Below are 121,896 nucleotides of genomic sequence, written 5' to 3'. Positions count from 1 at the left end.
ACCCTGTTCCTGTACATACTTGTTATCAGCTGTGGGTCGGTGGAGAATGTGCAAGACTGACTTCAAATCCCACATGTTGGAGCAGAGGATGGCTGCATTGCTGGAGATACTGAGCCATGTATGTCCACTCAGAGATTGCAGCCAATGTTTAAAGCAGAGAAGTTTCACTGCCCCGATGATTGCAGAGTTTCATGGACGTCGTGTTAACCGTTGTATGACCTCAGCCTGCAGATCACTAGATCATTCGGTCCACTTCTGCTTTTGGAAAATATGAGGAAAAGCTTCAGGGAAAGTGCAGGAGAGATTACTTCAAATGACAATAGGTTTTAGATATATCTATAAATTGGAGAAGAATCCGTCAATCAAACTGAAATCTTCCCAGGGTCTCTCCTCTAAATGCATTAATCTTCAATTACCTTTACTTGTAGAAAATATTCATCCAGGACCAATACCCTAGTGATCAGTGACGATGTGTCAGACCCCTGTACTATAGTGGTCAGCGTCTGAACGCCCGGCCCCTGCACCCTAGTGGTCAGTGACGGAGCGTCCAGTCCCTGCACCCTAGTGGTCACTGACAGAGCATCCGGCCCCTGCACCCTAGTGGTCAGTGAGTGTGTCCGGCCCCTGCACCCTAGTGGTCAGTGACGGTGTGTCTGGCCCCTGTACCCTAGTGGTCAGTGACGGTGTGTTCAGCCCCTGCACCCTAGTGGTCAGTGACGGTGTGTCCGGCCCCTGCACCCTAGTGGTTAGTGATGGTGTCTGGCCCCTGAACCCTAGTGGTCAGTGACTGAGTGCCCAGCCCCTGTGCCATAGTGGTCAGTGACGGAGCATCTAGCCCCTGTACTGTAGTGGTCAGTGACAGAGAATCTGGCCCTTACACCCTAGTGGTCAGTGATAATGTGTCCAGCCCCTGCACCCTAATGGTCAGTGACGGTGTGTCCGGCCCCTGTACCGTAGTGGTCAGCAACAGGTGCATTTTGTGATCTGCCCTTCATTCCGGTCGGTGTCCATGAATCTGGAAGCTTTCCACTGCCTCATGTGCTGTCCTCTGCTGCCACCCACTGGACTCACATATGTAGGAACTGTGTCACAGTGCAAAATGAAAAACAAGAAAATGATCAGACATAGTTGAGCCGAAGTTCAGTAAAAGTCATTTACTCAGTCATGTGCAGCTTTTGATCATTCGGAAACTCCTGAGCCAGTTTGATTAAACCTCGGGTGAGTCACCACATGGTTATCCCTCCCCCCCCACCATCCAAGAACTGGTGATAGGAAGCTAAACCTTTAGTGCCAATACTGTCAACCACTCTTGGGCAGTCGTCCGCGCCTTCACGGCAAGGGCCAATCAAGGTCAAGAATAGTGGGCTTGAGTCGGTCAATCGTTAATATGCAGTATGCAGGTTGTAGGATTGTTTCATCACGCTCTTCATAGGACATGGCGATACATTCGCATGACCACAGTGTTGTGACCTCCACAACATGTGACCCTACCCATCTGACGAAGGGTTATTGAACTGAAACAGTCATTCTGATTTCTCACTTGAATTAGATGGCAAGAGCCAGCATTTTCTGTTTCTCAGAATCCAAGCATCTGATATTTTATGTAAAATACAATGCTGGAGAAACTCAGCAGGTCAAACAGCGTACTTTTAAAAAAAAAAGATGAAGATACATATCAATGCTTCAGGCTTGAACCCTTCATCAAAGTAGAAGCAAAATGTTGGCACGCACCCAAGGTTGGGGCACCTCCCACATTTTGCTCATATCTTGATGAAGGACTTGAGCCTGAAATATTGGTTCTTTTAAAAATTTTATTTAGACAGAAAGTACGGTTCCAGCCCACGAGCCTGTGCTGCCCCAATTACACCCAATTGATCTACATCTCTGGCTCATTTCAAACAGTGGGAGGAAACTGCAGCCCTGAGGAAAACCCATGCAGACAGAGAGAACATACAAGCTCCTTACAGACAGCACCAGATTCAAACCCTGGCACTGTAACAGCTTTGCGCTAACTGCTACATCACACGTTATGCATTTTTATCTTCGGGTACCTGTCCACATTTTGCTCATACCTTGACGGGCTCAAGCCTGAAACATTGGTGATGTATCTTTATCTTTGCTACATAAGGTACACCGTTGGACCAGCTGAGTTTCTCCAGCTTTTGTTTTTACTTCAACCACGGTGTCTGCAGACTTTCATGTTTTACATCTAACATTTCATCATCCTTTCTGAAGTCAAATTGCAAAAAGTTCAAAAGTTAGGATGAGGACACCATGGCAGGAAGGGACACTTTGGAAAGGGTGCATGAGGTTAATGAGCAATGGCAAGGTTGGACAACCTTGTGTTATTTTCTCCGGAGCATCAGAGGCTGATGGAATGTGTAAAGCTCTGAGAGTGGTGAATGCACGGAGAGTCAGAATCCACTTCTCAGGGAAAAAAATGTGTCAGCAGGCAAGATGGTAGCAGTTAGGAAGCTCCTTGAAGTATGGTATGGTTAGTGTAGGGGTTAGTTAGCACATGCTGTAATAGTGCCAGTGACCAGGGTTTGTACATTCTCCCCGTGTTGGTGTGAGTTTCCTCTGGGCATTCCCATTTCCTTCCACCCTTCAAAACGTACAGGGGTTGTAGGTCATTTGGGCAGAATGGACTGTTACTGTGATGTATGTCTACATTTAAATTTTAGATAAACAGATAATAAAGGGATGTAGATCATGTACTGTGCTGAAGATTTGTGGAGGATGATGATTGACTGATATTGATGGGCTGAAGGGCCTCCTTCCCTGCTGTGTCCACAATTGTGCACATCTCAGGTGGTGGGAAGGCTTGGTTGAATGGGTTACCTCTACCTTTGGAGCTGGGAGAACAGAAAGAACTTGCAAGCTTGGCATTGGTGTGTTCAACTTACTCCCTGGAAGGGGTTAACAAATTGCAGTGAGATATTAACCAACCTGTGTTGAGATGTTGGCAAGATGGTAAACAGAAGATTCCTTCCCTTTGGCACCTTGAGGCGACACACCTAGCCCAGATGATAATGCAACCATGGTGTAGCGATCCACCCAGAAAATGAAGCCTCCAAATCCATGGCACTCCTTCTGCGTTGCATTCGAGGATCAGGCAGGGTTGCATGAGTGAATCACCCACAGGTGGGAGTGCTAACCACAAAGTCAGGCTGCTGCCTTTGGGGTCTTGAGACAGGGAGCAACTGGCACCAAAACACGGAGCAGGCCCTTCAGCTCATCTTGTCTGTGCTGAACAAGTTGGCATCATGGGCTAGTCCCATTTGGTCTACATCCTAAACTGTTCCTGTTCATACCCGGTTTTAGAGTTTCCTATGGTAGCCCATTCCAGATACAGACCATCCTTCAAGTGAATAAGGTTGCCCTAAGAAGGCCTATGGGCTGTTGGGCTTCATTAGTCAGGGGATTGAGTTCAAGAGTCAAGAGGTCATGTTGCAACTCCACAAATTTCTGGTGAAACACTGCTCTTCTGAGGGCCTAGCAGGTTGTCCAGTTCTGGTCACCTCATTATAGGATGTGGAAGCTGAGGAGAGGGTGCAGAGGAGATTTACCAGGATGTTGCCTGGATTGGGAAACAAAACCTATGAGGCAAGGTTAGCAGAGATGGGACTTTTTTCTTTGGACTGAAGAAGGACAAGATCATGAGAGGCATAGATAGGGTGGAGAGCTAGCACCTGTTTCCCAGGGCAGGAGGAGCAAACACCAGAGGACATGTGTACAAAGTGAAGGGAGGGACGTTTAGGGGAGACAACAGGAGTAAGTTTTTTTTTGTACAGAGAGTTGTGGGTGCCTGGAATGCCTTTCCAGGGATGGTGGTGGAGGCTGAAACAATCGGGGCATTTAAGAGACTCTTAGCAGGCACATGAATGAAAGAAAAATAAAGGGTTTTGGGGCAGGAACGGTTTAGTTCTTTTTTTTAAGGAATGGTTTCACACAACATCAAGGGCCGAAGGGCCTGTACTGTAGGGTTCTATGCTATAAATAGCTCTCCTCTAACGTTAACCCAATGTCTTCTAGTTCAACTAGGCTCAACTGGGAAACAGACGGTGAGCATTCACGTTATACACGTCCCTCATGATTTTATAAACCTCAATGAGGTCAGCAAGCCCCGAACTAGAGCCCTTCAACATCTATGCAGAATCAGTGTCTGACTGATAGTTGATTAATTTCAAGTCAGGGAACTGATTCCAAGCAAAAAGCAGCCAGTCAAATTTCCCGCTTGTCAAGTTCGAAACTCTTATGCCCCCTCTCCACAACCACCAGCACAAGGCCACGGATGCTGTGATCTCCAGATCACTCGGCAATCCCATCCTGCCTATGACACACATCCCGCTAGCCAGATTTTCTTCATTTTTAATGTTAAAGCATCTTAAATTCGCCTGGTATTTTCACCATCTAGCAAAATTATCTTGTTACAGTATAAAGTGATTCGTTGTTGTCGAATACTGTACAATTCATCTGAACTTCTGTACAAGGATATGTCAACACTTTAAATAATTGTAGTACTTATAATTATGCATGCCAGGAAAAAGCATCCTTTAAAATGTCACAGAATTGAATAACAAATTTTATGATTTGTTCATGGCAATAAATTCTGATTCAAATGTGCAGTTAGACTTAGCCAAGAAATGACCAACGGCCCAAAATATGCACACAATAGATTTTATCATCACCAAACCATTACAAACAAACAAAATACCTGAAAATTACCTGAAGACAGTTTCAGAAGATACTCAGGTTTCTTAAAACCAACAAAATAAAACAGGAATGTTTCTGTTTAGTTACTTTGGACTTCAGTCCTGAGAAAGGCCAATGACGTAAATGTAAAGGGTATTCACAAGGGATCCAAACCGTGGGGCGTCAGGTTGGAGATGGTTCTGCCAATTTCAAAATTCTCTTCATCTTGTGGGTTAAATGTTTAGTTCTTGCCTGATGAGGAAGGGAGGTATCAGGCAGTGACTGTGTGTCACCCAACTCCGTCTGTCCTCAAGCAATCTAGGTTCGCTCATAAGCCAAGATGGTAAAATGAATCAAGAAGCTTGAGGGGTGACAGAGAATAAATTACACTGTTTAATGTTGTTGCACATTCAGTAAGGCTCCAGAACTGGTCCCAGACAGATAGCTCATCACCGAGTGGAACTTAGAGTGCAGGACAGGGTCAACTTCCTCGCAGCACCATCCACAATGATCGCAAGGGATAAGTCTTCACAGCGCTGCGTGGCTCATACTGCGCAATGTGGGGTCCACCGCAGCAAAACAAAAATGCAATAACTTCTGTATAAAAAGCATAAAAGTACCCAACTGGAACTGAAACATATTTAATTGGTCTTCATCCAAAATCACCTGCAGTAACAGTGGGGAAGTACTAACCGAACAAGTCCTTCAAATCGTTATTGGCTGAGGTGCTAGGTGTCATGGAGTTCGTTGGGAGACCAGCCTGTGTCAGGTTTTGGGGCGACATGAAGGGGTTGGTGGGCAGGGGCCCAAGGGGGAAGGCAGGCTGCCCCAGCCCCATCGGACTGCTCTTTGCTGGGGTGAACTGGCTCAGCCACTGATTGTGAGGACCCGCCTGGCCCATTTGGTTCATACTGACTTTGCTCTTCTGAGGGCCTAGCAGGTTGTCCAGGGCAGACATGTCCATGGCTCTGTTTGGCTGCGAGGCCGGGCTGCCCCTGCCAGCCTGGCCCGAGAAGCCTGGGAGACCTGCAGCCGAAGGCACAGGCATGCGGCTGATGCCAGGGGCATCCCGACCCGTATAGAAGCTCTGCCCTGTGCTGCCCATTCGTAGGCTGTTGCTGTAGGTGGATTGGAAGGGTGAGACGGGACCGAAGCCCACACCATTGCTCGTGCTCGTGAGAGCGTTCAGGCTGGCGCTGGGCTTGGAGAACCCCATGGTGCTGTTGGTCAGGCAGGGGGCAGGGAACCCGCTTGTGGAGGCTGCCTGCATACAACCCAGCTTGGATGAGTTGAGGGAAAGCGAATTCATGGAAGTCATGTTCTCCAACAAGCTACTTGTTAGGTTCTTGGTCTGTGAACAGAAAATTTTAAATTTAGACATGCAGCACGATTAAAGGTCATTTCGGCCTAAGAGCCTGTGCGGCCCCATTAACCTATAACCCCAGTATATTTTGAAAGGTGGGGGGGGGGGGGGGTGGAGGAAACAGACAATGTGAGATTCAAACCCTGGTCCCGATCACTGGCATTGCAGTAACCACTATGCCAACTGTGTCACCCGATGGAAAATGGAAAGAAAAAGTGTATGTTAAAATGGTCTTCACCAGAAATCTCTTCACAATAACTTCACTGTGGAAATTCCTAGATTCATAATGAATTGGCTTTGAAAGACATTATCTCAACCAAAGTCCTGGCTTTTTGGAGCAGCCGTTTATTTTGTATCTTTAGTGTTTGAATGGTTGAAGAGTTTTAAAATCAAATGGTGCATTTTTGGTGTAAAGTTCTCTCACAGTTAACTGTGGGATACTGCCATAAAATGGACAACTCTTGGGGTAATATTAAACTGTGATGGAATCCTCACTTCTCCATCTTCTCCACCATCTCTGCCCACATAGAGAAACTGAACTCGACTTTTGTGCTCGCTGGGTGACACAGCAAGAGAAGCCCAGATCACAGTATGTTGTGCCAGACTCCTGTTCCTTCCCAAAGCCCTCAGAGTTTGTTTATTTTAAATATATTTACAGGCCCAAGAAATCCGTGTGTCCGATTACACCCAATGAACTGACCAACCCCATATGTTTTTAAAGGGTGGGAGGAAATCAGAGCACCTGGAGGAGCCCACCCAGATAAGGGGAGAACATACAAACACCTTGTAGACCATGCAGGATTCAAACCTGGGTCATTAGTGCTGTAACTGTGTCACTCTAACCGTACATCCCTCATTTTCCTCTTTGATAATATATTCACATTCCCTGCTGTAATCTCTGCCGGAATCTCTTTCAAACAGTGCATTCTTGATTGCATCATGCAATAACGTCTCCTTTGCCAGTCACCTGCGTGCACTGACCCTGCGGCCAGTGAAGTAAACTATTTCTGTCTGAAAACCTGTCAGAATTTTATACATCTATCATTTCACCTTTAACTCTCTTTGCTCCTGTATGTAGCTCCTCTAGGTTTTCTCACATAACAGAAGTCTAGCATTCCAGTAAATAACCTCTGGCTGATGGAGAACACGCCAGGAGCCTGCCCTCGAATCATCTCAGTGATCCCAAAATGATATCTGTTCATGGAATACTCATCTTACTGCCAATCTACATTTTCCTAGCACATGAACTCTTCTTAAATCTCTTCCTGGTATTTGCACAGTGCTGGAGAAACTCAGGTCATGCAGCGTCCAGGAGAAGCTGCCCTTTTATTTCATCACTTGCTGAGTTTCTACAGCACTTTTGCATAATGCACCAGATCCCAGTGATTACATATTTTCTTGTTTACATCCATGCTTTTCCCCTCACCCACCCCTACAGTGGAATGTTCTGTATTTCCACCACTTACTGAGAAGTTTAATCATCCCTGAAATAGTTTCCCTCCTGTCATTAAGTTACATTTACTGTATATGCCTTAGTATATGATGGTCGGAAACTTTCAAATTTCACCTTAAAATGGGGGCGTCTGGTACGCCACGTCTAAAATCTGTACCATGACAGGGAAGTCTCAACACCGCCACCATCTTCCTACCATCTCTGACACAATCTCACATATGCCCCGTTAGTTATTTGTGAAGCCTCAGTGCTCCTCTGCAGGGTCCATCCACCCAGTCCAACTGCTGTCGGCTCTGCACAAGCCTTAAAAGGCCTTTAACAGGAGCTGATGGTAGTTTATTTTAAAATATCCCAATAAAATTGAAACCTTTACAGGGTCTTTTGTTATTAAAATATTGTAATTTGCTTTTAATAGCATCCTGTGTTCAGCGGTACGTGCCAGATTTGGAGGGGGGGGGGGGGGGTCATCTTATACAAAGCTCAAAACCTACATTTTCGGTGGAAGTTCCAGGGCCATCCCATACAGATTTATCCTATACAACTGCATATGCAGTACGATGCTTACAAACCCCCTTGGGTTTTCTCTGGAACTCCGACAGTAACTCATGCAGACAAAGCAAGGCAAAGTAGGCAAATGCAGATCAGAGTGAATAATACTCTTGACAGGCACATTCAGAGAATAGGTCTCTGACATCGTTTTACTGAATCTGGATCAGAGCTCCTGGTAACTTCTAGGAGTTAACAACAGCTCTGCTGAGATGTACCTGCGAGGTGGGAGCAGAAACCTTGACAGCTGTTGGAGCTAGAGGCTTCTGATTGCGAAGTTTCTGAGCCTGCTCCTGCGCCTTGGCTAGACGCTGCTTTTCTTCCAAGGTTAAAGGAGCCTGCTGGTAGAGAACAAAAAGATTGTTATTCTAAACATCAGGATTGTCGCGACAATTATTTCTTGCACTAACTGCATCTGTGAATCTTTTACCTGTGTGTCTTTTTAGACTAGATGACTATAATAAAAACCTATGACAAAGGAGCAGAAATATACTATTCAGCCCATCGAGTCTGCCCCTCCATTCAATTATGAGCTGATCCATTTCCCCACTCAGCCCCACCTTCTCCCCATAATCTTTGATACCCTGGCTAATCAAGAACATATCAATCTCTGCCTTAAATACCCCAATGACCCGGCCTCCACAATCGCCTGTGGCAACAAATTCCACAGATTTACCACCCTTTGGCTGAAGAAATTTTTCCACATCTCTGCTCCACTCTTCAATCTTGAAGCTGTGCCCTCTTGTCCTAGACTTTCCCACTGTGGGAAAAAAAAACCTTTCTATTGCTATTCTGCCCATGCCTTTCAACATTAAAAATGTTTCAATGCGATCCCCCCCCCCTCATTCTCCTAAATCCCAAGTACAGGCCAATTTTATATTTATTACCTATTTTTCTGTCTTGGCATAGTGTGTTAATTTAATGAATAATGGAGTTGCTGCATCTCATGTATGAGAGGCTGCAGGAAGCACAAATTTCATTGCCTCTTTACATTATTATTTCATCTGTGCTGTCTCTGGGTGATTCTAAAAGGAAGTTAAATTGATGGCACACATGCTTTATCTGAGATCAAAGTTATGCAGGTGAAACACAACTAAACCCACCCACTGCATTGCTCTGCACTACTGTCCAGGCTTTTACTGCGAGAAGCTGCCACTTTGTTCCTTCCATTTATCGCAGTCAAATTCAACCAGTGGGCAATGTTTAAAAAGTGGACGGTGGCATGTTAGGCCAGAAACCAGGTGGGCCTTAGACTGAAAAAAGTTGAGAACCATTGCCTTAAACTTAGACAGGCTGTTTTCAGGAATTTAAATGCTTTATCTCAAACTGCCTGAGATATCAATGTTCTATTGAAAAATCTTGCTCAAAGTATTGATCCAACATGTTGCACAGAGGAATCACACAGGGCAGGTGATGGTCATTCAGCCCATCATGTCTGTGGCAGCCCTTTAATGAGTTCTCTATTTACTCCATCCTCGACTTTAACATTTTAAATTTAAAGTTACAGCACGGTTACAGGCCCTTTCACCCCATGACCCCATGCTGCCCAATTACACACAATTAACCCACACCCCCAGTACGTTTCAAACAGTGGGAGGAAACCCATGCAGATAGGGGAAGAATGTACAAACTCCTTACAGACAGTGCAGGATTCAAACCCCTGGTCACTGGCGCTGTAAAGGCATTGTTCTAAACTTTATGCTAACCTTGTCGTCCCTTCATCCACAATGAACCAAAGATTGTAAAAGCCACTGCGTGTTTTACTCCCACCAACCAGAGACCCAGCAAACCATGGCACCATTAAAGTCTTCACCATCTGTGTTTTTAAACCTACTTCAATAACTCCAGAGAAGCATCTCAATAAAAGGTTCCACCCCGAAACTTTGTCTGACTACTTATACCCAAGATGTTGCCTAATCTGCTGAGTCCCTCCAACAGCTAATTGTTTTATATCAGTACACATTAGAATGAGTTTGTCCTCCATTTATCCAACAGTATTGTGTTGATCAATCTACCCTTTATTCTATAGCTGCCATTCTCAATGAGGGCCTGACAGCCCCCATCCCCCGGGGCCAAAGCACATTTAAGTAAAAGCCTTGTTTTCTTTTCACTTCACATAACAAACATTTTTTTGTTTTTTACGTTGTCGGCAGAAAAGAAGTACGAAAGAAACCAAAACTTGACTGCTGCACAGGGAAGGGGGCCCTTATACCCAAGATACTGCCTGATCTGCTGCACAGTGAATCTCCAATGTGTCCTCTCCATCCCCCCACCCCCCCCCCCCCCCCCCCCTTCCTAAGGTGCTCCAAAATGTGTCCAATTCCTTAACTCATTGCGGGAATTTGAATTCAAGAATCTGAGCCAACATTTCAGCTGAAGGTCTTGCACCAAGAAGGTAGCTACTGTCACGTTGATGTAAATTCTTTTTAAATTAAAAAAAAATGTATTTACAGCACGTTGAAGCAGATTCCAGCCATTTAAACCTGTGCCGCTCAATTACACCCAATTAACCTACAAACCACGGCACGTTTTGAAGAGTGGGAAGAAACTGGTGCACCCAGAAGAAATCCACACAGTCGTGGGGAGAATGTATAAACTTACAGACAGTGGCGGATTCAAACCCAGGTCGCTGGCGCTGTAACAGCCTCGCGCTAACCACTCCACTAACTGCGTCCATGTGTTCTGAGTATATTGATTCAAGGGTTGTCTGTTCACTATCTCATTACTCTTTGTAGGATCTTACTGTGTGCTGATCAACCATTACATTTCTTGTAACTACTTCAATGGCCACCAATCTCTTTCAATGTTTCAAATGCAAGCCTTTCTTTCTGAGTCTTAACCAATGCTCTGTCCTGACCGATGATGGCCTCTTTAGTTCTGCATATTACACCATTGATAACAAACCCATCTTTACCCCCAAAATGTTATCACATTGCTCAACACCCTTCTGAATGGGCAATAAAACTAAGACCACAACTTGTCCACTCCTTTTGACCTGTAGACGTGTACGATAGCACTAGATACCAAACATCTTTGCTCCAGAAAGCAAAAATGTTGGGATGGAGCATGAAGTGACTGGAACTATTTCAACATCTCACAGAGGAGGAAGCTGCAGAGTGACCCACTGTGGGCAGCTGTCTGGACTACACTGACTGAACCTCTGGTGGAAAGTGGCTCTTACCTTGGCAGACTTCTGTACATTGGAGACCATGCCGTTTTCTTTTTTGGTGGCTTCCTTGTCAACCTCCACTCCAAAACCAGAGAAGATCTTGTCAATCTGTTTGAGAAAGCAACAGATAAAATTACTAATCGGCACAGAACAGCAAGACTCTTCTGATGGACAACTGATCCAGACAAAGCAACTCCAACAGTGCTATCTTGTCAGTTTCAAGTTCAAAATCCTAGATACTGAAGCAAAGTTGTCCACGTCAATCCAGTTGCCTGTGTTTGGCCCACATCCTCTCTGATCAATTGGTCATTAGATCTTAACAAAGCTCCAATCTGGTCTAAATACAAGCCTGTTTGTCAAATAGATCATGCCTGATCTGTACTTCACCTTCCTGCTCCCTCTATTTTATATCCTCAGCCATCAATATGCCATCTCGTGCAAACAATGAGCTGCTGGAACCCAGCAAGTCAGGCAGCATCCATGGATAGAAATGGGAAGTCAACATTTCTAGTCGGGATCCTTTAGCCTTTTTTCAGCTCCCAACCTGAATCATAGACGATTTCTACCTGTGGACGCCGAGTTCTTCCAGTGACTTATTGTTTGCTTAAGGTTCCAGCATCTGCAGGATTCATGTTTGTCTATCAACCTTGTAATTATTTTCCCCTCCAGCATTGAGGGAAGCAACTCCAATTTCCATGACCCTTTGAATGGAAGTGTTTCATGACATCACCAGTGACCAAAGTGTCATGAGTTAAAGTTTAGAGCCCATTATGCAAACCAAACTCCTCTCCACTGACTCTAACTTCCACCTCCCGCTGCCTTGGGAATGCAATCAATGAATTGAAGGACTCATCTCTCCCTGATCACACTCTCTTCCACTCCCCTTCCATCAAGCTGCAGTTACATGAGCTGGAAAACACAAACTTCAGATTCAAGGACAGTTTCTTTCTTGCTGTAATCAGACTGTTAGATGGACTTTCCATTGGTTTAATGCCTTGCACTATTTTACTGTACTCTTCTCTTTATCACGATTCTCTTGTTTATTGTGACATTATCCCCTGCATTTTTGCTTTTATTCTTGCACTACCTGCTTACTGATGACAAGGTTGACGTGCCTGGATAAGCCATAAGACAAAGGAGCAGAAATTGGCCATTCAGCCTATTAAGTCTGTCCTGCTTTTAATCATGAGCTGATCCATTTTCTCCCCATAATCTTTGATGCCCTGGCTCATCAAGAACCTGTCAATCTCTGCCTTAAATACACCCAATGACCTGGCCTCCACACCACCTGTGGCAACAAATTGAACAAATTCACCTCCCTCTGTCTGAAGAAATTCCTCCCTAATTTCTGTTCTAAGCAGATGCCCTTTAATCCTGATGTTGTATTCTTCTTGTCCTAGATTCTACCACCATGGGAAACAAGGTTTCCACATCTATTCTGTCCACACTTTTCAACATTCAAAATATTTCAACGAGTTCCCCCCTCATTCTCCAAAATTCCATCGAGTACCTGCCAAAAGGTGTCAAATGCTCCTCATATGAAAATCCTTTATTCCTAGAATCATCCTTGTGAATCTCCTCTGAACCCTATCCAACATCAGCTCATCCTTTCTCAAATGAGCCCAAAACTGCTCATATACAAAGTTTATTTTTACTGTATCCTCATACAATGACAACAAGCAATTCAATTCAAATATTTTGATTTACATTTTAAAAAATTTAGACATACAGCATGGTAACAGGCCATTTCGGTCCATTAACCCGTGCCGCCCAATTACACTAAATTAAACTACAACCCCAGTACATTTTGAATGGTGGGAGGTATATATGGGGCAGGACGGCTGGCATAGCGGTTAGCACAACACTGTTGCAGTGCCAGTGATCAGGACCAGGGTTCGAATCCCACTCTGTAGGTTTGTACTTTGTTCCCATGATTGTGTGGGTTTTCACTGGGGGCACCAGTTTCTAACGGTGGGAGGAAATGGCTAATTGGGCAGTATGGGCTGAAATGGCCTGTCACTGTGCGGTAGGTCTAAATTAAGGTTAATATCTTCAATACGCCTACTTCTTTTTGTTCTCCAGCAGAGTGTGGTGCAGACAAGAGTCTCAACATCATTCTTTACCCTTCATGCTTTTCAACACTAGGTGGTGCTGCTAGTCAACACTGGGCTGTTTCCACTCACTAAATATAGCTGGGATTACTCCTCATTGGAGAGAAGGACTAGCACTCATGTTTGAAAACACTGTACTGCAGTGGTTTTCAAACTTTTTCTTTCCACTCACATGCCACCTTAAGTATTCCCTATGCCATCGGTGCTCCGTAATTAGTAAGGGATTGCTTAAAGTGGGATGTGGGTGGGAAGAAAAAGTTTGAAAACCACTGTTTTAATCATACCTAATTGATTTGCTATGCGGATGGTTTCATAACTCCAAAGGAAATGGGCTAATGACAATTTTTCTCAAGCAAAATACTTCAGTAACAATTGGGTCTAGAGCAGTGATTCTCAACCTTCCCTTCCCACTCACAGACCCCCTTAAGTAATCCCTTACTAATCACAGAACACTGATTGCATAGGGATTACTTAAAGTCGCATATGAGTGGAAAGAAAAAGGTTGAGAACCACTGGTATATAGGTAAAATTAACTCAATAATTGTGCAGTGTACCACAGGAAAAATAAATGGAAGCTGTTGGAAAGGAGTGGATTCATTTCCTGGTCTGAATCAACCATTCTGAGGAGTGGGGTTCAAGTTCCTGGTGGTAAACATCTCTCGTGACCTGTCCTGGCCCACTCACGTTGATGCAGTGGCCGAAATAGTGCAACTGTGCCTCCACTTCCTTTGAAGCCCAAGGTAATTTGGCAGGTCAGCTGGATCACTGACCCATCCTGTCAGGATGCATCACTGTGTGAGATGGGAACTGTTCCGCCCAAGACCACAACAAACTGCAGAAGGTTGCAAACGTCCATCACACACCCCTCTCCCCTCCATCAACTACATCTGTAACTGCCACTGCACAGGAAGGTCACCCTCTTCACCACACCCGAGTCAGGAAAAAGATTCATGAGAATGGGGGGGGGGAAGGGGGGGGTAATCATGTACCACCAGATTTCTCTCCTGTTGTTATCAGGCTCCTGAATGGACCCCAAAAAGCAAAACTCTGTTGCCTTTACTCTCTCTGTATCCCTACACTTTTGAACTGTGTCTGACTTGATGTACCATGTATGAGATGTCCAAGGGGTCTGCTTGCAAAACAACCTCCATCACGCCACCTTGGTATATTTGAGAATAAACATGAAAGCTACGGAAATAATTGAAGGGGATTTTTTTTAAAATCAAATAAGCAAAGATAAGGAGCTCATATTTTCTGTATAATTTCTTCGAAGGGTATATTCTACAGCAGAGGCTTTGATATTGAGTAGCAAGATAGGATGTTAAAGATTTTGTTACGAAGATGATCCAAGTGCTGATTTTATGATGCTTGGTTGAGGGTGAGAACGGCTCCACAGTTGGGGTACACTTTAAGGGATCTTCCCAATATACGCAGAACAGATGGATTTCAATGAGAAACAATTCCAGCCGACTCATCATTGCTGATTAACATAAAATTCAGGATTGTTTCAAAAGTTAAAAAACATAATTGCACAAAGGTGGTTAATAGAAAATGTTTAAAAATGGCAGAACTGTTCAACGATTAAAAAGAAAATGGGTTTTGAGGTGAAAATAGCCTGGAAACAGAGAGCACGATTCCAGCAGAGAAAAGTTAAAGTTAGCCATTAGCAAATTGACAGAGGAACTCAGAAGGTCAGGCAACATCTGCAGAGGCAGAGGGATGGTCAATGTTTTGGGGTGAGACCCTGCCTCAGCTCCAAATACTGCCTGACCTGATGAATTCCCCCAACAATGTTTCTTGCTCCAGATTACAATATCCTTTCTTGGATCATAAATTTGGGTAATCTGTTGCCACATTCTGCTCCCCCACTGGGGGAGTTTGAAAGGGAAATTGACAAGCATCTAATTAGTCGAGGTATCAAAGGAGGTGGGGGAAAGGCAGGAAATTGGAACTAGAAGTGAGAACAGTTTAGCTCACGGTGGATTTGTGAAGCAGACATGATGGGTCAAATGGCCTACATCTCTCCCTTCATCTTGTGCTTGCATCAGTCCTGGCTGATGAATTTAATATGGAGGTTGTGCGCATGCACTGAAGAGAATCCAATAACATTCCAGAAATAGCTGTACATCAGGAATTGGAAGGGATGGGAGCAGACTAGAAAATGACCTATCTGTTAGAGCTGTGAGCTGTCAAGTCTCCAGGTCCAGACAGACATAACTGAGGGTCTTGAAAGAAATGGCATGCAAGTTGGCAGGTGCACGAGTTTTAAATTTCCATAACTTCCCAGATTCAAAGAAGATTCTATGAGATTGAAGAGCAAATAGAACTCCTTTGTTCAAACAAGGGAGAAAGAAATCAGGAAACTGTGGGCCAGTTAGTGAGACCGTCAGCATTAAGTCAAATTTTTGAGGATGTTGTAGCAAGTTTCAAGGTAATCAGCCAGTTGATATGGTTTTGCAAAAGGGAAGTTGTGGTTGACAATTTATTGAAGGTTGATTCAGAGGAGCATTTACTATCAAAATTTGACATTGGAGGTATTAGAATAAGTAACAGGAGCAAGAGGAAGCATTTTAGAGATGCTGAAGGACATGGAGATTTAGGAAAGGAATTCTGAAGCTTAAAGCTTAGACACAGCTTCTGAAAGATACGAAATTAAAGTTTCATCAACTGCAGGAAAGAGGGCAGCTTTGTCAACACCTCCATTCAGATATACAAGACCAGATATTAACAAAACTAGCAGAAGAATAAATACTGTAACAGGGAAGAACTTGCTCGATAGGAAAAGCTGGGCCTTGGTCCAGTCTCTGGCTGTACACTTCCCTTCTACTTACAGCTGCTTTACCTGATTGTCCTGAGTCTCCTGAGGTTCAGCAGCTTTGGAGAACTGGCTGGGCAGATCCATACTTCTAAAGGAAAGTAGGGAAAATTCCGTTACTCCATTGACAAAGGGAAAAGGCATTTGTGTTTTCGTAGCAAGCTCAATACAATCTAATGTTTTCAACAACCATTAGGGTACTTCTGAAGAGTAGTCACACTGGTAATATCGGAAACCTAGCAGGCAATCGGATATTTTTGTGCATGAAAAACATTAATGAGCAGAAAAATCAGCTCACGTCATTGGTTCAGTGATAAATATTGAGTAGCTCTTTGATGACAGAGTGAAAGGTTAGCCAAGGGAAAATGAAGGAGAGGGGAGGCTGACGTTACAAGGTCAGGCATGGAAGGCATGGTAGAATCAAGCGACCTGTTCCTAATTTTGTCGTAAGACAGCAATGTCTAACTTTAATTGTCAATAGGATTTGAAATCCATAAACCAGTTTATGTTCTTCATTATTTTTTGTTTTAAAATTGCAGACAGCTGCAAATCCAGGTGAATTGATAGACCTGAATCATTCAACACAGATGGAAGCTCTTCAGCCCATTCCCATGCTGTCTCTTGGAAAGTGCTCTCCAATTAGTTATGCTTCTCCCCAACACCCAGCTATTCCTCTGTGGTTTCAGGCATTTGCATGTCAGTTGGACCTCCTGCTTGTGAGGGTGGAGGAAGCAGTCAGGCACGGCTTTCACAAGGGAACCAGAAAGGGTTTTGACAGGAAGGAATTACATTGGAGAAGGAAGTGGGGTAGTTTGGAAGGTCCAGTATGGACACAATGGACCATGTTTCAGAACTGTAGAACAATACTGCACAGAAACAGGCCCTTCAGCCCATGCTGAACAATCTTGAGGTTTACCATTTAAACTGCAAAACTTAAAACCCTTTATCTTTCTACTTCCCCACCACTCCCAAATCTTTCCCCTGGTTAGACAGTCAAAAGAAAGCCTAAAACACAAGACTGCTTTTTCTTCATTCACCTTTATTGCAAGAAGAGCAATGCTTTTGAGAGGGCAAAACTAAGGCTGAAAGAAATTGCGGGGCTTGGGCATCATCCTGAGTTTTCTGCTCTCTCATTCAAAAGGCTCAGAAGCTCCCAACCAATCCACGTTCCTTGGTTTACACTGGGGGAGAATCAGATCATGGAGCGTAATGTACTCTTTACCTCTGCTGTTCCTGCAGGCTGTGGAGCTGTTCCAGTTTAGTCTTGTGCTCTGCCTCCAACTTACTTAACATTTCCTTGATCACTCCCATGAAAGAATTAAACTGCATCGGCAAAAAAAAATACAAGGCGTTAATTTTCAAAAGCTCACAAAAGAGATGATTCAGCAATCCTCAGTCACAGCTTGAATCTGGATTTATTTAATAGCTTGAATCTGGATTTATTTAATTGCCTGAATACAAAACCTTCAGCAGCCAAACTGGAATTCAAACATGTGCCCCAGAACAACGACTGCTTCTCCACTAACCTCTGCAATACCTGTGGACAGCACCAGCAAGTCAGGTTCAAATCCGGCGCTGTCACACAATTGTACATCTTGCCCATGACCATGTGGGTTTTCTCCTGGTGCTCTGCTTTTCTCCCATCTTCCAAAACCTGACAGGGTAATTGGCTCCATCAGTTCCCCACTCCCTTCCTTCTCCTACCAGAGCTCTTCTCAGCATTTTTAAAAAAAAAATCTTCTACCCTCCCACCTGTATCCATCTATGACCTTTCAGCTGTGAGCCTGTGCTTCTCCCCCTTCTCTTTCCTCCCAACTCCTTTTAGTTCAGGCATCTGTCTGCTTTTTCTTATACCTGACCAAGGTCCCAGGCCTAAAACATTGGATACCCTTTACTTCCTCTAGATGCTGTGTGACCTGCTGAGTTTCACCACCATGTTTGTCCATTGCACTCAACCCCAGCATCTGGAGATTTTCTTGATTAACGCACAGAAACTTGTGAGCAGTGTTTTCTTGGGTTTGGTTCTCATAAGGTGAGCCTCACTGCCGTGTGTGCAAAGTTAACAAATGTGCACCTTGATTAAATGTTGTCACAGAGATGTACAGCACAGACCCACCAAATCCATGCTAATCTCTTTGCCCATCGATGCCAAACCTATGTGCCCACGTCCATATCTCCATGCCATCCCTATTCCTTATAACCATATAACCACTTACAGCACAGAACAGGCCAGTTCGGCCCTACTAGTCCATGCCGTAACAAATCCCCACCCTCCTAGTCCCACTGACCAGCACCCGGTCCATTTCCCTCCAGTCCTCTCCTATCCATGTAACTATCTAGTCTTTCCTTAAATGTAACCAATGATCCCGCCTCGACCACATCTCTCGGAAGCTCATTTCACATCCCCACCACCCTTTGCGTAAAGAAATTTCCCCTCATGTACCCCTTATAATTTTCCCCCTTCAATCTTAAACTATGCCCTCTAGTTTGAATCTCCCCCACTCTTAATTGAAAAAGCCTATCCACGTTTACTCTGTCTGTCCCTTTTAAAATCTTAAACACTTCTATCAAATCCCCTCTCAATCTTCTACGCTCCAGAGAAAAAAGCCCCAGTCTGCACAACCTTTCCCTGTAACTCAAACCTTGAAGTTGTCTAAATCAAGTCAAGTTTATTGTCATCTGATTGTACAAGTATAACCCAACGAAACAGAGTTCTCTGATCCACAGGACAAAACATACAGGTGCTCAACCAGACAGGACACACATACAGGGAAACAATACATTTGCAGGACAAGTATTCATTGATATAAATAAATAGATAGAAAAATACATATTGTTTCATGAATATGAGAGTCTCAGATGGTTAATGTGAGCAGTTCCTTTGCTCGTTCGCCATTCTCCCTGACCCTGGGAAAAGTTGTTCCTCAGCTTGGTGGTGCTGACTTTGATACTCCTGTAACTCTTTCCCAACGATGCTGTGTGCAGGGTAGAAAGGGTCCTCAATGATTTTACGTGCCCTCTTCAACAACGATCCTGGAAGATCACATCAATGTGGGAGAGAGACTCCAGCGATCTTCTCTGTCACTTTTATAGTCCTGTAGATTGACCTCCGATTAATTTCTCTATGATGTTGCCAGCCAGGATGCTCTCAATAGAGCTCCTCTAGAAAGCTGACATAATGGTGCCCAGGAGCCTTGACTGCTTTAGTCTTCTCAGGAAGTGCAGTCACTGTTGCGCCTTCCTGACAAGTGAGGAGATGTTGAGTGTCCACGATAGTTAAGTGAACTCCAAGGAACTTGGTGCTCTCCACTCTCTCTACTACAGAATTGTTGATGTGTAGTGGAAGGTGGTCGTCCTGAAGTCCAAAATGATCTCCTTCATCTTGTCCAATTTGAGACTCAGGTTGTTACTGTCGCACTATTTCACGAGATTTTCCACCTCTTCTCTCTAATGTGACTCATTGTTGCTGATGAGGCCAACGACTGTTGTGTCATCTGCAAACTTGATGACACTGTTGGAACTGGACCTGGCGATGCAGTCGTGGGTCAGTAGCATGAGCAAGAGCACTACATAGTGATTGTGTCTGATTCTTCCAATAACACTTCTGTGCTGCTTAGGTAAATGAGCTTTTCACCAGCTCACTAGCATTCAGTTCTAAATTATTCTAAAATAATAAAGAGGGCATGAAATGTAAGCTTTAAAATGTTAACTGGGAGAGAGAATCTATCTGCATTTTATTCTTTTTTTTATATTAACGAGGCTATAGCTGATAATGAACTCCTTATTTGGCAAAGCAATAACAGACTATTAACCATTGGGTAAGGTACACGACCCTGATTAATGAATCCTGAGAATTCTAAGGAATGTGTATTTATATGGAGAAGTCATTTTGAATGTTTTGGGAAGCTGGAAATTTTCTCCGTATAAATATGTGACTTATAACCATGAGGAAGACTCTCTTGGGGATGAGATGAGCTTCTTGTGGCAGTGCTACTTGCTGTAACGGAGTTCTCATGCTTTGCAAAATGATCAAAAATTCATTTTTGCAGCTGTATTTGTGTTTATTTTCAAGCAATCTCAGGACCACTTTTACACCTCCTCAGTCAGCAACCACTCTGTATTTAAAAATAGAAACTTTCATCTCAAATCTCTTTAAAAGTCCTCCTCCCCCACCTGAAACCCACGCCCTCTTGCTTCTGATATTCCCAACCATGCTGCAAACATTCTGACCGTTTATCCAACATGCTAAAGATTTGCTGGTGCATAAAAACTCTCAAATCCAAGCTCTGACTCAGGACATTGCCATTGGAAGCTGGCAGACCAGAGGTGCCCACACCATCCCATGGGGAGAGCAGCAGAGGGTCTGACCTGGTTCAGATTCAGGTTGTTGTCGATGCTGAGGGGGACGAGGTGGGGAAGCACTTTGGAGGCCAACTGTTCTTTGGTTATTCCCAGCTTTTTGTGGCTGAACGAACATTTGTAGATACCTGAGACACAAAAGTGACAAAAAAAAATTAACACTCACTCCCAATTAAGAGTAAAATCCTCATTATCTGGAATTCAAGCGACCGACAGCCTCAAGCAACCAACAACAAAAAAAAAATCGTGGAAATGGCTCCCCCTAGCAGTTAGTTTGCCAATTGTGCAACATGCAATCTCAAGCAACCGGCAAATAATGCAGCATCTACCAATCCCCATTGGTGCTGGATGCCGGGGGGTTTTAGTGTATACTGATGTATTTTTAGTGAAAACTACAGGAACAGCTCTGATCAAGATTTCACTTGTAGGAGCCACATATGCAAGTGGTCAGAAGAATACAAGGTAGGGGCGCTCAAACAGCCACAAGTATGGAAGGAAAAATAGATTCTTTAAAATTTCTGCCAGCTCCAATATAATCTCACTACCTGTTACATCTTCCCCTCTCCTCCCCTTTCACCATGACTCCATGAAAACAAACACAGATGGGATGAATGCATTGCTGACGGTCTGATGGAGGAATACCACTGCAGCTACATCCTGAGGGCAAACAGCCACATGCTGGACAGAAAGACTCCCTCAGAACACCCATGAACATTAACACACACCACTGAGCATACTGATACAAAAAAATGGTGCTTGATTGAGTGGGAAAGCTGGATGGAAGAAACAAAGTTGAAGAACCTGGAAAATGAAGAACCAATGGTGCCACAGCACCCCAGAACCTGTTAAATGTGTGAAAGGAACTTTGGAGCCCAGGATGGTTTAATCAGCCACCTTCATACACATCACAACTCCAAAAAACCAAATGGCAACAACATCAACCTCCAATCTCCGTGAACCCTCTCCCCGATCTCTAATTTTCCCTCTGACTCCCTTACCCCAATTCCCCAAACCCTTTCCCACCTTCTCCTTCTCAGCCCCCTGCTCCCTCTCTGCATCACCTTTCTCTTCTCCCTCTCATCTCTATCTCTCACCTAATTGCCTGTTCTCCTCCTTCTCTTCTGTCCCCCCCTGCCAAAACCTTATGCAGGCAACAACAGGTTATAATTGCAACAGTTGTGGTTCCTCATTCTCAAGGAAGACTATGGTGTGTAGTCTTCAGTGCAGAACACAAAACTGCTGGAGAAACTCAGCAGGCCAGGCAGGCAGCATCCATGGCCTGATTTTTGCCACTCCTGAAGTTAGGCTCAGGCCCAAAACATCAACTGCTTTTCACCTTCCATGCATGCTACCTGACCTGCTGAGCTTCTAAGGCATTTTAGTGAATGGCAAAAGACTAGACATCAAGGCCAAGTTCAAGAATGAGTGAGGAACCAGCGTTGCAATTGTTCTTGCTTCATTGTACACAACATTCTACTCTTGCCCTTTACGTTTGCCCCATTTTGCCAGACTTCACAACCTGAGCCACACATTAAACAAAGGAAAACTGTCCATCCACCACTTCACCCAACGACTGACATCCCCTTTGTTCCACACGTCACCCTTCCCATCTTCTCAGCAGCTTGTAATATTTTACTCCATTATGTGCGCTGTGTAAATGCAGTTTATTCTGCTGTTACACAACCCCAATAAAATTTAACCTAGCAACTTAAATCAGTCAGATCGCCTCACCTAAAATTCCCATCAGAACTGCTGGCTCCCGAGATGGGATCTGCTGCAAGAAAGGAAGGATCTCATCCAGGACAAACCACTTGTCCAGATATTCCAGCAGCTTGCCAAGGCACACCAGCGAATTTACACGCACCTGTAGAGATGGGAAGAGGAGTAGCCTGCTAATTCACAGATCAACATCCAGGGGAGAGGATACGCATCTGTCGCAGTATAGTTGCAGACAAAAAGTTAAAATATAGCAGTGTTAATTGAGATTTAACCCAATGAGTTGATAATATTGGAATATGATTTATGAAGCGAAAGGATTTGAACAGCAAGGTGCTGTGATTTGTGTCGACGTGAGGGCTGAGGAGGTAGAGAGGAGGGACAGAGGGAAAGTGCTACCCAGAAATGGTGGAAGGAGCAGAGGCACAGTTAGGGTTATGCTATTACTGCTCCAGTGATCCAGGTTTGAACCCACCGCTGTCTGTAAGGAGTTGGTACATTTTCCCAGTGACTCCCTGGGTTTCTTCCCATGTTCCAAAGACATTTGTGGTTAGAAGGTGAATTGGTCACATGGTGTACTTTGGCAACACAGGACCTGTTACTGCGCTGTATCTCTAAATGCAAATTCAAATTTGAATTGAGGAAGATTACCGGCAATGTCATCCCTGATCTTTGCTCAACAATTACGCAATGTTGTTGACTAACACACAAGTTAATACACAGCAGGCCACTCAGAGCAAGCTGAGAATTTGGCTAGGTCAATGCTCAGTGTTAAGGCCACGGAAATGCACACGCGTCCAGGGTCATCTCCAGATGAGAAAGGTTGTCAATGAGACAAACTTTGGCCTAAGTTCTAGTTCCATATTAAACCAAACTAGCATTTCTTTTAAAAGCAGAGCATGCAAATTTCATAACTTGAGGGCCATAAAATGTGCTTTGATGAGGGTTCTGCAAACTTTACGTCATCTCTGTTCATCTTCCCGCAGATGCTGGCTGACCTGCTGAGTATTTCCAACGTTCTCTGTTCTTGTTTTAGATTTCCAGCATCGACAGCAAAGTCCAAAAGAAAACGTTGCAGATGCTGAAAACCTGAAACAAAACAAAAAGCATTGACTAAAAATGACTGTTTACAAATCTGCTGCAAATTCAAAGGTTTGACGAAAACCCTTGATAAGAAAATGTGGATTTTCCTGTCAATGTTTGGGTCTGAAAGTGCGAGTGCAGGCTGCTGCAGTTCAGATGGCTTTATTTTCTGCTAAATGATTTGGAGTGTGGGAAGGGAACAATTCAATGAGTTCAAAGAGCAAAGAGAGTGGACAAAGGCTCAACACAATAGGCACACGCAAGGAGATCGCAACAGAGAACAGTCTCAATCACACAACACAGTAAAATCAGTACCATTGGACTTAACACTTGATACTGGGAACCGCTTACACGTACAAGTGCAATACAACCCAGTCACATCAGACTTAACACAACCGATACTAGCACAGATTTGTAAGAATCAAGGATTACAATACACTATCTGATGCTCCTTGTCTAATGTGGGCACAGCTCCAATGCTATCTAACAAACCCAATCCCTGTGTACATTCTTTACCAATGACTCCTCCAGTGTTGTCCACAATTTGCAACCTGGAGTGGAGCAGGGCTTGTCTCAGGACTGAAGAGCAAAAGAGTTACTGCAAAAAGTGGACTTTATAGTACAGTAAGCCAAAGGGTCCGATCCAAGGCATCATGAAATGATGAAAGGGACCAATGATCAGGTGTGCACTAATTGGTGGGCAGAGTCCAACCTTGATTGGAAGATGATGCGACTTCCAACTAGGCTTCAGGCAGAGAGGTCATATGGTTCCCCACAATCCATATTCCTACCAAATTCGATAGAGAGTCCACATGACCTTTCACATTCCACACTACAGATGTCCTGAGGTTTAAAAAGGTGCAAAGTAAATTCGTCTTTGTGGAAAGATTTTATTCTCAGATTTAAGTTCAGACATTAATGATTTAGATGTAAATGTTGGTGGTACGATCAGTACATTTGTAGATGACAAAAAAATGGGTGGTTTATAGCAAGGAGGCCTAGAGCATATCAGCTAGAGAGCTGGGTGAAACTGGCAGCTAGAAATTACTCCTAATAAGGGTGGGGTGAGGCACATTGGGAGAGAAAACCAGGGAAGACGTGCACAGTAAATGGAAGCATTCAAAGGAGTGTTGAAGAATAGAGGAACATTGGCACATTCAAAAATCACTGAATGTGGCAGATAAGAGAGGGTGATGAAGGAGGCACATGGCATGCTTGCCTTCATTGGTCATAGCACAGAACATTAGAAGCTGGGATGGCAGACGACATTGCAAAACACGGGTGAGGCCGCACAGGGCACAGTGTGCATTTCTGGCATCACACTGAAGAGGGAGCAGAGATTCACCAGAATGTTACTGGCACTGGAACATTTTGGATAGATAGATTGGATAGACTGGGTTATGAAATTTACACACTATATTCCTTTTAAAAGAAATGCAAGTTTGGTTCAATGTGGTTGTAATGTGGGGGCAGTACTTAAGACAAGGCAACATTTATTTTGTTGACAACCTTTCTCATCTCTTGGAGATGTCCCTGTACACGTGTGAAATTCCGTGGCCTTGGCACTGAGCAATGACCTAGCCAAATTTTCTGCAATGGAGGAGGGTGGGGTTGCGGGGGGTGACCTGATGGAGGTGTGCAAAATTATGAGGGGGGAGGAATAGTAAAATTCTTTTTCCGTGGTGGGGGTATCCAAGACGAAAAGGTATACATTTAAGTTTTTTTTAATATAAACATAGAGATTTATGGGTGTCTGGAATGCCTTGTTGGGGATGGTATTGGAGGCTGAAACATGAGAGGCATTTAAGAGACTCAGATAGGCACATGGATGAGAGGAAAATAGAGGATTACAGGGTAGGGAGGTCAAGTACTTTTTTAAAGGAATATGTGGGTCAGCATAACATCGAAGACCAAAGGGCCTGTACCGTGTTGGAGCATTCTTTGAATAATTCAACAAGCACTGAATTGCTCAGAAGGCTTTGGACATCAAGTGGGAGAATGGGATTAGTAGTGATGGGTACAGCTGGGATGTGATGGGCTATTTTGAGTACACTTTTGTTTTTGCATGACCCGTAAGGGCCTGTTTCTGTGCAGTAGGCTCCACGTCAATGATCAAAGTTCAATTCACTGGAAAAATAGATGGAGTGAATGGATTTTTTTCATAATCAAGAGATCACAGTGTAAAAGTGCAAATCCACTTACTGCAAGGGAGGAGGTCTGTAAACTAGCACTCTTTATGCGAGGTATTAAAGAGTTCTTCATGGATGGATAATCTATCAGGTTTGCAAATGTTGGAATTATGTTCAGACAAAGCTCCTAAAGGACAAGAAAATAATTTAACTCAACATACAGATAGTCACTACAGAAATTACTGTTTAGATTTACATGGCTCTTCAGAGGAAGAATTACCTATTTACCAAATAAATGCAGAAATGTTGGCACCTCAAATAATTCCAGACCACAGCCCTTCATGGAGACTGAGCATATGTTTGATGCAGCATCACTCAACCACTTCCCTGCCTGGATGAGGTGTCAAATGAACCTAAAGTCCTCTCAAGTGGACCAACATGACCCCATGGCACCATTCCAAAGAGCAGGAGTGTGCTCCTCACCTCACTCACTGAAAGCAGACAGGCACAACCTCGAAAAATTAGATAACAAACCTAATGGCTTTGCCAGCAATACCCACAATCCTGCAAAGTCAACAGATGTAACAGAAGATTGATCGTTATTTCTTTGGTAATTTTGTAACCTGCCTGTATTTTGGCTGAACAAATCTATGATTTACCTCATCAGACTCCTTGGTAATTCAAATGTCTCAATCTAGCCTCTTAATTTTACGACATAGAACATTGCAGCCCAGTGCAGGCCCTTCACCCCACGATGTTGTGGCCATGTAAACCTACTCCACAATAATCTAATTTTTCCCTATCTCACACCTATAACTATTTTTTTTCCCCCAAACACCCATGTATGTATCTAAGAGTCTTATAAATGTCCCGAGTGTACAGGCCTCCAGCACCAGCCCTGGCAATCCATTTACACTCTGTGTAAAAAAAAAACTTAACTCTGACATCCCCCTCCCCACACCCCACCCCCTCCCAAAACTCCCCCGCACTCATTTTAAACCGATGTTCTCTGATATTTACTATTGTCATCCCGGGAAAAGGTGCTGGCTGTCCACCCTATCTAAGCCCCTTATAATCTTATACACATACCTCGATTAAGTCACCTCTCATCCTTTGTCACACCTAAGAGAAAAGCCCCAGCTCTGTCAGCCTTGCTTCGTAAGACCTTTTCTCCAATCCATGCAGGAGCCTCGTAAACTTCCTCTGTAGCCTCTCTAAAACATCTACATCCTTTCTGTATGGTAATTTTCCACATTAAAATAACCATACCTCACTGGCCTCTCATCACAACTGTACCGTCTTATTTCCGGTAAATTCACACTGCAATGACATTACATAATTCTCTGAAACTGTTGAGAAATTGTAAGCTGATCAAGCTCCAATTCAGGTTGAACATTTGATCTTTTCTATTTTTATCAAATTTGACTCAGAGCTGGAATGTTCATTAATTGGTAGGTGGCCTGCACATGGCTTTGGCTGGGCTTTCTTCAGACAGAGCAAATTTTAAAATTGTGCAACAGTACGCCTTTTTTTGTCCTGGAATAGTTAGGTGGACTACCTGAAAATGTTGCAGAAGTGCATGCAACAGAAGTCTTGCCAATGGTCTCCTGGTCGGCATGGTAAGTTGACCATTGCCTGCTCGAAAATCTGCTTGATATAGCATTTCATGTCACGTCTTGTGCAACATATACACCCTGAAACAGGGTGCTAGATTCCTTTGCATCTTTCAGTGAGACAATACCTGAATCTGAATTGATGGCGCTTCCAGAGCCCGGTAAATCATTGGTAGGACTGTGCTTTTTATATCTTCTGCAGGAGTTTTAGTCAACAGCAAATCCATCTTTTGCAAGAAAATCAGCAGCACCTGGAACCACAAGAAAAATAGAAGTAATTTTAATTTAAAAAAGTCATTTCTGCAGCCAGACAACGCGTGAAAACAAAAAAATTGCAACACTGTCTACCTCTTAGTTTTACACATAATGACGTGCACCAAACTCACCATGTTGCTAGCCTGAAGCATGAAAAGGAAAGGAATAATTTATTTCTTCACATAGTGCAGATTATTTCAGAGACGGTTAAAAAGTACACACATAAAACAATCTCTTCTCAAGATATAGGAGCAGAAATCGGCCCATCAAGTCTGCTCCACCATTCTAATCATGAGCTGATCCATCCTCCCCCTCAGCCCCACTCCCCAGCTTTCTCCCTGTATCCCTTAATGCCTTGACTAATCAAATGCCTGTCTTAAATACACCCAACATTCACTTCCACAGGCTCATGTCTCTCTGACTAAAGAAAGTTTTCTCCATCTCTGTTTTAAATTAATGCCCTTTTATCCTGAAGTTGTGGCCTCTTGTCCTAGACCCCCATACAATGGGAAACATCCTTCCTATGTCTACTCTGTCCAGGCCTTTCAACAATCAAACTGTTCCTATGAGGTTCCCTTCATTGTTCTAAACTTCAACGAGTTCAGTCCAAGAGCCAATCAGCCAATGTTATACCCAAGCTAGTGTTCTTCTTGTAACGCCATGGGTTCTCATCTTGTTTAGCAGCCTCATGTGTGCAGCACCTTGTTGAAAGCTTTTAGAAAGTCCAAAAACACAACATCCACTGCATCTCCCCATTGCTCCTACTTGGGCAACTCACCTAATAGTATCAGCATGCTGACTTGGGCAACTCACCCAATAGTACTCAGCCTGCTGCAGCAAAGACTTGGGAGATTCAGGTCTCAGGATGACACAAAGCCAATCCACAATCTCTTAGTGGGTCTCAAATGGATGAATTAGCAGTCAGGCAATGTTCAATGGGGAAAAATGCCAACCCAAGTCATGCCAATGAAAGGATATACACATGCCCCCCACCACAGTGAACGAGCACAACTCCCGAATAAATGGCTCACTCACACTCCCAAGTGAATCGATGTCATACACACCCAGCAATCAGAGGGACAACAGTTAAATTAACATGCTGCAGTATCCCTTTGTTTTTAGCTGACATGTCTCAAACCCCACAAGGGTGAAGCTCTGAGCAAAATGCGATTAGAGCGCCAGCGACCTGAGTTCAAATCTGGCACCATCTGTAAGGAGTTTGTACATTCTCCCTGTGAGTTTCCTCTCTACGACCCGGTTTCCACCCACTGTTCAAAATGTATCAGGGATTGTAGGTCATTTGGGTGTAATTGGTCGAAAGGGGGTGTTAGCGTGCTGTATGTCTAAATTTAAAACATTGACCATTCTGCTGGTCTCAACTCTGTACCTGAATAGGTTCCTGCAACTTGAAGACTGGAACGAGGTCCGGGAGAATGAGCTTAACGTACTCCTCTTTGGTACACTCTTCAACCACAAGTAGGACATTGGGCAGGACAAAGGGCACCATGTCCGGGTTCACAAATTCTGACATCAAACTGGGCAGGATGCGTTGCAAGACCACCCGCTGGAACAAAATGAATGCAGAGCTACTCAGTGAGTTAGAATATAGATGTTTGTTTATTTCTGAGATATTATTTAAAATATGCAGACACTGTGGTTGAGGTAAAAACACAGTGCTGGAGAAACTCAGCAGGTCAAACAGTGTTTTTTATATAGCAAAAATAACGATTCATAACAGATGTTTCAGGCTTGAGCCCTTCATCAAGGTTTTTTTTTATTGTCCTGTCTTAAAACAGAAATGCACTATTACACAAAATTGCCTTTAGTCCTCCATAAGGCAAAGATTTTCCATTTTGCATGGTGCCCAAAGCAGTCAGAAAAAAAACAAGAGAATTCCCCCCCAGAATCGCTGGATGCCCATGGATTTGCTTCCCACAGCCTATGCGGCCCCACAAGACTCCAGTTCAGTTCAAACCATTGGCGACTGCAGCCCAGGTCCAAATCTCCAACATGATGAGAAAGGCTTCAGCACCCAGGATGCTTCAGGAACCCTTATTGCCAACACCACCCTCTTGAACTGCGCGGTTCCAATACTTGATTCATGAGACAATCTCCAGCAGCCCGCAGCCTGACCTCAATTTGCCCGCAACTTGTGTGGTTTTCACGCCCACAAGTCACCAACAGTCCGCCACCTGTGTGGGTCCTTCAGCCGCATCCACCACCATGGTCACTGTCCTCAGGATCATCCCCTCTGTTTTTCTTCAAGGGAGGTTGTTCTTCGTTACTGGTTCCCTGCGCCAGTCCTCTGCCCCCTTGGAGTTTTCCACCCCTCTTGAGGCTGTTGCCGAACACAAGTACTGCCATCTTGGGCCCAGATCCCATAGGCACAGGATTTTAAAAAGAACTTCAACGGCTCCTTTAACAGGGCATTTAAAGCCTGGAGACAGCTGTCAGAAGCAGGACTGGGTGGTAGGACACAACGGTGGAACACTGTGTATCCACTCCCCACTCTCCCCGGGTCCACTGGCAGCTCTGGCAGCGCCACCATTTTTACTTACCCATTTGTGTCAAGACTGATTAATAACCCCCTCACTTAAAGAGAAGCCAATTTCATTAATTCCATTTAGGAGCGAGTTAACTGGCTTTATACACAGAAAATGTCTGCATACATTTCGTTATTAGTTACTTTTATTTAATTATTTTTTACTCAGTAATTACTTTCAGTGACTGAAGCTTCTGTTGTCTTTTCCATCTCCATGTATTTTAAATCCTTGATTCAACCTATCAAAGGGCTTGTCTATCTTTTATTACAAAACCTTTCACTCCTGCTCCCTTCCCATCCCTTTCTAAAATAAACACAATCTCCATTTACATTTCAGACTCTCAGAATTTGTCAAGTTTTTAACAAAATCTTCTATTTAGTTAATTCAGGCAGGATAGAGCCAAAACGTGCTTGTGACTTGTGAACTGTGCTTTGCAGCCAAAATGAGTCACAGTGGAAGCATCCATACCTTCGGGAGCTTTGGCAGAATTTTCGGCAGACCTTTATAAAACTGCGACTTCTGGAGGTTGTCTCGCTGGAAGAGGGAATCGAAATACTGCAGAGTCACAGTGCCAACATCATCGAAAAATGGGATCTAGGGAAGAGTGCACAAAATTCTTCAGATCATTTGCAAAAGCTTTTGCACTGTAGATTCCCCAATTCATTATCTTTGTAAAAATTTAGACAAAACAGGCCATTCAGGCCCACAAGCCCAATCCACCCAATCGACCTACAACCACATACTTTTTTGAAGGGCGATCTTGGGAAAGATTATGACTAACCTTAATTATACCCCTTTATGATTTTATAAACCTCTGTAAGAGGTCCCTTCAGCCTCCTACTCTCCAGGGAGAAAAGATGCAGCCTCTCCTTACAACTCAATCCTGCCAGTCCCAGTGGCATTCTTGTGAATCTTTCTGCACCCTTCCAGCTTAATGATATATTTCTAGCAAGGTGAAGCAGCACTTGGACAATCACCAATGCCTTGTACAGTTGTAAAAATAGTTCAGTAATGATTCTCTGACAGCATATACACTCTTGAAAAAAACATTTCTAGAAGCAGCATCAGAAAAATAATTGTGGCATTGAATCTAATTTCAATGCAGACTTGGAAGTCATAAATTACACGGAACACAGAAGAGTTCAACACAGACACAGGTCCCTCTGCCCACCATGTCATTTAAACTAAAACACTCCTACTTCCACTTGATTGATATCCCTCTATTCCTTACATATTCACGTGTCTCAAGAAATCTCTTGATTGCTTCCACCACTATCTCTGGCAGCCAGTTCCAGACACCTGCCACCTTATGTTTAAAAAAATATAGCCCTACTCATCTCTCTTAAACATTCTCCTAAGCCTTTAATGCTCCAGAGAAAACAACACAATTTTGTGAGAGTGTGAATCAAGAAAATCTGCAGATGCTCTGATGGCAGTAAATATACAAAGGTGCTGGAGGAGCCCAGCAGGTCCTGCAACATCCATAGGAGGCAAAGATATGTAACCAACATTTCAGACCTGAGCCCATCGTCAAGGGATGTGCAAAGAGCAGGCAGGTGCCCGAATAAAAAGGTGGGGGAAGGAAGGAAGGAAGAAGAGGTGTGGGGAAGAGTGCAGGCCAATAGCCAAGAGGCCATGGGTGAACAAGGGATATGAGGGCGGGTGAGAATTGGTCAGGGAGAGAAGGTAGTTGTGTGAATGCTGAGCTGGAAGAAAGGAGACAGAAGGCTAGAAAGAGAGAGACAAAGGGAGGGGGAGCAGGAGGCAAGGAGACTGAGGGCCAGGGAACAAGAGTGGCAGGGGAGGGGGCAATTTTCCCATGTAGATCATAGCCTCTAATCTAGGCAGTATCCCATACCCTTTGCATCAGATTCTTTTCATTTCATTGTAACCCTATACTCTGCAAATGACTGTAATGGATGTTGGAGAAGAATCTTCCCACTGCACGAGATAAGTGACGAATAAATTTAAATATCCTTCCCTTAATACACATGATACTGCAGGAGCAGCTGAACAAAGGCTAATTTTACTGCAGAATTAGTTCTTTACTGTCATTAACAATGTCCTGACCAACAAGGCAATCCCCACCATCTTATCTACCTGCATAGCATTTTCAGGGAGCTATGGACCTGGAAGCCCAGATCTGAAGATCAATACCTGTTTAGAATCCGAATGATAACTGTATGTGAAAGATGAGAAGTGACTTAACAGAGATAGATGAGATTATAAAGAGCCCAGATTGGGTGGATAGCCAACACCTTTCTCATGGGGTGACAATAGCAAATACCAAAGGACATCTGTTCAAGGTGTGGAAAAGTTTAGGGGAGATGTCAGAGTTAAAAAACTTTTCAACCCAAAGAATGGCAGGTGCCTGGAATGCATTACCAGAGGTACAAGCTGGTGCAATAGGGACATTCTAAAGACTCTGAGGTATGCACATAGATAACCATGGGTACTACAGCTTGCACCGATGCTATTACCAGTGCCTGCAACCCAGGTTCCAATCTGCTGCTGTCTTTAACGAGTTTACACATTCTCCCCTTGTCTGCGAGGGTGTCCTCTGGGTGCCCCGGTTTCCTCCTACTGTTCAAAACGTTTGGGGGTTATAGGTTAACTGGTGTATTTGGAGTGCATGGGCTGTATGTCTAAAAAGAAAAATATCGGTGTGAGGTAAGGAAAGGCTAAATTGTTGTGGAATAGGTTGGTCCATGGGTCAGTAGAACACTGTGGGCTGAAGGGTCAGTACTGTGTTGTGACGTTCTACATTCTATAAATATTAAGCTGAAGGCCTGTTTCTGTGCAGTAAAACTCTATAGTTCCATTGATGAAGTACTCAAGAACAACTGCAAGTTGTAACAGTGACAGTGAAAAAATGCTGCAGCACCAGGGAGTTCGTAACAAAGAAATGATTGCCTTCAGAGGAATGGAGTGCTACAGCATCGGAAGGAGGGGAGTGTACGGAGGGCCACAGATTGCATGTGGGGCAGTGCAGAGGGAACTCTGGCCCATCAGTGGGATAGCACAGAAGCAGCAATAGCCTACATACAGGGGACCACAGTACTCGAGGAAGATGACTAAGGAATCATCACACTGTAGAGGGACCTCCTCCCTCTCTCGCCCATCCCACTCCATCAACCTGGATCATGGTCTGAAGATGTGTAAAATCATTGAGGACACCCTCAAGGTTCTGCTGCCCCATCAGGAGAGATACAGAAGTAACAGAACCAGTACCTCCAGGCTGAGAAACAGCTTTGTCCCACCAACAGTGAGAAAACTGAACGACCAAAGGAACCGCTCACACTAAACACCCCCCCTCACCCCCCAAACTCTCATATTCACGAAGCAATATTTATTTATTTATTTTTCCTGCAATATGTATTGTTTGTCTGTCTGTGTATTATGTGGTTGCGTTTCTGCATGTTTTGCACAGAGGACCAGAGAACACTGTTTTGTCGGGTTGTACGTGTACAATCAGATGATAATAAACTTGACTTGAGAGGCCTCCATGGGTTAATTTAAACAGATGTCCTGCTTTCTCTGTAGAATATAAATATTCCAAAACAAGAATTCGAAGAAGGGCTCATAGCACCAGCTAAAATTTATCCAAGTGAACTAACACCCTGAAATACACAGATGGTCTTGGCATTTATCAAACTATAGTGTGAAAAAAGCTGCTGATTGGATAAACAAAAGGCCTTTATTTGGGCACTACTACAATTTTAAAAGTACTTCCATGGCTAAGACTGACTTGGGCCTGAGAAAGAATCAACTGGTTTTAACGTGCAGAGAGATGTAATTTCAGATTTGAGAGTCAGCTGCCTACTCACCTTACACAGCTGATCAGCATCTGGTCTCACGGCAGGTGTAACATTTAGCAGCAATTTCAGATGCTCCCGAGCCTCCTCAGGAACCTTCTGCAGTATGTTGGGGCCTAAACGGGTAAGCTGCAAAAATAGAAAAGACGTCCTCCTGAATTCAAAGTTCAAACCAAGCAACAGGATGTAGCTTTTTATACTCTCTGACAGTCCTCATTTCAAGGGTGGCTTGGTTTGTGTAACATTTTGCGCAACGCTATTACAACGCCTGCGACCCGTGTTCGATTCCAACGCTGTCTGAAAGGAGTTTGTCCATACTCCCCACGTCTGTGTGTGTTTCCTCCCATCCTTCAAAACGTACCAGGTGTTGTAGGTCAATTGGGGTACTTAGACAGCATGGGCTCATGGGCCAGAAGAGGCTGTTACCGTGCCATGGGTCTAATTTAAATAGTAGCGGTTAGAGCAACACTATTACAGAGCAAGTGACCTGGGCTCGAATCGGACACTGTCTTTAAGGAGTTTCTACATTCTTCCTGTGTCTGCGAGGGTTTCCTCTGGGTGCTCCAGTTTCCTTCCACCCTTCAAAATGTACCGGGCTTCTCAGTTCATTGTGTGTAATTGGGCGGCACAGGCTCATGGGTTGGAAGGGCCTATTACCGTGCTGTATGTCTACATTAAATTTTAATAAACAGAGTTAACAGATCTAATAAAAGGTCCTGGACCGAAACACACTTCCCTCTCCACAGATGCTAACCAACATCGTGAGCTTCGGCAGCACCGTTGTTAATTCCATCTCCAGCATCTGACTGTAAGCTTACCTGATCCAGCTGCCTGCTGAAACTCTTGAAGATGTCCTGCTTGTTGACTTCAAAGATTGGCTTGCCGTCATTAAACACAGTGAACATGACACCTCCCAAGGAGTACATGTCGCTGGCTAGGTCACAACTCACTGACAAGATATACTCTGGAGCAACATACTCTGGATTCGGGAGGCACAAAATAGGAAGGTTTGGGTCCCATTCCTTGCAAGTAAATTTAAGCTGTAAAGAGAAGTAAAAGATACTGATTTCATTAAAAGCACTCTCTAAATTGTTAATTAGCATCTCGAATGAGGAAAATCAATGGTAACTTTCAAGCATCCATTTTCATACGAATCCAATCCAAGACTATTTTATTTTCCCATTGTCCATCGGTGTCCCTCCCTCAACCCAATTCCACTACCCACCCACACACTGGGAACAATTTACAGTAAGCAATTAACCCAGCGACCCCCATATTCTGATGATGTGAGAGAAAACCAGAGCACCTGAAGGAAACCCACATGGCCACAGGAGAGAGTAGAAGCTTCACATCAAGAAGTGGAAAATCTCATGAAATGGTACACCAAGTTTCTGTGTCCATTTAACAAGTGACCTATTGTGGACACACATCTCCTCACTTGTCAGGAAGCCGCAACAGTGACTGCACTTCCTGAGAAGACTGAAGCGGGTAAGGTCTCCCCATCCCATTCCCCCCCCCCCCCCACCCTTCCTATAGATGTGATACATGATCTACCTGGAAATTTGTTTAAAGAGGGAGCCCAAAATTGTTGAGGACCTCTACCATGTTGCATGCAACATCTTTCAGCTAATCGCAGCAGGAAAGAGATACAGGAGTATTAGACTCAGAGTCACAGGCCGAGAAACAGCTTCTTCCCATGGGCAGTGAGACTGCCAAATGACTGAATGAACTGCTCATACAAACCCTCCTTGACTCTACTATTTATTAAACAATATTTATTTATTTTTATATATGCATACATGCACTGCATGTGTATCATTTGTCTGTATGCAAGTTATGTCTGGATTTGTTTTTGCACTGAGGACCAGAGAACACTGCTTCATCGGGCTGTACTTGTACAATTGGATGATAATAAACTTGAACAGTGTTTGAGGTTGGGATCAAACCCAGAATGTTGGAGTTGAGAAACCTCTGCACCAGCTGCTACGTCATCCAGCATTTCCTATTTTTATACTGTTACGTTGTTAACGGACACTTTCCATTCAACATTCTGATCATTTCATTACACTTTTATATATTCAACAGGATAGTTCAAAAGAGGTAATGGTAACATGGAGGGTAGTCTAACACTATTCTAAATCCCACTACTGAAGCAAAGCTAAGATATATGTTATGGTCTTATTCACCCAAGAAGAAGGGGAGGTCCCATTAAATTCTTACAACACAAAAGGTTCTGCAGGTAAGGAGGGAAGGAATTTATCTCACTGGTTTAAAATAGATGCTTAGAAAATAGAAATGTCCCATTAGAATGTCAAAATGCAAACTCAATGAATTACTCTTCACCTTACCTCTTGTTCAGAGGAATTTGAAGTTGAAATACAAAAGTCAAAACCCATGATTTTCCAGGCGCCATTTTTATTCAAAATGATATTTTCCGGTGTCAGGTTGCCATGAATCATTTTTACACTGCTGTGCAAAAAGGAGAGGCCTTCACAAATCTGCAAGTTAAGCAAGTGTGGCATTATTGCAATTTTTAAATAGATTTTAGCAAAGTGACTGAGAGAACCAACATATTTAGGGCAGCTCAGTAAAAAAGAGTATGGAGTTCCAGACAGCTCATGACACAGTCGAATATTCCTGCAAGGCTTTGCAACAGCATGTGCAGTACAGCATAAACAAACTGTAGAGTCTGACACAGCAGAAATCGTGTGTCATTGGCTCATTGGGTTGATCATCAATGACCTGGGGACATTGTCATGGGGGACAAAGAAGTTGCACATATATTTTCCACAAGCCTTGATGGAAGAAGTCACCATAAATATTCCATTAGCACCATGGACAGCACAGTTAGCTTAACAGTTAGCGCGATGCTATTAAAGTGCCAGCAATGAAATCTTGAATCTGGTGCTGTCTGTAAGGAATTTGTACATTCTGCCAGTGTCTACGTGTTTTTCCCCCGACTGCTCTGGCTTCCTCTCACCCTTCAAAATGTACCGGGCTGTAGGTTAATTTGGGTGCAATTGGGCTGCGTTTCAATGGCCTGAATCAGCTTTCGCTATGCTGTAAATACATTTTTTAAATGTTAATAAAGATAGGGAGGAATTACACACAGGAATTAGGGTATCATTAGAGAATTGATATCAGATAAATCCTGCTGCTAAGTCTCTTGACTCAGGTGACTTGCATCCTTGCACGAGCCCCACCATCGAGGACATCTACAGGGAACGCTGTCGTTGGAGAGCAGCAGTGATCATCAAAGATCCACACCACCCAGCACACGCTCTGTTCTCGCTGCTGCCATCAGGAAAGAGGTATCGAGGTCACACGACTCGCACCCACCAGGTTCAGGAACAGCTGCTCCCCCTCCACCATCAGACTCCTCCACAACTCAGTAAGGGACTCATTTAAGGACTCCTACTTTTGCACTTTGATTTTTTTTCCTCTCTGAATTAGTTTGTTTACATTATTTATCTGTTTACATGTGTACGCTGAGTCAATTATTCTTGCACTGCCGATAAGTAGTCATTCTGCCGCACCCGCAGGAAAAAGAACTTCAGGGTTGTATGTGATACCCTGTATGTTCTCCAACAATAAAACTGAAATCTATTGTTTATTGCTTATTCTCCCAGGTGGTGCACACACTGTTGATAGGCCTCCTGCAGATGTCCATTGAGATGACAGGGGCTTTGTTTGTGCATTAAGAGCCTGTACACGTTTAACATTTTGACAAGACTTCCCAGAAATTGCCCAAAACACTTCACAAGCTTTGACATGGAGCTAATGTCATTAGTTAAATGAACACACACCTGACCACACACACAGCAGAAGAAAACCAGAAATGAACAGTCAAACAGTTCAATGCACAAATTAGCTCGAGAAAATCAGCAGGTTACGCACTGACAGACGTCAGCAACTCTTCTGTTACCCAGGGCGTACCGGGCAACCTACTCACCACTGAGTCACTGCTCTTGAGACTTCACCCCAAAGATCTAGGCCGACACTCTAGGCTCACACCCAATAAAGTGAACACTAATAAAAAAGACAGCAGACGCTGAAACCAAGAACATGAAGCAATCTGCTGGAGGAACCCAGAAGGTCAAGCAGCTTCAATGCAAGGGGAAGGATTTGTCAACATTTTGGGTCGAAACCTTAAAAACGAGTAATCTGGTCATCATAATACTACTGCTTTGGGGCTATGCTATGCTTAAACCAGCCACGAAAGCCACGAGGAAAGTGTAACGCATTTTGCATTCATCTCACAAAGCAGAAAATGCAGGAGTTGAACCTCGGAAAGGTGGCACAGTTCGTGTATCAGTCAGTGCAACATTACTGCAGTGTCAGCGACCAGGGTTCAAATCCGGCGCTCTCTGTAAGGAGCTTGGACATTCTCCTCCCACCCTTCAAAATGTTGTAGGTTAATTGGGGTATTTTAGTGCAATGCTATTACCAGACAGCTCCAAGAAAAGTGCAGAGAACAAAACAAAGGACTCTACATCACCTTTGTTGACCTCACCAAAGCCTTCGACACCGTGAGCAGGAAAGGGCTTTGGCAAATACTAGAGCGCATCGGATGCCCCCCAAAGTTCCTCAACATGGTTATCCAACTGCATGAAAACCAACAAGGTCAGGTCAGATACAGCAATGAGCTCTCTGAACGCTTCTCCATTAACAATGGCGTGAAGCAAGGCTGTGTTCTCGCACCAACCCTCTTTTCAATCTTCTTCAGCATGATGCTGAACCAAGCCATGAAAGACCCCAACAATGAAGACGCTGTTTACATCCGGTACCGCACAGATGGCAGTCTCTTCAATCTGAGGCGCCTGCAAGCTCACACCAAGACACAAGAGAAACTTGTCCGTGAACTACTCTTTGCAGACGATGCCGCTTTAGTTGCCCATTCAGAGCCAGCTCTTCAGCGCTTGACGTCCTGCTTTGCGGAAACTACCAAAATGTTTGGCCTGGAAGTCAGCCTGAAGAAAACTGAGATCCTCCATCAGCCAGCTCCCCACCATGACTACCAGCCCCCCCACATCTCCATCGGGCACACAAAACTCAAAACGGTCAACCAGTTTACCTATCTCGGCTGCACCATTTCATCAGATGCAAGGATCGACAATGAGATAGACAACAGACTCACCAAGGCAAATAGCGCCTTTGGAAGACTACACAAAAGAGTCTGGAAAAACAACCAACTGAAAAACCTCACAAAGATAAGCGTATACAGAGCCGTTGTCATACCCACACTCCTGTTCGGCTCCGAATCATGGGTCCTCTACCGGCATCACCTACGGCTCCTAGAACGCTTCCACCAGCATTGTCTCCGCTCCATCCTCAACATCCATTGGAGCGCTTTCATCCCTAACGTCGAAGTACTCGAGATGGCAGAGGTCGACAGCATCGAGTCCACGCTGCTGAAGATCCAGCTGCGCTGGGTGGGTCACGTCTCCAGAATGGAGGACCATCGCCTTCCCAAGATCGTGTTACATGGCGAGCTCTCCTCTAGCCACCGTGACAGAGGTGCACCAAAGAAAAGGTACAAGGACTGCCTAAAGAAATCTCTTGGTGCCTGCCATATTGACCACCGCCAGTGGGCTGATCTCGCCTCAAACCGTGCATCTTGGCGCCTCACAGTTTGGCGGGCAGCAACCTCCTTTGAAGAAGACCGCAGAGCCCACCTCACTGACAAAAGGCAAAGGAGGAAAAACCCAACACCCAACCCCAACCAACCAATTTTCCCCTGCAGCCGCTGCAACCGTGTCTGCCTGTCCCGCATCGGACTTGTCAGCCACAAACGAGCCTGCAGCTGACGTGGACTTTTACCCCCTCCATAAATCTTTGTCCACGAAGCCAAGCCAAAGAAGAATATTACCATGCCTGCGACTCAGGTTTGAATCTGGCACTGTCTGCATGGAGTTCGTACGTTATCCCTCACTGCATGGGTTTCCTCCGGGTGCTTCAGTTTCCTTCCATGTTCCAAAAATGTACAGGGGTTTGTAGGTTAATTGGGGTATTTGGCGGCATTGCTGGAAGGGCCTGTGACTGTGCTAAATTTTAAACGTGGAACTATACTGAGACATCACTATGCTTTTTGTTAAAATTATAGGATGCACCATTTCTAGAGTTGAGAAATGACTAATTTCACTAATTTAATTCATATTTTTTAAAAAGTATTTACAGAAATGCAATTTCTTGCAATTTTACAACTTTAATGCACAATAATGCTACCGCAAAATGAGTTTTGTGACACTTGACAATAAATTTCGATTCTGACACAGATCATTGATAAAAGCCAATGGAATCTTAGAAGTCTGTATTTTATACCCATCAATTCTCAGAACGATTTGAAAATCCAGTAAATGCACTATCTACTCACCTGCAGCAAACCATATTTGATTTCCACATCATAAAGCTTGTGCTCTTTAATTTCTGGAGGTACAGGAGATGGTAGATGATCATAGCAACCAAGGACATTGGCTAAACTTGCAAAGACGGGCTCCGTGCAAAAGGCTAAACAGTCTCTATAAAGAAGTTAGGTTTAACCACAAAAGAAAGCATCAGTTTAACAAATTAATCTTCACATGAAAAGTAACCAGTGCATGCACCCGAATGCCTCTACCTGGACTCCTCCAGTGGATGCTGCACAGTCAGCAGGCGTGGGTGCCTCAGTCGCGTCAGCTGCTGCACACCTTTTTTCAGTGATTCAATTATGTGATCCTTTTCAAATTTCTGGTACTTCTCAATTAGTTTTTTGTCAAAAACAAAGACAGACACTTCCTGAAACAAGAAGACAGATAAAGCGTGTTGAATGTTTTCATGACTGAGAGAGTAAATTAATTCATTGATTCTACGACCCACCTCAGATTACTGCACTATCTGCTTCTGCCCGTTGCAATATCAATGAGAGTTTATTGTTAAAAATGTAAACACAATGTACAGATGCATGAGAACAGGTACACAAGAAACACCAATTACAACAGAAAAATTTAAATTACTACAAATAGCACATCAGAAAGAGATAATGGACATCGATTAATAAATAGTCATATTTGGAGTTCCTGCATGAGGGAAAAAGAGATGTTTCAGTTATTCAGAGAGATCTTTTGATTGTCCCACAGTAGTTTATGGGAGTACAGGGAGGTTTAAATTTCAACATACAGCACAGTAACAGGCTATTTCAGCCCACGAGTCCATACTGCCCAACTTGCACCCAATTAACCTACACCCCTAGTATGTTTTGAACATTGAAGGTGCAAGGGCCTGAAGGCTGTTGGATTTGGAGGTGCCGAGCAGCAAGAAGAGTCTGTGACCAGTGTGCCTTGAGGCACACATCCATGGGCAGGAGGTCAGTGCCTGTGATGGACTTGGAAAGGTTCACTACTTTCAGAAGCCTTCAATGTTCGAGCCCTCGAGTTTTGTGATGTAACAGTCAGTTTATTTTCCTGTTGGATCACCTGTCAGAGTTCAATATTTGATGACATGCCAAATCTCCTCACACCTTTTAGAAAATAGAGGCAATGGTGTGACTCCTTCATGATCGCTGGCTCAAGGAAACATCCTCTGATAGGTGGAGAGGGTAATACTTTCAAGTTCCTGGGAATTCTCTCATCAATGAAGACAAATAATCCCTTGGCCTCCACTTCCTTAAGTCCACAGAAAGCTTGTGAGAGCAAGATTGTTTATTCTGAAACCAACCAACCAAATTCTCAATCTCCATTCTGTCATCTGGCTCATCATGACCAGTTATTCAGCCAACATTGGTGGTGTTGATGGCAAAGCTATCGATTGCATTGGAGCTAAACTTGGCTACATATCATGAATATAGAGGGAACAGAGTAGAGGACTAGTTCACATTTGTGATTTCCATTGCCTTGCCTCTAACAATTATACAACATGGAGGCAGGGCCTAAAGCCCAATTCAACCATGTCTACCAAGGTGCCTTCTTGAGCTAGTCCCATTTGTTGTGTTTGGTTCATATCCTTCAACTTTCCCTATCAATGTACTTATCCAAATATCTTTTAAACAATGTAATTATACCCAACCTCCAGCAATTCATTCTGCATACCCCACCTCCCTGTGTGAAGACTTGTCGTTGATCTTCCCTTTAAATTTCCCCCTCTCAACTTAAACCTATTGTTTTCGTCCAGCCATTCACAACCTTTTTTTTTGGCTTTTGCCCCCTTAGAAATCTGATGAAAGTTTATGGGCTCCCTTCCCTGCGATGCAGTCGTTTATTGGTGTTTTCTGTACTTCTCTCACAACGACTAAAGAAAAATATATATTTAGGATTTAAGTCCGTGGCTCCCTTTAAATGTGCTGTTGCTCCTAGGGGAGCTGTGAGTATCTGCTAAAGACAATCATATCCTGGAAAAAAGACTGTGACAATCCATCATATCCTGCCGCACATGATATAAGGTCACCATTCAGTTTCCTTCACCCCAGAGAAAGCAGTATCTCCTTATAACTCAGGTCCTCCAACCCCTGCAAGATCCTCAAGTCCTTTCTGCATTCTCTCTGATGATCACATTTTTCCTGTGGTGTGGCATCCAGAACTGTGGACAATATTCCAGGTTTCATCAGCATGCCTCTGTTCAAGAACAGTTTCTTTCCAAGACATCAGGCTCTTTAATCTTCTCTTGTTACACTAATCATGGACTGCTCCGACACCACAAGAGGACTGTTACCCAATTGCAAGTCACTTATTTTTGCACTAGGATATCTGAATATTTATGATCTATCTTTCATATTTATTGTTTTTTAATTCAATTACTGCATAGACTTGTGTAATAGTCCATCCCATGTAATAGTCAACCCCTCTTTTTTGGCCCAAAAATTGCATATTTTCCATATTACTGTGTAAAAGTCAACTCCCCAATTCTTGGCACCAACTGTCCATCCAAGTTCCCAACGTGAATCCGTGTCTTGGCTGCCCACCCGACACCCCAACCACCCACTCATCTGAGCTCCTGATGCCCCGGAGGTGAATCCTCACCTCGGCCACCTGCCCATCAGAGCTCCCGACGCCCGACCATGGATCCAAGCCCTGGTTGCCCAAACACCAGAGCTCCCAAAATCCCAGCCATAGACTCTCTCCAAGATCCCAGCTACCCGCCCATCCAAGCTCCCAACGTTCCGAACTCGGACTTACCACCCAGTCCCAGTCATCCAAGCTCTGGATGCCTTGAATGACGCAGAAAATTACCTCATTCCAAAGTAATATTCATCCCCAAAATTTGACCCAAAAAATTGGTGAAAAAAATTTGACTAGGACACGAGTATATGTCTGTTATAATCCTTTTTAAGTGCATGTCCAGTGGCAGCAAGAATTTCAGTGCATGTGTCCATTGTACAATGTGTATGACAATATAAAAATATATTGAACAGACACAAATTCTGGAATTCCTATGCTTAATATGTTTTTTTTTTCTTTTTTTAAACACGCTCCTTAAAAGCAACTCATTTCACCAAGCAGTAATTTAATGAGTAGTTTGATATAAAACATAGTTTTTAATGACACATCTTTGAAGAGCTTTGAGCGATTTTGTCACTTTAAAAGCATTAGAAGTAATTCATTGTACCAGTAGAGGGAAGCTTGAAGAAACATATTTAACCCCATTTGCTGTGCAGAAATCTCACAGACAACACTGTTTTAGATGGTTTAGCGCCTTTTAATATTCCAATATAATATGACGTACTGAGACTTAAACGATCAGACATGTTCTAATCAGGGTAAACAAGTAATAGCAATGAATTACTGCAAGGAGGCAATAATTTTTCACTCTGTGCATTGAAGCTGTTCTTTCTTGCGCCACAACTAATGAAGGCATCCACCAAAGCGTTCATTAATTTCCAGGGGTTCTGCTTAACGCTGATAATTAAATTCTCAACAGGGAGTCCCAATTAATCAGTTGCAATTGTAAAAAACAGAATAAACAGCTTGACCAATATGCAGAAAAACCAGCAAACCCATCCCAACCCCTCCCATCCCACCCTCATCGTTCAGGTTATGAAAGACACTGAACAATGGACAAAGAGGGGTGATTCAAATATAAAATGAACGGCAAACTGAAAGCATAGATTCCAATGGCACAGAACACCAAAGCATGGAACCACCTTTGGATTTGTACTGTTGAGAGGCAGCAGTCTGATGAAAGCAAAAATATTGCAATGTTGGAGAAACAAAAAAAAGGCAAATTTAGAAATTCTGAGCATGTCAGGCTCAGGTAGGGTATCAGGGAGGTACCCCTGGTAGAGGGTATCCTGCAGGGACGGTATCAGGGAGGAGGTGTCGGTGGCCTAGGAGTGCATTAAGGTGGACAAATCCCCAGAACCTGATCAAGAACATCTTCAAATCTTATGCCAAGTGAGGTGGGAAATTACGGAGACTCTTGAAGAAATATTTACATCATCTATGTCCTTCGCTGAAGTACTGGAAGACAGCAGGGTTGTTAATGTTGTACCATTATGGGGCCATGCGAAGGACTCAGGCAGAAGCAAGTCAGAAGAGCTCTCCATGAAGACTGATTAAAAGACTGATTTAAAGTCATTAAAACAAAAATATTTTGTTCCAAAAACAAAAGATTGAAGGGTAAGAAGAACAAGACCCAGAAAAATAAAACTGAGGAAGCTCAAAAGTTGCCGATATCATCGACAGCAAGTCCACAAGGGAGTGGTGAAAAAGGTGCAGCCACGATGTCAGGACAAGCCCAAGCAGGTGGGGAATCAACACAGGATTCCAAAAAAAATGATAAAATGGATGGAATTTCAGAGTGAACGATTCTCTAAGGTGGAAAATGTACTAAGAGGTGGGAGAAAAATTAGCAGTGATGGCAACAGCGATTTAAAACCTGACTACTCGGGTGGGCCAGGTTAAAAATGATCTGATAATGACTCAAGGAAGAAAATACAAAGTGGAACTTGGATAAACAACTGCTGCTGGACAATATTGACCATTTAGAAAACTTCAACAGAATAAATAATGTCTGAATTGTTCGGCTGAGAGAAGGGCCAGAGGGGAAATGACCCGGTGAATTTCTTTGAAGAGTAAATCCCACAAGCATTGGGAGTGGGAACATTCAAGCAAAAAGTACTTATCGAGAGAGCCCATTGGACCCTCGGCCCCAGGAAAGCAAATGACCAAAGACCTCAACCGGTCCTGATAAGATTTTTTAGTTACTGGGATTAGGAGGTAATATTAACAGTAGCAGTGGAGTATGCCTAGGAAAACAGTGACCCAGCCATGAAGGAAGGAGGAAAGGTGTTATTCTTTCAGGATCTAAGTGGTAAAACAGAAAAGAATTTGACAATGAGAAAAAGACCATTAAGAACATGGAATAAAACTACGTAATACAGTACCCAGTGACAGTTAGAATCGATGTAGCAAAGGGACCCCAGAGATTCTATAGAAAGATTTCTACAAGAACTATAAAGGGGACCCAAGAATGGAAGCCAGAAAGAAGAACACGAACAAAGATAAAATGAACTGTAAATATTAAAAATTGGATAAAAAGTAAAACAATAGTTTATTTTTGAATCGTCTTTTATCAGTTATTGAAAGTAATATTGAAAAATATATGGAGAGCTCAACAGAGAGTAAATATTTAGCAAAATAGTAGAAAGGTGGATACTCCAATTTAAGGGGGGGGTTAATGGAGCTTGAAAATGGCGCTGAAGCAAAGGGGGAGGGGCGTTTCCTTGGACTGTACTGCTGGTTTTTTTCACGGGTTGATGGGGCTTTTTTGATTACATCACCGTCAGAGCAGGGGCAATAAATGTGTTTGTTAACAGGGGAAAATCACTTTACTGCATAAATCAGCAAAAGGGTCAAATGATAGAGTGAAATATGTATAAATAAATATAAGTATGAATAGAACATTAAAATTTATCAATTATAATATGAACAGGTTAAATGGACCCATAAAGAGGAAGAGTGTTTTGGCACACTTAAATAAAATTAAATACAGATATAGTTTTTCAGCAGGGAATGCACCTTATAAAATTGGAACACACTAAGTTAAAAAGGGACTGGGTGGGACAAGTCATATCCTCCTCCTTTATTACTAAAGCGAAAATCACTCTTTTATAAAACATTTAAGCCTGATAGATGCATGAAGACAGTCATATCCCACAAAGAGAGACTATTCATTCAACTCAAAGGTTCATGACTCCTATTCAAGAATAGATTTATTTTTAATATTTGCACAATTTAAAAACACAGTGGTTGAAATGGAATATCTAGCCAAATTACTCTCTGACCACATGCCTCTGACTTTAACGATAAAGATGCCTGAGAAGCAAAAAAGTGTATACAGATCGTGTCTTCATCCAACACTGCTGAGAAGGACAGATAGAATTGTTTTGCGAAACAAATAGACCCTCTACTAATGATAGTTTCCTAATATGGCAGTGGTTCTCAAACTTTTTCTTTCCACTCACACACTTCCTTAAGCAATCCCTTACTAATCACAGAGCATTGATGGCATAGAGATTACTTAAAGTGGTATGTGAGTGGAAAGAAAAATGTTGTTACCATGGGATACACTAAAAGCTTATTTGAGGGGACAGATAATGTCATAAACAAATAAATACAGAAGGAATATATGGCAGAGGTCAATGGCCTGGAGGAAGAAATAACAAAATTGGAAAAATACCAGAGAACTGGTTTGAAAGAAAAATACGAAACTTTGGTAAATAAAGAAAATTGAAATAATATTTTGTAGTGACTGCTGCGGCATCACTACGGAATAAAGAGACATCCACAAATCAAAGAATGTCTTTATTGGTTTGAATGCGCTGCGTCTCTGTGCTGGCCAGCCCACTTCTGGTGACGTACCCGCCGGCTTCCAGAAGTAACATCATCGCCTCGCGGTGTCACTCTCCGGCCGGTTGGCCACTGCGCAGAAGTGGAGGGCTCCTTAGCCCACATGAGTCACATAATGGACCAGCCATGTGTTGTGGTGATTCACCCCATTTACTCGTGCAGTTGCTCGGCCCGCTACCACTTTACAAACATATCGAATGGAAAAAATAAAGTAAAAAAGTAGTAGGATTTAGGAGATAGAGCACATGATGTTTTGTCATGGCAATTAAAGGCAGAGTAGTCATCAAGGATGAGAAATGGAATTCAAACAGATCCTGATAAATTAATATATAATCAGAAGGAAATTAATGATACTTTCAAACAATACGATACAAAGCTGTATGAATCACACATGATAGGGGATTCTACTGAAATAAATGAATTTCTCTCAGCAATTTAACTGCCAAAATTGGAAGATAGAAAACAGATGGAATTAGATGCCCCCTTTACTAGAAATCGATAAAGCCTTTAATACATTACAGGCAAATAAGTCACTGGGAGAAGATGGTATTCCACCAAAGTTTTATAGACAATTTAAAGATCTTTTGATGCCTCTCATTATGGAAGTATTGGACCGGGTGATTGAAACTAAGACTCTTCCAAAATCCTTCTAATCACCTATTATAATACTACCGAAAAAAGAGAGACCTGCTAAAACCGTCTTCATACAGACCTCTCTCCTTGTTAAAGTGGATTATAAAATTTTGGCAAAAGTGTTAGTCAATAGACTAGGGGAATATCTACTCAAACTGATAAAATTCAGATCAGGTGGGCGTCGTTTAAAAAAACACTCTGCAGATAATTTGAGCAGACTATTTAATATAATTCATTTGGCTAAGTCTAAATAAAATCCAAGTATAACCGTATCATTAGATGCGGAAAAGATATATGATCGACTAGAGTGGCCATTATTATTGAAAGTACTAGAAAAATTTGGAATCGGCCGAAGATTCATTAACTGGATAAAAATTATTTATCATAAACCATAAGCCAAAATTATAATCAGTGGCCAGATGTCGTTAATGTATCGTTTGAGTAGATCCAGCAGACAGGGGGTGTCCGCTGTCACTCGGACCCTTTGCTTTGATGATTAAGCCATTAGCAGAAATTATAAGGAGAAATCCAAATATAAAGGAAGAGCATTAAATTAACATTTGTAGATGATGGGCTGCTATATTTATCAGAACTAGCTAAGTGTTTATTAAATATTTTTGATTTTAAAAAATATACATAATAAAATCTTCAGTATCATAATACATTAAACTTTTTCAGACAAAGAACAACAATCAGCAGAAACCAAAGTCGCCCCTCTCCCTCCTTCCATACCGATGGAAGGAATATTGTCTGTCTCTTCCATACCGATGGAAGGAATATTGTCTGTCTCTTCCATACCGATGGAAGGAATATTGTCTGTCTCTTCCATACCGATGGAAGGAATATTGTCTGTCTCTTCCATACCGATGGAAGGAATATTGTCTGTCTCTTCCATACCGATGGAAGGAATATTGTCTGTCTCTTCCATACCGATGGAAGGAATATTGTCTGTCTCTTCCATACCGATGGAAGGAATATTGTCTGTCTCTTCCATACCGATGGAAGGAATATTGTCTGTCTCTTCCATACCGATGGAAGGAATATTGTCTGTCTCTTCCATACCGATGGAAGGAATATTGTCTGTCTCTTCCATACCGATGGAAGGAATATTGTCTGTCTCTTCCATACCGATGGAAGGAATATTGTCTGTCTCTTCCATACCGATGGAAGGAATATTGTCTGTCTCTTCCATACCGATGGAAGGAATATTGTCTGTCTCTTCCATACCGATGGAAGGAATATTGTCTGTCTCTTCCATACCGATGGAAGGAATATTGTCTGTCTCTTCCATACCGATGGAAGGAATATTGTCTGTCTCTTCCATACCGATGGAAGGAATATTGTCTGTCTCTTCCATACCGATGGAAGGAATATTGTCTGTCTCTTCCATACCGATGGAAGGAATATTGTCTGTCTCTTCCATACCGATGGAAGGAATATTGTCTGTCTCTTCCATACCGATGGAAGGAATATTGTCTGTCTCTTCCATACCGATGGAAGGAATATTGTCTGTCTCTTCCATACCGATGGAAGGAATATTGTCTGTCTCTTCCATACCGATGGAAGGAATATTGTCTGTCTCTTCCATACCGATGGAAGGAATATTGTCTGTCTCTTCCATACCGATGGAAGGAATATTGTCTGTCTCTTCCATACCGATGGAAGGAATATTGTCTGTCTCTTCCATACCGATGGAAGGAATATTGTCTGTCTCTTCCATACCGATGGAAGGAATATTGTCTGTCTCTTCCATACCGATGGAAGGAATATTGTCTGTCTCTTCCATACCGATGGAAGGAATATTGTCTGTCTCTTCCATACCGATGGAAGGAATATTGTCTGTCTCTTCCATACCGATGGAAGGAATATTGTCTGTCTCTTCCATACCGATGGAAGGAATATTGTCTGTCTCTTCCATACCGATGGAAGGAATATTGTCTGTCTCTTCCATACCGATGGAAGGAATATTGTCTGTCTCTTCCATACCGATGGAAGGAATATTGTCTGTCTCTTCCATACCGATGGAAGGAATATTGTCTGTCTCTTCCATACCGATGGAAGGAATATTGTCTGTCTCTTCCATACCGATGGAAGGAATATTGTCTGTCTCTTCCATACCGATGAATCCTCACATTATCCGACCTTACATATCTTTTAAACATATAGAATACAATTGGAGAAACCATGTTTGGATATGTATAATAGTAACATTTTTTTTTATTACTGTATTTAGTCCCCTATATGGTCGAGGTATGGCCATCAGATCTTTACAAAAGTGCTATATTCAGTCTTTCAATTATATGTGATTTTTTTCCATCGGTATACAGCTGTTCATTTCCACAGTCCATCGTGCTATAAGTAGGGGGGAGTCGGACTTCCAAATGATCGCAATACATTTTTTTTGGCTACTGACAGTGCTATTTTTATAAACAAGATTTGATATTTATTCAATTTGTTGCTTATTTCCATAAAATTACTCACCCCAAAGACCACCCCTGTTATCCTGGTTAATTTTTCTGTGATGGCCTCATCCTCATGCTTGGCCATGTAGCATGTAGAAAAGTTCCTGCCTCAGTCCCAGATCTGAAACACATCTCTGATATTTCTGCTTTTGATCTTCTGTGGGGTAATATATAATTGGAGTAAAAAAATTATAATGAACCAATCCATATCTGGCATTTCTAATTGATGTCATGCTGTCCTTATACCAATCTGACCAGCTTCTTTCTGAAATCACCACACCCAAGTCCCACTGACCCAGTTGAACGAACTACAGACCAGAGTGGAAAAATACAGGAGAGTTCAGGTTACAATATAAATTTGGAAAAAAAGTGAAATTATGCCATTAACAAATTTTGACTGTGAAAGAATCAAAAAGGAAGGCGGTTTAAATGGAAACTGGATGGTATTAAATATTTAGGAATAATGGTGGATAATAACATAAAATTTGTACAAATATAACTATCTCCCACTGCTTGGAAAGATAGAGGAGGATTTCCAAAGATGGAATGACCTGCCTATTACCTTAAATGGAAATGAAAGTGATGCCGAGACTGCAATACCTCTGATTTCTTCGCCAAAGATTTTTTAAAAGATACTTAATGGTCATATAAGACTATTTCTTTTGAATAAAATACCTAGGATCTCCATGTAAAAACTGATGTGGGAATATAAATTGGGAGGATTAAGATTACCTGATTTAAAAAAAAAAATTATTTAGCAACCCAGGCAAGGTTCCACTTATCCTCTTTAGAAGAGAACTCTACCGCATATATCCAAATGGGATGACATACAATGAGAGAGGGTGCCATGAAGGATTTAATTTGTAAATGGAATGTCAAATTAATAACAAAAAAACAGAAAATCCCATTCTAATACACATGATTAAAATTTGGCATGAGATTAATGATAGTATTGGAAAAAAAGTGGGGCCACCATTGTGCCAGAACGAATGATTGTTCATGACCTCAGGGAATAGAACTTTAAATATTTGGCCTAAGAAAGGAATTAAACATATTGAAGATTATCATGAAGAAAGGCGACTTATGTCCTTTGAACAACTAAATCATAAATATAATTTGTCAAATAGAACTTTCTACTGCTTTCTTCAGTTGAGGTCCTCCTTGCAAGAGAGATGGGGTCCCACAATACCCCACCGTCAAGTAATGAAGTGGAGGGGATGCTTCGGCTGGGAAATGCATCTAAATTCATAACCAGTATGTATTCTGCTCTCCAGGGCAAAAGCCAGGTCTACAAAGGTTGAGGGAGAGGTGTTACAACACCAGACGAATGCTGGTCTGACTGGAGTTTGGACAGTATAACATCACTGCGAGATATGGATCAGTTCAATATAATTTTCTACATCAATTATATCTTACGCCACAAAAACTACATAAATCAAAATCTGAAATATGCTTTAGATGTGGAATCAAAATTGGAACCTTTATACATTCTATATGGCAATCTGTGAAGATAAGACCATTCTGGCATGATATCACTAAAACACAAACAAGAATAACAGGAGTGACTTCACATACGACTCATAGCTATATCTTCTGGGCAACCTTATGGATGTGAGCAACAAAATGACTAAATTTCAAATAATTTTTTTTTTAAGTTAGCCCTGGCTGTGGCCAAGAAGTGTATAGCAATTACCTGGAAGTCCAACTCTCAATTGGCCGCATATGTGTAGTTGTATATCCACGGAGGAAATTACTTACAACTTAAAAAATAAATATACTACCACTTTCATTAAGATATGGCAGCTATACTAAAATTATGTAGGTATCCAATAGTAAACTTGATCCTTATGTAAAGATGTGATATCCCAGAAAAGGAATCATGGGAAAACAAAATGAGAGCTTTGACGGTGCGCAGTTATATTCTTATATTTGTGGGTGGTGGGAGGGAAAAAGGGGGGAAATTTTATTTTTCTTTTATTTGTAAACATTTAACATATATTTGAAATGTATAAAAGTTTAACAAATGTATGAAAGTATTTATGGAAAAAATAAAAAAAGTATTTTTAAAAATGTTGTACCATTATGTAAAATGGAGACTCTCTTGATTCTATCATCCTATACTTAGAAATATAAATGTCCTCATTTAAATAAAATTTATCTCCAAAATCTCAAAAAGAGTGGACATTTGGCTCAACCTAATCTTAGATTCTATTATTGGTTTGTTAATATTTGTTACATTATATTTTGGTTATATTATGATAATAGAATGGGTGGTCCAGCCTGGGTTAATTTGGAGTTGAATTCGACTCAGATATTTTCTATTGTTTCAATATTTGGAGCATTTTTGCCTTTTCCTACTGGTAAAAAGATTGATAATCTTGTGGTCAAACATGATTATGATTTGGTTTCAGTTTAGAAAACATTTTGGACACGAAAGGCTTCTTCTTTTAGTCCTATTCTATCAAATTACTTTTTTTTTAACCTTCTTTGATGGACTCTGCCTTTTATACTGTTGGCCCTCCCACTGTTTTCCCCATTGACTGATGCCACTGCCCGCAAACAATAGCTGGTTTCCTGCGTGCGGGCCTCCTTGCATTACAATGCCTTCTTCCCTACGTGCTGTCCCCAAGCTGTTGGCTATGCAGTGGGGGCCAGCGGCATGTTTGGGATGTTGGCCCCTATGCTGCCTTAGCCACACGACCACCAGTTCGCTTGCTGGGGCCAGTGCTGCTGCGCAGTCTGCTGATTCCTGGTTGCGCTTGCCGCCCGGAGCACAGGCCCGATTTCCGCGGCGGTGTACTGCTACAACTTGCAGATTGGGGACTTTCTCCATGCTCAACTATCAAACCTTTTTCAAGCTCCTGTTATTAATTTGATGGAGATAATTTACAATCTACAACCATCTCAGAAAGGTTTGTGTGTGACACTTTGCTGAAATCAAGGCAAGCTTCATTAGATAAAATTAAAAAGACATGGGAACAGGATCTCCAAATTTCAATTTCCAAAGATTCTTGCAACTCTATTTTTAAATTGGTTAGCACATCATCTCTATGTGCCCATCACTCATTACTGCATCTTAAAGTTGTGCATATACCTTAAATTAGCTTGTATTTATCCTAACTTTGGAGAAAATTAAAAGTTCAAGTGTTTTAAATTTAAAATTTTCAAATCTTTGAGGCTCCTTTTTGAATTATTCTCCTAACTTTTAATGGTAATGAAAATTAAGTAATCTATAAAAGCCAAATAGCCTGATTATGGTTGAGATTGTCTGATCTTAGAAGTTAAGCAGGCTCAGGCCTGGCCAGTCCTTGGAGGGGTGACTGCCTAGGAACACCAAGTGCTGTAGGTTTCAGTGAGGGATGCTGGACAACGTGGTGACTCTCTGTCTGCCAAACAGTAGACAAAAGTTAAAGGATTTCATGTACATTATATTCAAACTATTCAAACTGTGGTATTACGTGACAATCATGGAACCTTTACTTTAATGGAATCTTTTCCTTCATGGTTCTCGTGGATTTGTGTTTCTTTTTTATTTTTACTTTATGTTGCCATGCAACTTTGGAATGGTTAGGGTTTGGATTATAAAATTATTTTGTTTTATATTTGAATTAATAGTGTTGCAAAATGAAAAATCTTTCTGCATTAGGGAGTTTGTTTACTTTTTAACATTGTTGTGCATCATTCGTTTTTTTTCTACACATTCCTATAAAAACTCAAATGAAACTATTGAAAAAGAAAGAAATGAAGACAAAGGATAGTTTATAATCCAAATCAGTCCGAGAAAATAGCATTGTGTTGGATGTTAGCGAGATATTTTTTCCAAACAGTTCTGTGGTTGTTAAGTGGTCAAAACAAGAGGAAGTTTTTCAGTTCTTGAACATTCAGCCACAACAACTGATGCACCAGTATCAACATAACAAAATGTCCCTCACGGCCTGAAAGTACTAATAATACATGCAAAGATTCAAGATGAGCGCACAAGAAAATATTATGGCAGATAACCAGAAGCTCAAAAATGTAGCTTCCAACGGAAACTCTCAGAGGAGGACTACTTTACAGAGGAAATCCAGAATACAGGAGGCAGCTGACAACAATTGGGAAACAAATCTGGTAAAGATCAAGGGAACAGAATGGAGGAACAAAGAGATATCAAGGGTTGTTGGGCTGCAGGAGATTTCAGTGCCCACAAGATTTAAAAACACGTTAGAACTTTAAAACGAACTAACAATACAAGTCAGTGAGCAAATGGTGAAGGATGAAGAGACAAGTTAGGACACAGTTTTCAGCTTCAGAATACCTTGTCAAGAAGCAAAGATGAAAACTGGGTGGAGACACATTTAAATGATCAAGCTCCATTTTACTTTCACTACATTTAAATTTTTTTGTACCTGCTTGGTTGACTTCTTTACACCATGAAAAATCTTCCAGGCCATTCCAGATCCACCACTAGCTATGTGGCGCCCCACTTCAAACTCCCTGGTAACAGGGTTTCCCATCACTGCACTGGTTACATCTGCTGTTACCTTGGTAACAGTGCTCTTCAGTTTATTAAGCATTGACTCCATGGTTCCAGACAAATGTGTGACCTGCAAAATGTGTGGAGGCAAAAACAAGGAATTAGAAGAAGAAAAGTCCAGCCCTGACACTTGCTTCTAATTAGAATACTGTGCTGCATCCTAGCAGCACTGAGAGGGATCTGATGAATTTCTTTCAGGAACTGCTTCATTAAGACAACCACTAACTGAATACTTGACCCTTCCCTCAGTACGCTGTCTCAGGAAGTGTTACACTTGTGCCCTCACCACCATTCAGGGCTCCACACAGTCCTTTCAAGTGAAGCAACACTTCACGTTCATCTGTGGGAGTGATCTACTGCATCCAGTGCTCCCATTGTGTACTTTTCTACATCAGAGAATGGATGCAGACTGGGAGGTCAATTCGCTGAGCCACCTTCCCAGTGGCCAACCATTTCAATTCCGCTCCACACTCCCATGCTCACGTGGAAACATCCTTCTGAATCTAAGGTCTCATGTGGTGCCCCACCAAGTCCACCCTTAATTTGGAAGAGCAACACTTGATTTTCTGCTAGCCACTCTCCATCAGGACGGCATTATCATTAACTTCACCGGCTTCTACTAGCCCACTCTGTTCTCCCTTCTTTCCCAATCGCTCTGTCTTCTCTCCAGTCACAGAGCCCTCCTTCTTCCCCCTGCTTGCTGGTGTGCCTTCCCTCTATTATCCATCCATTACCTTCTGCCTTTGGGAGTGTGCTCTTCTGCCAACCCATCCCTCCCCAACATTTTGTTCAGATGCCTGCCGACATTTTTTTCATACCTCGAAGGGCTCGAGCTGAAGTGTTGATTATCTACCTTTATTAAGTACACTGTTTGACCTGATGAGTTTTTTCAGCATTAATCCCCCCCCCATTATGCTCTCATTGCTGGAGCTCTCTAATTAATTCCCCCATTCCCTGTTGTCCCTACAAATTTACCGACTTAGCTTTTGAGAATTATTTTTTTCCTGGTGCCCTTTTCAACAAATTGTCATTACTTTCTGCTCCCTACTTATCAACAAACAGATCCAATGAACCCCATTTAAGATTTTGCCAAGTTCCAGAGCTTTAGTAATGAACCTTGGGATTTTTAACTCACTCACAAGGATATTCTCTTATTAAAAAAAACATTTCTGTTATTGGATCCAATGTTGAAGATGTCAAGTTAAAAAATCAATTCTGAAGTGAGAATATTAATTTGGATGGACATTTCTGAAGATAATGTAAATTAACAGGCTGATTTAACGATTTACATCTGTGGCCTTTGAACTGGTAGCTGTGTCTTCAGTTGCCTCAAATCCCTTCTGAAGCCCTTTGTCCCCTCACCCCTAACCTTTCCTGGGCCTTAAAGATACTGTATGAAATTGCCCTAACATTTTCTCATGACTTGTGCCAGATATGGTTAGTGCAACGCTGTTACAGTGTCAGCGACTGGGACCAGGGTTGAACCCCATGCTGTCTGTAATGAGTTTGTATATTCCCACTGTGTCTGTGTGGGTTTTTCCTGGGGGCTCTGGTTTCCTCCCACCCTTCAAACCATACTGGGGGTGTAGGTTGGGCTAGTTGGGTGGCACGGGCTCGTGGGCCGAAAGGGCCTGTAACAGTGCTGCGTGTTTGTCCAAATAAAACTTCTGCAAATCATTTAAAACATTTAAGGTGCAACACAAATACAATGCTCAGACTTCAGCTGTTTTTATTGACTGCATCCGCCCACACCCATTGACAGCACAATCCTGTTTCTGATGAGCAGCCGACAGCATCGGAAGTGAAGATGGTTTCAAATCCTAAATGGATTCTCTCCAAGGCTAATAAGCCTGTCAACACCCAATGTTTAAATCACCGAATGAAGACTATTTACATTTCCCATGGATCCAAAAACTGCCTTTGTTACTGCTTAATGCAGTATTCTTCAGATTTTCGGAAAAGTCAAAGCAATCCTGATTCTAAGCAAAACAATTGCTTTTTGTGATTTTTCTTAAATTTGCTTCTCTGACTTGTTCTGTTTGGAAAGGCTCTTCTCAACTCCTCTGCCCTTTAAGACAGAAACGTGTTCCTGCTTAGTAGCTCTTCTATCATAATCATGACACAAGGCCTTTCACCAAGGTGAGTATACAAAATTTCACACCCTACCAAAGATTAGTACTGGCAACCCAAGCATAGTAAAGCAGCAAGCATAGTCATGGGACATTATACTGAGAGGCAGGGAGGGACATTCCAGAGATCAAGCAACAAAAGGCACTTCTTCCATTAAAGCAAAAAACTGAAATTTTATCTGTTTCATTGCCCTTCTCCCAAGAATCAAGTGAGATCTAGAACAGTTCAATGATGAAGTGCTCCACTGATGCAATCACTGCAGACTGGCTGGAAAGTGGGACACACACCTCACAAGCATCGTCTTTTATTCAACCTGTCCTCTCTCTTTATCACGGCTAACAGATGCGATTGAGGCTTCTCTCTTCAATGTTTGGTATTTTAGGAGTTTTATTGATCCATTGCAACTCAGTAAATGTCCTTTGTTATACTTATGGCAAAGTAATTCCAATACTTGACTCACTTCACAGAAAGGAAATGCCTGATGCCAGGCAACATTTATTTATAGGATTCAACCTTCTCAAAAGTGCTGCTTAATATTTCCTTTCCAAAAATATTAAAGCAGGTTAATGAAGATTAGCATCCAACAGAACTACCTGCCTCTCATCAAACACCACTTCACCTTCAATTGCTTATCAACATTGCAGATTAACTTCACCCATTGTCAGGGTGAGGCCAAATGAAAACATGAGCAACAACACACCAAGCCCCTCAGTTAGCCTTAAATCTTAATGAATTAACTCCTCTCTGGTTCCACTATTTCCATCTCTTCTTTAGCTACTCCTTTTTTTTAAAACTTTTCTCTCCAACCATCCATTTTCTCTCTGGTTCTTCCTTCGACCTGCCTCTCCTTCCACCAATCCAATACCCTTTTGCCTCTTAGCCCTTCCCGAGGTTCTCCCTCACTTTTTCCCCCTTTGATATCACCCCTTGCTACTTGAGTGTCGAAAAAGGTCCAGATTTAAAATGTTGACTGACCCTCTCTCTCTTTGGATGCTACCTGACCCAATGAGTCCTTCCCAGAAGCTCAGTTTAACATCCAAGAATGCTTCCATCAACCCATTCCATGACCTGCACTCATTCCATAGTCCCTCCCATCCATGTACCTGACCAATTTTTCTAAATGTTAAAATTGAGCACACATACACCACTTTAGCTGGCATACTGGGGGTTCAACACTCCCACCACTCTCTGTGAGAAGCTGTTCCCCCTAATGTTCCCTTTAAACTTCTCCCCTTTCACATTTAACCCATGTCTTCTGGTTTGTATCTCACCTATCGTCAGTTTAAAAAACTCATTTAATACATCCATACCCCTCATAATTTTGTATACCTCTCAAATCTGCCCTCATCCTTTTCCACTCCAGGGAATGGTGCACCAAAAACAACCTTGTATTCAAGGTTACCAGAACTAAGGAGCTGATTGTTGAGTTCAAGAAGGGAAAAAAATCAGAGGTACATGATCCAGTGATCACTGGGCGAATCAGAGATAGAGAGGATGAACAAATTTCAGTTCTTGGGAGTCACTCTCTCAGAGGATCCTTACTGGGCCCAACACATTAATGGCATTGTGAAGAAAGCACGTCTGCGCCTCTACTTCTTCAGGAGTTTGTGGAGGTTTGGTATGACATCAGAAACCCTGGCAAATTTCAACAAAGGAGTGGTGGAAAGTGTGCTGACTGCTGCATCATGGTCTGGTATGGAAACACCAATACTGGAGTGAATAGCCCTCCAAAAGGTAATGGATGCAGCCCAAGACATCACAGGCAAAACCCTCCCCACTATTGATAAGATCTGTCAGAGAGCAGCAGCAATCTTTAAGGATCCACACCACCCAACACACGCTCTGTCTCACTGCTGCCATCAGGAAAGGGGTAAAGATGCCACAAGACTCACATCACCAGGTTCAGGAACAGCTGCTAGCCCTCCATCATCAGACTCCTCAATGATAAACTCAATCAGGGACTCATTTTAAGGTCTCTTACTTGTGCACTTTATTAATATTATTCTCTCTGTATTGCAGTTTGTCTATTTACATTTCTTCATTTGTTTACATGTTAACGCTGTGTATAGGTTTTTCGCCCTACCAAAAAGTGGTAATTCTACCTGGCCCGCAGGAAAAAGAATCTCAGGGTTGTATGTACTCTGACAATAAATGTGAATCTGAATAAAGTCCCTACCTATTTAACCTTTCCCTGTACCTCAGTTCCGCAAGCCCTGGCAACACTCTAGTAAATCTCTGCACTCTTATTCTTATTGATATCGTTGATAGATAACTTCCTGATGCTATCTCACGTCTGGCTCTCAACAAACTCTCAATTTGCTTCCCAATACAGCTTCACTACCCTACCCTACTGAATTTACGCTCCGCCCTGTTTTCCAACAACCCAGATGCCTTTATTGTTTGTATTACTTTATTCTTATTATTTCCTTATGACATTGGTGAATCTCTGAGTCTCACAGAGCAATCCCATCTCCACACTAACTTTTGACTTATTCTGCAGACACGCCTACCAATTCCTCCCACCCTTCAACATGCGCACAATTTACGGAGCCCAATGTACCACAATACCTTTCAGATGAGGGAAAATTATGAGTGAACACGTGGCTAAATTATGAACACCACATTTATAGCACTGGAAGTCAGATTGAACCTGGGTCACCGAAGCTATGAAGCAGCAGTACGACTCATTCCCCACTCACTATGCCATCCAAAGCCATGTTAAGATTTAAAATGTTTTTTAAAAAATTTTGACATGCAGTACAGTAACAGGCCCTTCCAACCCATGAGCCCGTGCCACCCAAATATAACCAATTGGTCTGCAACCCCCATACATTTTTAAAGGGTGGGAGGAAACCGGAGCTCTTGGGGAAAACCCACGCAGACACGGGGAGATGGCGCAGAATTCAAACAGGCAGGAGTGTCTATTTATTTGTTTTTAAACTATCTTCCTGATATGCCACAAACAAATAGTACTGCACTGGTTTAATGTGATCAGCTTGCTAGAGTCAGAGACCAAGGTTCAGGGTTCCTTTAATTTTCACATAATACATTAAAAAGGTACATGATATACTTTAAATCAGAGTTGCCATGAGTATTGCCAGGTGCCCTGAAAGAATGTGAAAAAGAGAAGCAAATGAGATTCCCTTCAGAGATACTGTCTGTGTATTCGACTCCAGCGCTCTTGCAGCCTCACAGACTCCTGTTAGATCCATCCATCGGCAACCCGAGCTCCAGATCCAAGCCTCATGACAACATCAGGAAGCTTTCGGTGCCCGATGACCTTCAGGAGCCCTTCTTGCCCTTAGTACCCTCTCGATTCCCAGCTCTGATCCCTGGTTCCCATGAACCAGCCTCCAGCAGCCCGCAGCCTTTCTTAGTCCCTCAACTGCTGAACCCCTTGCTGGTCCACCACCATGCTTCTCCTTCTCAACATTAGGTATTCTCCCCATAGTTGTGCCCTGGGCTGGACCGCTGCTCCCCCAGAGTGTGCAACCCCTCACGATCACTGCCGAGCACATGCACCTCCATCTTAGGCATAAACCTTGTGGCTGCAGGATTTTGCTTGCAAACACCATAGGCTCCTTTAACAGGCCATTTAAAGCCTGTACCGAGACACTGGCACAAGGACCGGGCGGTTAAACCCTCCGGAGTAGCACTGGGTCTCTGTTCTCCTCAGTCCACACCACCACCCATTACAGCAAATCTGGCAGTGCTGGCTTTTTGTCTGAGAACAAATCGCAATCCTTCACACACAATCCACACTCACAATTCTGGACTTTACCAAGAAATTGTTGCCTATTAGAGATTAATTTTCAATTGGAGCATTAAGTGTACGTACAAAGTAGTGCAGTGAGCTTCCCCTCATCACCTTTCCCAATATTTATCCCCCAATCAACTGCTCTCACACAGATGTATTTTATCGCTGCTTCTGAGACCTTACTTTGTACAAATTGGTTTTCTTGTTGCTGAAAAATCAAACTCAGGCCAGGAATGCAATGACAAGCCTGAAGTACCATCAATAAAATCAATGATCGAAGCAGAGAAAGGGGAACATGCAAGGGCAATGGGTAGGATCAGTCTCAGGAGGCTTGTCCAGCCGGCAGCAGCCAATCATGGCACAACAATGGTTTACATCAAAGTCAATTCCCTCTCCATACTGTGCAAAATCGGTCGCAGTCAACCCCAACTGATGCTTCAAGAAATAAAGTTCTATGCAATTTTTTCCAGCCCTTAATAGTCATCAAAATCCAACCTATTTATCTGACTAACTTTCTTCTTCTTTGGCTTGGATTTGCGGACGAAGATTTATGGAGGGGGTAAATGTCCATATCAGCTGCAGGCTCGTTTGTGGCTGACAAGTCCGATGCGGGACAGGCAGACACGGTTGCAGCGGTTGCAGGGGAAAATTGGTGGGTTGGGGTTGGGTGTTGGGTTTTTCCTCCTTTGTCTTTTGTCAGTGAGGTGGGCTCTGCGGTCTTCTTCAAAGGAGGTTGCTGCCCGCCAAACTGTGAGGCGCCAAGATGCACGGTTTGAGGCGATATCAGCCCACTGGCGGTGGTCAATGTGGCAGGCACCAAAGATTTCTTTAGGCAGTCCTTGTACCTCTTCTTTGGTGCACCTCTGTCACGGTGGCCAGTGGAGAGCTCGCCATATAACACGATCTTGGGAAGGCAATGGTCCTCCATTCTGGAGACGTGACCCACCCAGCGCAGCTGGATCTTCAGCAGCGTGGACTCGATGCTGTCGGCCTCTGCCATCTCGAGTACTTCGACGTTAGGGATGAAGTCGCTGCAATGAATGTTGAGGATGGAGCGGAGACAATGCTGGTGGAAGCGTTCTAGGAGCCGTAGAGGATGCCGGTAGAGGACCCATGATTCGGATCCAAACAGGAATGTGGGTATGACAACAGCTCTGTATACATTTATCTTTGTGAGGTTTTTCAGTTGGTTGTTTTTCCAGACTCTTTTGTGTAGTCTTCCAAAGGCGCTATTTGCCTTGGCGAGTCTGTTGTCTATCTCGTTGTCGAGCCGAGATAGGTAAACTGGTTGACCGTTTTGAGTTTTGTGTGCCCGATGGAGATGTGGGGGGGCTGGTAGTCATGGTGGGGAGCTGGCTGATGGAGGACCTCCGTTTTCTTCAGGCTGACTTCCAGGACAAACATTTTGACAGTTTCCGCAAAACAGGACGTCAAGCGCTGAAGAGCTGGCTCTGAATGGGCAACTAAAGTGGCATCGTCTGCAAAGAGTAGTTCACAGACAGGTTTCTCTTGTGTCTTGGTGTGAGCTTGCAGGCGCCTCAGATTGAAGAGACTGCCATCCGTGCGGTACCAGATGTAAACAGCGTCTTCATTGTTGAGGTCTTTCATGGCTTGGTTCAGCATCATGCTGAAGAAGATTGAAAAGAGGGTTGGTGCGAGAACACAGCCTTGCTTCATGCCATTGTTAATGGAGAAGGGTTCAGAGAGCTCATTGCTGTATCTGACCCGACCTTGTTGGTTTTCGTGCAGTTGGATAACCATGTTGAGGAACTTTGGGGGGCATCCGATGCGCTCTAGTATTTGCCAAAGCCCTTTCCTGCTCACGGTGTTGAAGGCTTTGGTGAGGTCAACAAAGGTGATGTAGAGTCCTTTGTTTTGTTCTCTGCACTTTTCTTGGAGCTGTCTGAGGGCAAAGACCATGTCAGTAGTTCCTCTGTTTGCGCGAAAGCCGCACTGTGATTCTGGGAGAATATTCTCGGCGACACTAGGTATTATTCTATTTAGGAGAATCCTAGCGAAGATTTTGCCTGCAATGGAGAGCAGCGTGATTCCCCTGTAGTTTGATCAGTCTGATTTCTCGCCTTTGTTTTTGTACAGGGTGATGATGATGGCATCACGAAGGTCCTGAGGCAGAATTCCCAGCAGCACAGAACTTGTCCAAGTCATTACATTATATATACGGCTGTCACAAAATTCTTTAAATCTGTTGATTAACTTAGAACTAAGGCACACATTCAACAATAGAATTAAAACTATACCTCAGTACAAGATGGTTATGCATTGGGACACCAATACCTCTGAGCTTAAAGCCCTGCAAAAGGTAGTGGACTCAGCCCAGGACATCCCAGGCAAATCCCTCCCCACTATCAAGAACATCTAAAGGGAACGCTGCCGTCAGAGAGCACCCAGCACACGCACTGTTTTTGCTGCTGCCATCAAGAAAGAGGTCTCGGTGCCACAAGACTTGCCCCACCAGATTCAGGAACAGCTGCTCTCCCTCCACCATCAGACAACAAACTCAATCAGGGACTCATTTTAGGATTCTTATTTTTGCAATTTATTGATTTTTTTTCTGTTTACATTTCTTTATTTGCTTACATGTGCATGTTGTGTACAGTTTTTTTTTCATTACCAATAAGTGGCAATTCTGCCTCGCCCACAGGAAAAATAATCTCAGGGTTGCATATGACATCATAAATCTGAAATCAACATAATTGCCAAACACAACATGCAATTTAAGGGGTTCATAAAACAGCATGCATTTTTAATATTAAGACTGCCAGAGTTTTCTTTTTTAAACATTAATTTCATTTAGAAAATAAGCAGTGCTGTTTTACATGCTCCACCTGAGGTTTCTCCAAAGTTTCTCAAACCTGGTATACTACACTCCCTGCTCATGCTGTTCTCTCTTCCATAGATGAACGATGAAACACAGTTTATTCAACAAAAGCCTGAAGAAAAAAATCTAGTTGAGGAACTCAGCAGGTTGAATAGAGAAAAAAGAATGGTTGATGTTTCAGTACAGAACCCTTCCACATTGAGCACCAATAGAAAGTGTCAGGATGGGCCTCTTGATTGGCATGGTCAAGTTGGGCTGAAGGGCTCGTTTCCATGCTATTCAAATCAGACTCTTGAATGGGCTTCTCAGAAAAATATGATACATGCACGGATTAAATTCGCTTACTCCTTTACACTAACCCTGCATTTTTTGCTTCATTATAACAGAATCCCCTGTTCTTGTTTTCATTCTTACACTGTTATACTACGTTCACGTTGACTTGTCTGGGTAGCACACACAACAAAATGTTTCACTGAATGTCAGTGCATGTGAACATGAACAATTCAATAGTCAACAATGTATTCCCCATTCCCTTCTCTCCTACTTCATTGGAAGTTTCTGTGATTCAGGATGTGAGAAATGGAGATGCAAATACTCATTCTCCTTAATCTGGCCTCTGATCCAACCTGTTCTACACTAACATTCTACTTGATGCAACAAGGGAGGCTGATCAAACCTTTTTGCACATTTCTCATTAACTGAAAACTTTCAGCTATTTCCAGCCAGACAAGGAAGTCCATGGAATCTCCTCACATACCCAGCCTTTTTGTCATCATTCCTGGTAATGCTGCTCAACCCTTCGGTCCATTGCACTATTTAACACACTACTCTTCATAGACATCTCAGCTCCACATTTTTCTGCTCTGTTAATTATCTGGTTTTAAATCATTAACTCATGTTTCCAAAGAGAGCTCCACATTTCCAAAAACAAAGATCGACAAAAGATGATTGACTGAAAACATTGATGCTGTTACACCCTCTCTTCTGTTCTTAGTTTAAAGATGAGAGTCATTGGATAGTTATGTTTCGATCCATTCAAATAGGTGCTACAAGGATAACGATTCCTCATGATACAAATATATTGTGCATAATATAAACTAAATTTTTCAGTAAACAGAGGCCCACTATTTTCATCAATAACACATTCAAGACTCGGTTTTGCTAAATTGTCTTCTTAATTAGAATTAGCATCTAATATTCACCATGATGTGGAGAGCAGAGTTTAAACAAAATAAACTTGTGGTTATGAGGACAAGAAATTAGCATAACTTTCCACCAAAAAAGAGCTGTGGAGATTCACTTTCATAATATTTTTCCAGCAGCAAATACCAGGATCAAAACTGACAGCCATAAATTGTGAGGTTTCTGGTTTCCATCTTAAAAATGAGAACCTAGTGCAAACTTCCCTCCCCGACATCTCCATCTCCCATTAGTGGGGAAGGGAGCCAACTTACTGAAGGACCCATCACACCCTAGACACACTCTCTTCTCCCCCTCCCATCAGGGAGAAAGCTGAAGAGTGTGAATAAAGGCACCCACAGGCTCAAAGACTTTATTTTTCCCTTGCAGTCATCAAGCTTGTGAAAGAACACAACTGATTCCCTGGTTATAAAATGCAAATCTATAAATTGAGCTCCTTACAGGACTGTATAAATGTTAGAGATAACCTGTTAGTTTTCTCACAGAAGATCTGTAACCTTTTGTGACAAATAAATTTAAACATCTTTGAAAAATAAACAGCTATATTTCCTAGCTGAGGAACAATTATATTCTGAATTTTAGTCTTTTATTTCTCAACAATTGCTCCAATGCATTTTGCTCATTGATCATCACCTGCTTTGTTCAATAACAGCTCTTCAGCACCACAGAATGAGACTGCAAGTTAAAGATGACAAATAAATGGTTGTTGCCAATGGAAATTCCATGTCTATTTTCATGGAGCTTTTTTGCCTTTGACACATTTTATTTTGAGATAAATCAAAGGGAAAAAAATTAACTATCTGAGGTGTTTAAACATAGTTGAAACACAAAAATGCTGGAAAAACGTAGCCAGTCTCACAGTGTCCATAGGAGGTAACGATATATAACTGACATTCTGGGCTTGAGTCCTTCTTTAAAGTATGAGGAAAAAACAGGCAAATGACTGAATTAAAAGGCTCGGGAGAAGGAAATGAGAGAGGAGAACTTCTCAAAGCGATTTCACAGTAGAGAAACTGAATAGAGTGAAAGACCAAAGTTTGCAGACACTGTGGTTGTAGTAAAACACAGAAATGCTGGAGGAACTCAGCTGGTCTCGCACTCCACAGGAGGTAAAGATGTATAACCAATGTTTCGGGCCTAATAAGGCTTTCTTCAAAGAATGAGCAAGAAGAAGACAGGCGCCCGAATAAAAAGGCCGGAGAGAAGAGAAGAATGGGAGAGGGTGGGGAGGGAAGAGCACAGGCCAATAGACAAAATATGATAATTGGATATGGATAGGAAGACAGGAGAAGAAAGGGTAAAAGATTAAATGTAATAATCTTTCCTGGTGCATGGCATTTAGAATTTAATCATCTCAATTAGGAGATCTGAGTCAATAAATTCAAGCAAGAGGTTAAAATACTTCAATGAGCCTTCATTATTTAAACACGAGTACAACAATGCAAATCAAATCTCTTCCACAGAATCTCCTAAGAAAATTATTTTACACAAAGCAGAATTCGCTCAGATGACTATTCTCGACATGCAGCCCATGGGATTATCAAGTCCTGGTTTCCCATTAAACATTCTAAATCAATGATCCCAATAAAAAGAATGACTTTAGCCCTGAAACCAAGCTCAACAATTGCAAAATAGTTCACTGCCACTTCTGTAGTGCTGCAGTGAGGTAATTATAGGAAACAAGGCAGCACATTTCCAACAACATCAAGATTATAATGACCAAATAAATTTTACCGAGGACAAGTCTGCAGATGGGTCCCAGAGGATCAGACGGCATGTGACAGGGATAAATGTTTTACTGAGGATCAGGCAGCATGTGGCCTGTGTTGGATTCAACCTGGATGATCAAACAGTGTGCGACTCAGGGAGGGTGGATCCTACAGGATCAGATAGTGTGAGACCCACAGACGAGGTGTCCCAGGAATCAGACAGAGTGCCACGCAGAATGGATAGGTCCCAGGGGGATCTGAGATTTGTGTGAATCAGGCAAGGTCGTTCTCGGGGATGAGAAAGTGTGCAATACAGAGAGGATGGTTCCAGGGCGAACAGTCAGTGTGTAACATAGGGAAGATGGGTCCCTGGGGATTCAGACAGTTTGTGGCCCAAAGATAATGGAACCTGGGGATTAGACAGTCTGTGAGTCAGGGAGAATGGATCAAAGGGAACCAAAAAAAGTGATGTGACAAACAACCTTGCTGGAGGAACTCAGCAGGCCGAGCAGCATCGCTTGGGGAATGGGTGGAGCTGTCGATGTTTTTGATTGAAGCCCTTCATCAAGATGCAAGGCAATGTTATTCCCCGTTTGAATGAAGAGTGGCATCATGACATGTCAACCTATTTTTACTGAGCAAACAATGGGAAGTTCAAAGTTCAAATCTCACTTGAAGCTGGAGGGAATCAGGTCAGGCAGCATCATGGGAAGAAAACGTCAACTTTTCGGATCGACTAAATGAAGGGGTGATATCAAGGTGGGTGGGAAGCAGGGTCAAGAGATATCAGGATGTTGGACAGAAGGTGGGAGATGTGGAGAACAAGCTGGGTGGGGGGGGGGGGAGACCACTAGGAGGTGTGGGGCAGAGGCGGTGAGAGAAAAGTAAGAAAGGGAGTCGGTAAAAACTAAATGGAAACAGTAGAACCCGATAGAGGGAGGGAATTGGAAAACATTGGTGTTCAGGAGGAATATGATGTGTCATTCTTCAAGCCTCGGCCTGGAACGAATGAGGTCGAGGACAGATATTTCTGCGCAGGAATAAGAAGAGGAATTAAAACAGTGGCAACTGGGAGTTCCAACTTGGACCCTAGACAAACATCAGGTGTTCAACAAAGCTGTTACCAATTTACATGTTTTTTAATTTTTAAGTTTTAATTTTTTTCAATTTAGACATATGGCATGGTAACGTCCATACCACCCAATCATACCAAATTAACTAAAAATCCCTGGTACATTATGAACGGTGGGAGGAAACCAGAGTCCCCAGGGAAATCCTATACAGACATGGGAAGAATGTACAAATTCCTTACAAACAGCACTGCAACCCAGCCCAATCGCTAGCGCTGTAACAGGAGTGCTCTAACCCCTATGCGAACCGTACCGTCCTTGTTGTGGAAGAAATATTGTTTGGCTTTTTCTCAAAGCATCTCCAATAATACTATCTGTGGACTTTTGCGGAGTTTCAGATGGATAATGCACACACACTCTGGAGTGGGGTTTTCACCCACAAACATCCAATTTAAAACCAAATTAGGTCATGTTGACATTCTTCATCTTCTTTCAACCAGATGACAGCCTGATATTTGCTCCCAGTCACAAGTCAGATTCAGATCTTTTATTTTAAATTTAGTCCCAAGTCACACCTTAAAACCAGACCTTTGGTGTTGGATTCCTGATCCCAGATGTTGCTCTCAAACACCCACTTTTGATTACATCTTAATCCCAATTTGAATAACAGATCTGAGATTCCACATTCAGTTCTAATTCTCCAAGTCTCAGTAAGATGTTTATCCCAGAAGTCATTCCTGGATAGCAGTAAACCAAAAGTATCCACTCCTACCTCAGATCGGAATTTAGATCATCGGATTTAAAGACTACTCAAATCCATTCAATAAACCCACAAACAAGGCCAAAGTGTACACACGAGTTCAGGATGCACTTTGGAAGAGAAAGACCTCAGTGGACAGGTCCAAGGATTCCTGATGCCAGAAGCACAGAAAGATAAGGAAATGATGAAGGCATGTGGGATACTTGCGTTTGTTAGTGCAGGATCTTGCAAGAGACTGACAGTAATAAAAACACATTGAAATGCTGAAGGAACTCTGCCAATCTTTCATCTTCCCTCCGAGACAAAGCTATATTGCTGATGTTCCTGGCCTGAGCTCTTCTTAAATGTTTTTCATCCAGAGGATGGATGGAAGCTGGTGCCTGAGGGGGTGGTGGAGGGAGAGTCCCAGGTCACTGAAGGAGTCTCTGGATAAGCACAAGGCACAGAAGGCTCAGACCAGGTGATGGTCAATGGGATTTGTGGGGGTGGCCAGCATGTGCAGGGAGGGCCGAACGGCCAGGTTCATGCCCCTGACACCCATCCCCCCCCCCCAACCGTGAGCTCCGACCCCACTAGCGGCCATTCCACCCTCTGTGGCTGCCTCCCTGGCAGCTTGTCCGCCGGGGCTTCGCTCAACCGCTCTCCCCCTCCCGCACCCCCGCAGAGCCCAGGCCCCTCCGCGAGTCAGCAGCCCCGCGGCCCCTCACCTGTGGGCGGCCTTCAGCCCCGCCGCTGGTGCCTGTCGTGTGGAGCAGGGCGGCGGCGAGGGGCTGCGATCAGGCCGCCGGCTCGGTCGGGCCTCGGCGATCTCACGGCGGCGGCGGCAGGGAGCGGGGCCCTTGCGCCATCACAACACTGGCCGCCACTCCGCCCTCACACCTCACTTCCGCTTTCCCCCGGCACGTGACGCAGCCTGCCGTCAGGGAGTCACGTGGCTCCAGGTGAGCGAGTGGCCCCCAGGTAGGTTCCCGTGTAGGTAGATACATACACAGTGGGTTTTTGCAATATAAACAAACCCACCCACTACTCAGGAATGGCCAGCCCGCCTCCAGGTCACCCAACAAGGAGCACAGCCCCAGGGCTGGGGCACAGCAGTGAACACAGAAGTCTGCAGACAATGCTGGCAAACTCTGCAGCTCCAACAATGCACTTTATCTGGGAAGACAGAGACAGAACTCCCTGAAAGCCTCGCCAATTTTACCATGACATCCCCCAACTCCTACAATCAAGGGTAAAAACACATCAAACAAAGAAGTAACAAAAAGCTTTCACATCTTAAATGGTTCAGTGAGGTCCTCCCCCCCCCCCATTCAGTCTTCCGAACGTGGCACTGAATGGCAGAGGGGCCTCCTCCAGCTCCTATTTTCTGGAAGGAGCTTCCTGAAGGAAGACAATACCAAGAAGGATCCCACAAACACAGCAGCTACTTTGTGCACAGCCGGGACCCACCATCAGCTCATATCAATCTTGGACCATCTCTGTTAAGGTACAGAATTCCCTTGACACTCCTTCAACTAAAAATAAATTGTGGCTTGTTTGTCATACAGTTAGTGAACAAGGATTCTGTGCAATATGGTTATTGCGTTACTGAGCTAACAACGCTGATTAAATTTCTGAAGTGGACAGTTGGGCAATACTGAAAAGAGTTGAGGGCTTAAAAGTACAATGGTATGTTGGACTGAACAATGGTTGGTCACCATTTCGCATTGGCCCCCTTTTATCTTGTCTTGTTGAAACCGTCCCGACCAAAACTATTTCTTCCATGGATGCTGAGTTCCTCCAGATGTTTGCACAAGAATACAGTATCTGTAATGTTTGGGTTTCTTGACAAAAGTGCCAGTCATTCAACATCCAACAGATGGCACTCCTGGCAATGCAGCTCTCTTCCCTCAGTGCAACAGCCGACCACCAGGATCTGAATTAGAATTTGAACACCACAACCTGAGACGAGAATGAAATGCATTGGCATCAGCCACACAATGAATTTTGTGGCTTGTTAATGACAATAAATTGTGATTCTGATTAATCTGGAGCAGCAGTCTGTAAACCTAAGCAACTGCAAAGAGAAAGAAACATGAATAAGGTGTGAATTAGTAAGGCAGCACAGTTAATGAAGCGTTCAGCACAATGCTATGACAGCGCCAGCGACCCAGGTTCCAATCTGACGCTGTCTATAAGGAGTTTATACACTCCCACCCCCCCCCCCCCCCCCCCGGTGTCTGCGTTCTGGTTTCCTCTACCCTTCAAAACGTACCGGGGATGTAAGTTAATTTGGGTGTAATTGGGGCAGCACAGGTTTAAATGGACGGAATCCGCTTCTACCGTGCTGTAAATAAAATTTTCAACAAAATTTACATTTTTGTCAATAGCAAACCACATAAGTACCTCAAAATAACCTACATCAGGTGAATATATTGACTGTGGCAGCTGACATATCTAATCATTGTTTTAAGTTACAGATTGTAAGGGGAGATTAGATAGGCTGAGTTTGTTTTTCCTCGAGCAGAAAAAAGTAGGAGTGATTTAATGGAGGTATACAAAATACTTTTCCCCCATGCTGAGGAATGTCAAAAGCAAGAGGACATTGATTTAAGTCAGCAGGTCAAACAGTATACTTCATGTAGCAAAGATAAAGATTCATAACCAACTTTTCAGGTTTGACCCTTCATCAAGGCTTGAATTTAAGGATGTTTAGAGGGGATTTTTCACACAGAGAATAGCTGGAGATAGTTTGAAAGGGTGGTGGGAGTGATACTCTCTCATGGCATTCAAGAATACTGGACAAGTCCTGGACATGCCACAGACAGAAGGCCTCAGACCTAAAGTGGGTAAATGGGCTTAGTGTCGACAGTGACCATTGACAGCTCAACCATAGAGGTCGTTAAGAGTATAAAATTCCTCGGTGTGACCTGTCGGAGAATCTCACCTTAACACCAGCTCCATAGTGTTAGGTCTGCTTTGTTCATGAATGAGTGAGACAAACACCAGGCTGAGTCGAAATCAGGGTTCTTTGTTCTTTATTACCGGATTGTAACACTTGCGACTAACCATGTTAGTCGGAGAATGCATTCTGCCGTTATCAGCAAAATGGTGATTTTTTTATACCCTTGGATATGTGCTTAGAACATCATCATATCATTACTTGTCCAATGACTAAAACTGTTGCTATCCTTTCCCTGCTAGCTTCCTGCCTCTCAATCCATCAATGTCTCTCTTATCTTGTAAGTACAAGGATGCATTCACATCTTGTTACAGCCCTGCACATTCCCATCTCATGATGTTTTACCTTACAATAGCCAAGAAAGCCCAGCAGCCCCTCTACTTCCTGTGACGGGTGAAGAAAGTTCATCTTCCACACTCCAACCTCACTACATTCTACAGAAAATGTATTGAGAACATCCTGTGCCACTGTATCACCGCCTGGTTTGGAAGCCGTACCTCCCTAGAGAGTGAAGTCAGCGGAAAAGATAATTGGCGGCTCTCTTCCTACCATGAAAGAAATCTACCTTTGATGCAAGCGAAAGGCAATAAACATTGTGAAGGACTTCACACAACCCTCATGCCATCTGGTAGGAGGTACCGTAGAATTTGGGCCCTTAGGCTCCAGAATTCCCAGAACATATGTTGATAATGTACCGTGAACTTTTACCATATACTTAATATTTTAATGTATTTAATATTTTAATGTATTTAAGTTCTATTCTAACTTCTAAATATGCTCTGTGGTCCTGGAGAAACATTATCTTGTCTTTACTGTACATAAAGGTGACTTGACTTGAAGTACAACAATTGTCATGGACGTGGGCAAAGGACCTGTTTCTGTGCTGGAATTGTGTAAAGTTCGGAAAATAAATCTTCTAGCTTGCCTTCATGGAGCAGATCATCGTACAAAAGGATGTCATGCTGCGGCAGTGTAGATGCCTCACCTGGAACACTCTGTGTAATTCTCATTGCCCCAATTCACAGGAAAGATATGGAGGTTTTGGAAAGGGAAATGAAAAGGTTTACTAGGTTGCTGCCTGGGTTAGAGCGTATGAGTTATGGGGAAAGGCTGAACAAACTTGGCTGGTTTTCTCTCGAGTAGAGGAGGCTGAGGGGATGGGTGACAGGATTGTTTATATTATCAGATAGGGTTGACGAGTGGTTCTCAACCTTTGTCTTCCCACTCACCTACCACTTTAAGTAATCCCTTACCAACCTCAGAGCACTTAGTGCAGTTCGAGAGGAATCCAGGATTTTTTTTTTTAACAGCACGGCAATAGGCCCTTCTGGCTCACAAGCCCGTGCTGCCCTAATTATACCCAATTGATCTACAACCCCTGGTCTTTTTTGAACAGTGGGAAAAAACTGGAGCACCTGGAGGAAACCGACTCAGACACGGGGAGAAGATACCAACTCCTTTCAGACAATGCGGAATTTGAACCCCGGTCCCGGTCACTGGTGCTGTAACAATGTGGCGCTGAATCGTGCCACCTCAAAACCAAACAGAGGGGCAGAAGTGGTGGAAATATGCTGTGGAGATTAATTTACATGAGGAACCTCAATGAGCTATCCAAAAGAAAAACACAAAAGTCTGCAGACACCATGATTAAGGTTAAAAGTACGATGCTGCAGAAACTCAGTAGGTCAAACAGTGTCTTTTATAAAGTAAAGATAAAGATATATAACCAACGTTTTGGGCTTGAGCCCTTTATTAAGCTATTTCCAAGTCAGATCGGTGTGTGAAGAGGGTGATGGCCTGTAGGTGGTGACATTTCCCTGCATTTACTGCCCTTGTCCTGTCTGTGGTTAGAGTGCTATTGAATTAGCATGGGTAACTACTCATTAGATGTTGCAAATATAACTGTCTGTATCAAGAAAAAACTTACATTCATCTAACTAACACATTACATCTCTCAAAATGACAAAAAGCAATTTCTATCCAATTTATAATTTAACACATGATTGTTGTCAAAGAGTGAAAACAGAGCAGTTTTGGCCTCTGGAATGTTGAATAAGATGAATGTTGGGTTGTTTAAAGGAGGAATGTGGACAAGAGTGCACAGAACTCTTCAATCAAGGGATAATTTGCAATGAGCAACAGGGTCTGGCACTGCACTCCAACATCATCCCTGCCTGTGAGCCTCACACACTGTTTGCACTGAACTCATCAGATATTGGAAGTAAATTGGATGGCACCTGGACTCTTGCAGTGCAGCATTTCTTCATCTCAGGAGCCGCAAAATCCTCAAGGACTGAAAAGTATTGGCGTGGGTCACAGGTAATAACCCCGAGCCAGTTATTCCCCATCATTTGCAGCAGCCAATTGCTGCAGGACCAGAGGATTAACTGTGCTGCATCACAATAAAGGTGACAGCAAATAGGTCAGGGATAAGATCAAGCTGGGGGATGGGACGAGGAGAAGACGAGCCACACCTGGTTGAAGGATCAAGTTATAACCTTCAGAATGGCCTTCATCAATCAAAGTATTGAGTATAGGAGTTGGGATTTGGAACATTCCCGTTTTGGTCACTTAACTACAGGAAAGATATCAATAAGATTGAAAGAGTGCAGAGAAGATTTACTGGGATGATGCCCATACTTCAAGAACCAAGTTACAGGGAAAGGTTAAACAGGTTAGCACTTTATTCCCTGGAGTGTAAGAATAAGGGGAGATTTGATGAGGTTTTCAAAAATTATGAGGGGCAACTTGACTTTTTCCACTGAGGGTAGGTGAGATACAAACCAAAAGAAGAAAAGTTTAAGGGGAAACTTCCTCCCACAGAGTGTGGAGGGTGTGTGGAACAAGCTGCCAAATGAAGTGGTGAATGTGGGCTCAATTTTAACATTGTGAAAAATTTGGACAGGTACATGGATGGGAGGGTATGGACTAGGTGCAGGTCAGTGGAACGAGGTAGAATAAGGGTTATGCACAGACTGGAAGGGCCTGTTTTCTGTGCTGTATGATTTTATGGTTCCAAAACGAAACAGAGAGGCATAAGTGGTGGAAATAGTTTCTATGCTCATGGGGACAACTTTGTTGCAGATTTTAACAACAGATTTAGTGGCCTTTGACTGTTGCCAGAGGCCCACTACCTTCAGTTTTCACCTCATGATCGGCAATGAGAAAACATGAATCAAATGGGAAAATCCAGATAATGATCAACATTTCACCATTTTAAACCTGGATCATTTAGCAGCTTCTTTGTAACCAAAGGCAGTGACCAAAGGCAGTGAAACATGGAAGTCTGCAAAAGTTGTGATGTAGTGAAAACACAGAAATGCTGGAGGAACTCAGCAGTTCTTGCAGCGTCTGTCGGAAATAAAAATGTATTACTGACATTTCACATTCAAGGTCTGAGTAAAAGCTGGCAGCGCCTGAATAAAACAATTGGTGGGGAGGAACACAGACCAACTGACAAAAGGAGCTATTTGGATATGGGGAAGAGGCCAGGAGACAGAAACTGTGAGAATTGACTGGGGGAAGGGGTTGTCTATTAATGCAGAGCTGGGGTAAAAGGGAAAAAGCCATTAATTTAAATGTAATACTGTCATTGAAACCAAATATCTAATTGAGTTCAGAATCAACATTTATTGTTGTGAACAAGTCACAAAATTTGTTGTTTTTCAGCAGCGAAAACATTCATAAAAACCACGTAAAAATTAATTAAAATAATGCACAGTCAAAGTGAGGCAGCGTCTTTGGTTCATCGATCATTCAGGAATCTGATGGCAGCAGGGAAGAAGTTGTCCATGTGCCGCTGAGTGCTCGTCTTTAGGCTCCTGTACCTCCCCCCCCCCCCCCCCCCCCCCCCCCCCCACACAATGGTAGCAGAGAGAAGAGGCCAGGGCCTGGGTGGTGGGGTTGCTTGAGGATAGTGGCTGCTTTCTTGTAGATATCCTCGATGGAATGAAGACTGGTGCCCATGACATGGCAGGCCGAGTTAACAATCCTCTGGAGAGTGATGGAAACAGCCAGAATGTTCTCTATGGTCCACCTGCAAAAGTTTTTGAGAGTCTTCGGTGACGTACCGAATCTCCTTAAAGCCGCTGGTGAGCCTTCTTTGTGATCGCATCAATGTGGAGGCTCCAGGACAGATCCTCGGAGATGTTGACACCCAGAAATTTGAAGTTCTTGACCCTCTCCACTACTAAGCCCTTGATGAGGACTGGGTCATGTTCCCCTGACTTTCTCCTTAAGTCCACAATCATTTCCTTGGTTTTGCTAATTAATGTTGAGCACAAGGTTGTTGGCGATACTACTCAATGAACTGATCTCTCGATCTCTCTCTCAAGTACGCTTCCTCATTGCCATTTGTAAGTCTGCAGATAACCAAATTTGTAGATAGCATTGGAATTGTGCCTGGCCACAGTGTCATGGGTATAGAGCTAAGCATGCATGATAGTCAAGTAAGGAGGCATTATTTCCAATTGGGCTGACTGTGGTCTTCCAATGAGAAAGTCAAGGAACCGGTTACAGAGTGGGGTGCAGAGGCTGGCCTAGAGTTTGTAGCTTCTTGACCAGCACTGAGGGAATAATACTATTGAAGGCTGAGCTGTAATTTATGAAGAGCAGCCGTATGTTCATTGATTCAATCAGCTTTATTTGTATATTAAATATAAAAAGCAAATGGCTTTCTCCACATTGAATCTCCACTGAACTTTTCTCATATTTTCTTAGTGCACATGAATAATTCAGCTATCCCTCAATGTCAGGAACAGAACATTGACAAACCTGTTGACCACATCTCACTTGCTTCAGAATTTCCCCATTTAAACTTCTTGTTAAAAAGAAATGCAATGAACCTGAAGCCTGATGTAAGGAAGCAAATTCATCAAGAGACAACTGATCATTGTTGAATCATTCTTACTGAATTGTCTTTCACACAATTGTGGTTCATCGAATGTAAAACAGCACAGTATGGGCCCTTGGGCCCACAACGTTGTGTCGACCTCCATAAACCAACTCCATGATCGATCTAGCCCGTTCCTCCCTCACAGTCCATAACAACCCCCACCCCCACCTCTTCTTACATCCATGTGCCTATCCAAGATTCTCTTAATTTTCTCTATTGTACTAGTTTCTACCACCATGCCCAGCAATGCTTTCCAGGCACCCGTCACTCTCTATGCAATAAACTGACTTCTGACAGCTCCACTCACTTGAAACAGATGTCCTCTGGAATTGGTCATTGATGCCTTGGGAAAAGGTGCTGGCTGCTGACTCCATGTTCCTCATAATCTTATACACCTTTATAGTCACCCCTCAGTCCTCTATTGCTCCAAAGAGAAAAGTCCTGGCTTGCTCAACATTTTCTCTTAAGACATGTTCTCTAATCCAGGTAGCATCCTTGTAATTCTCCTCTCCACCCTCATGAAAGCTTCCACGCGCTTCCAACATGAGACAACTGGAACTGAACATGTGGTTTAACCGAGGTTTTATAGAGCTACATGACCTCACCGCTCTTGATCTTATTTTCTGACTAATGGCAACATACCAGACACTTTCTTAAACACTATCAATTTGTGTGGCCACCTTGAGGGATCTATGGACTTTGACCCTAGGATTGCACCGTTCCTCCACACTGTAAATAATTCTGCCACTAACCTTGTACTCTGCCTTCAGGAAAATGTATTCACTTCACACTTTTCTGGACTGAATTCTATTTACCATTTCTCCACACAACTCTGCTTTCTGACTATAACCTGTTGCGGCCTACGACAACCCTCTACGTTATCCACTACTCCGATCTTTGTGTAATCTGCAAACTCAATATTCTACCTCCTCATCCAAGTCATTTGTAAAAACCACAAAGAGCGGGAGGTCCCAAAATGGATCCCTTTGAAAATCCATGAGTTACCAACTTTGCCCCAATTCACAGGAAAGATATGGAGGTTTTGGAATACGCTCCCATCAACTACTTTCCTCTTCTGTGGGCAGTCAATTCTGAATCCAGGCAGCCATGTTTTCATGGATCTCATGCCTCATGACTTTCTGGATGGACTTCCGGGGGGAGGGGGGGGGGGGGGGCTTGTCAAATACTTTACTAAAATCTATCTGTAGCACATCCACAGCTCTACCTTCATCAATCTGTTTTGTTACCTCCTTGATACATGAAGAATGACTTGCCCCTCACAAAGCCATACTGACTCAAATAAGAGAATGCTTCCTCAAATGCTCATGAATCCTGTCCCCAACAATCCTCTCCAATAGTTTTCCCACCACTGATGCTAGACTCTCTGGTTCACAAGATATGTTCCAGTGGGAGGAAAGAGGGTATGGCATCTTCACAATTCCTGGGAAAACCTTGCCTGTTAGCTGTACCCCATCAAGAAATCAATTTGTTGCCCACAATTGATAGAGCCAGTTTGACAAGGGTCTCCATGGAAATGTAGATTCCAATAACTGGCTTAACACTTTAAACTCCAGGAGAAGTAACAGGAGCACAATTTCAACTGAAAAATTGAGGGTGCAATATAATCAGTAGCATTATTCTAATTTAGTGCAAATTAAACTAAAAGAAAATCATCTGGTGAAAACTTCAGAGATTTGAGCAGAAAAATAAACATATCAACAAGTGGTTGGCTTATATCTCAATTCAATGATTAGTGCAATCACACTGAAGTAATCAATCAAAATGCTACCGGTAGTTGTTGAACTTCGAGAACCCCTTCCTGACGTTCTAAGTTTGGAAAGTGGTGAGAAAACACTGAGGGATGGTGTTCCTGAAACTCCTGAAGCAGGCATTGTTTTTCTTTTTCACCCATGTGGCGGTTTTGACTAATGCCCTGAATTAACTGATGAAGTTGGTCTAAAGTGGTCCAATGTTTCTGTTCCTCAAACTCCTTCTGTGTTACATGCTTGCAGAATGTAAAGCCTGTCACAAAGCAATGAAAAACATCAATCAGGAAAGGATGCATTGGAGTTTGCAACTCATAAAAGGTTGATGTAAACTTGCATTTATAGACAACCTAACAACATCCACATCAAAGATCTGAACATAATGATTACTTTTGATAATAAGCACAGGAGAAAAAGAAGGGTGGATGTTTCAAGTCAGAAATCTTCATTGAGACTGAGAACACAGAAGAGAAGTGAGTGTTAAGAGAACGGAGGGGGAGAAGTAGGGCAAGGGTACTTACAGGATTAGTGAATCGAGGAAACAGACAAGATATTTTTAAAACACTTTTTGATACTTCAGCAAATGCAACTAATGTGCACACATCAAGGGGATGACTTCAAGACAGTTTCTTCCTGCAGCCATCAAGCTTCTGAATGAACCCCACACAGTGCTTACATATTTACCTTTTTTGTACTAATGAATTTTTAAAATCATTATGACCCTCTACTCTGTAATTGTGCTCTTACCCATGTATTTTCTATGGCTGCATGAATGTCATCAGACTTTGCAGAAGAACGCTTCTCACTACACCAGGTATACCAGGATTGGTCAATATCCACCATTTATTTATTTAATATTAAGAGAAGCAGAAAGTGCTGGAAACATTGAGTAATTCACTAAGTATCTGTGGGAAGATTCAGGTCCAAGAACCAGAATCAGAAATTATTGTCATGAATATGTTAAAAAATATATTGTTTTGCGGCAGCAAACACAGGCCCAAACATTGCTATAAATCACTCTTCCAAATCAATCAAATAGTGGAAGAAAAAGAAAAGACACGTTAAGGTCGTGTCAGTGGTTCATTGTTTGTTTATAAATCTGATGGCTGATGAGAAGACACTGTCCCTGTGCCTTCTTTTAAATTTTGAACATTATTTAAGTTTAGCCCATTGCTTCCCTCATTTGCTTTCCATCAGAAATCTTGCTTTGAAGAAATTTACCACATTAAATCAAATTAATTCATTCTAAGGTGCTTTCTGAGAACACAAAAGATACAACACAAACTAACTTTTCACATTCCAGAAACATTCAAAGGAACTTTGATCATCTGAAATCTGGAATTATTGGTCATGCAATTCCCTTTATTTTATTCTCTCTAATAAGACCAGCCAACAACTGGAAAGCAAAGACAAACTTTAAGTGGCTTGACTTGAAGGATGGAACCTTTGGATCAGATCTCGGATCATATCCTGAATTATTGATCTTGTGCATTTTCATAGGTGCTGGAAAGAAGTTTGTTATTGTGAACAAAAGGAAGCAAAGAGGAATGAAAGAATTTTGCGTGCTTTTATGAGTGTGTGCACAAGATACCTGCAGAAGCATTGGGGTTCTTGCCTTCCTGAAGGGGAAGAAGCTTCCTCCTGACCATCTGAAGCAAAGAACTGGGGACCTGTTGCAAAAGAAAGATTTGCATTTATAGTGCACATTTACTGGCCTGGGAACACCCCAAAACGTTTTATGGATAAAGACATCCGCTCACTGTCCCATCAATATTGTAATTGAGGAAACATAGCAGCCAATTCCCATGCAGCAAGGCCCCTCAAATCACACTGCAATGAGGGCCAAATCATCTTTCAGTGACTTTGATCAAAGGGATAAATATTGCCCAGTGATCGACCCTTGGTTTCTTTCAGAACAGCATGAAATCTTTTCCATTCTGCTGAAAGGATAAACAGGGCCTTTGTTTAACATCAAATGTAATAGCACAGTACAGGCCTTTCGGTCCACAATGTTGTGCCTATTGATAGAAACCTACACAACAATCTCACCTTTCCCTACTTCACACCCATAACCTATTTTTCTTATATCCATGTGCCTAACTAAAAAAAGTCTTTTAAATATCCCTGTTGTATCAGTCTCCACCACCACCCCAGGCAATGCATTCCACCCACTCTCTGTGTGCAAAAAAAACCTGACATCCCCCTTAAATTTTCCTCCCGAGATTTCCTCTGGTGTTTGCTGTTCTTGCCCCTGGAAAAAGGTGACCATCCTATCTTTCCCTCATAATCTTGTAGACAACATCTTGCTCGAATTACCGCCATTCAGTGAGTGAACATCGCCCTTGGATCCACACTTCTGTACCCTGGCCTCTGCAGGATTTGAACCCAGAGACCTCAGACTCATGGGGAAGATTTGCTCCCTGCTATGACACACAGCTGATATCTGACTCGAAAGGGCCGAGATGGATACAAAGTTGAGTTACTGAAGCTGAGATGGGGGATGGGACAAACCAGAGATTAGTGTCGGGACAGAAAGGATGAAGATGGCAGCAGGAAGGACTGAAACTGTTAGTGGTGGAAGTAGCTGGAGTTGGTGAGAACTAAAGTTCAACTTGGTGTTCAATTTGCCAGTGAATCTGCAACTGCTGGAACTAATCTAGTCTATTGGCTGGGAGATGAAATGAATGGAATAGAAATGGAATGTCATTGGGCTTGCACTATGAGAAATCTGCCACTGAATATCTGAAGCCTGCTCTGCATATCAATCACATCATGCCCTGATCATCCACAAGCTCCACTTTTCCAATAACAAGCATGGTCCTCTGCTAAGGAAACAATACAGGCTGTTTCGCAGATTGCATTTAAGACAATGATAAATTTTTGAATAGTTGGGGCATTTTGTCGAACAGACGGATAAGTGGAGCTTCGTCCTTGGCCAGATCAAACATGATCTTATTGAATGGTGAGGCAGGCTCAATGGGCCAAGATTGATACCTACTCTGATTTCTTCTCATTCATTGTTAAACCATTTTTTTTGGACATACAGCAGTCACAGGCCATTTGGTCCACAAGACCATCCCACCCAATTTATACCCAATTAACCTATAACCCGGTACGTTTTGAAGGGTGGAGGAAACTGGATCCCCCAGGGACAACCCACGTAGACACAAGGAAAATGTACAAACTCCTTACAGATTCATGATTCAAATGAACTTTTACATTTGTCCTCAGAGTATGCAGACTGAATATACTGACAATCCCTAATTGACTATGGAATAGAATACATATTTCAGTTAGAATTTAATCACACTGCTGTGGGTTTGAGGTCTGAGGCAGAGCAAGAACATGCCTATTTACTTCCCTAAAGGACGGTAATGAACCAGGTCTGACAGTTTCATCGTCACCTGACGCTTGCTTTATATTGTAGATTTGGCTTCATTAAATCCCCTGTGGTCATGGGGAGATTAGGTCTTGCCTGTGGATTATGTTATTTTCCCTAATATTGGAACAGACAAGTAGGCTAACCACAGAGCGCCAGTAGAGTGTTAGAGACATGGAGGATAGGCCATTTGACCCTGGGAAAGTAGCCATCTGCCTAAAAATAAAGAACGTCCCAAATAAGGAAAATTACCAATCCGAAGGGAATTCCAGAAGCATCAGAGATGCAAAGGTGGGTGAAAAAGCCAGTGTTGGAGATAGTCAAGCTATAGTTGGAAAGGTCAGGAAGGGACTGAGGCAATGTGTTACTGAACCGGACAATGAAGAGGCAGTGGAAAACTGGTGCAGATCAAAAGATGCACAAACTTGCCCATGTTGGCCCAGATGCTACAGTTTCTTTATGTTTCAAGAAAAAAAAACAATTTGAAATGTCAGGCTCTCACAGCTCAGACGACAAGGGGGTCCTCATCCTTCCTCATGCACAATATTACATATCTTTAATGGAGCGCATGCCAGCCAATTATAAACATCAGTCAGAGATCAAAATGATTCTCTCAATATCTTCATTAAATGGGCTATCAACTTTTCTCATAAAAGTGTACCTTGAAGACTTCAGTGTGGTTATCCACAAGGAACATGACTAGCTCCTCAGTTTGGATCTTTGATAGAGACTTGTTTTGTACAATGGCTTTGGTAAATGTTCTCCTCATCACGGTCCTGTTGGTATACTTTAAAACAAATACAAGTGAAAAATAAGACCAGAAAACATTGGAGCAGAAATAGACCATTCAGCCCATTTGAGTCTGCCCCACCATTCAAACAAGCTGATCCATTTTCCCACTTAACCCCACTGCGTAGCCTTCTCCCCATAACCTTTGATGCCCTGGCTAATTAAGAACCTATCAATGTCTACCTTGAATACACTGAATGACCCGGCCTCCACAACCGCCTGTGGCAACAAATTCCACAAATTCACCATCTTCTGGCTGAAGAAATTCTGACACATTTCTGTTCTAAGTAGACACCCTTCAATCCTTAAGTTGTGCCCTCTTGTCACAGACTCTCTGACCATGGGAAACGACCTTTCTACATCTACTCTGTCCATGACTTTCAATATTTGATATGTTTCAATGAGATCCCCTTCATTCTCCTAAATTCTATCGAGTATTCAAAGGTACAGATTTTGCCCTGCCTGGAGCATAAGTGACAATAGGGACATCTTGACACTGCGGCAGGACAGAAATGAGGGATAAAGCAAACAGATTCATACAACCAAAGTGCTTCTCAGTGAAAGAGATATCAGAAGCGATAGCTGTGATGGCAACCAACTAGTTCTCAGCTAGTTACCACAAGCAACTGTGTACTAACAATCAGATCATGCATTCAATGATGTTAGTTGAGACATCTGTGTTGTAAGACATCTCTGTTGGATGCTGCCTCAAGAAGGCAGCCAACATCATGAAGGATCCCTCCCACCCTGCTCAGGAAGAAAGTACAGAAACCTGAAGTCCAGCTGGTGTAAGAATAGCTTTTTTCAACAGCTACAGGCTCCTGGACCACCCTTTTATACTATCCATAAACTGCTCCAGGATCACCAAAAACTTTGTCTAAAGTGTCACTTTTTTTCCTGCAGTAACTGAAACTGAACATTTATCTATCCTTCTATACTTATTACCTATATAGTCGTATAAAAGCCAAATTTTCTGGTCTATTTTTAAATGGTAAATTTATGAGGTTGACTATTACATGGATACTACTTTTTTTTGGTGGGGGGGGGTTGGTTTGAGGGGCTGAAATTCACACTACAATCCTAAATACTGTATCAGTGGGGGAAGTCCAAATGACCTCCAAATGAATAAGGAAGAAAAACACAATGAATTGAAGTAACAATAGAGTCTGCGAATCAAAGCACATGTCCCACCATGTAACAAAGACCATAAGAGTAAAACACAAAAGTCTGCACACACCATGGTTGAAGTAAAAACACAGAGTTGGGGAGGGAGTGGCAAGGAGGAGCTCAAAAGAGGAGATGAAGGTTGAGTAGGGAGAGGTGTGAGGGAGTAAGGAAGGGTAAGGAGGGGTGGATGTGAGCCTGTGGGATTCAGTAGCAGAGGTATCTAAGGTGTCAGACTTGTGGAGGCTGGAAAAGGTAGTCCAAAGGGCCTCTTTCTCTACTGTACAACTCCTTAACACAACACATTTCCTGCATCGGGTTTGCTGCCATGAAAGGAATAAAAGGGCTGGGGACAGACAAGAGACTGCAGATGCTGGAATGTGGAGCAACACACCATCTTCTGGGGGTACTCAGCAGGTCCACCAGCATCTTGATGAAAGGTCCAACCCAAAACCTTGACCATTCTTTTTCTCCCACTGATGGGCTCAACCCGCTGAGTTCCTCCAACAGACTGTGATCTTCTCCAGGAATATAGAGGTCTCAGTAGTTCCAAAATGTAACCAACCTGTTTCCGTAGTCTGCAGGCACCTGGGCTACTTGCAACAGCCATGAAGGACAGCAATCTGTGCAATTCTTCTCGCCAGTTAGGCTCCAATAACTGAAGACAAAGCTGAGTAGCTTCCAGAGCTTGTGCAATTTTTCCATTTTCTGTCAGATTTTTGTCAAAGCAAAATGTTACTCATAGGATATTGTGGCTATTTTTCCGAGAGAATGTAATCAATGACATAACACATTGGATATTCCAAGTGAACATCCAGTAACTTTCCAAATGCTATGCATGTTTTTCCCAATCATCCTTTCAGGCAGTGATAAACTACCACCACTCTTGCTGAAAAAAAATTCTCCCTCATTTCTCTTCTCCCAAAATCTAACTGTTGACTTTTTTGACAGGGAAATAGGTTTTTGCAGTTCATCTCATCATAGATGTAACTTGCTTGATGAAACCTCCCCGAGTTTCCTCTTCTCCAAAGCAAAGCACCCCCATGAAGCTCATGATTAACATTAACCATCTAAGACACAGTTCTTTGAATTTTGCACACACTCGAAAATCTTCTCAAGTACTTGGCTCCTTGTGACATTAAAGATGCCACATCTCTCTTTATTGAAGTATGTTGCATGAATTATTGTTAACTTCCTGCTATGCCTCTGTTCTGGACCGATACCTTTCTGAAGGCTCTTGTTTACCATCTCCCATCAATCCCTCCATTCCAGGAGTGTGTCCTATCCTGAACCTCATCCTCATCCAACCTTTATGTTCCATGACGCAGGGAGCACCTCTGATAGCTCAACCCATCTCACCTTGGCTCCTTGAAATGGTTAGCATGGTGGTTACAATGCTGTTATAGCGTGAGCAATTGGGACTGGGGTTCGATTCCGATGCTGTCTACAAGTAGTTTGTACATTCTTGCCACATCTGCGTAGGTTGTTCCCCCCACTCCCACCCCCAAGAACTCCAGTTTTCTCCCATCCTTCAAAAACATACTGGGGTGCAGGTTAATTGCGTGTAATTGGGGCAGCACAGGTTCGTTGGCTGAAAGGGCCAATTAAAAATGTTAAAAGTAAATTTAAAATATTTGAAAAGAAAAACAAGGTCACAGGTGAGAGAAAGCAACAGACAAGAGATGAAAAGGGAACAATCATTGGGGAGAGAGAGGGAGTTACAAAGATCTAATCACACCGTTAAAAACCAAAACAACCAAAGAAAGCAAGATGTGGAAGCCAAGGCTGGAAACATTAAATGATGAGCAGCAATAAATATACTTTCGTTATCAGTGCCCAAACCTTGTACCTGTTGGTTATTACACAAATACTTGTTTTATCATTGCAGGTGAGCCCTTTAATCAATTCAAAAAATCTCCATTGAACTTGTCAAAATGCACAAGGAACAACGGTCATGCCTTTCAACAACTAAGGGTCTATTTTCATGGCCCTTTAAAAAGATTTCTTACCCAAAAGTTTAATTATCTCGGACAGTATGTCGCGATACCAGCTGCAGAGAAGAGGCTCCCTGTTCTGTCTGTAATGCTTCACCATAGTTTCAAACAGAACTCTTTTGTAGGCTTCTGCAGTATCACCGTCATTTGTGGTCTGAGATAACATTTCACTCGCATGCACAATCAGCTGGTCTGGGAAATAATCCAGGCAATCCACAGCGGCCAAGAGCCACTCATCTGTACTATTGAGTCAAATGAAAACACAGAACAGAAATTGAGGAAGTGTTCATCAGATGCACCTTCAGCACAAATCATTATTCTAGCCTAAGCATATACAAAAGTGCTGGAGACACTCAGCCAGTCACGCAGCATACAAAGGAAGTAAAGGGTAACCAATGTTTTGGGCCTGAGCCCTTCGTCAAGGTATGAACAAAATAGGGAGGTGCCTGAATAAAAAAGGTGGGGATAGGGGTGGTGAGGGAGGAAGGGACAGGGGGAGGAGCACACACTAACAGACAAGAGGTCATAGGTGGATACAAGTGAGGGTAGAAGAGAAAAAAGCTGAGAAGTGATAAGGGGAGAGGGTAGCTCTCTGATAGGTGAAGGAAGGGGGTGGGAGCTGGAGGAACAGAGAGAGGAAGAGGGAGAAAGATCTGAGTGACACTGATGTTCAGAGGAACCTCTATGTTTTTGGACACAATCTCTAAAAGTTATCGAATTACACAGTAATTACGCAAAGTTAGTCTTTACTCCATCTTTAGTCATTTTATAAAGTATTTCTTCACTTGTTTGAGTCATGTCAAAATAAGCAGGAGGAACAGGCACAACGTTTCTCTCATTATAATATGAGGGATATACTTGCCTTAGATACTCCAAGTGATCATTCAGTAACTTTGCAAGCGCAATGCAAGTTTGTCCCAACCCTCCTTTCAGAGTGAGAAACCACCACAACCCTTGCTGAAAAGAATTCTCCCTCATTTCTCCTTTCCCAAAATCTAACTGTTGACCTTACTGGTGGGGAAATAGGTCCTTACAGTTCATAACATCATAGATGTAACTAGTTCAATTAAACCTCCCTCAGCTTCCTCTTCTCCAAAGAAAGCAACCCCCCCCCCACCCCATGAAGTTCATAACTACCACTTACACAATTCTTTGAAGTGTCTTTGTATTGGCATTGTAATTTTGTACACACTCGAAAAACTTTTCAAGTCCTTGGGACATTAGAGATGCCGCACAAATACACATCTTTCTTCAATGAAATATCTTGCTTGAATTATTTGTTAACTTCCTGCTGTGCCTCTGTTCTGGACCGATACCTTTCTGAAGGCTCTTGTTTACCATCTCCCAGCAATCCCTCCCATTCCAGGAGTGTGTCCTATCCTGAACCTCATCCTCATCCAACCTTTTAGTTCAACAATGCAGGCAGCACCTCTGTCAGCTCAACCCATCCCACCCTGGCTGCCGGAAAAAAAAACAAGGTTAGACATTAAATAATCAGCAAGTAGAGACAAGTTTTAAGTCTCTGGTGAGTGAAAGAGACCCTCAAGACATCAAAGGGGATGGCTTTGTCTTAGATGAAATGGAAAGAAAACATTAAACCAACCTTCAGAAGGAGAGGATTTTCCAAAGAGAAAAATGGGAGTAGGCTTGATCAATTTTCAGTTGAATTTCGAATAACAGCAGATGCCATTGAAACAGAATTCTGAAAGAGCCTGACAGCATGGATGCTGAGAGGAACAGAATTAATTCACAAGCTCAGGACAAGATATTTCAGGCCAAGTTGGACAAAAAGTTCTTCACTGACAAATCCAACAGTTGTGGGTCAAAATGGACTGAATTCAAGAAGTGCAAAGGGGTAGAGAGCAAAAGCACAGGCAGATGTGAGAGCAAGTGAGCAGCTGGGAGCAAGAGATCATTTGTCTATTCTGCACATCTAGAAAAAAATAGCTCAGCTTTCTGCAATGAATTCATAAAGAAAACAACATAGATCATATAAACTTCACATTTTCAGCTTTTCTTTAAGATTTAATTGTCAATTAAGTTCTTTTGATTTCATATTTAGTGCACTTACTCTAAACTAAAAATTTATCAGAAAATACTAACAAAGGAAGATTAAGGCTCTTGGAAACCTCTCGATCCAGGAATGTGTTGGAGATAATAAGATCGGTATGCCAATTGGAATGAACAGCTCCTCTTCGTTCCATCTTCAAGGGAGGTTCCAGGATGCTGTCCAGGATGGGAAGGTGAATTAAATGTAGCAGCTGCAACAAAGTTGCCTGCTTCCAAACATCCTCAATAACTATTTTGGAGCAAGTGAGTGCCATTGTTGAAAGTGGAAGCAGAGTAGAAAAATAGTTAGTTTGCATGCCCAGTTATCAACACACATGCACACAAAATGTTAGCCACTGTATGCAATTTGCACATCAAAATGTCACACTCAGTTTTGTGTTAACTGAAAGTACAGAGTAGTTGAAATTTGAGTTAGGTGCTGTGACAACACAAATAGCACTTAATTGGCTCCAAAAATAATCGATGTTTCAAGTGGAAACATTTGAACACAAAGTGTTTGTAGAAATTACAGCACAGTTCAGACCTTTTGGCATGTTGAAAACAGTTGATCGTTTGAAAGGAGTAACCAGTTAGGCTCTCAATGCGCAGTTAAATCTTCTGGCGTTTTACTCATTCCAGAATCCAGAAGAGATTTAGGATTGAAAATGATGTTAATTGTGCCGCAAGTTAGACACCACCCTTTTACCACTGAGACCCAAGCAGTTAGTCTCCTCATTCTGCTGGTTCAGGAATGGGTTTGAGAGCATCAAACTAGCAATTACACTCAGCTCCAATCAGCTGCCAGAGGACAATAACCAACACTGCTCTCAATTCCTCATCTCTACATAACCACGATGGAAAACACCATTACATACTGAAAAGGCCTAGATAGAGTGGATATATAGAGGAGGTTTCCTATGGTGGAGGAGCTGGAACCAGAGGACACAGCCTCAGAATACAAAAACGTCCCTTTGGAACAAAAATGAGGAGGAAGTTCTTCACCCAGAGGGTGGTGAACCTGTGGAATTCGTCGTCGCAGAAAGCTGTGGAAGCAAACTCATTGGGTACGGTATATTTAAGATAGAGGTACTCAAGTTGTTGATTAGGAAGGGCACCTAGGGCTACTGAGAAAGCAGGAGAATGGGGTTGAAAAGGATGGTGTCAGGTTGACTTGATGGGCTGAATGGGTTTATTCTGTTCCAACGTCATGGAAAATAGACTAAACCTCAATAATGTAGCAAGAGTTTTTTCTGAGATAATACTACTCAAGATGTTTAAAGCAGAAAGCAAACCATCTTTTCACCCTGAAATAAAAAATTCTCCAAAAGATTCACATCCTTCAATTAAGCACAAAGGGGTGATTAAAAATGCAATTTGAGGCTATTTCTTAACCCAAGAGACCCAGCTCACCCTTACAATTTTCCTCATCACACCCACCATCAGTATCACAATAGGTGTTGAAAGTGGAAAGGAAAGTCGCGTAAACCATACATTGCTCAGTCTGCCCTTTATCCCTCCCACTCTGGATCGCTGAACATCAATCACACTGATGGATTCTTCATCCTCAATTGCAGGAGGATTGATGCCTCTGACCAATGGCCAGGAAAGTTGGTAAGAGTCACATGTGATATGTGTGCTCCAGCTCAGTGTTGGCTGCGATCCACCTTAATCAGCAAGCGTACTGATCCACACGAAAATAAACAAGTGGAAACTGAAAAGCTACGCGGTCACTTGAAAATCTTTAAGCAAATTTCTTAAATCGTTTTATGATGATGTTTAGCAGTAAAATTAATGAATGGTCAGTATTTTACACCAAGATCTATGGCACGGTGCTAAACATACAGATAGGTTTTAGTGAGCTAACTTTTCAGAAATTTTTATAACATCACATACAAAACACAACAAAAGGCAGGCATCAAGGAAAATTAAAAGACTTCTGGGTCCATTTGCCTTTGTGCTCACGAATATCATGTCAAGTTCACCTTTCTTTGGCAGCAGGCTGGTTTGTGCTTTTATTTGTAGGTTTGTGGGGAGTGATGGACGAAGGCTGATTGCTTGCAAAATCTCTTCAATTCTTTTGTCACAAGCTTCCAAGGCAATAGGATTTGAAAACGTTATTTTATCTGGTCTGTTTAAAGGAAAAAAAATCATTTTAACCAGTCGATTTAAAGAAAATCATCAGATAGGATTTCACATCTGTTTAAGTATCTGTTTATTCTACCGAACTCAATCACAAAGGTAGTGCTGTTGTAGTCTGGTCTTCTGACTGCTACCTTGTTGAGGCCAGATGACAACTCTCAGACCCCTCCTCTCATTACCCCTTGAACAGGGGGCCACCATCTCCTGCACCATCACTTTCAGCCTCTAACATTTTTCCCCAACCCCACACTTAAGATCCACAAACCCAATGATCCCAGTAGACCACTCTTTCTGGGTGCTCCTTCCCCACTGAACGAGTATCATTATACCTCGACTCCATTTTGTCTCCCTTGGTCCAGTCCTTTCCCACCAACATCTGGGACACCTCACATGTTCTCCATCAATTCAACAACTTTCAATTTCCCAGGCTAGACCACCTTATTTTCACCATGGACTTCCATTCCCCCATAAAGAAATCCTCAAGGTTCCCTGCTTCTTCAGACCCAACCAGTCCCCCTCCACCACCATCCTCCCTCCCCCCTCCACTAGGCAGAACTTGTACCCTCCCCCCAACTAGCCCCCTCCACCACCACCCTCCCTCCCCCTCCACCAGGCAGAACTTGTACCCTCCCCCCCTCCACCAGGCAGAATATATCCTCCCCCCCCCAACCAGGCCCCCTCCACCACCACCCTCCCCCCTCCACCAGGCAGAACTTGTACCCTCACCCAACCAGGCCCCTTCCACCACCACCCTCCCCCCCTCCACCAGGCAAAACATACCCCCCCCCAACAAGGCACCCTCCACCACCAATCCCACCCCCCCAACCAGGCAGAACGTACCCTCCCCCCCAACCAGGCCCCTTCCACCACCACCCTCCCCACCTCCACCAGGCAGAACATACCCTCCCCCCCAACCAGGCCCCCTCCACCACCACCCCCCCCCACCAGGCAGAACGCACCCTCCCCCCCCAATCAGGCCCCCTCCACCACCACCCTCCCCCCCCCCACTAGGCAGAACTTGTACCCTCCCCCCAACCTCCTTTGGATTGTCCTGTATTCTTCAAATCCAAGGCAAACTTGCGTGGGTCCTGGTCCTGGTTACGTCCGTCTTTTCATTGGATCGTCCTCACTTCTTTCTCTGCGTCATTAATGACTACATTGGTTGCCTAATGCACTCATGATAAACTTGTCAACTTCATCAATTTTGCTGCCAACTTCCACCCTGACCTCAAATTCACAGTCCATCTCCAGTAACTTTCTTCCTTTTCCCAGTCTCCATTTTGGGAGACAAACTTTCCACAAACATCTTCTGTAAACCAGCCTCCACATCCAACATTTCATTCATTGCAATTGCAGCCACCAGCAATGGGATCCCACAACCAGACACATCTTCCCTCCCTGCCTTCCTGTGGGATTGCTCTCTCTGCAACTCCCTCATTCACTTCTCCCTTCCCACCCTTGTACCTATCTGTGACCGCAGGAAATGCTCCATTTGTTCTTACACCTCCTCCCTCACCATGACTCAGGGCCCCAAACAGCCCTCCCAAATGAAGCAACACTTCATGCGTGAATCTGCAGGGGTCAGTTACTGCATCCAGTGCTCCCGATCTGGCCTCCTCATCGTGGAGACTGGATGCAGATTGGGAGATCGTTTCACTGAGCACCTTTGCGCTGTTTGCTGCAAGAGCAAGGACTATGTCAGTTCCACATCTCATTATCACACTGACATGTCTGTCCATAGCCTCGTGTATGACAAAATTGAGGTCACTTGTAAATTGGAAGAACACTACTTTATATTTGTTCTTCTGCTATCTTCAACGGAGACCTTTTTTTAAGGGACATATGGGGCCCAGAATTAATTTTGCTGCAGATTACTGGATTGGAGATTGTGGTTCATGAGGGAATTACAAAGAAACTTATTTCTAAATTGTATCTTCTACTTCAGGAGGAATCTCCAAAACCAGATTTGAATAAATCGAAAGAAAGATGGGAATCAGATTTGGGAACTGAAATTGATCCTTTTTGCTGATCTGACAGAATGTAGGGGTGAAAGGGTGCCATTCTCGCTGGATGCCCATGTCCAGTGATGTTCCACGGGGATTAGTGGTGGGATCTCTGTTGCTTGTGGTATATCTAAATGACTTGAAATTCTGCAGATGACACTAAGATCAGTGGTGTTGTGGACAGTGTAGAGGGCTATCAAAGAATTCAACAGGCTATAGATATTGGCAGAGAAAGGGAAGATGGAGTTTAATCTGAACAAGTGTGATGCGTGGCACTCTGAGAGGTCAAATGCAAGGGAAAAGTACACAGTCAACTGCAGGATTCTAAAAAGCATTGATCTGCAGAAGTATCTTGGGGTTCAGATCCATAGTTCCTTGAAAGTGGCCACATGTGAATGGCATGGAAATGAAGGCATAAGGAATGCTTGGCTTCTTTGGGTGGCGCATTGAATGTAAGAGTAAGGAAGTCACAATGCAGCTGTTTAAATACTGTGTGCAGTTCCAGTCATCCCACTACAGTAAGGAGATTTCACATACAAATCTCAGATTCTTTTTCCTGTGGGTATGGCAGACTTGTGAAAGGTATAGAAATTTCCCAGGATGCTGCATGGTTCGGAAGGTATGAATAATAAGGAGAGGTTGGATAAACTTGGGTTATTTTCTCTGGAGCGTCAGAGGCAACCCAATAGGAGATTATAATATTGTGAGAGGCACTGAAAGGGTGGATGTCAAAATTTTATCCCAGGGTAAAAATGGCAGATACATGTTTGAAGAGAAAGGAGGGAAAGTTTGAAGGAGATGTGCAGAGCCAAGATTTTTTCACATACAGAGTGGTAGGTGCCTGGAATGGGCTGCCAGAATGGTGGAAGCAGCTGTGACGTAGCATGTTAGAGGCTTCTCAATAGACACGTGAACACGGAGGAGAATGAGGGATATTAGTCACGCGGCAGAGTTTTACTTTAACTTAGGCATTGTGTTTGTCACAGACTTAAGAGGCCAAAGGGCCTGCTCCTGTACTCTATGTTCCACGTTCCACATATCCAAGGGACTGACGGCTGCTTAGGTAATGACATTTATGCATATTTCAAAACAACTAAAATTCTACAATAATTTTGAAAACAAAATGAATCTGATTGAGGAACTCACCTGGCTCATGCAAGTCTTTTGGAAAAAAACCTACCAACTTAGTTGGAGCTATATTTGTTTTGAGACTAAAGTGACTGACTGCTCTCCAGAAATGACTTAGCTGAGGGTAGACGATGAACATTGATCTCACTTGCAACATCATGGCGAGAGACGGGAAAATCATCTTACCTGGGACATTTCTTCTTCAGCATCCATCTTTCATGATGAGGGAACACCTCTGTTCCTTGCTTCCCCCCTGGGAACCCACTATCATCCAGGAGCCTGTAGAGACTGCCACTGCCATCCTCAAATACCATCTGCTGTTCTTTGCCGAAGAGTCTCGTGCTAACACGCTCAAACACTCGGTGATCCATCAGAGCCTGGCAGAGGCGAGCTGCTTTCAAACGTGAAAGGTCGCTGTTCATGAAGTACACATTTTGCATGAGGTGGTTCAGTACCACGTCAACTGCGTCAGCACCAGTGAAGCAGCCACTGTGAGTTCTCCAAAAACGTCTGTACTGCCTCACCTCCACCTGGGTCTGCAGGACATGGATAAGATTGTTCCAAAGCTGTGTTGCATGAAAAGGTTCCAAATGTCCTAAAGAAAACAAAGCATCATTTTGTTTTATATATGCATTTTGATTGCAGAGGTCTCGCATCAGATATTTGACACTTTTAACATCAGCATCACAGACTCACAGATAAAGTGACTGGGTTAAACCCTACTTCTGGTACTCTGCGTAGGTTTCCTCCCATATCATAAAGATACCAGGAGTTGGTAGATAACTGGCTACTAACTACTCATGGAATGCATGTGGGCACTGGGATCTGAGGGGAGTTGATGGGAAGTGCAGAGAGAATAAAACATTCATTTTACGTTGGGGTGTAAATGGGTGCTTGTTGTTCATTGGATTTGGTGGGCCGAAGAACCAGCTTCCGTGCAAGGAGTTGGTAGATAACTGGCTACTAACTACTCATGGAATGCATGTGGGCACTGAGATCTGAGGGGAATTAATGGGAAGTGCAGAGAGAATAAAACATTTGTTTGATGTTGGGGTGTAAATGGGTGCTTGTTGTTCATTGGATTTGGTGGGCCAAAGAACCAGCTTCTGTGCGAGGAAACTCAACGAATTAGTGATCTTGAATTTTCTTTTGTAACCATATTATTCCTTGATGATATTTACAATGTGAACAGGAAACAGTGCAACCACTCACAGAGGTTACTTCCTCACAACTTTTCTCCCTGATAGCTGACAGTTAGAAAAGCAACAAAGTCCCATGAACATCTTCAACTGGGGATTTCCCTCCATGCTACTACACACACCATCCTGGTATGTATACACTGACCATTCACTGCCAGTTCAATATCAAGAAAACATCACTCACAGCTAGAAAAGTTGCATATCAATGTTCCTTGAGACAACAGAGAGTATATGGCAAATAAATATGTCTATCATTATAAGAAATCTCCACAACTGGCAAAAAGTCATTGCATGTTATTAAAAGGCAAACACAGTACAACTCTGATAACCGGAATCAGAATCTCTAAAATCAGTTAGGTGAATTTTTTTTAAAATTTCAGGTAAACAAGGAAATCTGAAATCCTCATTTATCTAAACAATTTTCAGACCTGAACTGACCGGGTACGTCGGGCTTCAGATGACGGTAGCAGTAGACCTCGGGCTCCCAACAGAGGTGTGGACCTCAAGCTCCCGGGCAGGAGCGGGACCCTCAGACTCCCAGCATGGAGTGGGGAAGTGTTGGTGGTCGGCAGTCGCCAGCATTTTTTTGGGTGAGAATTAAACTTTATTTTAATGCTTAAAAGCCTTACCTTGTTGTTTGTTGTTGTATAAACAATGTTACAAGTGATTTGCTGTTGTCACTGAGCTGGGGTTCTCCGATTAAAAGTTTATCCAAAATGGGCCTGGTCCCGACCATTTCAGATAATCGGAGTTGACCTGTAATCTCATGTTGTTCAGATTTCCTTCATCCTGTGGGACCATTTGTTCCAATGAACTATGCAGCAGGAAAACAGACCCTTCAGACTAAATTGTACATTCTGACTAATCTTTACTCTCTCACCGCAAAGTTATGCCTTCTGGTTTTACACTCTTGCACCCTGGGAAAAAGACACTACCTATGCCCTTCACAATGTTATAAGCCTCCGCAATGTCACCCCTTGGCCTCCTTCACTCTAAGGAAAATAATCCCAACTACCCAGTTTCTCCTGACAAATCAAATCATTTAGTCCAGGTACTGCTAGTTTGTGCTCCGAGTTTCTTCCCAGCTCCCTTTATCTAACCCTGAGCACCATGCCCTCTGTTCCTCTCTCTCACAATGCAACTACTTCATGGAGGAAGATTCCCCATGTCCTCACCAATCTGTCCATTTCACAGTTTGATTTATTGGTGTTCAACCTCAGTTCAAGGACATATGGGTCTTCTTTACAGGTGGCAACATCTCTGCATCTGCCTGATTCCTCTACACAATTTTGGCTACTTCATCTAGTTGAGAAGTTTATTCAATGACTATTTCTACAAAACAAAATTTTCACAATGCCTAAATATATATTTCTGAGAAGTATAAAGGTGTTTACTTCGTAAGGAACCCCACCTTTTTATATATAGGACATGTCCACACAAACAAGGTTACCTTTAATAACCACTCGCTCTGCCTCCCTCAGCTCTGGAAGACAGCTCCCAATGCTGCGAAGTTGAAAGCAACGCTGGGTCAGCCTTATAGGCCTTCTCCATAAAAAGATAAATTCACATTTTTTTGGTTCTGCCTTTAATGCAGATTTGCTCCATAAAAAAGCCTTTGGATTATATCTTGTTTCTAAACTCCTCAGCCAAATCGATGCTGATGACCTCGATAACAATTTAAATTTAAAGACATCTCTTCCTTCTGAGAACCAAGGAATACAGCTCTCGTCTACTCACTCCTCCTCACAGACTACCATCCCTCAGGAACCTCATCACTAGACTCTCCCCATATCAAATATAGCCTTTTTTAGGTAAGGAGACCAATATATTGCACAATTTCAGTGAGATCTGTTCCACAGGTAATGGTTCAGTATAAAAAGCAAGCTTAAGCAAATCACACTGGAAACACTGGTCATGTGGAATGCGTGAAGTGAAGATCAGCAAGAGGAGTGAACAGAAGTGATGAATTTTCCGAAACTGTCGCTGAGCACCAAATGATTTGGAGTGGGCAATAAATGCTGCAGTACCTACATCTCAAGACAGTGAATAAAAGACGCAGTCAAAATAAATGAAGATTCCTGCTCGAGGCGAATCCACAGACACTCGGTGTCGCTGAAGGGACTCTCTTTTGCAACTCTCTCTCTCTGGATTATCATCAGGATTCTCTTTATCGACACCATCAACCGCTCAAAACTGATCAGCAAACTTTAAGTCCTGGGAGTTAACACCCCACTGGGTAATTGGATCCTGGATTTCCTCACCTCCAGACCACAATCGGTGAAGATTGGTAAGAACTTCACCTCCACAATCTCCATCAGTACAGAGGGCTGTGTTTTTAGCCCCCCTGTTCTACTCACTTTACATCTATGACTGTGTCGCTCGGTACGACAATAACACCATCTACAAATTTGCTGATAATACCATGATAGTGGCTTGTATAAAGGAAGGGGATGAGTCAGCGTATAGGATGGAGATTGAAATCTTGGCTGAATGTTGCACCAACAACAACCTTGCATCTAATGTCACCAAAAGTAAGGAACTGATTGTTGACTTCAGGAAAGGAAAGCCAGAGGTATACAATCCAGTGATCATTGGGGGATCAGAGATGAAGAAGGTGGGCACATTTAGGTTCCTGGACCCAACACCCCAAAAGCATTGTGAAGAAAACATGTCTGCGCCTTTACTTCCTCAGGAGTTTGCAGCGGTTTGGTATGACATCAGAAATCCTGGCAAATTTCTGCATAAGTGTGGTGGAAAGTGTGCTGACTGTCTGCATCACTGTCTGGTAATGGAAACACTAATATGCCTGAGCGTAAAGCCATTCAATAGGTAGTGGCCGCAGCCCAGGACATCACAGGCAAGACCCTCCCCACTATTGAGTACATCTCAGAATCAGAATTTATTATTATGAACAATCAAGAAATTTGGTGCATTGAGGCAGCGTCATCATGGGAGCAATATATTATAACCATCTGACAACATTACTATTAAAAAAATCTAAATAATAGTACACAAAAAATTAGACTGCCTTTGGTTCATCGATTATTCAGGAATCTGATGGCAGCGGAGAAGAAGCTGTCCTTGTGCTGTTGAGAGCTCATCTTTAGGCTCCTGTCCCTTTTTCCTGATGGTAGCAGAGTGAAGAGGCCATGGCTTGGGTGGTGGGGGTCTTTGAGGATAGAGGCTGCTTTTTTAAGACCCCTCCTCATATAGATGTCCTCAATGGAGTGAAGTTTGGTGCCTGTGATGACACAGGCCAAGTTAACAACCCTCTGGAGTCTATTTTTGTGATGTAGCCACAACGTTGTCCATGGTACACCTGTAGAAGTTTACAAGTCTTTGGAGACACAATGAATCTCCTTAGACACCTCACAATGTATAGCCGCTGGCAATCCGGGAACGCTGCTGTCGGAGAGCAGCAGCAATCATAAAGACCCTCACCAGTTTTTGCTGCTGCCATCAAGAAAAAGGTACAGGTGCCACAAGACTCACAACACCAGATTCAAGAACAGTTGCTACCCCTCCACCATCACACTCCTCAACAACTCATTTAAGGACTCTTGTGCACTTTATTGATTTTCTTTTTGTTCTCTCTGTAGTCCAGTCAATTTGTTTACATTCATTATCTGTTTACAGCTATTTATTTGTTTACATGTATATGCTATGCACAGTTTATTTTTTGCACTACCAATTAGTGGTAATTCTGCCACACTTGCAGGAGAAAAGAATCTCAGGGTTGTATGTGATATCATGAATGTATTTCAACAATAAATCTAAAATTTTATTGTAAGGGGCATTGGGCAATATTAATGGCGAATCTTTGCCTTATGGGAGGCAGAAGGAAATTTCATGTAATGTTACATTTTCTGTATTATGGCACAACAATAAAGGAATAGTGAAGATTAACTCAGAAACCCATGTGGAAATAAAAATATAGCAAACTAACAAAGTTAAGCAGACTAAAATTCAGATCCAGTAAAGGCTATCTGATGATAAGAAATATAACTGGTGGGAATATACAGCAGGTCAGACAGCATCACAGAAGTGACAGTTAGCATTTCAGAACTCTAATTCTTCCTCTCCCAATGCATTCAGTAGCCTGCAGAGCATTCCAAGCTTTTGAAATTCTTCTTTTCACGTTTCTGGCAGTTGTATTTATCCAGATGATAAAAAAAAATGAAAACACTAGTGAGAGGAAACCACGAGGATCATTATCAGTTAGTGTGGGTGAGAAAGATAACTGCTCAAGTAAGGGACCGTTCTAATGACTGAAATTCACTGGGGTGCCAGGACTAGTTCTGGGCATCTACCCTCATAGAGCTGGCAGCAGAGAGCCCCAACGGAGCAGGGATTTGGAAGAGAGTACATCACAAAAAGTGGTGGAGGGCACATTCAACAGAGTTAAAAGAGAAATGCAAGTCCAAGGCCATTGGCTTTCAAGGTTTTAGCTACTGTGAACCTTGGCGATAGATAACCAGTACCCATTTATAAAAGTTAGTTAGTGCCACAGAGGTTCGGCAGTAACAGTAGTTCACATTGTCATGCCAAGTTTTCGATAACAAGTCAAATTGTATGTTCAAATGAGAAAGCACTTTTGGGAATCTCAGGAGAGAGTATTTTTGCCAAGAACCAATCAGTTTGAAATGCAAGACCATAAAAAAAAAATCGCTGTTTCCAAGAAAAATAAAGATTTCTACAGAGCTAAAAATTCAAGGAAATTATGCCCATCAGTTGAAGGAAAGCTCATTTCTTTGCTTAGCATTTTGTTTTGAAACACATTATCAGTCTAAAGCACAATGATGGACTATCCAGGACAGAGATGAGAAGAAACTTCTGCACACAGAAAGTAATGGAGAGCTTATAGCTCAATCACTGAAAATGTTCGACAGATTTATTAGATAATACATGAAGCAAGAGATATCGGGTTTGAGCATACAGTAGTCAGAACAGAAAAGATTCACCGTGATTTCACTGAACTGTTGGACACACCTGAAAGGCTCCTACTTCTAATTATTCAGGTTCAGAAGTTAGATGGAACTTTAACATTTTAGAATAAAGGGCTGGTTCATCTGAATGTGTCTTGCTGGCACTGTAATAGCATTGTGCAAACTGGATGAATCAAAGGTAGTCGGCCTCATCAGCAACAGTGGGAGTTGGTTTATAGGGAGGAGCTTGAAAGGCTTGTACAGGAGCAAGAAATCTGAGTTTCAATGTGGACAAGACAAAGGAGACAATTGTGGACCAGGAGGACGAAGGACCACTCCCCACTAAATATCAATGGCTCCGTCCCAGAGGAAACGTGAAGCACAATGCTCCTTGGCGTCCATTTAAAGGATGGCCTATCCTAGTCACACAACACTTCCTCATTAGTCAGGAAAGCACTGCTTCACCCACACTTCCTAATGGGGTTAAAGAGGGCAAGGCAACTGGCCCCCATCCAAACAATGATCAACAGGAGCATATTAGAGAGTGTTCTGGTTGGCTGCCTTATAGCGTGGTATGGTAGTTACAATGCATCAAAATGGAGGTCAACATGGAGGGTGATTAAATAGAGGGAAGATCACTGGGGTCTCCCTTCCCTCTATCGACGATATCTACAGGCAGCGGTGCTTAAAGGGGGCTCAGAGAATCAATATCATCCAGCCTGGAGTATCTTTGAGACACTACATTCAAGGCTGCCAGGCTGGGAAACAGTTTCTTCCCACAGGTGGGGAGACTGTTGTAAAATTAGAGAAAGGCCAAATAATTTTTATATATGTAGTTAATTTGGAGATACACACACACACTAGGTGTTTGTATGTAGGGTGCACTGTGATCTGTATGTGTGCATTCTGGTGCAGAGATATACTGTTGCATCAGGTTGTATATGTACAATAAGATGACCAAACCAGAATGATTCCTAGAGTAAACTGATAATTACATGGCTGACAAGTTATTCCAACCAACAACTTACATTTTCACTGTCTAAAATTGGCTCAGTTCAACAATGGTTCATCAATGAGGTTCTCATGTCATTTTCAAATCCCACATCAGAAATCACTTCCTGGAATGAGAGCAAAATTTAAACCCTCTTGCAAACCTAAAATATACCACTTAGTTTCCTATTGCCTACTGGATATCCACGTCAACTTCCAAGGATCCCACAATGTCAAAATAAATTCTAAAATTCAAGTGATCTGATATGATATAGCAGAAATTGCATGCTCCTCATGAGTTAATGAGTTTCTTTCCTAGTTATCTGACTCTTGAAGAGTCCCCTTGTTAAAAAAAAACAATGCCACACATTGTTTAACTGTACTTTTCTCTTTTCCGTTTTGTGGCCTGATATTGTGTTATTATACATTTAAAAAAAGAACTACATTTCCCAGCATTCAATGCACACAGTGCAGAAGCCGAAGTGACATATGACTGGAGGTGTCGGTTCGAAGTCACTGGAAGTCCGCTGAAGCAGCTCAAGGAAAATAAAGTCGGTGAAGTGTTAAACCCACGTAAAGTCATTCTTCATGAAAGAACAGGCATAACAGATATCTGATCTGTTTTTATTTGTACAGTACCCGCTGTAATTATGTACAGGGTGACTTCCCTGGACTGCATGCAAAGTTTTCCACTGCTTCACTCGATTTAATTTAATGCATTAGATACAGATGTCTATTTGACAATTTAAATGCTTCTGTCAAAAATATAGAATGGTTTGAGATAGATTCAGCCAGCATTAAATGTCAACATTTAATCTCCAGCTGTGTTTTCTCCATTCTTTACCGAATCTGATTGCTCTGTTCTCCCCCATTCTTACCTTTCCTTAAGCACGTCCTTATTAACCACCTTGTGACAATGAAGTTGTCGGGTCGGGGGAAAATATTGGCTTTATATATTTTTTTTCCTGATCATTAGTGTCCTCTAAATATCGTCACAAGGGCCCACTCCTCCCAAGTGAAATGCTCTTATTTAACCCTATGATCAGCTCCACACACATTAACTGCTTCAAGCAATGTGCACGCCGGCCCTGTAACACTGTTGGAACCAAGGGGTTAAGTAATCATAGAAAATATGCCTATGTACTATTCATTACGTATTCGTTAATCCAGTTTTCTTTGGCTTGGCGGACGAAGATTTATGGAGGGGTAATGTCCACATCAGCTGCAGGCTCGTTTGTGGCTGACAAATTCGATGCGGGACAGGCAGACACGGTTGCAGCGGTTGCAAGGGAAAATTGGTTGGTTGGGGTTGGGTGTTGGGTTATGGGGATAAGGCTGGAAAGGGGTACTGATGGTAGTGATCAGCCATGATCTGTAAAATGGCGGTGCTGGCTCGACGGGCCGAAAGGCCTACTCCAGCTCCTATTGTCTATTGTCTTTTGTCAGTGAGGTGGGCTCTGCGGTCTTCTTCAAAGGAGGTTGCTGCCCGCCGAACTGTGAGGCACCAAGATGCACGGTTTGAGGCGATCTCAGCCTACTGGCGGTGGTCAATGTGGCAGGCACCAAGAGATTTCTTTAGGCAGTCCTTGTACCTCTTCTTTGGTGCACCTCTGTCTCGGTGGCCAGTGGAGAGCTCGCCATATAACACGATCTTGGGAAGGCGATGGTCCTCCATTCTGGAGACGTGACCTACCCAGCGTAGTTGGATCTTCAGCAGCGTGGATTCAATGCTGTCGGTCTCTGCCATCTCGAGTACTTCAATGTTGGAGATGAAGTCGCTGCAATGAATGTTGAGGATGGAGTGGAGACAACGCTGGTGGAAGCGTTCTAGGAGCCGTAGGTGATGCCGGTAGAGGACCCATGATTCGGAGCCGAAGAGGAGTGTGGGTATGACAACGGCTCTGTATACGCTAATCTTTGTGAGGTTTTTCAGTTGGTTGTTTTTCCAGACTCTTTTGTGTAGTCTTCCAAAGGCGCTATTTGCCTTGGCGAGTCTGTTGTCTATCTCGTCGATCCTTGCATCGGATGCATTAATCCAGTACTATGTAACAATTTACTATTTACTTCAAGTATACTGTTTGAGGGAAATAGGAATGCAATTAAATAACAGCCACAGTATGTCGCAAAGTTGGCTGAGTATAGTACGTGCAGAATTTGCTGTCTCCAAATACAAAAGAGGTAAAATGTATTAACCAATCTAGGAGGTATGCTAAGACATGAGGAGGTGTTGAGTAGAGCAGAAGACTATGGCCAGACGAGAACAAAGAGTACCATGACTGAGAATGTCGGAGACAAAGAAAATGTATAAACCAATTCAGTAGGAAGGTTAAGACATAAGGAGGTGTTGAGTAGAACAGAAGGCTATGGCCAGATGAGTACAAATAAATAATTAGAAATATATGGGGTATGAATGGATTTCTGATCAAGACAACAGGATGTTCTGGCCTTGAGGATTAAGATGGGCAGAGCAGCAAAGAAAGCCAACTTTTGTTCAGTGTAATAATGCTGATCTATATAAAAAGAGACTGGACAGTAGGAGTCAGTCTTGGGGAATAGCTCACTGTGCAGGTGACCTATGAACTAACCACTGAACCAGAGCTCTGTTAAGCTTTATTCTTGTGCTGTGTAATCAACTGATTGTTGAACCGAATACCTTCTCCTATCACTTCATTCAACGAGCACGCTGGACTCAGACGACACATAGACCAAATTGAGGGTAGGGTAAAGCCAGAGTCCGACACAACGATGAGCTAACGGCGTGAAAACAGAACGGTGTTTCCCTGAACAGTGCCCAGAAACACAAGACAAGTCTGTCTCTTCATCTTCAGGCACCTGCTTACAAGTTGCCACATGTCCTCTCAATCCCCCCCAACCCCCTCCCCCCCATTAATGAACCCCAACATCCCATAGGGCTTAACTATCCAACCAGCCTGTTAACCATCTCTCAACTACTGTCGCCCACCATCAACCTGTGCACCCCACCCATAGCCTCCACATCCTCCCTGTGATGAGGGTCAGGAAAGGGCCGGAGGGCGATGCGACTCGCGCAAGCCAACGGGACTGGTATGGACGTGACAGGCCGAACGGCCGCAAAGCAGCGTGACCCCGCTTCCTTTCCCCCTCACCCCGACCGACTCGCACCCCACCGAGCCTCTCCGACCGGCGTGGGCCCGCGCCACCCGGTACCTCGACGCCGCAGGGACCCGCCGCTGTGCATCCGCCGAAAGCGCGAAGTCAAATCCACCGCCATACCCGCCCGGCGCTCCGCGGAGTCACCGCAGCCCGCGTGCATCGTGACGCCACCGCGTCATCACCGCCCTGTCCTCGCCCGGTGGAAGGGGACCCGCCTCCTTCTTTGACGTCACCTGTAGACGAGCCGTCCTGAGGCAGCCCCGCCCTCTGAATGCGTCATGGTGGATTTAACTGACAGCTCCTTGAAGCTGGACTCTTGGGATCCCGATGCAGCCTTGAAGTTACCGGTTAAAGGCAACTTACTGCCATGCTTTGGAGGGCAATCGGTGCATTGGCACAGGCACAGGCACAGGCACACACCCTGATGGCGGGGAAGTCGTTGACTGGCATCTGATTGCACAAGCACAAGCTGACAAAACAAGCAGACACACAACCAGACATAACACACATACAGACAGGACAAGTATTCATATATACAAATAAATAAATATCCTTTCATGAATATTTCCTCTCAGAGGGTTAGTGTGAGTGGTTCCTTTGGTCGTTCACCAATCTCCCTGCCTGTAGGAAGAACCTGCTCCTCAGCCTGGTGGTGCTGGCTCTGATCCTCCTGGATCTCTTCCCCGACGGGAGCAGCTGGAAGATGCTGTGTTCAGGGTGGAAGGGGTCCTCAATGATTTTGCCCACCCTCTTCAGACACTGATCCCGGTAGATCACATCGATGTGGATTGACCTCCAATCTATTTCTCTGCAACAACCATACCACACTGTGATGAGCTGGCCAGGACATTCTCAGAAGTGATACTGGAGCTGCCTTTGCCAGGCTTTCAGAGGTTGCAGAAACGTGGCAGCAGGCCCTCCCTGCGCTGCTTTTGGTAAATAGTAATGCACAGGCTACTCTGTGGGACCAGAGCATCATTTCCTGCAGTAGTTAGTGGCAAGTCCTCCAGCACTGAGTAAGAAGATCATGGCTTCAGTTTCTGCTTCTGGAAAGAGGTATAGGTGCTATATGACTCATTCCACCAGATCCAGGAACCCTCCACCATCAAACTTTCGAACAACAAGAACAGCACAGTTCCCATAGTAGTCAGTGCAATGCTGTTACAGTATCAGCAATTCAGGTTCGCTGTCTTTAACGAGTTAGTATCTTCTTCCCAAGTCTGTGTGGGTTTTCTCTGGGAGCTCAGTTTTTCTCCCACCCTTCAAAATATACCAGGATTGTTGGCCAATTGAGTGTAATTGGGTGGCATGGACATGTGGGTTGAAAGGGCCTGTTACCATGCAGTCAGTATGTCTAAATTTAAAATTTATTTTACAGACTCATTCAGAGACTCATTCGGATATAGCATGCAAGAATAGAGGGACCTTGATCTCTCAAGGTTGCTACGCAGGTTGATAGGGTAATTAAGAAAGCCTATATAATGCTGGGCTTCATTAGTTGAGGAATTGAGTTCAGGAGTCATGAGGTCATGTTGCAACTCCACAAATCACTTAGAATATTGTAACAAGTAAAACACTGCGGTTGAAGTAAAAACACAATGCTGGAGAAACTCAGCAGGTCAAATAGTGAACTTAAAAAAGCAAAGATAAAGAGACATAACCCACGTTTCAGGCTTGAGTCCTTCATCAAAGTATGAGCAAATGCCTGAATAAAATGGTAGTGGGGAGGGACAATAGCACAGTCCTACAGGCAGGAGTTAATAGGTGGGTTAATAAGGGAGGGTGGGCAAACCAGAAAACAGGGGGAGAGGGGATGGTTCTGTGAATGGAGACAAAAGGGGTGGAGAACTGGAGGACAGAAGACAGAGGGGAGGGATGGGGGAGGGAGAACAGAAACTGGAGAATTCCATGTGAATGCCATTTCATTGGAGACTGCCTAGACTAAATATGAGGTGTTGCTCCTCCAATTTACAGTGACCTTGGTTTGGCAGTGCATGAGGCCATGGACAGACATGTTAGTGCAGGAGTGGAGCATAGAATTGAAGAGGTTGGCCACTGGGGGAATCCCTGTCAATAATGTAGAACAGGGCGAAGGTGTTCAGCAAAGCAATCACCCAATGTAGAGAAGGCCACAATGGAAACACCGGATACAGATTCCCTGAAGGTGGTGTCGCATGTGGACAGGGTTGTAAAGAAAGCTTTTGGCATCTTTGCCTTTATAAATCGAAGTATTGAGTATAGAATTTGGGATATTATGTTGAAGTTATAAAAGTCACTGTTGATGCCACACTTGGAAAATTGTGTGCAGTTCTGGTCGCCCAGCAGCAGGAAAGATATCAATAAGATTTAAAGAATGCAGAGAAGATTTATTAAGATGTTGCCAGATCTTCAGGAGTTGAGTCACTGGAAAAGATTAAACAGGTTCATACTATACTCCTTGGAACAAAGAAGAATGAGGGGAGATTTGATAGAGGTTTATAAGATTATGAGGGGTATAGACAGAGTAGATGTGAGTAGGATATTTCCACTTAGATTGGGGGAGATAAATATGAGAGGTTTGGGCTGAAAATGGAGAGTTATAAGGGGAACATTAGGGGAAAGTTTCTCACTCAGAGAGTGGTAGGAGTGTGGAATGATGTAGTGAATGCCGATTCAATCATGTTGTAAAAATAAATTGGATAAATACATGGATAGGAGAAGTCTGGAGGGTTATGGAACAAGAATAAGTCAGTGAGACCAGCTAGTTTTATTGGTCGGCATAGACCGGAAGGGTCGAATGGCCTGTTTTCTGTGCAGTAACATCCCATGATTCTATTGTTCATTTGGAAGGACTGTATGGGGCCCCAAATGGTGGTGAGGCAGGAGGTGTGGGCGCAAAGTATGGCACTTCCTGCAGTCACAGGGAAAGGAGCCTGGATTGGAAAATATGTCTTATGAGGCAAGGTTAGCAGGTTATATTTTCTGTTTGAACCGAAGAAGGATGAGAGATGACCTCAAAGAGGTGTATAAGATTATGAGAGGCATGGATAGGGTGGAGAGCCAGCACCTTTTTCCCAAGGTGGGAGTTGCAAACACTGGAGAACATCTGAACAAAGTGAAGGGAGGGAAGTTGAAGAGACATCAGGGGTATATTTTTTACAGAGGTGTAGGTGCCTGAAATGCCTTGCCAGGGATAGTAGTGGAGGCTGAAACATTGGGGCATTTAAGAGACTCTTAGACAGCCACATGGATGAAAGAAAAAGAGGGTTATGGGATGGGGAGGGTTTAGATTGTATTTTGAGTAGGGATAAATCAGATGGCACAAGATCATGGGCCAAAGGGCCTGTACTGTGCTGTTCAATGACTCATTATTTATTACCGTATATTTATCCCTTCATCTGTATTTGCCTAGTCATTTTGTTTACTGTTCTTTCTTCAAGTAGTTTACAGTTACCAGTCTAGATAATTATTGAGCTTGGCCTTCAGAAAAAGATTCTCAGGCTTGTAATGTCATGTATGTATATCTGACAATAAATTTGAACATTGAGCTTTGCAAACAAAATCAAGGCTTATGCTCTGGTTAAGAATCAAGAGAGTTCTGTGCTCCAAAAGCAGTGTCAAGCACAAACATGAGATGGCTCTGAGGATACTGTGAAGACCTCCTTCAGATGGTTCTGAAGACTAAGGACTTCTTGATGTCCTTGGCAAGATTGGTCTTTCAATCAATGTCACATGAGATTACCCAAGGTATCTTATTGTGCACTAATTGAGTGGTGTGCATCCTTGCCCCACAGCAGGATGCCACTTGGCCTGGAGAGTTCTTGTTAGCTCCATGAGCAATCACATTCCCCCAACAAGCTATTCTCCCCATGTTCTTAATAACTCTTCCAAGATTCCACCACTTAGCGACACACCAAGGTTTCCAATGAATATGCTAACCTGTATGAACTCAGGATGTGGGAGAAAATTGGAGCGCATCAGAGAAACGCACATGGTTGCAGGGAGACATGCAGACTCCATACAATCAGCATTGGAGGTCAGGATCAAACGCAGGTCTCGGAATCTGCGAGGCAGTGGCTTGATGTACTGCACCACCATAAAGTCCTATCCTGCATTACAGTTTAGGGTTCTTCACTGGCGAGATGAGGCCCTCTATGTCACAAAAAGTGCTAAATACTAGACTGTTGTGCCAATTTATGTAAACCTAAGGACAAGAGAGGGCAGGTCAGAGGATTAATAGTTATGAATTTACAAACCAGTCACTTGTTTCCTCAGTGATACCTTCAAGTGAAGTCAAATTTATTGTCATCAGTTTGTACAAGTACAACCAATGAAACAGCGTTCTCTGGTCCTCGGTGTAAAACATGCAGACACACAGCCAAATGTAACACACATACAAACAATACATCTACAAGTATTTTATCTGTACAAATAAATAAATATTGCTTTGTGAATATAAGAGTCTCGGGGGGTCAGTGTGTGCAGTTCCTTTGGTCGTTCAGCACTCTCATTGCCCGTGGGAAGAAGCTGTTCCTCACCCTGGTGGTGCTGGCTCTGATTCTCCTATATCTCTTCCCCGACGGGAGCAGCTGTGTGTGGGGTGGAAGGGATCCTCAATGACATTGCATACCCTCTTCAGACAACGATCCTGGTAGCTCAAGCCAGTGGTCGGCAGGTTGGAAGGAGACTCCAGTCATCGTTTCTGCCACACTTCTGGTCCTATGGATTGACCTCCGATCCTTTTGCTGAAGCCCCACTTTGATACAGCCAGCCAGGATGCTCTTGATAGAGCTTGACAGGATGATGGGCATCGCCTTGCCCACTTCAGTCTTCTCAGGAAGTGCAGTCGCTGTTGAGGAGATGTTGAATGTCCACAACAGGTCACTAGTTAAGTGAACTCCAAGCAACTTGGTGCTCTCCACTCTCTCTACTGCAGAGTTGTTGATGTGTTGTGGAGGGTGGTCGTTCCTGGTCCTCCTGAAGCTCCTGTTCATCTCCTTCTTCTTGTCCACATTGAAACTCAGGTTATTCCTCTCCCACCATTTCACAAGATCTTCCACCTCTTCTCGGTAACCACAATTGGAGAGAACATGCATTTAATCAGCATTTTTTTTACCATCCCTGCTAACAATACTTCCACTTGTTCCAATGTAAGGAAACACAGTGGACAATATGCACAGAAATCTCCCACAAAGAGAAGTATAATTTCAAGTAGATTATCTGTATTAATAAAACATAAAAACTGCAGGTGCAGAGATCTTGTTCAAACAATGAGAAGCAGGAGAGACTCAGCGATTCCTCGAAGTGAGATGGTCAGCCAACGTGACAGCTCAGGACCTTTTTATGAGAGTAAGGTGGCGAAGGAGAGACGGCAAGCATAAAAAGGATGGGGAGATGGCTTGGCATGGCTCATGACGTAACAGGAAACAGGCTGCATTAGGATCATTGGTCTCCGAATGTAGTCAAACAGGTGAGTTTGATTTTAAAGGAGGAGAGAGAGGTGGAGATTGAGGAAGGGAGGTCCAGAGCTTTGGGTCCAAATAGCTGAAGGCACGGCTGACAGTTGATCAGAATCAGGTTGTTATGAACATGTCACAAAGTTTGTTGTTTTGCAGCAGCATCAGAGATAGAAATATTAAAGCTCGAAAGTACATTAGTGCAAAAAGAAGAGAAAGTGAGGTCGAGTCTGTGGCTCATCGTCCATTCAGAAATCTGATGGCAGAGGGGAAGAAGCAGTTTTTGTGATGTTGGGTGTTCTTCTTTGGGCTCCTGTATATTTCCTGAGAGTAGCAGTGCGAGGAGGGCAGGGCCTAGGTGGTGGGCTTCTTGATGATAGAGGCTGGTCTCTTGAAGCACTGCCTCTTATAGATGTCCTTGGTGGAGTGAAGACTGATGCCCTTGATGGTGCTGGCTGAGTTCACAACTCTCTGTAGCCTCCTCCTATCCTGCATGATGATGGTCAGTCTGAACAAGCTTGAACCTGCATTCATTCTGCACGTTACAAGAAAGTGTCCCAAGCAGCTTAAGCTCAATACTTTCTCAAGTCCCCTCAATATTGCAATGTAGCCGTGGAAAAAGAAGAGGGGCTGAAATGCAGTGACACTTTACAAGCTGCTCCCAGAGATTTTCTCATTTTATGCTTAACAATTGTTCTACTCTTCTATACTCCACTTTAATTTCATTTAGATATATAGCACAGTAACGGGTCTTTTCGGCCCATGACACCCAATTACACCAATGAACCTACAACCCCCAATGCATTTGTGGAGGGTGGGAGGAAGCAGGAGCACCCAGAGGAAACCCATGCAGACATGGGGAAAATGTACAAACTCCTTCCAGACAGTGCCGGATTCAAACCTGGGTTGCTGGAACTGCAATAGTGCTGTGCTAACTGTGTCGCCCCACTCCAATGCTTTTTTAAGATTACTAACTTTATTCTCGTAAATTTGGAGCTAACAGTAAATCATGTTGTCTTTGCTCCATTACCAAATGATCTCTTTCTGTAGCTCAGCTCGATTGTATTTGTACTCTGTATGAGATATCTAGCTGGATCATTGGCAAAACAAACTTTTATCACTACTTCTTGGTACAACTGTCAATAAATGAACTTGGCTCATGGAGCTTAGCAAGAAAGTCTGCAGACACTGAGGTTGAAGGGAATACACAAATCTGCTGGAGAAACTCTGCAGATCATGCAGCATCCATGGGAAGTAAAGAATAACCAATGTTTTGGGCCTGGGTTCCTGCCCCAGATGCTTTCCCCTTTTACTCTTGTCATTTCACACTTTGCTCTCGATTGAGGATTTCAACTCGAAACATTAACTGCCCATCTCTTCTCATGGATGTTGTCTGACTTGCTGAGTTTCTCCAACAAATCTTTGTATCCTCTGTATATACACAAAAATGTTGAAGAAACTCAGCAGAACTCACAGTCCCCATAGAAGGAAAAGATATGTATATAACCAATGTTTTGGGCCTGAGCCCTTCTTTAAGGTGTGAGCAAAAGGTAGGCCAGCATCTGAATAAAAAAGGTAAGGTGAAGAGGTAAAAAAAAGAGGCAGAGGGTGAAGCACAGGCCAACAGACAAGAGGCAATGGTTGGACATGGATAAGAGGGTAGGAGAGAAAAGGGCCGAGAATTAATCAGGGGATTAATCTGTGAATGTAGAGCTCGAAGAAAGGTGGTAAAGAGAGAGAGAGAGTGAGCAAATAAGAGATAGACAAGGAGTGGGGAGTTGGAGGAAAGGAGACAGAGGGATTGGAAAAGGATAGGGAAAGAGAAATGGGGCAGTGAATGGCTAATGGAAAGCAGAGAAGTCAATTTAATCCATCCGGTTGGAGGGTTCCCAGATGGAATATGAGTTGTTGTTCCTCCAATTTATCTCAGTCTAGCAGGCATGTCAATAAAGGAATGGGATGAAGAATTGAAATGGGTGGCCACTGGAAGATCCACATTATTGCAGTGGACAGAGCCGACGTGTTCATGACGCAATCTCCCAGTCTCTCCGCTGAAGAGGAGACCACAATGGGAGCATCGGATGTAGTGGATAACCCCTGCAGATGCTATTAGAAGATCCCTATTGCCTGAAACTTTTGTAATTTAAAATACACTGTTTGACCTGCTGAGTTTCTCCTGCATTATGTTTTTACTTGTATCCTCTGTTTTTAGTTTATTTAAAAAGTCAACTGAATTTTGTAAAGTTCTTCCAGAGGTTTAGCATTTTCTCAAGGGAAAAGACAACAAAGGTCAGTCTTATGTTTGAATTGAATGAATTGGATCCAAGTTAAATGAATAATTAGATAAATAAGCAGAAGGATTAACATCAAACCAGCTGCTTGTCGGTAAACACTGACCACCCTGATCCAATAGCTAATGGATGTTAATTCTAAATAAACTGTTAGTCTGATTTAACTTTAATGGGCTTTGCTAAAATTTTCCTTTCAAATATATATATAAATCCATTAAAGACTGCCTGCAAAAGGTCACTGAATAGGCAGTGACCAAGAACAGGAGGCTATTCAGCTTCTCACTTAGACTGGATTTCTCCTCAGCTCCACCAAAAGATCTGTCAACAAACATCACTTTGCAAACTATACAAACTGTAAACTGTGAATATTCATTCAGCTATCCATTATTATCTTTCTCTTTTGACATATTGTGGTAATTTAATGTAAACTCTTTGATATATCTTACCTACCTGTGTGGCAGCCACAATTAGCATCTGCACATGGTTGCCCCATGACAGGATGTGGAGACTTTGGAAAGGGTACAAAAGATGTTTACCAGGATGTTGCCTGGATGGGAGGGCCTGAGATATGGGGAGAGGTTGGATAAATGCAGATTGCTTTCTCTGGAGGCTGAGGGGATATCCCATAGCTTATCCAATTATGAGAGGCATTGATTGAATGGACAGATAGAATCTTTTCCCTGGGGCTAAAACATCACAGACCAGACAGAGTACATGTGTTTAAGGGGAAGAGGAAAAATTTAAAGGAGATAGGTGTGTTTTTTCAAACAGGTAGGCTCTTCAAACAGTCCAAGTGAAGCAACATTTCACGTGAATCTGCAGGGAATTTATCATGTTTGTGCAAAAAGAGATAGGGAAAGGAGAGATGGAGCTGGGGGAAGGTGACAGGGAAGAAAGAGGGGAGGGGGTTAATAAAAGCCAGAGGTCAGTATTAATGCCATCCATTTGGAGGGTGCCCTGTCAGGAGGTGAGGTGTTGCTCTCCAATTTGCAAGTGGTCTTGGTCAGCCATGTCAGCAACGGAATGGGACGGGGAATTGAAATGGTGGCAATTGGAAGATCAATGCTATCGCAGCAGACAGAGCTGAAGTGCTCCATAATGCGATTTCAGTCTGCATCCAGTCTTTCCAACATCTTGCAGACTGAGATCGCATTGTGTTATATTCTGTACCTGCGGCCCCTCCCTCTTTTGACCTTGTATAAAGCCTCTAATACCCTGACCCTTCCCCAGAAAGCCTGGGTCACGGCACAGGATGAGGTTCTTGTCGGTTGTGAATAAAAGCCTGTAGATCATTGACTCAATCTCAGCCTCTTGAATGATTTATTGCATGTCAAAAAGTAAATAACAGCCAGACGCTTGAATTAAAAGTCAAAATACATAAATTCTGAGGAACAGCACAGGTCCAAAACATCAGTAATATATCTTTAGCTTCTATGGATGCTGTGAGATTGGCTGAGTTCCTCCAGCATCTCTGTGTGCCTTCTCCGGGCCCGCTCAGATCTGCTAGAGCTCAGAAGAGTGGTGTGGGGGGAAGTTAATTGAAGAGGGTGAAGAGCCAGCAGATAACCAGGCACAGTTCAGGTGCTACAGAAGTAGCAGGCAGCTGAAAACAAAAGAAGTGACATCAAAGATCAGCGTCTGAGTAATTTTGGCATGTCGTGTCGGAAGAGTGAGGATTGAAACAACAAAAGGGAGATCTCAGCAGAGAAGGTTAAGGAAAAGTGAAGGAAGGCAGAAATATTGAGAAACTAGAAACACTTATTCTTGTAAGCAGCATCAGGCTAATTTGCAAAGAATGTTTCAAGGTTCTTGTTATTGTCATGTAATAAACCCTTTAAAAATGTTAATATATTCTGTCGGAAGGCAAAGAGTTGCCATGAGCCAGGCCCATTAATTAATATATTACTAGTCAGCCTGATAATAGCCATGTTATTTCCGAGTATTCAGCTTAATTATAACCTGTGTCATCTTCTATCCCCCCACCCCCGTGACTTTCCTGTGAACTAATCGGGAAGTTGCATCAAATGGATGGTTAAGAATAGATTTTTTTAAAATATCCAGGCAGAAAAATACAGAGCCACCAAAAACTGCAGATGCCGGAAACTTGATCAAACAAAGAGAACTGGAGGGACTCAGTGGGTCAGGTCAGCATCCACAGAGAGACACGGCCAGTCAACGTTTCAGTGCAGGCAGGATCTCTTATACATTGTCTGGTCATTTCTACGCAAGGGCGCTGCCTCACCTTCTGAGTCCCTCCAGCTTCTCATTCTTTGCACATGGGGATCTTGGCGATCAGTTCAGTGCTCTAGTCAGGGTGTGTCAGAATCAGACTCAGAATTTATCGCCATGACGTCACCAGATTCATTGTTTTGCAGCAGCATGACAGACCTAATATTGCTCTAAATTACAAAAAAAATAGGATAAAGTGAGGTTGTGTCTGTGTTCTTCGTCCATTCAGAAATCTGATATTCTGGATGGTAGCAGTGAGAAGAGGCCATGGCCTGAGGGTGAGGGTATGGGCTACTTTCTTAAGGCATCGCCTCTTGTAGGTGTCCTCGATGCAATGATGTCGCTGGCCAAGTTCACAACTTTCCGTTTGAGTTGACATTTCAGACGGGATGTTAAATCAAAACCACATCTGCTCTTGAGATTCAAGATTCAATTTATTGTCATGGTAATAAAACAGGGCATATCAATTTATTTTGGCCTGCTGCAAGGCAGAGATTTGCCACTGTCATGAATTGCCTAAGCGCCTCTTACAGTCAGAGAGAGAGAAGCAAAAGAGAGTCCACTCAGAGTCACCGAGTCTGTAAATTTATATCTTGCGCTTCCACAGCCCCTCCAGCCACACAGAGTCCAGTCCAAACCATTGGCAACCTGAGCTCCAGATCCGAACCTCCAACACAGTCAGGAACCCTTCAGTGCCCTCGGCACCTCCTTGCATCCTGGTTCAAATACCTGGATGTAGAAGATCACATAATTCTGTTCTAAAAAAAAATTGCTGGGAAATTCTGAGGATGAAATATCCCGATCCGAAATGTTGACTGAACCTATCTTTCCACAGATGCTGCCTGGCCCCCTGAGTCCAACTTCTCATTGTTTGCTCAAGATTCCACCATTGGCAGTTCTTCTTTTCCCTGCTGGGGAATTACCCTCAGGACCCAAATGGCAATGCAGTTTGCATGCTGAGCCTCTCCTCAGTCACACCTGTTGAAGACCTGAAGACCACACTGTGCCTGGTCAGCTTCTCTCTGGAGAAGAAAGTGCTCTCCTTACTTTTACACTTTTCTCCAATTGAAGATCGAGATCTTTCTATTCACCAGAGGTAGGCCTGGGATAAACGAGAGTGATATGTGAAGACAGATTGTTCCATTTGGTTTATATTCACTGGTGTTTAGAAGGATGGGAAGGCACCTCGTGCAAACCCTTTGAGACTTGACTACTTATTCAACAATATTTATTTATTTTTATATACACAGTGTGGTCTTCAGGTCTTCAACAGGTGTGACTGAGGAGAGGCTCAGCATACTCCACCAGTCTCTGGGAGAAGAAAGTTCTCATCTTGTAAATGGAAATGAACTTCTCCTTAGATTTTGACCCCTATCATGGACATCCTGATCATCAGGAATATTCTTCCTGCATTCAGTTTGTCCCGTTCCCATCAGAATTTTGTGGTTTCAAGATTAAGTTCAAGCTCAGCTCTGGAACAGCAACTCATTTATATGGCTGCTCTTCATCGACTACAACTCAGCCTTCAACACCATTATTCCCTCAGTGTTGATCAAGAAGCTAAAAACTCTGGGCCTCTGTACCCCCCCCCCCCCCCCCCCCCCGTAACTGAATCCTTGATTGGAAGACCAAAGTCAGTATGAATTTGGAAGCAGCGTCTCCTCCTCACTGATTATTAACACAGGTAAACTCCAAGGAGGTGTGCTTAACCCACTGCTCTACTCATTATACACCCAAGACTATGTAGCCAGGGCAATTCCAAAGTTATCTGTAACTTTGCTGATGACACCACAGTTTTTGGCAGAATCACAAATGGCAATGAGGAAGCGTCCAGGAGGGAGATGGATCAGCTCTTTGAGTGGTGTCACATCAACAACCTTGTGCTCAACATCAGCAAAACCAAGGAGATGACTGTTGACTTCACGAGGAAGTCAGGGGAACACAACCCAGACTTCACCGAGGACTCAGTCGTGGACAGGTTCAAGAATTTCAAATTCTTGGCAGTCAACATCTCCGAGGATCTGTCCTGGAGCCTCCATGTTGATGCAATCGCAAAGAAGGCTCGCCAGCGGCTATACTTCGTGAGGTGTTTGAGGAGATTTGGTATGTCACCAAAGACTCTTGCAAACTTCTACAGGTGGACCATAGAGAGCAGTCTGACTGGTTGCATCATTGCCTGGTACAGAGGCACCAACTCTCAGGACAAGAATAAACTCCAAAGGGTTGTTAATTCGACCTGTGACATCACAGGCACCAGACTTCACTCCATCGAAGAAATCTTCATGAGGCGGTGTCTTAAAAAAGCAGCCTCTATCCTCAAAGACCCCCACCACTCAGGCCATGCCCTCTTCACTATGCTTCCATTGGGAAAAAGTTACAGGAGCCTAAAGGCAAGCACTCAATGGCACAAGAACAGCTTCTTCCCTTCTGCCATCAGATTCTTGAAAACAATGAACTACAGATACTGCCTTAATTTTCATGCTCTATTACTTTTATATTTATTGTTGTATAATGGTTTATAATATACATGTTTGCACTAGGATGCTACTGCAAAACACGAAATTTCATGACTTCTCATGACAATAAATTCTGATTCTGAAGTTTATTATCATCCGATTGTCCAAGTACAACCTGATGAAACAGCATTCTCCGGTCCTCAGTGCAAAATACACAAGTCACACATTCAAATGATACAAATGCAATACATCTATAAAAATAAATGAATATTGTTAAATATATAGTACCTGTAGAGTCAATGGAGGGTTTTTATGAACAGTACATCAGTCGTTCACCAGTCTCAGTTTGTGAGAAGAAGCTGTTTCTCGCCCTGGTGGTTCTGGCTCTGACACTCCTGGCTGTATCTCTTTCCTTTTGGGAGTAGCTGAAAGATGCTGTGTGTGGGGGGTAGGAGTCCTCAATGATTTTGCGAGCCCTCTTCAAACAATCTGGACAGGTTTGGTCAGTCCTGCACAATGTCCTAAAAGGAATTTAACAACGTGGTCCAGCAGTCTTTGAGAGCTCTCATGAATATCCGGGAAAGCAAACTGTCAGAGTCACAGAACAGAATCAGGCCCTTTAGCCCATCGAGTCTATGCTGTCCATCAACTACTCATTCACACTAATTCTACAATTAGTCCATTTTTATTCTCCTCACACTTTCTTCAACTACCCCCTCCCCCCTTCTTCCACTCACCTACATACTCGGGACAGTTTCCAATAAGCCTGTCAATGTAGACACCTTTAGGATGAGGGAGGTAACCAGAGCACCTGACGGAAATGTATGGAGGTCACAGGAATAACATGCAAACTCCACACAGACAGTGTTGGAGGTCAGGATTGAACATGAGGATCAATCAGTCCTGAAGTTGTGCCCTCTTGTCCTAGACTCTCCCACTTTGGGAAACAGCCTTTCTACATCTACTCTGTTCATGCCTTTAAACATTCAAAGTGTTTCGATGCGATCTCCCCTCATCCTCCTAAATTCCTACGAGTACAGGCCAAAAGCTGTTAAGTACTCCTTACATGATAACCCTTTCATTCCCGGAATCATCCCGATGAACCTCCTCTGCACCCTCTCCAACATAAGCACAACCTTTCTTAAATGAGGAGCCCAAAACTGATCACAATCCTCCAAGTGAGGTCCCAGTTAACATCAAATCTCTGCTCTTATATTCTATTCCTCTTGATATGGATGCTGGGCTTTGGCACTATGAGGGAGCAGGTCTGACTGTGTCTGCTCAGTGCATGGCCAGGAGACCAACCAGGGATATCAGATACTATGCAAGTGACGAAAAATTGCTTTAATTTATTTTTATGAACAATGGACTCTTCTAAAGATGTCATCCAGCTGGGAAGAAAAGTATCTGGGGTGAGTCTAAAAGGAAAGTGTTTGTTTGAAACGTAATACCAGCTCAGGCACTGTGGGCTGAATGGTCTCATTTTCTGCTGTCTGATTCCATAAGGTTAGTCACAAATTCTGTAGAAGGGAATGCGGTTGTGATACCAAAGTCTATGGTGATATGGTTCCTTCTGAAAGGAGGACATGAAACTTGATCAAACCAAAAGAATACTCAGTGGTTATTCAACACCCCTCCTCTGGACAGAAGACTTCCTGAAACAATTCAGCAAAACTCTCAGCTCCTGTCTAGTTCCATTCTTTTTATAACAAGCTTCACAGCGGCTGCGCTGAAAATAAGATCACCTTAACTGGATTCTATGCAGTCCCTTCACACACCACTCAAACATGATCAGTTCTCATTCGCACAAGAATGTATGACATAGGAGCATAAATAGGCCATTCAGCCCATCGAGTCTGCCCCACCATTCAAACATCTTCCCACTTAGCTGCACTGCCTGGCCTTCTCCCCATAACCTTTCATGCCCTGGCTAATCAATGACCTAGCCTCCACAACTGCATATGACAACAAATTCCACAGATTTACCACCCTCTGGCTAAAAAAAAATTCCCCTTCACCTCTGTTCTAAGTGGACACTCTTCAATCCTGAAGTCGTGGCCTCTTGTCCTGGACTGTCCCACCGGGGGAAACAACCTTTCTACATCTACTCTGTCCATGCCTTTCAACATTCAAAATGTTTCGATGAAATCCCCCCTTATTCTCCTAAATTCCAACGAGCTGTTAAGTGCTCCTCATATAACCCTTTCATTCCCGGAATCATCCATGTGAACTTTCTCTGAACCCTCTCCAAAGTCAGCACATCCTTTTTCAAATGAGGAGCCCAAAACGGCTTACGATACTCCAAGTGAGATCTCACTTTACATCAAATCCCTGCTCTTTAGATTATATTCAGCTTTATTGTCATTGAGCAAAATACAAAGACATTGAAATCCAATTAGCATCCAACCAGAAGTTAAAATAACTATGGGCAAATAAAGACAAATATCACTGCAGGACCACTCAGCGCTGTGATTCAAGGTTCAGCAGGGTCACAGCTTTGGGAAAAAAGCTCTTTTTGAGCCTGCTGGTTTGAGAGTGAAGGCTCCTGTTGCACCTACCAGATGGGAGAAGAGTAAAACATCCAGAGTTTGGGTGTGATGCATCTTTGATGATGTTCTTCGCCCTGTCCAGTGTTCCTGATAAATGTTCTCAATGGTGGGCAACTGAACACCAATAATCCACTGGGCAGTTTTCACCACCCGCTGAAGTGCTTTACATCCAATTCGAGACAATTGCCATATCACACTGAGATGCCATAAGTAAGTATGTTCTCAATGGTTCAGCGGTTGAAATCTATCAATATCCTGGGACAGAGGTGTACCTTCTTCACGCTCTGCAGAAAATAAAGAGGTTGTTGTGCCTTTTTGATCAGAACGGAAGACTACAGGGACCAGGTGAGATCATCGGAATTTAAACCTTGATACATTGATTCAAGTAGGGACATGAGCATAGCTTCCAGCATGCCTGAAGTCCACAATGATCTCCTTGGTCTTCTGAGTGTTGTGCCAAGTTGTTGCCGGCACACCACATGGCCAGGTGCTGGACCTCATTCCTATAGGCCGTGTCATCATCCCCTCTGATCAGGCCAACTATCTGCAAACTTGATTATGGAATTAGAACCATATACAGCAACGCAGTAAAAATTATATTCTATTCCTCTTGAAATGAATGGGAACATTACATTTGCTTTCTTCATTACCGAGTCAACCTGTAAGTTTACCTTCAGGCAATCCTGTACGAGGACTCCAGATCCATTTGCATCTGGTATTTTCAATTTCCCCCCCATTTTGAAAATAATCTGCTCATCTGGGACTAAATATAGCAATATTTTCTTTAACTTTCTTTCATATTGCATACTTTCAGCTGAGCATGAAGTTCCAAGGATCTGTGCAAAACAAATCCATTTATATCATCACAGCTCTTCCGTTATGCAAATAGCAAACCACTGAACTCAGAGATGCATATTTGATGCAGGATGAGGACCAAGAATAAAATTTTGTGGAGGGGGATAGATTTATTCTGCTGACTGCAATCCCATACACAGCCCCTCTCCAAACTCATGAGGGCCAGATGCACCCTTTGGCACTCTACCTCAAGGATGCTGCATTAAACGGAAATCTGTGAAACAATCAAATCTGCAGACACTGTGACTGTATTAAATACACACAAAAGTGCTGGAGAAACTCAACCAGTCCCACAGCATCCTGACTGAAACCTGGCTTCCTGCTATGGTGGCACAATTCTTTGCAGACTGTGGGTTTGCTCAGAGGGTGTGGGTTGGCACAGAGGGTGTGGAGGAGATGAAAGGGTCCTTGTCATAGTTCATTCCCGGCAGTGGCATGACAGAAGACTCCCTGATTCATGGCTTGTTCATGAGGAAGCACACAGAAACAGATATCCAGAGCTGCTGGAAGACCGTCAACTCGGTGACACCCTTTGATCTGCCCAAACCTTCTGATCTTCCTGCACAAGAATATATCAATGAGGCAATGCTGCCGACTGGAACATTCCAGGCTGTTGGAGAATGTGCTGAGGGACACATTAAGGTTTGGCATAGTCAACACGAGGGCACTGTGGGGAAGGACCAGTCTAGGATAGCCATTCTCAAAGGGGCCACAGCACATTTAAGTAGGGTCACAGACTGAAATCCGAGATTCTTATGTTTTTTATGTTATCAGTGGGAGAGAAGTACAGAAGAAACAAACTAAACTTGACTGTTTCACAGGGAAGGGGGCTCATAAAATTTGAGCAGAATCCAAAGGGGGCCAAAGAAAGATTGAGAATGGCTGGCTAGGATCCTTCAGCTACCGGGCATTAAAGCTCGGACAGAGGAGAAGCCCCTCAAACAATGGAGGGGTGAGGGGTAACTCCAAGGGGCCACATTAGTTGTTAAACACAAAATTAATGATGAACACCAAATTGTACAGCAAAGAAATCTATGGAGAAAGAATGTAGAAAAGAACATTCATTGCATTCATTTCTTTCGTATGTAGTTTTTGCAAATAAAGCATATTCTTGAAAAAAAATCCATAACACTATGACAAAGCAGAGTGGGGAAAGTTCTTCGCAGTGTCATGCAGTCAATATTTATCCCTCAATCAACATCATTTCTGCGTGTGGGAACTTGATGTGAATGGATGACCACGGTGTCCATACCTCAGAAATACTTTGAGATGAGATGCCTTCCCCAACATTGAGAACATCTACAGGGAATGCTGCGATTGGAGAGCAGCAGCAATCATCAAGGATCTACACCACCCAGCACACGCTCAGTTCTCACTGCTGCCATCAGGAAAGAGGTATCGGTACCACAAGACTCGCCCCACCAGGTTCAGGAATAGCTGCTCCCCCTCCACCATCAGACTCCTCAACAACAAACTCAATCAGGGACTCATTTAAGGACTCTCACGTGCACTTTATTGATTTTTTTTCTCTCTGTTTTGCACAGTCAGTCTGTCTACATGAGCTATCTGTTTGCAGTTCTTTATTTGTTTACATGTGTACGTTGTGTACATTTTCTTTTGCATTACCAGATAATTCTGCGTTACCTGCAAGAAAAAGAATCTCAGGGTTGTATGTGATGTCATGTATGTACTCTGACAGTAAATCTGAAATCTGATCTTGTTCTGGGCATTGGCACCTCCACACCAGATAGTGATATACCCAGTCAGAAGGCTCTCCACGTAGAAATTTGCAAGAGTCTCATGCACAGTCAATAACTCAAGAGGCTGAGATAGAGTCACTGATCTATAGGCTTTTATTCACAATGGACAAGGACCTCATACTGGGTTGTGACTCGGGCTTTCCAGGGAAGAGTCAGGGTGATGGAGGCATTATACAAGGTCAAAAGAGGGAGGGGGCCACAGGACAGGGCGGAGCCAGGTAATCAGGAATACAATGCAGTTCAGCAGTTCACCACAGAGTCTTTGGTGACAAATCAAATCTTTATCCTGCCTCATTGGCATATTACATAATTCACATTTTTTCTGTACTGATATTTGAACAGAATCAATAATATGAGAGGAATTTTGTTTGATCTTGCTGATGTTCAATTTTTTGTTTGTCTAGGTCAAACTTGTGATTTTTGTTTTATTATTTACTATGTTTGAGGTTAGGGAGAAAATGAGAGAAAGAGAAAGAGAGATGGAAGAGGAAATGTGTGTGAGAGAGAGAGATAGGATAGTGTGTGAGAGGGTGGGGGTGAAAGAGTGAGAAAAAGGAGGGAAGATCAAAGAAAGAGAGATGTATGGAGGAAGCAAGAGGTCTGTTCAAGAGAAGAGCAAGAGAGAGAGGGAAAGAGGGTGTGTGCAAGAGAAAGGGAGGGAGAGGGAGTGAGATAGAGGGAGAGAGGAGTTGGAGCTGGGTAGAGAGAGAGAGGAGAGATGTAAATCACAGGATTATTATGAAATAAATTTTACTCCAAGCCAACTTATTGGAAGAGCTTGGTTTTAAAGACTGAGGGAGAGAGAGAGAGAGAGAGAGAGAGCGGCCAAGAAGTGTGGGGAGGAAATTCCAGAGCTTCGTCCCCAGGCAGCTGAAGGCATGGCCAACAGTGGTGAAGCAGCTAAGTTCAGAGGATGTGCTAGAGCCAAGAAGGACTGGACAAACAATTTGGCAGGGAGAGAGTTCATGGACAGGCAGGGGAATAGTGAGCTGAGGGAGAAAACAGAAGTACATTCAAAATGAAGTTCAAATCAGCTTCAACAACAAGCTGTCAAATGCTGCCAAGAGCAAAGTATTCGAATATATCAGGAAATCTGACTTATTTCCAAAGGTAGAAACCAGCTTGCTTTAATATTGAGCAAGTCTCTCTTGCTTTTGATAATTTTCTGACTCATTTTCAACACAATGCTAAAAAAGAGGAACAATGATGTGTTGACTCAGGTTTACTGGATTTGACAGGTTAGTTGGAGAGAAGATATGGTTAGGGCCATTATTGTGTAAACACGTTCACCCTCTCTGTGAGCAGGAACACACAGTGCTGCAGCAATTTGCCAGCACCTTGCTGATTCCTTCAAATTTATTGTGGAAGTATTAAATTGTTTGTTTTCTTCACTTTTAGCTAACCAGTCAATGGTCAATCAACATGCATAATTGATATCGACAGGTTCAATGTTGGCAGGATTCCTCATTATAATGCTGGCATTTATTGTCGATCCTTAATTACCCCTGAGCCGGGGAGGCAAGTTCAAGTTTATTCATTATCCTATAGTACAACCGTCCACGGTGTAAAACACTCCAAGAACACACATAGAACATTACAGCACAGTACAGGCCCTTTGGCCCACGATGAGGGCCAACCTATAGCTAAAAAGAAACTAAACCCTCCTGACCTCATCATCTTCTATTTTTCTTTCATACAGGTACCTAAAAGTTTCTTGAATGACCCTATTGTACCAGCCTCCACCACCATCTCTGGCAATGCATTCCAGGCACCAACTACTCTCTGCATAAAAAAAAACAATATTTCCCCTAAACTTTCCTTCCTTCACCTTTTATAGATGTGTTCTGGTGTTTGCTACTCCTGCTGTGGGAAAAAGGTGCTGGCTGTCTACTTTATCTATGTTTCTCGTAATCTTGTAAACCTCTATGAAGTCACTTCTCATCCTTTACTCCAAAGAGAAAAGTCCCAGCTCTGCTAACCTTGCCTCATTAAGACTTCTTTTCCAAATCCAGGTAACATCCTGGTAAATCTCCTCTCCACCCTCTCCATAGCATCCACATCTTTCCTGTAATAAGGTGACCAGAAATGAACACATACAGACAAATGGCACATATGCACAGTACATAAAAACAAATATTAAAATAAATAACTAATAAATAGTAGTCATGGAGGTCCTGCGTGAGCAGTTTAATGGAAGATGGCTGAGCCATCATTTAATTACCCAATTGCAATACATAAACGAGTTGGTGAAACTCAGCAGTTAATGCACA

The 121,896-nt window shown here is 43.1% G+C and overlaps 1 protein-coding gene and 1 long non-coding RNA gene across 7 annotated transcripts; one reads left to right on the top strand and one right to left on the bottom strand.

Annotated features, from left to right (window-relative positions):
- Positions 1-4,506: 4,506 nt before the first annotated feature.
- Positions 4,507-102,226, bottom strand: scyl2 (SCY1 like pseudokinase 2). Of its 6 annotated transcripts, none has more exons than XM_069904373.1 (27): positions 102,106-102,226; positions 91,992-92,400; positions 88,518-88,663; positions 86,590-86,785; positions 84,502-84,728; positions 83,058-83,200; positions 81,201-81,326; positions 78,752-78,830; positions 77,184-77,416; positions 53,967-54,164; positions 40,282-40,439; positions 40,039-40,183; positions 36,014-36,163; positions 34,484-34,705; positions 33,678-33,794; positions 30,319-30,444; positions 28,695-28,871; positions 27,439-27,450; positions 27,181-27,303; positions 25,513-25,626; positions 22,243-22,375; positions 20,521-20,639; positions 17,375-17,475; positions 16,180-16,243; positions 11,239-11,334; positions 8,276-8,398; positions 4,507-6,046 (listed from the first exon to the last, which is right to left on the bottom strand). In XM_069904373.1, the coding sequence occupies exons 1-27, from the start codon at positions 102,209-102,211 to the stop codon at positions 5,384-5,386; spliced, it is 4,506 nt and encodes a 1,501-aa protein (XP_069760474.1). In that variant the 5' UTR covers positions 102,212-102,226; the 3' UTR covers positions 4,507-5,383. The 6 variants fall into 6 exon arrangements, with proteins under 6 accessions (XP_069760474.1, XP_069760475.1, XP_069760478.1 ...); XM_069904374.1 differs by having other exon boundaries at positions 8,276-8,395; XM_069904377.1 differs by having other exon boundaries at positions 102,172-102,226.
- On the top strand, positions 66,407-93,590 carry LOC138746260 (uncharacterized). The gene is made up of 3 exons (XR_011346826.1): positions 66,407-66,488; positions 70,856-71,128; positions 93,431-93,590. It is a non-coding gene; the product is annotated as an uncharacterized lncRNA (long non-coding RNA).
- Positions 102,227-121,896: the final 19,670 nt, after the last annotated feature.

This window comes from Narcine bancroftii, chromosome 11, assembly GCF_036971445.1.
Source record: "Narcine bancroftii isolate sNarBan1 chromosome 11, sNarBan1.hap1, whole genome shotgun sequence".
Lineage (NCBI taxonomy): Eukaryota > Metazoa > Chordata > Chondrichthyes > Torpediniformes > Narcinidae > Narcine > Narcine bancroftii.
This window is presented reverse-complemented; position numbering and strand designations above follow the sequence as displayed.

Bases quoted from the DNA above. Each gene is read 5' to 3' on its own strand.
- scyl2 (XM_069904373.1), bottom strand. From the start codon at position 102,211: ATGCACGCGGGCTGCGGTGACTCCGCGGAGCGCCGGGCGGGTATGGCG. The intron at 92,401-102,105 runs GTACCGGGTGGC...TGTTTTCTTTAG, and splicing joins CGGGTCCCTGCGGCGTCGAG to GACATTTGGAACCTTTTCAT. The intron at 20,640-22,242 runs GTGAGGCGATCT...TTTGTGTCTCAG, and splicing joins AGTTCTGATGGGAATTTTAG to GTATCTACAAATGTTCGTTC.